This window comes from Astatotilapia calliptera, chromosome 8 (assembly GCF_964374335.1).
Source record: "Astatotilapia calliptera chromosome 8, fAstCal68.1, whole genome shotgun sequence".
Taxonomy (NCBI): domain Eukaryota; kingdom Metazoa; phylum Chordata; class Actinopteri; order Cichliformes; family Cichlidae; genus Astatotilapia; species Astatotilapia calliptera.
The window spans coordinates 18,565,392-18,706,990 of record NC_137429.1 but is presented as its reverse complement, the minus strand read 5'-3'; the positions used below and the strand labels follow the sequence as shown (position 1 = coordinate 18,706,990).

General features: G+C 41.9%; 9 protein-coding genes and 3 long non-coding RNA genes across 21 annotated transcripts; 8 read left to right on the top strand and 4 right to left on the bottom strand.

Moving 5' to 3' along the window:
* Nucleotides 1-30,252: 30,252 nt before the first annotated feature.
* On the bottom strand, nt 30,253-44,192 carry sbk1 (SH3 domain binding kinase 1). The gene is made up of 4 exons (XM_026178793.2): nt 43,416-44,192; nt 36,566-36,807; nt 35,658-35,860; nt 30,253-35,230 (listed from the first exon to the last, which is right to left on the bottom strand). Exons 1-4 carry the CDS (start codon nt 43,451-43,453, stop codon nt 34,406-34,408), a joined length of 1,308 nt encoding a protein of 435 aa, XP_026034578.1. The 5' UTR covers nt 43,454-44,192; the 3' UTR covers nt 30,253-34,405.
* A 3,928-nt stretch (nt 44,193-48,120) lies between these two features.
* Nucleotides 48,121-53,592, top strand: LOC113028481 (retinol dehydrogenase 13). Its single transcript, XM_026178792.2, has 7 exons — nt 48,121-48,322; nt 49,780-49,898; nt 50,013-50,168; nt 50,242-50,346; nt 50,449-50,661; nt 50,790-50,891; nt 52,643-53,592. Exons 1-7 carry the CDS (start codon nt 48,258-48,260, stop codon nt 52,963-52,965), a joined length of 1,083 nt encoding a protein of 360 aa, XP_026034577.1. The 5' UTR covers nt 48,121-48,257; the 3' UTR covers nt 52,966-53,592.
* Nucleotides 53,593-54,633: 1,041 nt separating this feature from the next.
* decr2 (2,4-dienoyl CoA reductase 2, peroxisomal) lies at nt 54,634-59,253 on the top strand. 2 transcript variants are annotated; one of them, XM_026178791.2, is made up of 10 exons: nt 54,634-54,839; nt 55,343-55,452; nt 55,538-55,606; nt 56,493-56,544; nt 56,629-56,764; nt 57,154-57,278; nt 57,469-57,562; nt 57,830-57,934; nt 58,573-58,834; nt 58,948-59,253. In XM_026178791.2, exons 2-9 carry the CDS (start codon nt 55,352-55,354, stop codon nt 58,791-58,793), a joined length of 903 nt encoding a protein of 300 aa, XP_026034576.1. In that variant the 5' UTR covers nt 54,634-54,839; nt 55,343-55,351; the 3' UTR covers nt 58,794-58,834; nt 58,948-59,253. The 2 variants fall into 2 exon arrangements, with proteins under 2 accessions (XP_026034576.1, XP_026034575.1); XM_026178790.2 differs by having other exon boundaries at nt 54,637-54,839; nt 58,573-58,761.
* An 867-nt stretch (nt 59,254-60,120) lies between these two features.
* On the top strand, nt 60,121-87,963 carry rab11fip3 (RAB11 family interacting protein 3 (class II)). 3 transcript variants are annotated; one of them, XM_026178786.2, is made up of 14 exons: nt 60,121-63,039; nt 69,014-69,107; nt 71,702-71,778; nt 75,041-75,213; nt 78,592-78,792; nt 80,646-80,783; nt 81,602-81,637; nt 81,780-81,873; nt 82,049-82,293; nt 82,693-82,774; nt 83,497-83,634; nt 83,794-83,949; nt 84,060-84,200; nt 84,276-87,963. In XM_026178786.2, exons 1-14 carry the CDS (start codon nt 61,444-61,446, stop codon nt 84,387-84,389), a joined length of 3,285 nt encoding a protein of 1,094 aa, XP_026034571.2. In that variant the 5' UTR covers nt 60,121-61,443; the 3' UTR covers nt 84,390-87,963. The 3 variants fall into 3 exon arrangements, with proteins under 3 accessions (XP_026034571.2, XP_026034572.2, XP_026034573.1); XM_026178788.2 differs by having other exon boundaries at nt 60,127-61,036; XM_026178787.2 differs by lacking the exon at nt 80,646-80,783.
* Nucleotides 87,964-88,955: 992 nt separating this feature from the next.
* On the top strand, nt 88,956-94,901 carry telo2 (TEL2, telomere maintenance 2, homolog (S. cerevisiae)). Its single transcript, XM_026178785.2, has 20 exons — nt 88,956-89,663; nt 89,742-90,019; nt 90,122-90,190; nt 90,621-90,768; nt 90,874-90,976; nt 91,052-91,120; nt 91,238-91,379; nt 91,726-91,862; nt 91,976-92,061; nt 92,268-92,369; nt 92,490-92,578; nt 92,673-92,764; nt 92,870-92,986; nt 93,072-93,143; nt 93,237-93,407; nt 93,487-93,578; nt 93,659-93,758; nt 93,835-93,899; nt 93,999-94,114; nt 94,466-94,901. The coding sequence occupies exons 1-20, from the start codon at nt 89,323-89,325 to the stop codon at nt 94,585-94,587; spliced, it is 2,511 nt and encodes an 836-aa protein (XP_026034570.2). The 5' UTR covers nt 88,956-89,322; the 3' UTR covers nt 94,588-94,901.
* A 4,186-nt stretch (nt 94,902-99,087) lies between these two features.
* On the top strand, nt 99,088-101,887 carry LOC113027865 (uncharacterized). Of its 2 annotated transcripts, XM_080305559.1 has the most exons (3): nt 99,088-99,224; nt 100,441-100,485; nt 100,578-101,887. In XM_080305559.1, the coding sequence occupies exons 2-3, from the start codon at nt 100,446-100,448 to the stop codon at nt 101,249-101,251; spliced, it is 714 nt and encodes a 237-aa protein (XP_080161685.1). In that variant the 5' UTR covers nt 99,088-99,224; nt 100,441-100,445; the 3' UTR covers nt 101,252-101,887. The 2 variants fall into 2 exon arrangements, with proteins under 2 accessions (XP_080161685.1, XP_080161684.1); XM_080305558.1 differs by lacking the exon at nt 99,088-99,224 and having other exon boundaries at nt 99,660-100,485.
* A 208-nt stretch (nt 101,888-102,095) lies between these two features.
* Nucleotides 102,096-106,043, bottom strand: LOC113027869 (uncharacterized). 2 transcript variants are annotated; one of them, XR_003273147.2, is made up of 3 exons: nt 103,876-106,043; nt 103,649-103,740; nt 102,096-102,481 (listed from the first exon to the last, which is right to left on the bottom strand). It is a non-coding gene; the product is annotated as an uncharacterized LOC113027869 (long non-coding RNA). The 2 variants fall into 2 exon arrangements; XR_003273148.2 differs by having other exon boundaries at nt 103,895-106,043.
* Nucleotides 106,044-106,979: 936 nt separating this feature from the next.
* On the top strand, nt 106,980-113,702 carry LOC113028462 (uncharacterized). Of its 2 annotated transcripts, XM_080305556.1 has the most exons (3): nt 106,980-107,565; nt 112,175-112,219; nt 112,312-113,702. In XM_080305556.1, exons 2-3 carry the CDS (start codon nt 112,180-112,182, stop codon nt 113,064-113,066), a joined length of 795 nt encoding a protein of 264 aa, XP_080161682.1. In that variant the 5' UTR covers nt 106,980-107,565; nt 112,175-112,179; the 3' UTR covers nt 113,067-113,702. The 2 variants fall into 2 exon arrangements, with proteins under 2 accessions (XP_080161682.1, XP_080161683.1); XM_080305557.1 differs by lacking the exon at nt 106,980-107,565 and having other exon boundaries at nt 111,372-112,219.
* LOC113027872 (uncharacterized) lies at nt 113,212-116,979 on the bottom strand. Of its 2 annotated transcripts, none has more exons than XR_003273152.2 (3): nt 115,691-116,979; nt 115,464-115,555; nt 113,212-114,296 (listed from the first exon to the last, which is right to left on the bottom strand). It is a non-coding gene; the product is annotated as an uncharacterized LOC113027872 (long non-coding RNA). The 2 variants fall into 2 exon arrangements; XR_003273153.2 differs by having other exon boundaries at nt 115,710-116,977.
* A 10,198-nt stretch (nt 116,980-127,177) lies between these two features.
* On the top strand, nt 127,178-130,467 carry LOC145430430 (uncharacterized). 2 transcript variants are annotated; one of them, XM_080305553.1, is made up of 3 exons: nt 127,178-127,732; nt 128,949-128,993; nt 129,086-130,467. In XM_080305553.1, exons 2-3 carry the CDS (start codon nt 128,954-128,956, stop codon nt 129,829-129,831), a joined length of 786 nt encoding a protein of 261 aa, XP_080161679.1. In that variant the 5' UTR covers nt 127,178-127,732; nt 128,949-128,953; the 3' UTR covers nt 129,832-130,467. The 2 variants fall into 2 exon arrangements, with proteins under 2 accessions (XP_080161679.1, XP_080161680.1); XM_080305554.1 differs by lacking the exon at nt 127,178-127,732 and having other exon boundaries at nt 128,158-128,993.
* A 5,530-nt stretch (nt 130,468-135,997) lies between these two features.
* Nucleotides 135,998-138,852, top strand: LOC145430429 (uncharacterized). 2 transcript variants are annotated; one of them, XM_080305551.1, is made up of 3 exons: nt 135,998-136,114; nt 137,328-137,372; nt 137,465-138,852. In XM_080305551.1, exons 2-3 carry the CDS (start codon nt 137,333-137,335, stop codon nt 138,214-138,216), a joined length of 792 nt encoding a protein of 263 aa, XP_080161677.1. In that variant the 5' UTR covers nt 135,998-136,114; nt 137,328-137,332; the 3' UTR covers nt 138,217-138,852. The 2 variants fall into 2 exon arrangements, with proteins under 2 accessions (XP_080161677.1, XP_080161678.1); XM_080305552.1 differs by having other exon boundaries at nt 136,110-137,372.
* LOC113027861 (uncharacterized) lies at nt 138,362-139,737 on the bottom strand. The gene is made up of 2 exons (XR_003273144.2): nt 139,213-139,737; nt 138,362-139,137 (listed from the first exon to the last, which is right to left on the bottom strand). It is a non-coding gene; the product is annotated as an uncharacterized LOC113027861 (long non-coding RNA).
* Nucleotides 139,738-141,599: the final 1,862 nt, after the last annotated feature.

Genomic DNA, 141,599 nt, shown 5'->3' with positions numbered 1-141,599 from the left:
TTGTCTAGCCCTTTTTATTTACATCCCTGTTTGTTATGAGGAAAAAAACTTTTATAAAGGTGAAGAGGAGGCTTTTATTTGTTTATTTGGTACTGAATCCTGTGAAATATAAGGATATCAAACACCATACTTTCTGCTCCCTGCTGATAATCAGCAGGGTTCCCTTATCTTGCAGGGGCTCGCTACAATGACTGGATCCACATGTTTGATTTGCACAGATTTTACAACAGATGCACTTCCTGATGCAGCCGTCCCATTTATCCGGGCTTGGGAAGGACACCGGGAGAACACTAGCTTGCAAATCCCTGAGGATGAGCTTTGGTTTCAAACTAAGGATCTTTCATCTGGGTGTGATTTTGTAGCTCGAGGGTGCTCATCCTGTTCCTAATTTCACAAAGGAGCAGATACCCGACCTGTTGATGGGTTAAGAGCCTTCAACGGCCTGTCCAGCTCTCCTACAGTAACTGTCTGTGTACCGGAATCTCCTCCATGCTCTTGAGACTGTTTCAGAAACGCAGCGAACCTTATGACAATTTCACATATTGATGTGTCATCCTGGAGGAGTTGGAATATATGTAGGGTTCAGGTATTGCCTCATGCTAGAAGTAGTGAAACTGATCCAAAGGATGAAAAACCGTAAAAACTGTCAAAAAAGATGAGGATGGATGGGAACACTCATTTAAAAATGTTTTTTTAACCGGTGTAAAAAAAAAAAAAATTACTAAATTCTTTCTCTTTTCTTCCCTGAACTTGCTGTTCTCTGACTCTTTGCACTGGCCCTAACCCTTCCAGTGTTTAACATAAAATAACTGAAATATGCATCACAACACTTCTACGTTAATGCTTTGAACATCGAAATCTGTATTCCCATGAGTCTTTTGCAAGAGGAGAAATAACATGTTATGCTGTAACATTTACAGTAACTAGCTGTTAGCATTTTTTCCCCTGAAACACACAGGCTTTTACAGTTTTCAGCTGTAACACACATAATGAAACAATTGATGTTGCCGTCATTTGTGCAGAGGACAACACTAACTGATGAAGGAGTTATGTGTCGCTTTATTCTTAGAAAAAGAGTGCAGTCTCTTTTTAAAACTGCATTTAAAACTATGAGTCATAACAAACAGGCTGCAAAGGTGCAATTCTATTTCAGAATCTTCAGTCACCCACGTTTATAAAAAGTATCCTGTTTTAAATGGAAACCTGAAGGTTACACGGCTGTACATTTAACAAGTCTCTGGCTCCAGGCTCCAGGCTGTCACCAGAAATGAATCTATTGTTAAGTCTAGGTCTACTGCTCTGATGACAGAAGTCCTGATTGGTCACCACCCTGGGAATATTATTCACAGTTACAGCCGGGATTGGCTGCCGCTGGCTGTGCTGAAAATGATCACAGCAGGTTTAAGGATGCTTTCCCCATGCATAAAGCTCCGGTGCTTCCCCAGCCTGCAAGGTCATGGGCTCATAAGCCTCACCATTTACACGCCTGCATATTCAATCACTGCCGCCTAATGAGTTGTACAAATTTAATCATGTGGAAGGTTATTTAGTACTCCACCAGGTCCTCATTAGAGTTTGAGAAGGACAGAGTTTTCTCAGTGAAAACTGTAACCCGGCTAAAACAAAATTGATTACCAAGTGAATTATTAATGATTTCACTGGTGCGTGTTGTTGTTGTTAACCACACAGGTACACACAAGCCTGGATGTTTTTTGTATTAGTCACACTGATCACACAGCCATAATTGTTATTCACTTTTGGTTTGGTTTGCATGTGTGATCAGGTAGAAAAATCCAGTGTTTACTGCGATCAGGAAGTGCACAGATCCTTAGCTTCATTACTGGAGATCCATCATCTGGATGCTTCGGGATCATCATAACTTTTTTAGGAACTTTCTGTTGGCGTAGGGAGTAACACTGAAAACGAGAGCAGCTTCTCTCTTTGTCATCTTTGGTTCCTACCCACCTCTAAAGTCCCCTCCTCCTAAAGCTATATTGGGGTCTGCATGGCATAGAGACGTGCACAGTCCCGATGCCACTGTCAAACTGGCCATGTGACTTTGTTATGTTCTGTTAAAGATCACCACCATAAATTTGACTTCCTGTTCTTAACCTTTTTTCTGTTTTATTCCTATGCGCTAACCATTTTGTATGTTAATCTAACACATATGTACATTGATCTTCTTGATTTTAAGCCCCAGAACAAGCTGACATGATGACTGTGTGCATCTAATTCAATGTCCAGAATAAAAGTTGTCTCTTCATGTCGTTCGTGTTTTGTTAAGCAAGCCTGTCATCACCCAAACTTTTCACACTCCTTGCTGCATGCTGTTTATTTATTTAAAGGTTAGCTAAAAAGGCAAAGGTCCCGGGTGAACACGGAGCTCCGCTCGTCTCTCTGCACGTACAGCTGCTTGTTTGAGTAAGTGCTTATGTGGATGAGTACCGGCGTCCTGAGAGAGGACAGGTGTAATATGCCTATTCAAATATGTACTTTTGCATGCCAAAGCCAAAAGAGATTTTAATTCATCGATGCTTGGCATTTTGCTGGGCTTTTATTTCCATGTTCTTGCGTTGCATTATATAATCTGTAGTCCCAAACTTATTCCCTTCAAGGAAAAAAATCCTGCACGCTAAAACGTCCCACGCCTAATCCTACCCATCCACTGATTTCTTCACCATTTATCTAATACTGGGTTGCCATGGCAACGGAGCATTAGAGTCACCCAGGCATCCGTCTCCTCGGTGTCCTTCAGCTCCTCCTATGGGATCCCAAATGTTCCAAGGCCACCTGAGGTACATCGTCGGAGCTGTATGCACTAAAGTCTTTCAGCCGTTTCAAAGGTAGACGTTAGCAGGTGAAGTTTGGTTTGTGCTTTGTGACTCAGTTGTCACTTCAGTGTTACAGGCCAATAAGATGACATCATCTGCAAACAAAACAGATACCAGCGTTATGTCATCAAAAAAAGACTCCATTCAGACTTGGACTCCCCTCGTTCTTCAGGCTGTTTTCATTTTTTAAGTTTGTTGGTGCTTTGGCAGGTTTTGTCACTGCTATAGCATTAAAACTGTTCGAGATTCAGTCACACGACTACAAAATACAAATAAACAACAAAACAAGGACTTCAAAGTGGGGTTGTAGTTCAACCTGCAGGTAAAGGGCCCTAGAAGTACCTCAAGAAGTATCTTCAGAGTTTATCATCATGTTAATCTTTTTGCATTGTCAATGCATTTCACTAGCTGGGCCCACGTCCTCATTTTAGTTTTGACAGCATTTTAGTAGGTAAAGGTGAATGCTTTGACATGAATTGAGCTGCGGTTTGGGGAAGGCCTCGAAGGGGACTGGCGATGGCTCCCGGGCCTGGCAGATCCCTGTGCACTAAATAGAAATGAAGAAGTTAAAGAATTGAGAACAAGGAGGCAGGGAGGGTGGGGCACGTAAACGAGAATGAACAGTTTGCAGAACTGGAGGAATCAACCGGAAGGAGCGTGTTTGGAGGCGTGGTCCTGCTCCTGAAATTCCGATAGATAATCTCCAATAGAAATTTACCATATGGGATATCCAGTGTTTTAACAGAGGTTTGTATTATTTTCTGTTGGACTTGTGACTCAAGAAAATTAGAATCACTGCTAATGTGATGCCATTACATAATCTTTAGATAAAATCAGCTCTTGTTTAAGAAACAGCCCCTGTTCCCTTGTGCTCAATCCAGCGAAACTAATCCTGCCAAGCCGCCTCTTCTTTGCAAAATCTTCTGCCTCATTCTGGTGCACTAAGCCATTATAAGCTAATTGCTGCCCCCGATGCTAACAGGCAGTGAACAGTCACTCTCGCTAAGCCTGGTGAAAGATTTGAGCTTTAAAAATGTTTTTCCAACGCTGTATTTTGCTTTGACAAGACTGAAAGCTTCAAGGTCAAGGTGCTTGTTTTGCTTTCTAGTTAATGTGTTAACGTCTAGTAAAAGCAGTGCATAGCTGCTCTTTTTAAGTAAGGGGAAGTATCCTGTATTATCTTTAGAACTGCAACAGAAGTGTTGCATATAATGATGAATGCATAGTCAGCCTTTCTATCCGAACCTTAATCTCACCACAGATCTTCACTCGGCTTAATCCACTCCTGTTCACACGTTGTTTGTTTCCTGTCCCAGTGGCCTAAGTGTGCTAAAGAAAATAGGTCAGAGATGGTGAAGTAGGAAAGAGACGCTGAATGACGCAGCTGGCCTCAGCCTGGTGCTCCAGCATGCAACTACAGATGCGCACAGTCCGTGCGAGGCTGCATGGTGCATCAGCGAAATCAAATGTCCAGAAGAATAACAGCAAGATGCTGATGGAGGTCTGATCCTGAGAGAGGAGCAGTGTGCCGGGGGGACTACACATTTAATATGTCTATTTTGCAGGGAAACAGTGTCCATCAATGCTCACTCATTATCTGGATTCCTTCACATGAATTCAAAGGAAATTCACACCAGCTGTATTTGCACACAGACTTAAAAACGTGCAGTCAATAACAGTGTTAGCGCATTTGGAATGACACTTACCACCGTCGCGTCATCCTATTTAATCTGTGTTTCCTTCACATATGTCAGGATAATATTTATAGAAGCTCATCAGAGTCAATGCCAGGATAGATGTCTGCCAATGGCAGATGGCGCTTCCTCTGGAAGCCGCAGCTTTTTAATAATGAGCTTGACGTAAAGAGCTCAGACTGAGGGAGAAAGAAACAAGGTTTGAAAAAACAAACAAAAGATAAAGATAATATATATATAATATACGGAGACAAATAAATCAGAAAATTGTAAAACATAACAGACTAAATGTTTCAGTGGAGGTTTTTTAATGCATCTGAAGCTCAGAGAGTCATATTTGCTGACACATTTACCTCACTGGGTCCTTTTTTATTTAACCACAGCTACCTGAATTTCCGACTCCCTCTTTAGATTTCCTGGCAAGTGCGTGGGGTAGTGTATTTTTGGTCTTCTTTTATTAACTGCCAGTTTAGATGTGATCCATCTTTAGAGATCCAGACTGGGGCATCTGTGATGCTGATGATGATGTAAGAGCTTCTGTGGGCCAAGACTGTGGGAGACCCACCATCTTGGCATTTTTGCAGAGACAGGAAGCCAAACACTTCATTCAAGTTTCTGACTGTCGGTAAAAGACTTCCAGGAAACAGATTTCGAGCATCATTAAAACAGATTTTGCCAGCATGATAGCACTGCTATCGCATAAGATACAGGCCTACAACTTTGCAGTGCTCCTTTCCGTGGGGTGAGGAGTGTTGCTTATAAGCCAGTGACCTACAGTTGTGGGACAGAAGTTTATGTCCAGTCAGCATGGGCACAGATGTCATGGTCATTTTGGGCTTTTAATTACTTCTTTGAACTATTCTTTTTCCAGGTTGGAGTGCACATCATTAATGACTTTAAAAAACAAGAATTGAGTGCAAAGGTTTGGATTTACTTTGTTTATCTAAGCCTGACAGGATCAGAAGTATACATACAGGCTCAAATATTGTAGCCAGGTGGAATAATCGGGGGGAGGGAGACATTTCTCCTTTCCACTAGTGGGATTGTGAGATATTGTGAGCATCTTCTCTGCTTTTGGTAAACAGTGGGTGAAGGGGAATGAAAACTACAAATGTCTGGACAAGAATCAGTCAGGCCAAGGAAGAGGGCCACAGCTAACACTTTTGGAACAAGGCATTCAGTTAACTGAGGTGAAATACTATGAAATATGCTTCTATCTATCTCCAGATTAATGCTTCGTGTGGATGAGCTGTTCAGCATTGTATTTACCAAGGAGTTACAGCTTTTTGCTAAATCCGCAAGCTTGTTGGTGTGGTTGAAGGTTGAATGACCTTGCAGGCCTGAGGGGATGAATGCCACTGGTTTTCCTTACTGTTTGCAGTATATTTTGGGGTGTTATTTCATGATTTACTGTTCTATTTTCTTATATCTGTTGATGCACTCAAAGAATACATTTCACCTTTAAATCATTCAGTTTGTTCAGAATAAAGGACCTTTATTTATTTGTCCAGACAGGACATATATGCATACACTCAAATCTTTTAATAAGTTCTACAATGTCTTTTAATTTCACAAGGTAGTTTCTCTTAGCTTCTCTTAGCTAGCATAAAAACGATTCATTTGACAGCACTCGTCGGATTGATAAAACAGTTAAAAAACTCCTGGGAACTCAGTGAAGATCAAGACGGAGGACTGTAGATTCACACAAAAAAGATCCAAACTCCTTCAAACAGTAATTTTAACTGTCACCTTGGCCTACTCTAACTTGTCCTCTTCTCTTTGGCAGAAATCCCAGCAAACTTCCTGTAAGGAAGCTACTCACCTGTTCCAGTATCCGGATTCTGTGAGTCTTGTTCAGGCCGGATGCAAATGTAGACTCAGAATGCAGTTCTGTGAATTTATTTACAGTGATGTGAAAAAACTATTTACAGTGTCCTTCAAAAAAGGTAAAGCATCCACAGTCTCTATGTAATGTATCCATACCAATGGTCCCGAAGAGTCCACTCAGTCTTTACACTCAATAGTAAAACAGAGTTCTCTCTCCAAACACACAAATCCTCCTCGAGGGAAACAGGCTAGGCTCTGCGACTGTGTTAACACTATGACAGGTTTCAGAGTTTTCTGTAAATAAACCAGAAAACTTAAATTATTTCTGGTCTGAGTCCTGAGTTTGGATCCATATTTTCTTGTTGCGTTGAGGTGTTTTATTAGTGTGTTGGTTCGAACTTTCTGTCAGTGTGATGAAGCGATGTAGTTTATTACAGTTTCGCAATCATTTCATTCCAAAAATCTGTTCAAAATCAAATGAAAAGAGAGCGTGGCTTTAGGTCTGAGCACCGCGACAAGTTCAATCATCTCAACATTTGAAGGCTGTGGCTCCCTTTTTTTTCTCCGCTGCTTCCACTCTCCTTTGAAGATAAGAGAGAAGCAATTAATGAGAGGTAATCCCAGAGCAATAATAACCAACCAGCTTTCAGTGTCAGGGTTGAGCTTCCCATCTGCCATTACTCAAAAGGCTGCCTATTTGATGTCCTTCTAATGCCATCAACTTCTAGGATTTGTGTAATGTTTGGCAGCCTATTCATGAAAGCATACAGGCTCATGAAGAGGATTTGGATGATTAAGCCGAGAGAGAGCCACATAGTATTATATTAAAGGGGAATTTTTCATGCGGGCTGTCGCGCAACTGCAATGTGAAAGAGCAAAAGTCTCGGTCTTTTGTGTTAGACTTGTATGTCTGCCTTCAAGTTAGAAGTAAAAACATGCACCTAAAAAATGTTCTTACAAGAAACTCCAGTAAAAAACTTTGTATCTTGCACCCCGTTACTTTTATCTTTTCCTCTTCTTTATTCTCCCTAATTTCCTTCTTGCTTGCATTCTCTAAAGATCCTTCCAGCCCCCCTTTTTTCCTTCCCCACCTATACCCGTCTGTATGCATGAGCATGCATTACAAAAACCCCCGTTTGCCCCCAGGATTCTTAAGCAGGTCTGACGTAGTTGCATGGGAAGAATGACGCAGATGCCTTATTGGGAGTAGGTGGTGTAGTTCTCAGGAGAGAAACACAGGGGGGGAAAGTGGCAAAAGGGAAACAGGGCACCGTGCAGAAAGGCACGGAGAGGAGCGAGAAATGAAAGGAGACGAGGGAGCGGGGCTAAAAAGGGAGGTGACTGAGGGAGACAGATGAAGAGGGGGAATGTGAGAGGGGACAGATGGATGAATGAATGTTTGTGCGTGCCCCGGCGAGGCAAATGCCAATTTACTACACCAAGCAAGTGTTTCAAATTGAAGTGATGTTTAGAAAGTGGCTGGAGGGAGATCCACTCAGATTCAAAGCACCCCCTTTTTATTCAACTTCAAATCCTGCCTGAGTGGAGTCTGGAAAACAGCTAAATGAACTCAACCAATTATTCAACCATTAGGGAGTGATATTTTACTTCTTTTTTTTAAACATGAAAATACCTGCAAGTATGCACCAGCAGACATTTGACGTTAACGGCACCTTGGTTCTGCATAAGAAAGTAACTCCAGAAGCACCTATAAGATGGACTTAACTGTTAGTTTTCAGGGATATTCTTAAATACAGTCATTTAAGTTTATCTAACGAGTATGTGCCATCAAGCTCTGAAAGCCTTTTTGTGTCCTCAGTAGCAGCATGAGCCCAGTGAGTATAAAAACATTTATTCGAGAAAATACATTCTTGTGCTTTTCTTCAGATATCGACAGCCTTCCCATATCTCTTGATTTGTGTGTATGTGTCTTTTTTCCTTTCCTTTTTCTTTCTGTTACTGTGTTTGTTTGCAGTCGTTTTAGGTTTACTCACCTTTGTCAGCCCTGCTACCTAATCAGTTCCAGGTCTATTTATAGTCCATTTTAATGAATTTTTTATGATACAAAGTTAAAGAAGTGCTCAGTTGGGTTGAGATCTGGTGGTTGTGCAGGCCGTTTGAGTGCAACTCATTGTCATGTTCGAGAAATCAGTTCGCGAGCCTTCGAGCTTTGTGACATGGTGTGTTATCCTGCTGTGAGCAGCCATCAGGAGACAGGTTCACTGTAGGCATAAAAGAGTGGTCGTGGTACTCAGGTAGACTAAATCCCTCACACCAGTACGCCACCGTTGCCGGCATGGACTGCTCATACAAGGCAGGATGGATTTCGTGGTTTCTGACCCTACCATCCAAATGTTGCAACAGAAATCAATTGAATTGTAATGTCTGCTTCCTGTTTCTTAGCTGATGGCAATGGCAACAAACGTGGTCTGCTTCTTTAGCTTATCTGATTCAAGTTGAAGAGATGCTCTTCTGCAAAACTTAGTTGTAATGAGTCATTATTTGAGTATCTTCCTGTCAGCTTGGAGCAGTCTGGCCATTTTCTCTTTTTTTACCATCAACTAGGGATTTTTCTACAGTGAAGTGCTGCTCACAGATATTTTCTCCATTTGATACCATTCTCTAAACTGACACGCAATCTTGAAATGGTTCTCGGAGAAAATCTCAGTAGATCTGCATAGATCTCCATTACTCAGATCAGCCCATCTGGCTCTAACTGCCACGCCAAGCTCAAAGCCATTCATTCTGATGTTCAGTCTGACTTTCACAGGTCATCTTGATCATGTCTAATAGCTAAATGCATTAAGTTGCTGCGAAGCGATTGGCTAGTTAGATTTTTGCTTTAGCAAGCAAACAGGTGTGCGTAATAAAATGGCCAGTGAAATACACATTCCTCTGCTTTTTTCCAGTGTTAAAGAATTTTTGCTCCTTTCTTTGGTTTGTTTTGACTTGAAATGTTTTCACTTGTCTCTTTGTAGCCTTTTCATTCTCTTTACTCAATGTTTCATTACACAAAGCCAAAGAAATACCTACACTTAAAGAACAAACTAAAACTGTCATCATAAGATTCACCATTGTTCTTAAATAAAACAAGTATAAATAAAAGAGGTAAATTAGTAGTCATTACTACCTTTATCCAAACCAGATTTTTATGTGTGTACACATACATATGCATATACACAATTATACACAAGTACACACACCATATCGCTTTAAATACCTATGAACGCTGTATATTTATGTAAAAATGTAGGTATATTTTTTTAATTTGTCATTTATACAAGCACAAAAATGCTTTTGTCTCTGTCTTTAATCTATTAAAACTTCCTTTTGAAAACTTCCTGTGTAATGTCCGCACATGAACATGAATACATAAAACGTCAGTTAGGCTTTGTTATTTCATTGACAGTTTTCAACAAAGCTCAAAGAGTTTTCCTTTTCAAAGAGCCGACTCTTAACATAATGCATTTGTGTTATTACACATTTGATCTTAATCATAAATAACAAAGTGTATTCATTTCTTAAATGTTGCATAATGTAAATACGTATTCAATTCTTTCAAAAGCAGAGCAGACTTCAATCATCGCCATTCAGTGAGATTTTATTCAAAACTATTTATTTATTATTTCTGCTTCTCCTTGCAAGCTCTTGTGTTACTTCCTGTGTCTCTCCACTTTTCTCTTCTTCTTACTTTTAACTGATTGCGGCAAAGCGCAGCACGAGAGCGCAGACTCTCATCAGGACAGCATGAAAACACAATTACCGCATTTTCTGAAGTGATCCAACTGTCCGGGGCTAATCGGTGGAGTGTGAAGTGACAAACGTTTTGGATGTGCACGAGTCATTTTTTATACTTGCTGCATTTCGTGGCTTTTTTACACTGCCAAATGAGAGAAAAAACTTCGTGCCCGCCCCAAGGAAAGAAGGAGACAGAGTAAAACACATGAAAAAGTAAAGTATGCTAATATGTTCTTGGGTAACTTCCTTTAGCTTTCTTTTCTTGAAAGCTCATATTTATCAAAAGAACAACATTATCATATGCAGAAAAACCGAGACGATGTATATAAGGCGAGAAAAACAGCGGATCTGAAGGTACAGTGAATTAATGTGTGGGTAAAAAAAAAATTCAGTGCAATGACTAATGCAACATGCTAATTAAATTCATCTGGTCTGCACAGTGCTCATTTGTAATCACCAGCATGATTTCTTTGGCCGAAAAACTGCAACATTAATCTCATACACTGGGGTTGTGTTGGCCGAGCATCCTGAATGGACAGGATTTTTATGTTATACACTACAAAACTTTAATGAAGGCCATGGTGAAGATTTCCTGTTGCATAAAAAGCTGTTATTGTGATGAACATCTTCTACCTTGCACTCTCAGTATCTCGGTGTTTTCTCTGGATCATTGTCACTACATTGAAATGAAGAGATTTGTACAGAGAAACATGAACACGGCAGACAATGCCTCTGATTCCATTCATCAAACTCATTTTTTCAAAATAAAGCAGGAGGAGGGTTTCATAAGGACAGCAGAGAGGACGCGTGTATGCTACTTTTTGTTTGCTGGAAGGAGATTTCAGCGTCAAAGCTGCTGATTGACTTGTGAGCGTGTGCGGGTGCGCACCAAAGCTACACTTCACACTTTCCTGGGGTTTCATAATGCCGAACACTGGCTTGAAAAACAAGGTCTGCCCGAGCCATTTCTCAAATGAGAAACATCCTAAATGTTTACAGTGGCGCATGCTTTTAACTTCCAAGTTGTCCCCCCTCCTGCGTGCCTCCATCTGTTCTGATTTGGGCCAAGACTCAGTCGGTTCAGTCAAACAGGCCAAAGTACTTTTAAGAATGATTAAATTTTAAACTCTTATTCTGGTGCCAGCCATTGTACGACGTCTGCAAAAACAGCTTTCAAGAAATGCTTATGCAATGTGGCAAAATTTAATCAAGCACTGAGTTGCGTAACCAGCTTAAACCAGAACATATTGTAATTATATCTGGACCTGATTCCTATACACAGGGCATAAAGGCTTATTTGATACTTAATAAAAGTGCTTGTATTCTGTTAGGCTTAAACGTATTCCCAGGTTAAGGTCTGATTACAGATAGCTCAGGTCTGATTGCTGTAGGTGGAGCTGCAGAGATGAATTTTCATGTGAATCCAGCCCAGTGAAACTTATGTAATCAATAGGTGAAGACTGAGGTTCTCATTGTTCTTCAACACTGGAGGAAAATGACACCAGGGGATTATATAACACAGAGCATTATGCTGAAATTGACTGCAATGTAACAAAGGCTGACAAGCTGTCATTAACAATGTCATCAGTTATCTTAGCTTTACGGCTGAATGGTAAGCTGATAGCTTGTACCTTCCTGCAAGGAATTGCAGCCTCATGTTGTCATGGTTGTTTTGACCCAATGTTTTGAGTTTGTTGTTTGAGATTTTCTACATTCTTTTAATTGTGTTTTTTCATTATGTGATTAAGGTTATTTTTTCATGTTCCTTCCAGGTTATATTTAATTCCTTGAGTTTTCAGCTTATCCCGTCTCCCCTGTGTTTACTGTGTCTAGTTGTAAAGTCTCCATCTGTGTAAGGCATCTCATATTTTAGTTATTTCCTGTTTTATTTTGATCGTTCCTTGTCTGATGTGTTGTACTTAGTTTCACTTCCCCCGTCTTGTTTGATCTGATTAGTTTTGATCAGGTTTCTCCTTATACAGCTGAGTTGGAAAAATCAAAGTCAGGAAAAAGTAATGCTTTTACTTTTCATTTAAACATATTTATTGTAGTAATTTTAAATATATTACAGAAAAGTCTCAGGTTGAAATTTGAAAGTGTTAATGGCATCCATTCATGAAGGCTTTGTGCAGATCCATCCAGAACTAAAACTGCCTTTAAACAATTTTATAAATCCAAACAAAAACCTGCACACAGATCACCATCTGCAACAATGACATATTTCTCTTTCAATTAGTTTTTGGCAACACGGGGATACCAGAACAAGTTGAACAACACTAACATATTTCATTTCAAGTATTGGCAAACGGATTTTCCTTTTCTTTTCTTTAAACTTGATTTCTGATGAACGGATGAATCATTTCTCTCCCTTTTATTCCCGTCTTTCGTCTGTACAAACTTTTCACCAGCTTCTTGACTTTGACCGTTTGCTACGCGCTGCTGATGGGTTGGCATATGTTTTGTTTTTGTCTTCTTTTTTTCTTCATCTCGGCGAAGATCTTTCTGCTGTTGCTGAAAACAACTACATTTCAATACAGTCTCAGAGAAGTTTGTGAAATACTCCTGAAATTTTATCTACAGATTTTCCCGGATCGTTTCGTTCCCTTTATTTCATACTGTTCAACAAAAAGGTTGCTGGAGGTGTGATGTCGTCCTTGATGTTGATTTTACACTTACATTGCATTTTCCTTCATGAATTAGTTAGCTTTAGGCAATAAAACTGCTCAGTTGTGTTTAGGAACCAAAAGTAATTGGTCAGTGTTTAAAAGTTCAGTTTTCTTAACTGGCATTCTTTTTGCTGCCTTGTAAACCAAGGCAAGACCAACAGTCTGCTTTAAGGTCGTGTCAAAGCATCTCAATCGGATTTAAGTCTGGACTCTGACTAGGCCACTCCTAAACCTTTATTTTGTGTTTGAGACATTCAGAGGTGGATTTGCTGGTGAGTTTCAGATAATTGTCTTGCTGCATAGCCTGAGTGCCCTTGAGCTTCAGGTCAGAACTGATGGCCGGACCTTCTCCTTTCTTCTCTTCCAAGATTTTCTGGTAGAGAGCAGAATTCATGGTTCCATCATCTACAGCTGCTGAAAGAGCAAAACAACCCCAGACCATCACACTACTTCCACCATGGTGGATTGTTGGTATGATGTTCTTTTTATGAAATGCTGTATTAGTTTAACACCAGCTGGACTCAAACGTTCCAACAAGTTCCGCTTTTGTGTTGTGAGTCCACAGAATATTTTCCCAAAAGTCTTGGGGATAACCAAAATGTTTTTTTGGCAAATGTGAGATTAAGATTTGTGATTTAGTTTTTTGAGGGTTTCACCTTGGAACTCTCCCATGGAGGTCGTTTTTGGTCGGTTTCTTTCTAATTGTTGAATCATGAACTCTGATCTTAACTGAGGCAAATGAGCCCTGCAGTTCTTTAGATATTGTGATTCTTTTGTGACCAAAAGCGCATCAGCTTTTGGAGTAATTTTGGTTGGCCAGCCACTTCTGGGAAACTTCACCGCTGTTCCATTTGTGGATAAGGGCTCTCATTGTGGTTTATTGGAGTCCCAAAGCCTTAGAAATGGCTTTTTAACTCTTTCAGACTGATAGATGACAACGACTTTGTTTCTCACCTTTTCTTCAGTTTCTTTACATCATCTCACAAGCTCATCAGCCTGCTCCACAGTCAGGTTCTACTACAGGTGTGGTAGTAATCAAGCCTGAGTATGGCTACTGAAACTGAACAAAAAAGAAAAACAAGTGGCAAATCATAGTTGATTAATTATTCAACAAAGGGCCAATTACTTTTCACATAGGTCCGGGTGGGTTTGGGTAGCTTTTTTCCCTTTGATAAATGAAACGTCATGGTTCTGTACTGCTCTGGGGCTCCTGCATCACACTTTTTACTGGCCTCAGACCCCAAACCAGTCGCTTGAGCCGCTGAGCTTCCCTCGGAAGGAGAAAGTAAGCACATTCCTCAGTCTCTCTGATAAATTACTCACCTCACTCCACACTTGGACTAACCTACTTCTCTCTCCCAGAGCAACTTACCTGCAGTGCAAGTCCCAGTTCCTGAGAATGCCCTTGCCTTCTTCAAAGTTTCATTTGTGTCTGATTCAGTAAACCATTTGAACTGTGCTCATCTGTTCCTCGGGTGCTGCTTTAGAGTCTCCCAAAACCTTGTACGTCTTATATTTGTCGCACCAAGTCATCATATAAAAACTGCCTTTTGTATTTACTCGGGTTATCTTTGTATGTTAAAATCTGATGTTAAAATTTGATGATCTGAAACATTTAAGTGTGACAAACTTGAAATCGGGAAGTGGGCAAATACTTTCCAGTTCTGTACATGCACAGAATTTCTTCCAACTGAAATATATGCATTTCAAGGTCCTGCTGACTTAGATTGAAAATGGGACGTTTCGTGTCCATGCAAACGGGCAAATAGATCCAGATAGATCTTGATAACTATTTAATGTTTTGACAGGATATACATTCCTACTGCAGACATAAATGGCACAAATCTGATTTTATTTTATTTCTATTGTCCATATGAAACTCAGAGCTGTGAACAGAAAAAAAAAATGGTGTATTTTGCTTTAAGCCACAGAGGTAGTAAAAAGCAGCCCTGGAGATTCAGAAAAACTGTTTTAGTAAAGACATTCATGGCACAATGCTACCACTCCCGACTGCCACTTATCCACAAAAAAACCCATGCTGAGGAGCTGGCTCCCTTTCTCTTAAACCTCACTGTCATCTGTTCAAGAAAAGGAAAAAGAAAAAGAAACTGATGTTTGTGATGTCTTTGTTTTTGTTCTTTTGTGTGAATCAGTTCAGGCTCTATTACAGAATACTCTGTTCCCTTTGAGGGTGACCAAAACAAATCACCCACCTCCCTACCATCCTCTTCCCCCACACTGACCCTCTGCATTTCCCCCTTCACTACATCCATGAACCCTCTTTGTTCTTGCTTGGCAGATCCATCTTTAATATCTTTTGTCCAATATATCCACTATCCCTCCTCTGCACAGCTGAAAAATTATATGATCAAAATAGGAAAAAAGTGACTCGATCAATAAATTGACTACTAACCTTGAAGAGTGAAGGCACAAAGCACGGAGAGAAAAAAACACAAGAACAAAGCTGTAGAGCTGCAGCTCACCCTAACTTAATGGTGGCAAAGACCCACTGAGAGACAGAACCTATAACTAATTTAGAATCAGCAATTAAACACAACATGAATGAGTCTGACTGGAAACACTGGGGGAGCAACAGTTATAGCATTAATTAAATTGTTTCAGAAAGGTCATGATTACACATGAAAAGATTGGCGAATATTTTAAGAATGTGTGCACACAGTATCCAGAGGTGCACATCTGTCACTGGATGCTGCGTGGTTATAGAGTTTAAAGCATCAAAGATGCAGAATATAGGCACGTATATAATCATCTCCAAAAATCAGAAGTTTAAAGGGAAAATCAAAAGTCCACAAGCATAAGGAGCAAAAGTAATCCAAGGCACAGGAAGACTGAACACAGCAGCATAAGGAGAGGAAGTGACAACGACAAGACACACAAGCTGAAGGCTGACTGGGGATGGGACACAGCTGGAAGAAATGAGACACATGTGCAATCAATCAAGGCAATCAGGAGGAAGTAAAACCGGCACTGGATGTGAAAATAAACAAGCCTTGAGACCGATACCAGCATGAATACTAACACCAAACAAGGTGTCCAGGACAAAGAACGGGCACAGGGACCTGACATGAAGCACAAGTTCAGAAAACACCAAGAAAATGAAAGCAGGGATCCAAAACCTCAAACAAGAGAACAATAAAACCAAACACCTTATTACTAATTATGGAAATAAATGTGCTGGATGCTAATAAGAAACGACTTACTTTACCATTCAGATCTGGATCAGTAAGGTGATCAAAATACCCTTAAATTAAAAGTCAATTCTTCTTCTTCTTCTTGTGCTTCTTCTGTCCGGTCACAGCCATGGTGGTGGTTATATATACAGTGCATCGTCATGGCTAATACAAAGGACCATAGAGATTATGGAGATTAATAGTTTTCCTCAGACAGTAGTAGTTTATAAATAATATATATACAGTCATGAACTTGATCTGTGAAATGTGAAACATTAAAATATTACTTATTGAATACAAAAACTAAATTGCAAGTCTGTAACAATGATTTCTTATTCTAAAACAGTACCATACATGTAAATATTAAATTGGCCATTCAATTAGGCATTCGCTTTCTTTCTATTATTCTTTCCTGACGCTGTACGTGAAGCGAAGTAATTAACTGAACACCCTCTCACTTTCCTAGGTATGATTTCTTTGTGTTGAAGACTGATATTCCTCCTCCTTCCAAGAACTCGCTTCACTCTTACCCAAATTATTGATGTCTTTCCAAATCAATTGTAACAACAGCGTCCAAGGCTTTTCTCAACACGTTCGAAAAAAGGGGAAGAAAAATTGCTTTTCAGCCTCGGTGTGAATATAACAGATATGACAAGGAGAGAGGGGCATTTTTCTAGCAAACACAATAAATCTGCCGCTCTGCGTGCAGCAGTCACTTTCTCTCTTTACCTTTGAGTTTTTAGTTATTTTTTGTTTAATGTCTCTGTGAAATGAGTTTGCAGTGATCTTGACCCTTTTCCCCCGTGACCTCATCGTTAGCAGACCCCTGACTCGCTTTAATGATGTGTTAAAACTGAAGAGCGAGTAGAACTACCCTAATTGCATTATATACAATGGGATAATTAATGAGGCAATCTGTGCTGCCTTGTATTTTGGGGCGTTAGTGCAATTAATGAGACAGAGCTGTTGTTTCTGTCTTCCTCTGCTTTGAGAAGAGTGAATCACTTTTCTTTTGCAAACTCAAAGCACTCAGATTGGCACTCCCGGAGTCAAATCCAAAAAAGAAAGAAAAAAAGACCTCAAAGCTGCTAGTTTTCAAAGCATCTCATCTTTTTTCATGATGTATTATCTTTGACAAGGAGTGGATGGCTCTCTCAGTGGGCTTCCTGTTTGCTTCATAAAAGCTGTTTCTCTCCTCAGCCGTTTTAATGACAAACAACATGCATCCAGTCATATCCTGTTACCAGCCACGCTGATTATTCGAGATTACCCTGGCAACATAGGCGTGTGTATTTACACCAGATGCAAAGCAACCACTTCAGTCTGCGTGGAACACGTTTTAATCACCTCTTGGAAAACAGCGGTGTGTGTTTTGCACCCCAATCAAACTTTGTCTCTGCTTTACAGAAATGAGAACGGGCTCACAGTTTGTGATAAGAAATCCAGAGCCGGGCGCTGTCGGTAGTATAAGCGGTGACCGTGATTCACTTCTTCATTTCATTCACAGGGGTGCGCAGTATGACTCACTCGGGTCTCGACTCGTGTTACATATGTCTAAGATTTTCAGTTCATTTCTATTTTCAGCCTATATCTCTGCCTGCCTCCTCGCTCAGTCAGTGCAGCAACCAGTGGATGCAGTGGTGGAGCAAATCATAATATCATGTATTATGGATTGTTTTCTGTTGCTGTGTGATTTTAAACACTTCATTATACCACTGAGCACTGAATAAATAGAGTACTAGTACTGGAAGAATTAAAAGAAAATACTCCCCTTACCTGATACAAAACATGACTATTAATATTGATATATTTATTAAATTTAAATCCTCATTTCTAATCTAGCTAATGATTTTATGTATGTGTGTCGCAAAGTAACTCAACTGTACTTACAGACCTTTGTAGTAGTTGTGTAGTAATTTTGTACTCCCAGAACCTCTTAGGTGCCTCCATGGCTGATGGCAATGCCAAGGGTGCTCAGGTGAGAAAAAGCTCAGGCACTGACTTTATCTGTCAGTGCAGCGAGGCACAAAGTTTCAAAAATCTTCCAGTGGTGGAGACAGTATAAAGGATGTCACCAATTGGTTTTGGGATGTGCATTTTGAAGCCTCAACTTTAGTGTTTTGTCTACCAACATTCAGTTTTTTGTTTTTGGAGCAAAAAGTCACCGCATGCTAAGTCACCAGCTAACCCTAGGAAGCTACATTCATGAACTGTATGAGAGCAGTACACAGAGAAAGACATATGCAAATTATGGCTTAATAATGACTGATAAATGCTACAAAAGGCACTACTGGGAAGAGGTCCAGTTCCAGAGAAGACCGGTTCAGGTCCAGTTAGCCAAGGTGAGGGCTAGCAGACACTGAAATGCTACAGCTGCCTGGAAGGACTCCTGTCAGTCAAAATTAATGGCCCTAACACCAGAGGTGGAAGTTGACAGTATCAATACCAGCGCTGGTATTGGTATCGGTATCGGATCAAATAAAGTTTAACATTCAGCATCCATGAAAACAAGGATTTACAAGGCTGAACAGAGTTAGCAGGAAGTTAGCTTGAAAGTTAAGATGCTATACCATGTTCTGACTGAGGGATTTCTAAATGTCAGAAAACTAAACAACAGCAATGTTTTTGTGGTTATTGAAATTTGGCTAGCAGGCTTATTATGGTTTTAGCTGGTGGCTACCTACAGAGCTATAGTTAAGATAATATAAACACATTAGCGCAGTGAAAAAAGAGGATGAGGGTTAACTTTCTTTCCCTCAATAAAAGTTAACATGAGGGTCCCCGATGGACAGAGACAAATGCAAGAATGTGGCAAGAAAACGACGCTGAAAACGAAGCAAAGTTCAGTGAAAAGAACATCTGAGGTGATCCCTCCACATCACAAGGTTACTCACTGATATAATGTTCAGCACTGCAGCCAACACATTAAAGCCAAACACTCTCCCTATCCGGTGTTGTGTTTTCATAGCTTCACTACCACAAGCAGAGTAGTTGGAGTGTTTGCAGACAAGTTGTAAGAAAGGATATCATACTGTGGTCAGCTGTGTTACACCACTTTTCTATTGTACCATAAAGATGCTTTTAAATGCTTTAAAGCACCCCTGCTTTAAAGCATTTTAACATGGGCCTCCACGTTGGAGCCAGCCCCTTTGTTAATACTATATTGGTGAGCAAGACAATTTTCAAATGATTTTCCAGACTGAAACCACAACTTACATTGTTGTGACAGACCAACCAATGTCTTGTTTTCAGTTATATTTTGTTTCCAGTACCTCGTTTATTTGGAGGCTCATTCTTAAAGCATGCTTATGTATGCATGACAGACACTTTGAGGATCCATATCGGATAAACATTTTTTTATGTAAACATAAACCAAATAAAAGCATCTGGAAGCACTGCTAAACTGATTCTTTTTAATTGCTTATAAAGCCCACAAAGTAAATACAGTTTAAAATGGTTGGTTGCACTTTTATAACGTGACTGATGTTTGTTGTGTGGTTGTGTGGTTGTGTGGGGTGGCAGGAAGCATTGCTTTGTCTCCACCCTACTACAGCAAGCCACTACTGAATAGGCTCAACCCTCTAGTGACAGGGTATACTGTAGCTGACAGTTATAAAAGAAGGAGGCCAACAAAACAAATTGAAATCGCTAACCTCCTGTGTGGTCTGAGATCACTGCAGCTTCAGACAGCACAAAGACTAAGGTAAAGAAAATGTGTGCTATTTGTAGAAAAGCCTGTTTTGCATACTGGACACTTCAGGTTAAAAAAATAAGTTAAAATACACATTCAATACATATGTCAATATGTACAGATGTCATATCTACAGATGTCAATCACGTAGGTGCTCAGAAGTCAAGTGCAAGCTGTAAGTGTTTGTCCATAACTCTTCTTGGTGTCATCTTCCACCCACTCCCATCCAATAATATGAAATAAATACATTTTCATAAGACCACATTTTGCCTGCAGGTTAAAAAGAAGAAAACATAACACGAGAAAAACTAAAACAAGCAGATGTTTGTTACTCAAGAAGAAGAAAAACAGCTGAAAGAATAATATACTAATAGAATACAATTTGTTTCTTGCTTGTTTTTTAATTAAGTAATGCATAATTTAGTTATAATTTAGTTTCTCCCAGATTTGCAGCTAAAAGTGAGGGTATCTCAGTTTCACCCACTCCTTATGTAATCTACTGCCTGTGAGTCTAAACTGCTGAAGGGCCTCACTTGACACAAAGTAAACGGTCGTTGCTACAAAAGACGGCGTTGTGGCTCCAAATAAAACTGATTTATCGACATTACAAAAGAAAAGAAAAGTAACAAAACAAAGAACTGCAATGGATGAAAGGACCGAGGCTGGTTCTTTAATCGCGGCGTGGAGTGAGGGGACTTAGTGACGGGACAGGCTGTTTTGTCAATAATATAAAATCTATGCCCCAGCAGGTGTCTTAAATACCCTTCACACACATGCTGACTGGAGGGTGCTCACCGAGCAGGGCTGTAAACGAAAGCATTGATGGGAGCTGTTTCCTACGATATTGTTGGTTGGTTGTTAAATGTCACGGCTATTAGGTGGGCAGCTTACGGCTTCCTGAAAGAAAGGAGAGCATTGCACTGTTCTGTTTGTGATCTCAGAGAAGAAAATTATCTTTGCTCGTCTTACCCAAATAAGGAACTATTAAAATGTTGCATTCAAGACAATGCAGGAAATCATCTCCCATGTCCACCTTGCAATGCTGATTTTGCTGCCTTCCTCTGTCAGCGAGTTTGCGGTGAACATGAATCATCTTTACAGAGCCGGTAGCTGTAATTCCTCTGTCACAGCTGCACCTCTTGTTTCCCCACTTATTACAGAAACTCATTAGCAGATAATTGAAAGTAACGACACTGATTATGAGAAGCGCTTGAACAGCATCCCCGGGGTCTTTGCAATTTACAAGCTGGCAATGACATGTACATGATTGCTGCCACAATCCAAAAGGGAGCACTGCTGTTTACAGGCAAGAGGAAAAAAATATGTTGGTTGTGATTAATAATTGTGTTTTGTTTCAGCATGTCTATCTCCATATCACCTCCCAAGACGAACCATGGACTTTGCTTTTCCCTTGTTGATTAATAAACAAAAATACTGAGTGGCTGAGGAATTTAAATAAATAAAACTTCAATATTACAAAAGAAAAATCCCTCCAAAGGAGTTTAAATCAATTTAGTAAACAAATATCCCAGGTAATTTCAATGTCAATAAAGTTCAGAGCAGTAATATTCGAAGGAATATTATGATCTTTAGTAAATAAACTTTCTGTAGCAATTTGCCTTGATAGTTCCTAAAGACCAAAATAACAAAATAAAACCTTCCTACTGGGCAACCAGCAGAGATTTCTTGCATTCAAGAAATTTTAATAACTAAGACCAATCTGTAAAATTGAAATGTTAACACAATTACTGGCACAGCCCATAAAATCTTGCATTCTGCTAATGCATGTTGATTGGGTGGCTTATGAAGGACATAGTCCCTTGATGGCACGCTATTGTCACCCTTTGACAGATGGCAAGAATGCAATTCCAAAACACAAACTTAGCTGTGAGTATGAGAAGCAGCTGGTTCTAGTGGTTCAAAGTGATTGCTATCAGATGGCTGCCACTAGAAATTCTGTGCTGCTGCTTGCCTGATGTATGAAATCAAAACGGCAAATGTCATGAAGTATCTCACAGTGCTGTGCATAAACAGTAAAAGACACTAATGTGGCTCCCAGGTCTGAAAGCTGAAGCCAATATTTAAGTGCCTTAAGCCTCCATTCTATTTAATGGCCACCAGTGCACCACCCCTGGTTTTTCTGTTTATATAGAAGTCAATGGGAAAACATTCCTTGGCTCTTTTGTTCTGTGACCACCTCTGCAAACACTTTCTTAAGGAATTTTCGATTATAATTATTATATGAGTCAAAAAGGAGGATCCAAGGATCCAAGGTATGCTCATTGGCTGACAACTTGCCACCCACGTGTCCTTAGCCAATAAGAATGCAGTTTCACAGTGATGTTCACCCCTCTCTTGTCACATCTTGTTTCTAAAGATCAAGAATGGTGATGATAAAAAGGCTTAATATGTCGCTGTGACATCACTTATACTTATATTTAAATGGACCCAAATGCAGGACTCTGGAGACTAAAGGGAAGCTTTATTGCTAATAATCAAAAACTAAAAAATACTAAATTCTCAGTCACAGATAAAACCAGGAACGTGGAAACTAAGAAACACACAAGACAGCACCCAACATGAGACTATATGTTAACAAAGAACAGGGGGAAACTGAATGGAGACACCCGGGAAACACAGCTGAACAGAATCCAACTAATGAACCACGGGAAGCAAAACTGAAAACAATGGACACAAGACGAGGGACTATCAAAGTAAAACAGGGGGGGGGGAAACAGACTTAGATTAAAAAAAAAAAACCCAAAAAAACATGAGGGCAAACGGACAGGGACCACAAGTAACACCTAAATATTATAAAATATTTATAAATATTATATAAATATATAATGTAACTAAATATTATATATTATATATTTATTTTGATATATCATTTATATCATAAATTTTTCACAAGTTTCATAACTTATTTATCTTAGCAAAGTGTATGTTGCAGTTATTATGTCATGTTTCTATTTATCTTGATTTTGAACATTTGTATTGTTTCCAATTATACCTATTGTGATTTTGTAACCCCTTTCCTATGGCGCACTATAGAGAGCTAGAAGGTTTCTGAAAAACAAGTGCACAAGTGAGTTTAGCAGCAGAAGGTTTGTTAAAATTCAATGGTCAGGCTTAAGTTAAATTTTTGAAAGTAAAATGTTTAATTCAACAACTAATAAACTTATAATTGTAATTAAAATGAACGTATCAAAAGCTGGACATAGAGGGTTTTCCACCTACACTCTCAATCCACCCTTTTGAAAAATAGTAAAAGCTGGCAAAGACAGAAAAATACGATAACGCCACCGACCCCCTTTTTTTAACTTCTCTATCTTACAAGCACCACCTATGAAAACAAACTCTTTGAGAAAATGAGCTCTTCTTTTAATTCTCTAACATTATACTTTTACAGTTTAAAATTCTGAAGTCATTAATAAATATGTTCTGACATTTGGTTAAGACACCGAGATATCCATCAAAATCCTGGTCCACACTCTTGGATGACGTACTGAGTCTGTAAGACTGCCAACAGATAACAGAAAAAACAGCAGTTAGTCAATTAATGATTGCATCTGCAAGGTCGTGGAGACATTATCCCTTTAAAAAAACAGTATTAAAAACCTGTGGTTTTTAATATTGAGAACAAAAAAGTCATGTTTTTCCTAGAGAAGGGACTGAGCGCCATGCATAGGAAGTATGGGAATGCTATAACTGTGTAAAGTGTACGGACAACATCAATTTAAAGTCACTGCAAATAGCACTTTATAAATAAATGTTACTTACTTAGGGAATAAGTCTTATTTTACATGAGAGCAGATATAGAAAATATATTCAGTCTATCATGACAGATCAAAGCATCAAGTAACAATGCCACAGGCTCAGCAATACAAATCATTTAAATCAGACCTTCTAAAAATATAAGCCACACTAGAGCTATATGTAATTTTACTGGCTTTAGGGGGGATGAAACAAAGTCGGGGAAGCAAAGCACTGGTAAACAGTGACACTGTTTGTGCACTGGGCAACTTTAAATCAGTCTCACATCATAATATCAGAGCTTATATGAGGTAATGCTAATATATTAATGTGGGTTCATATAGGCAATAATAAGAGAAAAAGGCTGGCCATGCAAACTGCTAAAAAAGGAGAGACAAAGTGAGAAAGTAGATATTAATATCAAATTCTCTATATCAGAGGCTAAAGGTAGCTGTGTGGAATCAAATTAATAAAAGCTAACATTAATACTGGGCTCAGCAGACAAAGGGAAGCAGTAGAAAAGAGACAAGACTAATAATATGTCAGCTACCTTAACAGTACCTCTATACTATAGGAAATTATGATTATGTGAAACAATAGAGCGTGTTCTCATACTTGCAAAAGAAATATGTGGTAGAGAGTATAGTAATGCTAACAGGAACTGGAAGTTTTATTTTCTTCATATAAGTGGTCTTCTAAGGATAACTGGGGGGTTTCAGTCTGTGACTAAATCCAGAAAAATTGCAGTGATTCAGCTCCATGGATGCAAACAGCTATGTAAAACAAAGAAGCTGAACCGTTAACTTCAGTCAGGCTACTCGGCTTGGTTGTCGAGCTAAGCTAAGATAGGATAAGCTAAGCTAACAGGTTAGCTGTAACCTTATATTTAGCAAGAGTAGCATCAATCTTCTCATCAATCTCTTTGGTCAGAAAAATCAGCGGTTTTTCCTCAAAAACAACTATTATTTCTTTAAAACAAGTCCTAACCAAGCACATTAGTACTTTTACATATGAGCAGCTTAAAACGCTATGCTGCTAATTAGCACTGCACAACTGATCAAATTTTAAACTCAATCTTGAGGTTGCCAGTGCACAATTAAATAGATATGATCAAATGATCTTGAAATAGCATGCTTCACAAAAAATAAAATCAAATTAAATCAAGCACTCCCTAAATCAACACCTGCCCTTACCTGCATTACCTTAATCACAGCAGTCCCTATATTAATCTGGAGGAAGAACCAGACATTAAATTAGATGTACAACAAAATTCAGTAGAAGGTGGTTCTCCCTCAAAGCAGATAATCATCTGTTGTTTAGAAGTACTGTAGATTTAGGGTAGGTGATGTTAACCAAGAAGAAATCATATGGAAAGAGAGCTATGTAAATGGCCTGTATTTGTATAGCGCTTTACTAGTCCCTAAGGACCCCAAAGTGCTTTACACATCCAGTCATCCACCCATTCACACACTGGTGATGGCAAGCTATGTTGTAGCCACAGCCACCCTGGGGCGCACTGACAGAGGCGAGGCTGCCGGACACTGGCGCCACCAGGCTCTCTGACCACCACCAGTAGGCAACGGGTGAAGTGTCTTGCCCAAGGACAAGACTTGGACACAAGACTGTCCAAGCCGGGGCTCGAACCGGCAACCTTCCGATTACAAGGCAAACTCCCAACTCTTGAGCCATGATCGCCCGGCTATGTGCCTACACTGCAAAGCAACTCAATTTATTCAACCACATTGAAACACACTACAAACTGCAACATAATTATTGAATGGAAGCCAAGAAACACAAATTAATGATTGCTAACAGGAAGCATCTGTGACAGTGAACCTGTATGGCACATCAGCATATCCATCCAACTCACTGAAACCAATGCAATCACATTCCAATGGGCCAAAGATATGTGCTCGTTAAACACAGTGGGTAACAAATGCTTTAGGGAAGTAGTGATAGGTTATTCCCTTGCACAGTTACATTCACAAAGTGGCAATACCTGCACTGTATGCAAAATATGGCAGCAAGCACCTAGATATGCAGTTTACATCCATCATCCAGCTACAATGAATAGGGTGCTTCTAAGAGGTGAATTAGCACCTAATTGCCTGCAAAGGCTTTTAATTAAGAGGAATATAGCACAACTTAAAAGTGAGAACTGTGCTGTGGTGACTGTGAGTGCCAAATATCCTCAACACATATGTTAATTTTCAAGTAGGGTCATGTTTTAAATCTTGCTACACAAGCTGACATAACCTCCTTTTAGTTTCAAAGAGTCATGAAGGGGAATTCCCAAAGTCTGGGTCGACCCATCCACTCAGTGTCCTCTTCAGTCAAGCTGCTCACTATAATTGCTGGAAACTCACTAAGGTACTTTGAACCAAATAATGAAACTGAGCTCGCCCTGCAATAATGGGTGTTTTAGATTTTCATTACCAAATTGTATGAATTAGTGTAACTTATAGTTGAAGTGCATCAGTAGAATTCATCTGGACCCCCGAGGTCCATTCACAATTAAGTCATTTATTAACATTTATGTGACTTTCAGGCAATATTCTGAAACCTGGAATTAATCATGCATTATTTAAGGTCTTATTATTATTCTAGGGAGCATAGAAAGAAAGCGACTGGACTTCTCTAAGTTTCTGGAAGACATTGCACCTCTCATCCGAGAAGCTTCTTTGGTTCTAAGACCAAATGATGGAGAGTCCCGTGCATATAAATCCTAGTGGGGGTTATTCCTTAAGAAGGTCACTGACTCACTATTAATCCCGTGCATCATCACATGGCCCAAAGTGTGAAAAAAGGCATGTGTCATTATCACCAGAGGTTTCAGGTAAAACCATTGAGACCTTGCCTCACCCTATCACGTGACCCATTGAGGTCACCTGACGCAAGACCACCCCCTCTGTTCAAGATGGTCATTCACAGTAAGCATACATGGACCTCACAACCCTCTTAAGGGACAACCCCCACTATGGGAGACACCATTCGGTTTTTGAACTGAAGAAGCTTCTCGGATGAGAGATGGTGAAACGTCTTCACAAAACTTAAAGAAGTTCTTTCCAAGCTCCTTAGACTACCATGACCTGAATGACTGAGAACCTGTATAGTCTTATTATTATGACAATCGTACCACTTTTTTCCAGTTTATTCATAATAACAGGCATTATAGAAATAAAATGTCACAAAACTTATGATTACTGCTTCTCAAAGTAGAGGTGAGGGAGGCAAAAGTCTTAAGTTTTATAAGTGTGATTGCCTGATATTCATAAAACTAACAGTAAATTTCTCCGTTGTAAGCATGCGTGGTGGTATTTATCCTCTGGGCTGGGTGTGAAGAGATGGAAGAATCGAAGCGTGGAAGATGACAGATGTTGGTGGGTGGCACACTCAGGTCTCGTGGCAACTGACAGTACACATTCAGGCTTCAAAATGCAGGGAGAATTTCTGCCCTGAGAGTTGACAGCATGAATATGAATGAAAATATGCAGCTTATGAGGTTCTTCGACAAAGTGGAATGTTTAAAAAAAAAAAACAGGACTCATTAATGAGTGGCAATATTTGAATTCAGACAATTTGTGGCCATCTGGGCCCAGATGTGAGCACTTCACGTGATGATTTCATTGAACACACCAGCCTTCTTATCATTATGTTTACATCTTACCGTGGTTTGTCCCTGGGCTCACATAAACACCAGCTGTTGTGCAACTTTTCTGCCCTTTGATTTTGAGCTGTGTTTATTTTAGGATTTAATTAAATTACATTGTATTAGACTTCCACAGTGCATGTAAGATGAATCTAAAAAGCTATTAAACAAACACAAATTGCAATCTGACTGTTAGAATGTGATGGATTGTGTTGTGTTTGGAGATCTGAGGGTGCCGTGCAGACTTAATAACTGATGATAGAGTGTGCAATGTTTTTAGCTTCGGGGTGAGCATGGATGATTAATTTTATGGCAACCTTTCAATTAGATTAAGTCTGATAGTGCCACTGAGGGAAGATCAGGAGGTAGAGTCGGATTAAAATCTAGATGGAAAGTCAAAGGGTCACTAGATTCATTATGTTTCATACTTCCTTAGAAGTTTGTGAGATATTTGATTCACGACATACTGTATAGGATATACCGAGACAGCATTGGATGCTTGCCTGCACCAAGGAAGCTAGTTGTGTATATGGGAAAATGCAGCACCAGCAGAAGCCCTCCAGCTTAACGATCCATCTGAGTGGGAGACAATACACTAACATAAATAAACAAGATTTTTCAGTATGATAAACCGAGATAAAAATACACAATGAAAAGCGCCTTAAGTGTTCGCAGCACCTCCACAAGAAGAAATGTGCTGCGGGTTTCTAAAACAAGGAGACAATTTCAGAGCTCTTCTAAAACGGGATCATCTCAGTTGCTATAGCAATGGTGGCAGACGACCACACACTGAGAATTTATGTCTGGCACAAACAAAATTTAGTAGCACACTGCAATCAAAGCACAAACCATACTCACAAATGGAAATATCCAAAAACATCTGACAAATTTAAGATAAAAGTGGTGGTTACGCTTTATATTATTGGGCGGAAACTCCACTTTGTCCTCTAGCACACAAACACATTTCCTTTTTTTTTTTTCCTCACACACTTGACACATCTCTTCCTGCTTGTAGCTCTCTGTCTTCTCTGCACTCTGACATTCTTTTCCTCCGCTGTCCTTTTTCATCCTGCTGTGATCAGACACTATTTCCACATCATGTTTGAGTGTAGATCTGAGGGAGTGGGTATCATCCCTTCGCGCTCAACCCCTGCTGAGATCACTATCACAATCAGAGTTTTCCGACTTTCAAATCTACAGCTGCTTCTCCGGTGCGATGCCCGTGGCTGTTTTGCAAAATGCATCACGGGACGAAAGGAATAGGTAGCGGTGCAGCTGACAGTTTCAAAGTGAATCGTCTGTAAGGTGCAGAGGCAGGATGCTGAGGAGATACGGGAGGTTCAGCTCTGTACAGTGTGTTCCTCGTGGTGTTAAAATGAGAAGAAAACAATACTACTCTGCAGCCTTCAATATGGAAAACTAAAAAAACAGAATACCTCCCCTCATTGTTTACTATGCATTTAATATGCAGAGTGCTTCTCCTGTACTTGTTTGCAAACAGCTGAATTGAAGGAAATGGTGGCTTATGTAAAAATTTAACAGCTGAAGCAGAGAGTAATTATTCTTTGTACCTAAAGCCTCTGTCTGCACAATTGTTTATCTTTTTTGAAACCAAGCACTATAAGTCACTGTCCCATCTCAGCTGTCACGGGGCAAGAGGTAGTGCCGTGCAATACTCCAGATTTTGGTATGATCCAATACCAAGTAAATATAGGTATACCAATGCTTTAACCTATGAGGTTTACAGTAGGGTACAGCAGTAGAGGTGATGGGATCAATCCAAATATTGATAGTACACTTTTTCTACTCTCTAAGTTCAGTATGTAGGCCACTGAATTTTGTTAAATAAATTTTTTTGGGGGGGAAATAGAATAATATCGATAGAATCGATATTTGGATCGATCTGCTCACTTTGAGCGATAGATGGTACAACCTGGACAGGTCAGCAATCTAGTTGCATCCACCCACATGCAACTTTTAGGATTAACTTGTGCCGTGTTTTCTTTTTTTATGTTAAGCCATTCAGCTGCACCTGGTATACATGCTGCAAGTGCACCTGTCCAGCGCTTTGATTCAATGAAACTGCAAGGTTCTGCCAGCCTCTTTTTTTCTGAGAACCATTTCACGCTGTGATAACATAAAGCTGCCAACACTTTGAAATCTTGCCACGTCTGCTTGAGCGGTGTATAGAGGAGGTGAAACCTGGTAGTTAGTGGTTGAGATCCAGTATTCTGACACGAATCTGTGAATGGTCTCCTTGTCAGTCAGCCGCACAGGCCCCTCACGCTGAGGAAGCATAACCAAAGAGGATTTAACACTTGATCTCACAGAGACAGCTGCATCCAGGGAAGATCGCTTTCCTTTGTGAACTATCTACTGAAGGCTTAACATCCAGCCATCTCCAGCCCTGGGATTCAATTTAGTTTAGCTGGCAGTCTTTAAAAAGGCTACAGTTAAGGAATAATCTGGAAAGAAAAAATTGCTTTTGGTATTTAGCCTCTCAGATTGTTGTGGAGACAGCTAATAATGAAAAAGTGCATGTCCTCAGAAAGCCCGGCAGGTCGCTGTGAGGGATAATGTCCTGTCTTGTACATTACATTCTTCAACTTTGAGTCAGTTTGACTGTTGCAGGTAACACAATTACCACACCACCACTAGGGCGGCTGTAGCCTTTTACAGGTGGATAATAGGCCATCACAAAGGACAACCTTCCCCCTACTACACAGGCCCAGTGTGCCAAGGCTGACCTTTCCTTTTTCTTGCAGTGTCTGAAGTGATTAGCTTCGCTCTGTGGCAGATATGCCACCCCACTGTCTAAAGTCAGCCTGATAACAACTTGAGCCAACTCCTCCACTCTGACAACAGTTGAGATGCAGCATGGACGGCTGGTGGGCTGATAATGGTTCCCATCTTCATATTCTAACCGTCCTTGAACTCACTTGCTCTTTGAGGGCCGTAGATAGCTCCTATCTACAGATGTGTTAATTGAGCTTTTTCAGAATGAAGTCAGCATATTCAAGTAGTCTGGGGGCTCGCTGGCAAACCAGACGAAAGCCAGAGCCTTGGGAAATCACATGATTGTAGCTGACCTTCATCTAATGGTCTTGGGACAACACAAAACTGCGGTGAATAAGCTTTGCCTGCAGTGACAGAAAAAAAAATCCCACAGTATTTTAAATTACCCTCAGAAATATCCAGCAGCCATTGCATGTGGTGCATAAATTTATTTCAACATATATTAACATTTTGTATATTCCTTTTTAAATTTTGTTAAAGACACAGTACATACAGTATTTACACGAGCTTCTACGATTTTTCAACAAAAAAACAAAAAACAGGCTAAGACGAAGGCTACTCTCTCTAGAGCTAAAATAAAACTCGATAGATTTTGACACCTCATCATTAAACTTGACAATTCCTGTCATAACAGTCCATGAGAAACAACAGTACACATTAGAACAATAGATAGCAGTTTGATGATGCTAATGGCTCTGATTTAAAACAAAGCAGCAGCTGCTCACATCTGAAATTCGCCCCAGTTTACGCACCGTAATGCCATGTTGAACTTTGCAATACACCTTACTCGGTGTTATGCTGTATTACGTTAGACTACTACTTTACATTTCCTAATGCACACTGAAGGTCAGTCTAATCCCTGTCTTTTTCTTTTATGTAGATCCTACATAGAGTAAACAACAAGTTCTAAGGCAGAGCTAATTCACATTTCACTACCATCTACTCTAGGATTACCCTTTGATTAATTCTTTGAGGCAGCCAACATCTCAGTATACAGTACATCCTTCTGAGAGGCCTTGATATGGTCAACTCTACAGAACCACAAGTAAAGATGGAAAGAGACAAGGAAACTGATAGGGACCATCATCAGCTTTGATTATTTGCTGGAGGAAAATGTGTCATTCAGTACAATAAGTTAAGTCAGTGGTTCCCAACCCTGTTTCATATGACGTGATCCTATAGCCTCTGAAAAACACTTCAAATCCATAGCTTTCAAAATCAGTCCGCTTTTATATTTAAAGGTATTCACCTGAAATAACTGAAACTGGACAACTTTAGCTTGCTGTACGCTCAGCTAGTCAGTTAGGTATTTTGGCCATCCATTACTACTATCGTCGTACTTTAATCCTACATTTCAGTACATTCATTTGCTACTTGTTTACTACTTTTAGCAAAATGATTTAAATGCTATTATCTACCAGTTTCACAAATTATCCATTATGTTTAGGTAACAATTTTGTTGCTACTTTTAGCTAACAGATTCAACTGTGAATTATACTTTTATTATGCTATTCCAGTTGATACTCAGTGCTGTTATCTAACAATATAACTGCTAGTAACAATTTTAGCATTGACAGTTTAAAAAAATTGGCACAGCTTCTAAAACCCTGCATTTTATCGGAACACCAGCAGGTGGCGCTAGCCGTGGCTGCAAAAAGGCTACCAGTCGTGTAGAAGTCTATTTACCTGCTGAGTTAAGGGACTCCATCATTTACTTTGGTTTATGCTGAACAAAAAATTAAGTCTGTTTTGTAAATCTTCCTCATACTATGTTTCAAAATGAAGATTAAGTTTGGCGTGAAATCAAAAACTCATTAGCTAGCGACACGGCAATCACAAGTCGCATCTGTTACTTTGCAACCAAGATGACAGCAGCTCAACTCGAGGCTTCAAAAAGGACTTCAGCAACCAGGAGGTGATGTAGCAATAACCACATCCATCATACACAGTTTTTAGTAATTTTTTTTAGAAGGTACTTTTTTGTTGTAATCTTGCTAGCTGCTGTATTCATTAGCTAACTGATAAATTGTTATCCAATATACTTGGCAACATATTTTTGTCTTTTTTTAGTTCTCTTAACTAATAATTCATCCATTAGCTATTTAAACAATCTATTTTAATCATTTACTTTTCTATTTTTAGCTTATCTGGCCCAAGAACCACTGAGCTTATGTAATCCCCCAGGCCCTCCATAATTAACCAAAATTACTACTCCTCTTAAAGTATTGGTCAGGTTATAGTTAAACTTGTACACTGATGTGTTTTAACCCAAATTGTGCTCAAGACTAAATTAACAATTGTTGTTTGACAGTCACTTATCCAGTTTAGTAGGAATTGCGACTCCTCCTAGAGTAGTGGCCAGATTTTGTCCAGGATACGATTAATCGTGAGCCTCCTTGACTTTTCAGATTATTTTAATTCATAGTGTGTGAAACACAACCAGCAGATTAATTTAGTGCATGATTTGTGATGGGTCATGGGCCGGATGAGCTACTATATCAATGATAATCTGGTGATAATTTATACATTCTGTTTGGTTGCCATTTACTTCTCAGTCCTCTTCAGCTTCTTCACCTAATATTTCTATGTACCCTGTGACTACCGCAGAAGTAGCCAGGGTTCATGAACTCAAGGTTGGGACTCACTGAGCTAAATCATTGTCATGAGGAGCTGTGGATGAGCACTTTTTTCTCTTTTCTTTTTTGTTCACTGGAGCTCAATTAGTCTTCGAGAAGCGGGCAGAAGCTATTAAACCTGAGGAGCGCTGGTACCGACAGTACAGGGACAGAGGTGATGAGCTGTCACAAGAGGAGTCGTTACATGAAACGAGAACACATTCGCACAAAGCTGAGGTGGACACACACACCTGACTGACATAAGAGTGAAGCAGTTCAAGCAGAGAGAAAAAAAAAAAGGTAATTAGCACGCAGTGAAGCGTAGAACACACTGCTCCGGTTAGATGCATTCCTAATAAGCAGTATCTCGATGGAAGCTGAAGCCGGGGCTCTGCTCCGGTCGGGAACAATCAACAGCTCGCTCATTGTTAATGGCTGAGACTTAGGTCATCCTTCCAGACAATGTTTAAGTAATAGAGGGGCTGCGGCGACATATACCGAGTAACAATTGCAAGGTGTCGACCTGCACAGGGGCTCTCGTTAGCCTTAACTGATCAAATTAAGACAGTCTGCTGCTGCAATTGACAAACAGGAAGCATAATGATTTTTTTTTATGCAGGGAATGTGTGTTGCCCGTGATTAGGCTGGGGTGAAAGGACATGGCAGGAATTAATTAATTTGTGTGTCTGGCCAGGGTTAAGACCCAGTCAAATTAAAACCCAAAACAGTCAAAGAAGAAAAACGAAAAAGGGGACCAGCAGCTGCTACGATGATAGAGAAAGTGATATTTCTACATAGCACATCTATTTTTTTAATGATAGACTCTACACTCTGTCATGTTTTGATGCTACATATGATGCATTGACCCCGGCAGTAACCGTAAAACCCTTTCCTGTTGTAGAAAATTAATACAGCTACATCATTGAACTACCTGATATTACGGTGCCCTCCTATCAAATTATGTACAATATCGACCTTTTCTCCAAGAGTTCATTTACAAAAAAATCTTGTGCTTTTTTTCCTGTTGTTGTATTCCTCCGAAACACACATACACGTCCAAAAACGTACACGGCTGGTAGAAAAGAAACAATAAAAAGCCTTTTCTCCTCCTCGCCTCCTGTGTTCCTCCTCCATTTTCACTCAGAAAATGCACAATCCCTGCATTCAGTTGCGTTTAATTGGAAATGAATCTCACTGAGAGCAGTTCAAGATGTGGCAGATGTGTCTTCCAGCCACTCAAAGGATTCACGTTAATAATAAAACAGAAAGTGACCCACTGAAGTGTCCTGAGCTGATGCCTTTTCGCTGAGAGTCTGCCTCTCAGTCTAGACACCTACATGAAAAGATGCTTCATACAGACTGCTACATTTTTTTTTTCATTTTTATCTTTGTAAAACTTTATCTTGAAAACATCTATGAGTTTTATCCACTGGAAGTTTGCAGGAAGTCCGAGAAATGGCAGTTGAATGTAATTGCGTAGATTGCCTTCTGATAACAAGCTTCCGTCTGAAAAGGTCGCCTGTTCAGAAGAATTTGGGGAATCTCCTGGACATAAATAAACACTAAAGTAAAGAGACACGAAGTAAATCTAAATATAATATCATAAGCACCACCACAGTGTATGGGCAGGAGAGCACAAATGTTAGGGTGGCAATAATGAGCTGCCTTGAGGAGTGACAACAGACTCATAAACACGGCTTCTCAGCTTGGGAAGCAGTCTTTGGTCACAAATCAAAAGCTGAATAGTATTGAATGTCAGTGATAAGCTGTCCCAGTGTGCATCACTGACTGATGATGTCCATTTCCACTGCTTGGGATTGGATCCTGAGCTTCTCTTTCATGTCTAAATTCTCCTTTTTCACTGGGCTCTCTGTGCTAGTTATTAACACCTCTTCACAGCTTGTTATTACTGTGAAAAGCCCTCTAGTCTCCAGTGCTAGCGCTAGTGTGATCACACACAGATTTCTATGGCCGTCGCCATCACCATCTGGCTTTTGTTCTTGTCTCTTCCCGGAGACTGGTGCTGTCCGGACTCCTCTCTGGGAGACAACGGGTCGGAGAGGACGCTCCTTTTGAGGGGAGCCGGGCGCAGGCAGGATGTTCCCGGAGGCGTGGAAGGCTCGGGGTGTCTGTGGGAGGAACGCGAAGAAGTGGACGTCGAAGAGGTGCAGCTGCCGGTGCACACTCCAGAGCTTGACCTCTCACTTCTCTTGGCTCGACAAGACGCTCTGCGCCTGAGCTCGCTGACCAGCTCGTACTTGACAAAACAGAAGACATCCTTGACGCCGCAGCGTTTTTCCGGCTCAGCGGCGAGCAGCCTCTGAAACATGCGCAGAGCATCGTCGGTGAAGCGGCGCCACTGAGACGGGTAAGTTCCCACGGGACACCCCGCTTTCTGCCAGCGTCGGAACTCCTCGTAGAAGGCGTCGGCGGGCATAGCTGCCTCCCAGGGGAAGTTGCCCGTCAGCATACAGAACACCAGCACGCCAAACGCCCACACATCCAGGCTGGTGGTCACCAAAAAACCCTCTGACCGGTTAGCGCGGCAAACCTCCGGAGCCGTGTAGGGGATGGTGCCACTCACCCGTTTCACACGGCAGCCCACACGTCGGGTCATACCAAAGTCAGCCAGCTTGATGCGGCGGCACTCGCGGTCAAACAGGAGCACGTTCTCGGGTTTGACGTCGCGGTGCACCAGGTTTTTACTGTGCATAAAGTCCAGGGCCAACCCCAGCTGCTGCATGCAGCGTTTGACCATTTCTTCTGGAAGACCCACCTAAGAGACACATACAGAAAAGAAAATCAGGCAACGTCGATTAATACAATCTGACGGGTACATTACATGGAGGAGGTGAGAGGTGACACAGAGAAAAGAGCCTTATGGTGAGAATACAGTACCAATAAAACATCGATGTTATATAAAGAAAAACTGAAACACGCAGAACCTCAGTTCTAAGTCCCGGTCCAGCCATTTTTAATGAGTCTTCAGAAGAACCTTGAAGTCGAGCATTCCCTGCACATCAGCCGGAATAGCACTAAAGGAAAGTGAAACGCTTTGCACAGAGAGGAAACCGGGACAAAGACGAGGCTCCTACCCCAAGAGAGCTTGTTAAAACTGCCGTGACTGAACATCATGACTGATTGGAGCAGCTCAGGCTGACTGTGAGGCCAGTGATTGGTGGAAGGATGAATGATGGCGTTACCTGTGGGGGTATGATGTCGAAAAGGTCCCCGGCGGGGGCATACTCTTGTCCAAACACGTAGCTGTCCTCCGTTTCAAAAAGCACGTCCAGGACTTTGATGATAAAAGGACTGCAGCTAAGTGAGCCTGTTAGGCTGTATTCCCGCAGGAAACTTTTCAGCTTTGTCTTGTTCTTGGTAACAAACTTCAGGGCCATTTTGGTGCCTAAATAAATAAATGAAAAAAACAAAATCACACATTAACACAGAGAGCACACAAACACAGTTAAGCTCTGGTGTACTAAACCTGTGTCTCACATAAGTACTGCCAACATTTTGCTGTCCAACACTGTCCATGTGTTACCCAAAAAGCACTTAATGTGAATTTGGAACTATTTCCCGATACTCTCGGCGACTAGAAAGATTTCTGACTACTCAACCCTTTCTTTGTGACAGCTGCTGTGTTCATTCATCATTTACGCAAACGGTGCACGGTGAATGAAACTCACCTCCGTCACACACATAACCAGCTGTTCACAATCACAGCTGGAGGATCTCGTTAATGCTCGCACAGCTCGATAAATCTCCGACACATTGTCATTCTGCTCCACGCCGCTTTAAACACTCCCTTATACTGCGCTTATACTGAGCCAACTCTCTAATCTTGGGTTTCTTACAACAAAAGATTAAAAACTAAACCTGAGAAATCCTCAACCAACCCTTCTAACTCTGCCAAAATTAATTCCCAGCAAAGTGCCTCGAGACTTTGCGGCGTGCTGATCAGCCTTAAGTGGTTATGCTCAACTGTGAGGCCCGCTGGCACACCGTAGATGCTGAGATTATAACAATCTGCTATCCTAAATTTCAGTTTTTATGCTTGATTAGTTTGGAGACGGGAATGGCGGCTGGAAGAGCTTTTGCACCAACTCACCCTGCGTCCTGTGCACCACCAGGTCCACCTTCCCGTAGGTGCCCTTCCCCAGCTCGCGGATGTGCTCGTACTGTTTGGCTACGTCTGCGGCTGATAGAGAAGTGATGGCCAGGGCCTGCATATCCTCCACGGGCACCCCTCCGCAGTAGCCCATTTTTGACGTAGGGGAGCCTCCGCCGCTGCCCACCCGCCCCGGTCCAGACGGAGAAAGAGACAGGCTCGCCTTGACGCTGTGGGGCAGACTGATGGGAGAGGAGAAATCCGATTAGAATCAGATTACTATGATGATGCCTAGCACTTTATACATGTGCTATACTGCACGTGTTTATCCTTCTTGAGTGTCACATCCATGCATTACCCATCTAGACCGCCCATCCCAGGGGATGGTTAAATCAGGAACGCCTTAATGGACCTTAATTTCCATACAATCAATGCAGGGAAGGCATCTACAGGGGGAAAACTTTCAGTAAATGTGTCGTACTTCCTGCTGTCTCTCTGGATCACTCTGTCCAGCTATCAAATGTGGCTGTACTCAGACAGCACTTACTGGCAGACAGCAATGGGAAAATCAATAACAACAGGTAGAAGGAAAAGGAAACATATCGAGAGGGCTGACAGCTTTAAGGTGTAAACATGCTGGTACGACATGCATGCCTATCTGAGACGGCTCTGAACTGATCGTCGTCCGTATAAGTAATTAGCTTCGCCTCGACAACACATCTTACTTTTGCGCCACAGTCGCCCTGAGCATTTCTGTCAAACTGCTCAAAGTGAGGAATAAATGACTGCAACGGCAAAGTTTTGGCCGCTTTTCAAAAGCGCTAAGTTTGAAATAGGTCAATGCGATCCTGCGAGAATTTAAAAAAATATAGGCGGTTTAATTGAGTGTTCAGACACACATCGCTGGTAACAAATTAAATATCAGGGATGAGTGGATGCACGCGTATTGGTTACAAGGTTGAGCGAATCAAAGGAAAGTGAAAGAAAACCGAAGCTATCAAATAAAGTACACAAAATTGAGCTTTTGGTGAAATGAAGCAGAACACCCTAATGATCCCATCCATTGTCTCAGTCTCTGTTCAGCCCCCTCCTCCCGACACACACAATCAAATTTAATCATCCAATCATGCACAGTGAGCACACACACACACGCACACAAACACTAGTAGGAACCAAATCAGCACAAACAATTTTTGCTGATGGCCTTTTTCATCCGTCATTCAAAGCCAGCTGCCTTGCTCTTTGTTCTTTTTTCCCCTGGAGCCTGGTTTCTCAGCGCCGCTGCTTTAAAACCAGGCTCAGAATAAAGAGCATCAACTCTGTGTTTCCATTAACATTTTGGTACACCTTTGGTGAGAAACAAAAAAAAAGGACTCTGACTTATTGCACAGTACTAGATGTTCAGCTGAAAATATGGCATGGGGTATATTTTCGAGGCATTTGGTTGGTGCTGCTCTTGTGGGTAGAATGTGATAAATATAGCTATTAGACAGTGAAGCCTAAAATAAGATACAGCCATTTGCAGCTTTGTGTTCTTGGCTCAACACCCTTTCTAAAAAGAAGAAGAAGGAAAAAAAAACAAGACTGCAAATAGAACGAGTGCCCTGTGTACCCCATGTACTGTGCAGATAACACTTGTTTCTTGATTTTATCATAACCGTGGAGATGGTTATATAAGAAGCTATGAATATTGTAGCCATCTCGTGCTGAGCGTCCTCGCCGCATGTAGCCTTCAGCGAGTCGACGCACGAGGCGATGACTTCCAGATCAGAGTGCAGTCCGGGTTTGGTGATACACAACACAGAACATTTCCTCTGACCGCCCACCCCGCGTGGCCCCCACAGCCCTCGATCGGGGCTTGTTTACCGGCACCTTCCAGTCAGCTCCACAGGCCGAATGTGGAGCATTTCAGCATGGATCCATAATCGCGTTACTCAGCAGCTCCCACAAAGACATCTTCCCCCACCCTGCATTTCCCTTTGCAGTAGTGAATTAAGAGGCCTAAAAATGCGACGGTGGATGGTTGGAAGATGCCCCCCCAACTGCACCCTGCAGACATGTTGTAAATGTGAACAACAGGAAAAAGGCAGTGCAGTGAAGGTGGAGGTGAGGTGTGGGGATGAGGCTGTGTGTTTTTTTCCGTGTGAGTGTTTGCACGCGAGTGTCTGGGAGGGGAGGCAGGTGTATCAGTCCCACAGTGACACTCTATTAAAGGCTCTTTGTGTTCCTACCTCTGAGAGGGAGCAGCTGTCAGCCTCAGCACGACTCAGCGTTTGTGCCCGACCTACTGATCTGCCCCGCCGCCCTCTGCTCCCTCCTCGTCCTCTCAGGCGGCCACAGACAAGGTAACGCGCACATGCTCCACATACAGATGAAGATTGGGCTCGAGACTAATTTGCATATCTGGGGATTTTTGGAGCCAGTCTTATTCATTTCAATCAAAATAAAACAGCTCCCTAGATTGGCTGCTTCTTCTCATATTTGTGTTTCCGTTTTGTGAGAGGCCTAAAAACAACTGCAAAAAACTAATGATTTTTTTTATGTATAAGAAAGAAACAATCTGTTTTCCAGATTTATTCTTATTCTGTTTGGGAGATAATGCACTATAACAAGCTGTTTCCCCTTCTTACTGTTTTACTTCATTATCACCACAGCGATGGACTGACATTTCGTGTTTCCTCATCCAAGCTTAAAAAGGGAGCTGTTCACCTTTTGTTCTAGCTGGAGACAAACATAGTTGAACCCTGTGACAGATGCTCCTAGCTTTTTCTTCCACTGTCAAATGCTCAGAGGGTGTAGCCCTAAAAGCCAGGGTTGGCACTGTTAGTCCATCTGTAGGCCCACTGCATCAGATTAGACTGAAGTCTCTCCTGTGTGCAATAATAGTGTACGGAGAATAAATCCTACTGGGGTGATCCTTTGATTTTAGCTTTTAGCTCTCATATAGTACCTTCAGTAGGTCTTAAATCTTACCAGTCATCCCAAAGGAAGTGCAGCTAGCTAACATTACAGCTCAGCTAAGGTGTCACACACAGGTAGATGCAGGCAATTTTTTTTTTCTTGGAGTATCCAAGTCGCAGCTCCTGACATTGATACACACTGCTGGAGAGCTTTTCAAATATATTTTATGGCACTTTGAGCACCGTCACACAAGCAGGAAAGCAGACATCTCTACTCAGACGGAGTGACAAATTTCATATTAGGTTAAATCCCTGCAAAACTGAACTCCATCCTCTGCCTGCGTTTGTGTTTAGTGTCACCGTGCACACAGGGTACGCCAGCAGGTCAACAGGGCAAACGTTCTGTTCGTGTTGATCTGAGCATTTCAGCGTTTGCTTCTTCAAGTGCAGCTTCACAGAGATGTCTGGAGACTCTTAACGGAGCGATTTGTCCTCCAAAGATAAACTGTAATAATGTCAACAATTCATTACCATAAGAAATCAGAGCTCGGAAGCAGACAAATCCTATCTGTCACATTAACATGGGGCTCATTAGGGAGAATTATTGTGTATTCAGTGAGCTACTGGATCTCCTGGTGTGATGAGTGTGAACGGCACAGCTGCAATGAACTGTGGCCTGACTTTGATCAGGACATGAAGACTTTATGAAGGTACGATTCAGATATAAATCGATATAAATAAACATAATAGATTATATATAATAATAATAATATTTTTTAAGATGAAAATGTATTAATCAATCTCCAATTAATATGTTAATGTGCATAAAGCGTATATATTATGGAAAGCGGAAACAAATCCAGCAGCTTTACACACACACACACGCACACACACACACACACACACACACACACACACACACACACACACACACACAGAGTTTGTGCTTTTAAGTCCGTCCCTGCTTCCTCCCTCCTCTCCTTCATCTCTTTTGTCTATTGCTGAAAATGTAAACAAGGGGCTAATGAAAGAAATAAATAGATTGCAGCTTTACCTCTCTGTGTTACTAATGGACTAGTTGCTTGGCTCTTGGCAGAAGAGTCATTATGGGTGAGGACTGAACTCTTGTGTCCAATTTACTGTCAAAATGCCCAACGTGCCTCGCCTGTGGGTCAAAGTGAAACCAGCGAGTGAAACGCGACGTGACTAATGCGGTTTCTCCTGCTGTCTGTCTGGGAAAAAAAGCAACTGCACGCAGCGAACAACATGTACAGTATCTGTTGGTCTGTCTGTCTGCATTTCCTTCCTTCTTGTCTCGCTATAGGTGGGCAGAATAAAAACACTGATCATTCAATCTAAACTAAATGGCTTCCTCCTGACAGCCACTTGCAGGGAGGACACTCTGTTCTTTGCCCAGACTTTTTAAAAAAAGAAGCTGAATCTCCTTCGTCAGCAAAACAAAACTTCATGCCCAGTGAGTTGGTGGGTTTAGTGCCTCCGTCCTGCTGTGCTGTGATAGGTGAACCAGTATCCACAGACTGCAGACGCTCACTTTGACAAATCACCTGCTCTCAGCCCTGCACAGCTGCCCATATGGACGAACCCCTGCTGGGACCGAGCCTGCCGTAACCTGCTCCTGGCTTGCCTTGCTTCTGCCCTCTTTCCCCCATCATCCCTCCCTCCCTCTGCTGTATGTCACACAGCCTGGAACAAAAGCTGCCTCCTGCTGGAAAGACCAAAGACTCTGTATGGGATAACCCAAGGTTAAACCTTCCCTAACAAGGACTGAGAGCGGTGGTTAGCTGTGAGGGGTGACACTGCAAAGGACATGTCGTTCAAAGACGACAACCAAGGCCTATCTGTGACATAAAAGGGCAAAAAATATGAAAAAAAAACCAACCTTAAGAATAGCAGCTATCATTATTGTAGTTTACGATTAAGGTCTGAGGTATAAGAACTTGTAAACATCTGATTATAAACGCCAATCAAAAATCAACGTCACCCTCACTGTGATGTCTGTCAGCGGTGCAATAAGCTGCCTATGGGAGAAGCTGTAAGCTACCCTCACTCTCTTACAGCCTCACAATCCAGTAACCTAAAGTGATGAGAATGAGAGAGAGATGGTGTGGAAATCCAGTGAGAGAACTCAAGCATTGCCTCCTCAGTAACCACACAGCTCGTGTCCCTGTGATGTCACAAAGATGGGGGAATGTGACTTTAATTTGAGCTCGGTAAAATGGGGTTTAAACGGGGGTGTAGATAAATGATGTAACAGCTCCGTTAAGGAGCATGTTGCTTTTTTTTTTCTCCCCCAACCCTGAAAAAAAACAACCTCTACTTCAAGGCAAGCTAACAGTATATGGTGCTTTGTTATCTTGCACAAACACAATAGCCTCTAAGCACAATTACTAATGCTGATTGCTCAGGCTGCATTCACTAACTCTGCTTTATCTCTCTCTAAATACATCGGTGACAGATTATTCGTTTAAATCTGAAGACAAGAACAGACACAATTCAAGAATTGACTGACCAGTTACTAGAATAACGCCATATTAACGCAAACTGAAAAAAGGCCTTAAATAACAGAGTCTATACAGTGTTATTCGCACAGGACGAAGAAGGAAAAGAAGCCAACAGAGAAAACGCAAGCACATGTGTCACAATATGTACACTAATTGGGTGTCATTAGATGTTCTAGGATGTAATCTGCACGTAATTGTTTTGTTTGTGTATTTTTTATACCCAGCAGGGGCCAGACATCTGAGCAAGGGGAGTAAAGAGCTTCGTGTCTTCTATGCATTTTAATTGACAAACCATTTGCATTCTTTGTGTCCTCTGGGCAGCCATGTTTTACCGTGACAGCCACTGCACAGGCAAACCGTGCCTGCTTAAATGGGATCTTTTGATAAAGAGATCTAAATCGGGCAAAACTTTGTTAAAGACGGCGTATTAGTCACGTGCACGTGGGTGTCAATGGGCGGAGATGGGTTTAGTAGGAGCTGGAGCTGGTTATTGCCCATTATAGCCTACTGTAGCTATCTGTGGAAGCTGGAGAAGTTCTGCAGGGTTTGTTTGGAACATTTTGGGTAACTTCACGCTGCTTTTTCTGTCATAAACAGTTAAGAATTTCAGCTGAAAGCGTAGAGCCCAACTTTAAGATCACATCATCTCTGGGGTGTTTTGTTTTCACACCGTTCAGGTCAATAATGTGCGTCTCCTACTTCACCAGAAAAAAATTTAATAAATCTGCCAAAGCAGAAAGAAATGTCAGCCACTGCAGCTCCTTTATATACAACCGTTGGCTGCTGTTGTGTTTCAGTTAGAGTCCATTACCAGCCTCCAGCTTGTGCTTTTTATGGGATTTTCAAGTCAGCTTCTCATTTAAATGCATTAGACAGCATTAGGGATGAGATATCACCTGTCTGCTCTGGACAAAGTCTGAAAGGGCCATTAAAGACCAGGATGCCCTCACATCCACAGTGCGGACTGAATAACAAAAACAAGGAGGGGGGGGGGGGGGGGGGGGGGGGGATATATGCAGGTATCACAAATAATGTGGATGAAAACACAGATCGGGTCTTTTCTCAACCATTAATACCAGTTAGAATGACTCATAGCCTGGTGGTGGGGAAAAGATAAAGCTGCTGTGCTGTATAATAAGTGCTGACACCGGGATATTTTTATGTGCTCCTGTATTATTCATGCACGGATATGTTGTGAGTGGGTCAAAGTTGAAAGTCGCTCAGAGTGGGGAGCACCAGATTTTAATTGCAAGAGCGTTTTATTACATTTAAAGTATCGCAAATAAAAATTGGGACACTAAAAGGAAAAATAAAGATTTTCTACTTCAGCTGTTTCTTTCCTTCCTCTCTCATTTGCAGTGTCATGCATCATGCAGGCTGACCCGGTTTCAGGCACCTCGGGGTGCATGTGAGGTGTTACTCACTCACCTGCTGGCGACCTGTCTCTCTCCTCCATGGTCCTGCATCCGCTCGGCGAGCAGAGCCTCTGCGCTCTGCTCTGCTCAGCGCCGATCCGTTTGATCCGGTTCTCCTCGTTATTATCGATCACTCAGAAACGCCACAGAGTTCTTAAAAAACAACAACAACAAAAAACACCTTAAAGCCTTCGCAGTTTCACAGCGGGCAGCCTGCTGCCCCCCTGTTTTCTGGAGATGCTCTTCAGTTTGAGACTTTCTTTGGAGGCGGGTGGAATCAAAGCAGCATCTGATGCTCAGTGCTGAGATGGGGACACATGCTGGGATCCCTCCTCTGTGCGCCCACCATCTGAACCTGCCGTGCAGCGGGAGGATGAGGACGAGGAGAAGGATGAGGAGGGTGCGTGTTTATCTTTCGCTCCTCCAGCGGTCCGCATGACCCAGTTCAGCACCACACACACATACACACTCAGAGGCGAACCCATTCATTCGCATCCACGCAGGAACCTCAGCGCAGCTCCGCTCTGCACGCACGGACGCGTTTGCGTGTTTCCTGCGCTCCTCTCTGAACTCAGCCCAGCGGCCCCGCTGTTACTGACGGCCGGTCAGTCCGTACTGTCTTTCGCTCTAGAGTTGGACAGTGGGTGTAGGGGAGGGGAGGGGGTGTCTCAGATGTTTCTCCTGTGCAGGTCCTACCAGTCAGTTTCTTCATTGTTCGCCGTCTCCACCCCTCCGGCAAACTAATACGCTCACGTGTCCTAGGTCCTAGCGCCGGACGCGTCCACCCAACGAGCCTAAAATGCCTCCAGGGGCTTCTTTAACTTTTGATTCATGCTTTGAACGAGCAGGCTTCTCCGCTCTTGCGTAATTCAACAGCTTATGGCCCCAATTGCGTGTACTTCACACGGTGACTTTGCCAACTGTCCTTATTAGGTAACAGCGAGGCAAGACCTTCGATTAATTCACTGCCCGGCAGCTCCCCCTTTACTGTACATGTTAATCAACAGGCCTCCCGCCACACTTGTTTGCCAACCACAACAGATTGGACTGAGGAAAACGCCGTGATGTAATGGCTGGGTTTGTTTGGAGAATGTAATGCTTTCACACGTTTATGATTTTTTAGTGACATCCACTATTGATCCATGGGGTTTAATAAGATGTTGGTCCACCTTTGGCTTTCCACAAGGTTTAGGAGTGTGTTTATTGGAACTTTTGACCACTCTTCCACAAATGCATTTGTGAGGTCAGGCACTGATCTTGGATGCGAAGGCCTGCCTCACAGTCTCCACTCCGATTCACCCCAAAGGTGTTCTCTCAGGTTTAGGTCAAGACTCTCAAGTCAAGTTCTTCCAAACCAAATTAGCTAATCCATGTCTTTGTGGACCTTGCTTTGGGCACTGGTGCGTAGACATGTTGGAACATGAAGGGGCCATCGGCAAACTGTTCCCGCAAAGTTGGGAGCTTGAAATTGTCCAAAAGTTCTTGATATGCGGAGGCATTAAGAGTTCCTTTCGCTGGAATGAAGGGGCTGAGCCCAACCTCTAAAAAACAACCCGACACCAAACTTTACACATTCTAGGTGATGTTAGAACTTGTTCTTAAACTTTAAAAGTTTAAGTTGGCCTTTGCGTCTTGCAGTGTTTGTAAGACACTTTCTTGCTTTGAGGACAGCTTCTTGTAAATATCCTTTACTTTTTAATTAACTTTGTAATGTTTAAGTTAAGCCTTTGTGTCTTGTGATGTTTGTAACACAGCTAACTAAGAATATCTGACTTTTAAAGAATATTAACTAACACATGTGAAATGTATTGTTTTTTTCTTAATATGTGACATTGCCTGTGTGACTGTAAGGTAGTGTTTTAGGTGTTGTTACTTCTATTTTTGTTAATATCACAGGTAACTGTTTAAATGACTTACATATTTTTTCTCACGCTCTAGCTCACCATGCAGGACAAAGGTAAGTCCGTACTTAATGTCAACACAAATAAGTAGAAATGGTTTAAAAATGATGTCGTGAACTGACTGTAGTCTCTTGTTTTTACATAAGATATAGCCTGTGGCTAAGGGATCACAGGTAAGGTGAAAACACATAACAGAAGAAAAGTAAATTGAACAAATCAGTGATCTGTGAATTCATCCTTTTCTCTTTGTCTTTTTGTCTTCAGGTGCTTTACGCTTGTCCTCTCCCAGCATTCCAGACGGCGCTAACACAGAGAGATGCTCCACCCAGAAGACAGCCTTACCCCAACCCGATGAGAAGGATGGATGACCAAGTGACAAACTGGAGAGTGGTGCTGTGTTAAGTTATCACCTCATATTGGCTACAAACTGTCTTGAAGACTAAATGCTTCCAATAGCTGGTATAAATCATCGCCCTACAGTACTGTAGGTCTAAGTTTATTTATAGTTATTGTGTATATATGTTGAGTTTAAAATAGCATTTTAACAACATGCTGCAGCTACCTACTATGGAAATGCTGTTTTGTGTTAAAATTAAGTCTTTCTTGTGTTATTGCTTTGCAGGGCAGCTGAGAGTGGACAGAGTCATACCTGACTGGCCACAGCACCACTCCTCTTCACCCAGGGTGAGGAGGGTCCTGACTCCGCCTGCACAGAGGGAGTTGTGAACATGCACTTCTGTGTCGGTGGGTTTAGGAGCCTCCTCAAACACACACGGATAAAGACTGTCACTGGAAGATGTCTCCATTCCATCAGCAGGACAGGACGTAAGCATTTGTATAATGTTACAGTTTGTGATGTTTTATACATGTTTTTATTGCTTCATTTCAAACTAGGAGATATAAAATAAACCAGTTTTCATAATAGTTTCTGTCTCTTTAGTTGTTTTCTTAAAGCGATCCATTCTTTCACAAATGTTTGTAGAAGCAGTCTGCACGTCTAGGTGTTTGGTTTTATACATCCTCTTGTTTTTATACGTGGAAGTGATTGGACTGCTAATTTATATCAGACCAGCAAACTGTGCTCCTTATACTTTTCCTTATTTTCCCTTTTCACCCAGCATCGAAATAACAAAGAGAGGCAAGTTAGACTCAGATTACATATTGACAGTGAAAAATAAGCTGTTATGGCAGCTAAGGTTTTAGGAAAAAGAAGAATGACTCGTATAAAAAGGGGCAGCACAGGGGAATGTGATCTTTAGTTTCCTGAAAGTGAAAAAATCTGACCCATGTTGTTTTAATCCTTGTTGGGGAAGTGCTGGGTATTGAATAGCTGCATCTTCAGCAGCTCTCGGAGGCATTCAGGTGTCTCACAGTGCGCTGCACCATTAGGCCAACAGGCAGCGAGGCGAAGACTTTCCTCGGGGTTATCGTGGGAACGGAGCTGTCATAAATCATCGTGAAGGTCAAGAACTGTGCGCCGACAGCAGAGAGCATGAAGGGTCAAATACACTGAGGACACAAACACACACACCTCCAAGCTGTGAACAACTAGGGCTGCTACTCCTCTCCTCCCCTCCTCACTCCTTTTTTTTCCAGGCACAAAACTCACGTCCCAGTTTTCACTTTTTTGTGTGTCACCTAAAGTTTTCCGCCTCTTGAAAGATGATGGCCTTGTTTTTTTTTTTCCATGTTCTCAAATTCATCTTCATGTAGTGTTTACTGCATTACTTTGTATCCTAGCTTCACTTCGAACCGCAGTGTCCTAAGAGGAATTTACACAAGGCCTCAAGAACCAGAAAAGCCTTCTTCCACCCACAGTCCAAAGACAGTTGGTTAGGTTAACTGGTGATTCTAAACTGATCATAGGTGTGGCCGCAAATGGGGTTTTTTTTTTGCCTCTCTCTGTCTCTCTGTCCAGGATGTACTCTCTCACCCAACAGCTAGAATAGGCTCCAGCCCCCCGTGACCCATATTGGGTAATTGGATCAGCCAAGAAGAAGGAAAAGTACAAAAGCAGAAAGTTCCCTCAGAGATGGGACAAACCCTTCTGTTTCCACATTAATATGAAGACTAGTTAGCAACCTTAACAACCCTTTCCATCAACTAAATATCTGGGAACTGTTGCAACATTTGCTTTGAGTGGTAAAAAAGTATTTTAAAGAAGAAGATTTTCTTATTTAATGTCATACCCTATTAAAACGTTAGATGCTCATATATAAAAAATGGACGTTTTAAACAATGACATCAGCATATGTCTTCTTAGGCAAAAGCACAGGTTTTAGACTCCTGCAAACATGTAATTTCAGATCTTTTTTTTCTACTTTTGGTCCTGTGTGATGTCAAAGAAGTACAGCTGTTTGTGAGGAGCAGCCAATCAGAAGAAAGCTGGCTTAAAGGGAGTGTGGCCTTAAAATAAGAGAAACCAAAGTGAGTAGCTGAAGACAGAAGACAAACTACTTTTTGGCTTCGTGTAGGTTAAAAGGGGATTATTTTGAACTGTGGAAAACCAAAACGTGTGGAAACTTGACCTTTAAATAAATACTGGAGAAAAGTACCCTACTGAATTGAAACTTAGGCTGGTGGATTCTTGCTGTCTACTGACTCTTATTCCTTATATTCCCACTTTATGCCATTTCCCCAGTCTTTTATTTTGTCATTAGAAAGTACTATTTTATTTTTAAGCGAAATAAAAGCGATCAATGTTGACTATTGATGCGTTCACAGACATTAAGAAAATTTTAATGTCATAATCAAAGTGACACAAACCAGACTGTCCAAGTTTCAAGCTGTTTCCTTGTCTCAGAAACTACATTTCCCACATTGCAATGGGCCCGTCACAGGGCGATGACGCAAAATTTACGCGCGTGTAACCTTGTCTTCCTACTCAGTAGTGTTTCTAAATCAGGCGTGGATATGTTAGTTCGTTTTTGATTGTTTTTTTTAATTCCGAAGTTATGAGCAGATATATTTTACCCGTGTCTGTCTTTGGAACAGTGTTTGGATGCGCTGTTTTACTGAAGTGAGTAACTAATCATCATCATGAGTACACTGCGATGTTTCTGGGTGCTTAATTTACACTGGAAATGTGTCATTTCTCAAGTGCATTCAATTCAGTGACAGAGAGTCGTCATACTGGGTATTGTCACGTTATTTAGTAGTTTTTGGAGTAACTGAAAGGGAAACACTTCACTCTTACACAACCCCACAAGGTACAGCCTTCTTGGCTAAATGGTATAGCTGAATAGAGCAGATTTTACAGATTCAAAAGGTGTTAATGAAATTCTGTTCGCACATTAAAGAGCGTGAAGGCAGGGTGATTTTTGATTTTCTGCCTTACTTAGTCAGAACAAAAACAAGAACATTTTGGGTAGTGCTGTGCAATACTTTTAACCTATAAAGGAAGCTTATTATAAGCAATTTATTTATCCAACACAATTCATCGGGCTATATGCTGAACTTAGAGCGGGCAATACAATATCAAGTCGATACCGGATCAGGTTTTTTTCTGGTAATGTGATGAAACACAAATAAAACCGGCAGAATGAACATTTCAGACACTGTGTTAATGCAGGCTCCCTTCTCAGACTGACACACTGTAAAGCCTCTCTGATTTCATTTCATTAACCTAACCCATGCATGTGTTTGGACTGTGGGAGGAAGCCGGAGAGCTTGCAAACTCCCCATTTGAACCCAGGACCTTCTCACTGTGATGAACGTCCTGTTAAATAAGTACGAAGCACTTTACAGGCAATAATCCTGTGTGGTGGCATGTTCTCCCTGGGTACCCTGCCCTCCCACGACCCTGACTTGCCCAGTGGTTAAGAAAATCGATGGCTGGATAGAAAAACAACAGTAATGCTGAGTTATAAAAGCAGCTATGTAGATTAGCTGCTGCAGGCCAATTAAGCTGTGAACTGAGATCTGAGGGCGGTTATGTAATGTTCACAGGTGTGACGACCTCTGGTTGTTTGCTCGAGTGAAATAAATCTTGCCGCTCTTCTCATATCTTACTTTCTGCATGCCCTCGCCTCCTCTCCTTGTGTTTTAGGCTTACGATGTTGATTTATTCGCCTGAACTGAAGAAAAACCCACTTTAGGTCAAGTCTTGTTGTTTTTAAACGTGGCGTATCAATAAAATTGACTTGACCTAACCTCCCACCTGAGATGCAAGCAGAGCAGGCGAGAAAGGAGTCAGGGCCTTTAACAAACTTAGATGTTGCTTCAGAGCTGTCATTCTAAAGCAGTCCCAGCATAATGTGAGATGCACCTGAATCATCTGCTCACTGTTTTGCTGATGCTGCCAGATGAGTTTGCAGAAAGTTTTGACACTCAGTGATCTGTGTGTCATGCTCACGGCTTCTTTTTGCTCCTTCTCGAGGTACATTTAAAGAACTGAGACATCCTTCAGGAGGGTGAGTGGCAGTCTCCAGTGTTTGAATAAGATACCAATAAACCTTTGTTTAATTATTTTCATAGAGACCGTATGACTGGAGGCCGGTGTCCTAGTAAGGCTACCATTAATGAAAAGACTGTGGTTATAACAGGAGCTAACACAGGCATTGGAAAAGAGACTGCCCGAGAACTGGCTAGAAGAGGTATGGAGAACCTGATTCCCCTCTGATTTGGTGCAAAAAGGTGCAACTACTTCTCTCTCACTGACACACCTTGCCTTTAAAAAAAAAAAAAAAAAAAATTCTCAACATCATCAGGTGGTCGGATTATTATGGGATGTCGCGATATGGAGAAGTGTGAAGCAGCTGCAAAGGAAATTCGGGGGAAAACCCTGAATCCTCACATTTATGCACGTCGCCTCGACCTGGCCTCCATGAAGTCAATCCGAGAGTTTGCAGAGAGGATCAAACAAGGTGATGAACCCAGAACAGTTCAGTTTAAGGTACGGGAGTAAAGCCTGCTTCTGTAACACTGTTTCTACTGTAGAGGAGCCGCATGTGGACATACTGATAAACAATGCTGGGGTCATGAGGTGTCCACAGTGGAAGACAGAGGACGGCTTTGACATGCAGTTTGGAGTGAATCACTTAGGTACACACTAACCTCTAAAAATCACAAGCTAGACTGACTATGCATTCCAGTGAAATTTCCCTTCGTCCGTCACGAGCTGATTCTGAGTTTGTCTCCCACCAGGCCACTTCTTACTGACGAATCTTCTGCTGGATAAGTTGAAAGAGTCCGCCCCCAGCAGAGTGATCAACCTGGCCTCTCTCGCCCACATTGTTGGAAAGCTTGACTTTGAGGACTTGAACTGGGAGAAAAAGAAGTTTGATACCAAGCAGGCGTACTGTCAGAGCAAGCTTGCCAATGTTCTGTTCACCAGAGAGCTCGCCAAGCGATTACAAGGCAAGTCTACTGGCTGCTGTATATGTGGGCATGTGTGGGAGAGAGTACGGCCTGTGTTCTTGTTTGTAATTGGCCAGTGGACACGTATATGTGCGGTATGTATTTTTAAACAATGCTGTGTGCAACAGACACAGGAGTCACAGTGAATGCGGTGCACCCGGGAGTTGTTGCCACGGAGCTCGGGAGGCACACTGGCCTTCACCAATCACAGTTCTCGAGCTCTCTGCTCAGTGAGTATCCCGTTTCCTTACTGGATCCCGAATCAATAAAAGCTCACCACACTTAGCCCAGTCTGTGTAGACGCTAACACATCGGGAGAGGAACTGTTCTTTTTTTCTTATTAATTGGGGGGGAAATTTAAAATAACGTAACACACATCTAAAATAAGTTCTATTTAATTTTAGTTGCATAGCTCAACACTGTGACAAATGAATTTTAACTGTAACTCATGTTACCGCTCAAAGTCATGTAGTTTTTAATAGCACAATTACAGACAGTGTAAAACATGGTTGTAGCTTCTGGGTTGGAAAAATAAAGCTGATGCAGAAAGCTGATGCAATCTGTCTGAACACCACCAGATGGCGATAGATGTAGTTGCAAAAAGACATCTGAGGGAAATCTGCTTTCTGTCTTCACCTATGTAAATGCTTTCCTGCTAAATTCATGGGTTTAGTTATACTGAATACAAACTTAAATCTATTTTGTAAACGTTGGTCATGCCATGTTTCAAAAAGTAGGATTATCTGTGGTATTTTCCACTCGCTTATTGACTAACGACATATTCATCATAAGCTGTTGCCCAAAATGGGACTTTTGGATGTCACAGTAGCTACGTTCATCCTTTATACTGTTTAAAACTAAAATGCAGGTGCTGCACATTTATTTCTCTGGTTCTCGACTTACAGTGCTGTGCAAAAGTCTTGAGCCACTTCCCATTTCTTTATATTTTGCTTTCAATGAGCCAGACTTGCTCTTTTATTATGGTGGTCTTGAGAAATACTTCCCCAGGATTTCTAAAAGACTTCTTTGAACACAGAAAAGTGCCATCAGATTTCAATCCACCACGCAATACCATCTGGAAAACATCTGAGTGGTAATGGCTTTGTTTTTCAGCACAACAATGATCCTGAACACACTGCCAATGCAGTAAAAGCATAGCTGGATAGAAAAACACACAGGGGAACACAATCGGTCATGGATTGGCCTCAGCAGAGCCCGGACCTCGACGTTATTGAGCTAGTGTGGGATCATCTTGACAGAGAACAGAACAAAAGCAGCCAACATCCAAGAAAATTATTTTTGCAGGTGTTTCAATAAGTCGCTGCACATATTTCACATTTTCCAGCAAAATATAAAGAAGTGAAGGCTTGCTAAAGACTTTTTCACAGTACTGTAAAATAATCTAAAATATTAATCAGCAAAGAAATGACATCCCAGTTCTATTAAAGCCTCTTAAATCAAATACCAGCAGTGTGGCAATGTTGTTCACTTACACTGTATATAAAACACTGATGCAGCCCCCTCCCTGCCTCTAACCTATATTCTTTCTAAGTGTATAGTGTTACCCTGGCAACTCCAACACAGGAGATGAGGATTTCAACGACAACTTCCTTCTATATTTTTTAAAGCTGTGAATGTACTTTACTGCTAAGGGAATGCAAATTCCAGGGTTTAGACTTAATAATTAAAGCCCTTATCTGTGGATAAGGGTTAGGCTATAATACTAATACTTCAAAAATAAATAAATAAAAATAAAAACACCTTAAAACCTAAGAAAAAGGGCCTGCAAGTTCCCAGTTGCATCTAATAGAGGATGATGTTGTAGGAGGATAAAGCGGGGTGTGTTTAAAGCTAATGTTACTCAGTCAGATCCACCTCCTGCTTTTTTACATCTGGTTTGAATCCCCTTGGCTACATAAACATTTTCTACTGTGGAAAGCAAAGTTTTTGGTGTTGAATTAAAATGAACCTTTCCTCCCAGGTCCCTTTTTCTCATTGTTGGTGAAAAGCCCAGAGCACGGGGCCCAGCCCAGCGTCTACCTGGCCGTGTCTGAGGAGCTGGAGGGGGTGACGGGGCGGTACTATGATGTTATGACCGAAAAGGAACCAGCGCCCCAGGCCCTGGACGATGAGGCAGCTTGTAGGCTGTGGGAAGTCAGCAGCAGGCTGGTGGGTCTGGAGCACGAAGGACAGCCCAGCGTGTCAAACCCATCAGCGGAAGGCCAGAACAAAGCTGCACAGACAAACTCAGCGCAGACACTCGGGCAGAATGTAGGAGCAGCTGTCAGCACTGTAGGCCTATAGGTCCTCTGAGCCAGCAGGAAATAATGGACCTTTATCACTTGAGCTGTGCCAGACACAGGAACAATTCTCTGTCTCAGACTTTGAGTCTGAGTGTCTCTATAATAGCAGTCTTTTGTATGTTCATTTATGTTCCTGCCTCAGGATGTTCTCTCTTTTAAAGAGAATCTGTAACATTGAAACACACTTACGGATTCAAAGTTACATCCAGTTTGTATTTCTGACTTTTCTCTGCTTGTTCTAGTGATAAAATGCAAGAAGTTTTAAAATAAAGTGCTACCATGTCATTATGAGCAAAAAAGTGAAAGAGGGTTTTCAACATACTCCTAAAAACCTACCATAAAACAAACATAATGTTGTTTTGTTTTTTATGTCAAAATCACACCAACGTCCTGCTTTCTGTGGAGTTGAAACCTTGCACATTAAAATACACACCAGCAGAGGCTGTGTATGGTATGCTTTCTTTCACAGAGCACAAAATCAAATCTCCTTTGGTTGAATCATGTCTGTAATTGGAGAAGAAAGCATTGTTATGCAGTCTTACTGGAGGACTGGAGCTTTGAAACTTTTTTTGTGAATTCTGTCATGAAAAGTTGAAATAAAGCGCCACCTGCCTGCTTAAGATTAAAATACATGTGCTGAAAACCACATGAAACCCTATTTAAGAATTTGTGTTGTTTTTTTTTATTCATACATGCAGATTTGGCAATAATTTCTTCAGCTGTACAGCGGTGTTAATTATTTTTCCTTCAAATTAATTTGGCTTAGAAAGCATTTTTTTTGTGCACTGAAACTATATATTAAAACAACTTTACAAACGTAACTGACGAATTTACACACTAACCTTAAATTGTTCCAATTTATTATTGGAAGTATTAGAAAATATCTAAAAATACAAAGTATGACACTAAAGTTAAATGCAGGATCGCTTATGTTATTGCACACTCTTATGAGTTCTGCTTCATCGTCCTCACAAAAACAAATCAAGTTACCAAAGAACTCACAGTGCAGGTCTGATCCTCTCAGACATGCAGCCTGAGTGCAAAGAAAAACATCCATCCCTTAAGTATTTAGAGGATCCATTGCACGGGGTCCTCTCCAACAGTGTTTTCCAAAGTAAAGATCAATAGGGGGTGAGGGAGGAGGACACTGCACTAATGCACACTGATCAGCATCAGCCGTGATACCGTAAACCCTCAATCGTTTAATTCGGGGTTGGTTTACAGATGGAGACCCTCGCTGGTGCCATCCTAGAAGCTGATGGCGATTGTAGACGAGCAGCAGAATAATAACAGGGTTTTCCTTTGCTGGGGAGGAGACTGCCTCCAGAGGATGGTGCCGTCTGAATCAAACCAGCTTTGACCTCTAAAGTTTAGGACTCACAGCACCTTTTGAATTTTAACTTTGCTTTATTTGTATATTCATATATATATATATATATACATACATACATATATATATATATATATATATACATACATATATATATATATATACATACATATACATATATATATACATACATATACATATATATATACATACATATATATATATATATATATATATATATATATATATATATATATATATATATATATATATATATATATATCCGCCGTTTTTAACGTGTTTCGACCGGGATGTATTCGTTGTCTTGAATGCACCCTTGTCGGACTTCATTGCCCACAATGCACCACTAAATAAATACGAAAAGTAAACGTCCAAGGTACAAATCGTTCCTACCAGAAAAAAAGGTGCTAATGAGTGAACTATAAATGCAGATACGGGTGGGCCTGGTCGTGTGTTAGTGTTTCGTGTTCAGCACAGAGGCATTGGACTGTCAGCGCTACTAACCAGCTCGTCGTCTTCTTCAGGTAACACGACGAAGTGCTGCAAGTACACGGAGCCATACTGTTAATTAAAGGTGTTGGCAAAAACAACAACAATAGTAATAGTAAACTCTATTTTAAAGAGACGAACAGCTCACAGTACTCTGGAGCAGAGGTAGACCACTGCTTTGAGTGAGGCATGTTATTTTGCAAGTCCTCGGCTTGCCGTTTTTATTTTTTTTAAATGACAGTATTTTATTAAAAACGTTTATTAGTGACTATAAATGAGAGCCTGCTTCACAATTTTCACTGTTCCGCTTTGGTAATGCAGTTTTCTTGTAGTATGACCTCTCACCTTGCCAGGAATTACGCAAACGTGTGTTTAAATATGCTGCTAACTTGCATTAAAGTCTCTGCACTCTGCAAAGATTTCAAAATAAGAGCGTCATACTGGATAAAACTTGTTTGAATACATGACAGTCCCAATTTAAAAAAAAATCGTATTATTTGTTTTTATTTTGCATTTCTTTTCGCTATTTTTCTTACAGACAATCAACATGGCAGAGTCGAAAACAAAGGCAGAGCTGCTGCCTGAAGATGTTGACACGGATGACTGTCTGACTTCATACACTTACATCTACAGTCCGGATTTACTGAAGTAAGCATGAAAATATGCGTTTCCATCAGCACGTGTGATTTAGTCTCTTTCCTGACCGTTTCATGGGGTGTACTGTATTTTACAGAGACCAGGTTGCTTTTATCACAGGTGGAGGATCTGGAATCGGTCTGCGCATAGCTGAAATCTTCATGAGGTGAGAAGATCTGCCTGCTCATCTCCGTAACAGCCAATCCTGTTGCAGTCAGTAAAATATCACATTGAACTCTAACAACATTTTAATTATTGATCTGTGCATGGTAACCCTCAATTTGTTATATTTTACTTAGTTTAATCACAGTTCTCTGGGCTTTCTGAAGGTCTTTGAAAGGTTTTCTTTGGACATTGGCTCCTGTCTCACTCATTTTCAGTTCACTTCTCGCACCAGACCATTTTCTGAAGGATGTTTTTAAGTGTTTAAGCCACTTAACACTAACCAAAGGTGGTGATGTTTGTTTGTTTTTTGTTTTTTTTACTTTAATGATTCAGACTAAAGCAATGAAAGTTGTTTATACATAACATAAAACTTTGCAAAGAAGCAACTTTAAATTGCATCTTTAAGGATGAAGTGGTAGACAAAAACCCTGTCTACAGCAGATGAACAGTATCTAAAAATCCAGCAAAGAACTGACAAAGGACCAGAGAGATGACCCTTCATTTCATTCTTCTACTGTTTACTTTAGCCTCAGTTGAAGGTTCAGTGGTCTCAGTGAAAGGGTGACTTTCAAGAAACCATTTATAAGGAAGGGCAACTGGGTGAAAACGCCAAGGTATTCCTGATTACACAAGAATTAGACTGAAAATCAGGTGCATTTTCATAGCAAAATACACAGAAATGAGAGAGGGCTCAAGTGAGGCTCACTCCATGATGAAGCTACATTTGCCTAACCTTGTGCTGTTCTACCCTTTGTTACCTTACTTTCCATCCTGCCTGCCTCATATCTACCTTCTTTATTTATGGGTTGATGATCTTTTCCGGTTCTGATCAGCACAATGCAGCATGTGTTCTCTCTGCAGTGTTATACATTTTCTCTGTCTTCCAGGCATGGCTGTGACACAGTGATTGCCAGCAGGAACTTAGACAAGCTCAATGAGGTTCACTCTTCCCACTCTTTCCGCAATCATAGAAGATCATTATATAACACGAAGATGCCAGTGTTAATGAATATTTATCCCTAGGCTGCTAAAAAGCTGTCAGCTGTGTCAGGGCGGCGCTGTCTTCCACTGTGTATCGACGTGAGGCAGCCCGACAGCATCATGGCTGCTGTGGATGAGATCCTGAAAGAGTTTGGCCGTGTGGACATCCTTGTTAACAGTATGTGATGCCTCGTGCACAAAGACCAGCTTTATATATCTCATGCATCTTATGGAAAAAAACAAACAAAAAAAAAAGGCGGGGCACCCCGCCACAAACAATTCCTGACCTTTGCAATCCAACCACTGAAGGTCCAAATGATTTTTAAAGCCAAAATAAGTGCAAATGTACTCTGTTCAAAGGTCAAGTGTGAAAGGTTTTGGTTTAATCATCAACCTTCCTGATACTTCATCTTTTTATCTTGTATTTTTACCCTGTTGCATCACTGTAGCATGATTAAGTGTTAGATACAGGTCATCTGTGCAAACTGATCTTTATGTCAGCAATTAGGCACTGCAGAGTTCTTTGCCTTGGAGTTGTCATAATTACTGTGCTGGTTTCAATCACAGATGCTGCTGGGAACTTCCTCTGCCCTGCTACCGCACTCTCCTTCAATGCCTTCAAGACCGTTCTGGATATAGACACGTTGGGTACATTCAACACCAGCAAGGTGGTTTATGAGAAGTGGTTCAAGGTACGGCACTCGTTCTGTTTGTGTGATGCAGTGTTTCTGAGCTGTGCTGAAAGAGCCACAAGTACAGTTGTTAATGCTTTATCTGCCACAACATCAAAGTCTTCAATAAGATTGTTTTCCTGCAATACATGCTAGTCACCAGAAGAGGGCAGTGCACATTAAATTACTTATTGCATTACGATTCACTCAGGATCATGGTGGCAGCATAGTCAACATCTCTGCAACGCTTGGATACAGAGGACAGGCCCTGCAGGTGCACGCTGGCTCTGCCAAAGCAGCAAATGGTGTGTGTGTGTGTGTGTGTGTGTGTGTGTGTGTGTGTGTGTGTGTGTGTGTGTGTGTGTGTGTGTGTGTGTGTGTGTGTGTGTGTGTGTGTGTGTGTGTGTGTGTGTGTGTGTGTGTGTGTGTGTGTGTGTGTGTGTGTGTGTGTGTGTGTGTGTGTGTGTGTGTGTGTGTGTGTGTGTGTGTGTGTGTGTGTGTGTGTGTGTGTGTGTGTGTGTGGATATTAAAATGCAAATCTAATATCTCCATGCTGTCTTTCTTGTACCCAGATGCCATGACCAAGCACCTGGCTGTGGAGTGGGGGCCCAGTGGAGTGAGAGTCAATGCTGTGGCTCCAGGTCCCATCTCTGGGACAGAGGGCTACCGCAGGCTGGGTAAACACTGAGCTTAAATAATGATCCGTCAGTTTAAGGGATCTGTATTTGATCTTATAAAGTCTAAAACAACTTCAGGCAAAGCATTGATACTGTTGCCACTGTGCAGGCTTCTGCTGGAAACGAGCATTTATTCCTGATTTTGTCAATTTTCCAATATAGAAAGTTTTTGTACAAAGCCACTGTTTGGGATGAGCTGCCTCTGCAGTGTTAAATCTACAGCATTGATTCTCATGGGTACTTCAGATTAAAAGCCCTGAAGAATGTCATTTGGCTAGAAACACTCTGTGAATCACGTGCATCAGCATGATAAATTTAATTTTTGGTTAAGGGAGTATGATGTTTATTATGGTGTGATGCTATGTTTGCTGTATCCAGTTAAAGGAATTCTAGGAAGTGTCAGAAATTGCCAATTAGGTAAAGCATGTTCAGGCACATTTTTATAACACATTTTATCTTAGAATTCTTTAAAGAAATCACTACCTCATGATGATGATGATATCAATCTTTACAAAATTATTTAAAAGCATGAGCTCTTGAAGTCACCTAAGGGCTGTTGGGTCAAAAATACTGTAATCATGGTGTATACGTGTAGCTTACATCATCTGAGGATGCTCGTTTCTTCTTAAAACTTTCAGGTGGTCTTAGAGTGGAAGCTGCTGGTGCTTTCCAGTCCATTCCTTTGCAGCGAGCTGGCAACAAGACAGAAATGGCCCACTGCGCTCTCTTCCTGGCCAGCCGGGCGTCGTCTTACACGACTGGAGCCATCCTGGTGGCGGATGGTGGGGCCTGGCTGACCTCAGCCAACGATGTCTCCATGCTGTTGGGTATAGCTTCCTCTAAATCTGCTAGACTCTGAACGGGGCTCTCCTTTCCTCCTCCTGACGCCTCCCTCCCCAGGTGTGTGGGAGGAGGTGAAGAGAGAGTACAACTAGGAATGTGATTGTGCTGTTTTATGTTGCAGGAATGCAGTGAAACCTGTAATAATTGATGTGTATGTTATTGTCTTTCAGGTTATTGGTCAGCTGAACACAAAAGAGACAAGTAATTGCTGAAACAAAGAAATATTGCAGCCATCTGTAGTACTGAAATGCCACGTGTACAGTATTTGTAGTTCATGTAATCTACTGGTGCCTTAAGTCAGTATTGAGACTCATGGAGTTGAACACTAATGTACTATATTTGCTGTACTATAGTAGTTTACAGTCTTAGAAATTAAAGAAATACTTTATTACAAATAACCAACTTTGTTTCTCTCCATTCCACTGCTGTAAGTGTGCATTTAATGAAATCATGTTAAATAAAATATTTACCTAATATCTAAGGGTGCTGTTTGTATTTGTGGTCAAAAATCAGGTAACTGTTTCACTCTGTCAGATTGTGCCTGCAGCATGGAGCAAACTTTTAATTTTAAGTTACAACTGTTTAAGTTTGGGTCTTCGTGGCTGATTCAAGGGGGGGGGGGGGGGGAAAACTATGCTCATACAATGATTTTTATTTTTTAAAGTCTTACATGGCTCTAAAGGCTTATCCAACAGGTGCCCAACGCAAGAGTGAACACAAGGTCAGTAGGTGGGGAAAGTTTCTGAAGCACTCTGTTTAGTAAGATTTTTTATTTATTATTATTATTATTAATGTTATTATTATTGCTGGAGCAATTCTGCAAGTAAAACTGACCAATGTGTAGTGACTTAAAGTCTTCATCAAGGCCTGACAAATGCACCATACCAGCTCTGGGACGTTATTAGTGTGTGTGCGTGAATGTATATTTCATACACAAATTTAACAACCAGTTCGACAGGGATTCACAGTACCGCTGAGAGTCAGATGGGGGCGCCAAAACATTACTTTACATCCAATAAACAATTCTCCACAATCGTTTGTAATTTATAAACATAATTATATGGGTTAATATGTTATATGAGGAATATTTGTTTTACCCAGACAACCGTGCAGCCTGCTGACTCTCGCTGATCACGGCACTCTGATCTCTGTATAATGTGGAAGCTCCTCTGCTGAACCTTAACTTTGACCTCTGTGTAAATAAACATGAGTGCGGACCAGTGTTTTGAAAATTGTCTGTGGGCTTTCCAAGCAACGAGAAGACAGATAAATAAATCCCAGTTGGTGGCTGCTCATGATGCCAGTGATACTGCGGGGTGTTTAGTACGCGTGCGTGAAACGTCAGTGGTGTGTATGCGGCTGGAGGAGGAGGATGGGACACTGCTGATGCTGATGCGAGAGCTTTCGGCGTCTGTAATCAACATCGATGGTCTGACTGCCAAAACGATGGAGTTTCTTGGCCTCATTTGACACCCTGTTGGTTTCACTGTGGTCATCAGCGGGGGACGCTAGCGCAGGTGTGCTTTTGAGGACAGCGGAGGGATTTGATGAGGGAAAGAAAACGGTTTCGTCTCGTCACTCGTCTGGCCTGGCTTCTGAGGGACACAGGTGGACCGCCGCTGGAAAACGGCATCAAAATTAGGCAGTGATATTTTACTGCGAAGAGGACGATACTTCACGTTAATTACCCTTTGAACCCCGAAGCTAGCATTTTGGTATTGTTTTATCAAGAGAGGACGAAAGTTAAGCTTGAGGGTTTTTTTGGTGTGTTAGCCAGCTAATAGGCTAATTTCGTTAGCAAGCCTGTTAGCAGCTTCCCCGACCAATGGCACGGGAGAAGTGGGATGCTCGAAGGAGGAGTTAACGGTAGTTGCTGGCTTAAATTCATTCGAAGGAAAGACGGTCGGTGACACATGTGCGAAGCCGCTTTGCAACAACAGATTTGGCGTTAACGTTTTACAGCTTGGTGTTAATTCAGCTTCGAGTAACGCTGCTTACGTCGCTTCCCTCCGAGGCGATTGATAAGATTAGATAATCGGCTAATAAGGCTAATGTTGACAAACACTCTTGACCTAACGCGTTAATTCGTAACTCTAGTGTTTCATATCACCTCGCTGTCAGAGATGCTGTAAAGTCGTGTGCTTGTCGGTTCAGTTTCGAGACGTTATTGAGCAACTTTCAGGCCGCAAGTGAAGCATGCTGAAGCTGGAACATCTGACAACTACCAGGAGCGGACCTGTCATGGCAGAAAGGGATATAGTGAGTCCAGACGCATTTCCATCAGCACCATATTCAGTATGGCCAGGAAATCAGTATGATTTCTAGATTTAGGTAATGCTGTTCTCGAGATGTGGGGGGCAACCACTGAATTAAAAGTCAGAAATAGAGTCTTAGGCGTTTTTTCTAAACCTGCATATCTTCTTAAAACTATTGTAGTTTGTACTTCGTAAAATCACAATATCTGATAGCATCTTTTAAATGATAGCGGTGGAGAGCGCTTGTGGGGGCTCTCCACACTTGACTCACAATTTCACTAGAGATGTGCTGTGCCATATAGAAGCATGGCATTAAAATTGAAGGATTGGATCTTGACAGTAGTGAGATAAAAATAAATAGATACAAATCAGCAGCTTTCATAGGTTTCCAAAGGTGAACAGCCAGCATAAATGGAGCCGACAGTTGTGTCTGGCCCTTTGGGGCACACGCAGTGGGAGCCAGAGCAGCCATTTCCTCTTGGATTTGAGACACTGGATTCAGACAATGCAGGTGTACCCTGTCAAAACAAGAGTGAACAGACTGGTTTGGACTTCAGGAATGGCGACCAGAACAACATATCCCAACAGACTCAGAAGGAAAAGGATTTAGTGGACAACCACCTGAATGTCTCAAATCTTTCTTTTGGAGATTTGCAGTTTGAGGGAGATCACACCACTATCTCCCAAACTTTTCTCCACAGTACTCACATTAAGGATTTGTCTTGCACAGAAAAAACAGAGGGACTTGATGAAATTAGTGACTGCACATTGTCCTGGCTATTTTCTCCCAACTTCGCTGATGTGATTGGAAAAAACTCTGCTCAAAAGGAGCTGACTCTTAAACGGGATTCCCCTCTGGAGGACTTAGAAGTCCTCAGTAGTCGGGTTGCGCTAATAACCCTCAGCGTGCCATCATCTCCAGTGAAGACCGATACAGGGGATCCATTTTTGCTAGTAGATCTCTCCAATGAACATCCTGCTCCCAACTCAGAGTCTTCAGGCGAGTTAAACCCACAGGGTGTCAGTGAGGAGCTGGTAAAGGTGCCATGTAAGGAGCAGGTCGACCTCCCTCCCTTACAGAGCAGGGAGACTTTGTCACCTGAAATTGGAGACAAAGGTTTATTCCCTGATCAAGTGACCGATCTACCTGTAACCAGTAGCGCTACCCTACAAGGTTTACCTGAGAACTGCCTCCTTCATAACACACACAGCACACCGCTGGAGTGTTTTGAAGGATCTGTGCCTTTGTTGGATTTAGACGTTCCAGATTTTGACAGCAGCCTAAGCCTGTGGCCTGCCAGTGCTGCCTCTGTTATCTACACAGGAACTCCATTAGATGTATCATCAGAGGAGTCAGAAGTGGTACATGAAGAAGCTGCTGTTATTAGGAATCTTACTTTGGAGCAACAAGGTGAGAACGACCTGCTTGCTCTGGGTTTATTAAACGAACCTTCATCACTGACACTGCCTCTGGTTGAAGATGCCCTCATCCAGGGTGATCTCAGCAGTCAGAGTTCCTCTGTGGAAAACACACCTAAGGATTTGATGGAAGACAACATCTGTTCTGAAGTCAAAAATCAGGGAAATGAGGCAATGGCTTTGGATCCGTGCTTGACTGTTGAAGAGGTCCACGATGACGAATCTTGGGACTTGAAACCCCAGGAGGGAGTGCGGAATGAAAACAGTCCAGCAGCTGAGGAGAGGCCGGCCGACACTACACAGCTCCAGGGTTCAGGCTGTGATGAAGTGGCCTCTTTTGATTTTTCAGTTCAGGATTTAAATACAACTTCTTCTGAGCCTGAGTGGACTAGTGAGCAGGCCGTGGAGACGGTCTCCCTCTCCAACATGGTGGTAGATGACTCACTGCCGATGGTCTCAGCTGTGAGTGCAGGGGAGGAAGAAGTCTCCCCTCTGAAAGCTGTGTTCGATGCTTTAGACCAAGATGGTGATGGCTTCGTCCGCATTGAGGAGTTCATGGAGTTCGCCACTGCCTATGGGGCCGATCAGGTGAGAAGCTTGGTTTTTTTTTTTTTAGGTGTTTTTTTTTTTTTAATTTTTTTTTTTTAGTCTTGCCATTTTTGAGCAGGCAGCTTCTTTGTACCGTATGTTGGGTAAGATTCAGTGTAACACAATAAACTGCTCCATATGTGTAAAATCTTTAGTATTGATTTTTAGCAGGAACTTGGAGTGCTTCCTGTAAAACACTGGTAATTAAATAAACTAAAATCCATCTACGTCTCATGTCTGTGTTTTAGAATGTGTATGATCCAGATTTATTTCAGATAAAACAAGTCAACTGTCAAAATGTGGTCATTTATCTGATAGGTTTTTGGGTGAATGTTTAAAACCTTCATACAGACATGAAAGCTGGCTCAGGTGATGTTACAGTGTCACGTAATGGAGTGGTAACTTAACCCCTGCTGAGGTGCTGGTATGTTTCTCTGCAGTTTCCAATGCTTAGTGTAACAGACAATACTGAAAGTGCAACTTATTATGAAAACCATGCCTGGATTAGTTTGTCATCTATCTTCAGTGAGTGTTGAAAGGCCAGGACTTGTTTTTCTCTCTGATAAATCTGTTAAACATGCTGTCTGTAATGAGTTATGTCAGGCCTGAAACTCCATATGTCAAATGACAGAATGCTCACTTCTTCATTTGTACACTCTGTGGCTAGGGGATTACCCCTTGTGGTATAGCTGCTGTGTGTCTCTGTACCCATTAGCCTCACTGGTTTGATGTTATCTTCCCCTTTACATCAGGTATTCAGTTTTATTTCCACAAAAATAGGCCTGTCTGTCAGGGGTACCTAAGTGAGTATACATTAATATTAGAATTTTAACATGATCTTCTTTAGCAGTTTTTGATATGTATATATCAGCATGAAACTAGCCCGCTCAAAAGATGTAGGTCAAAAAATTTGGGCAATAAGTTAATTTCCACTACTTTAACCAGCTTGTTTTTAACACTGTGAACCTTTGGTACACACACACACACACACACACACACACACACAAAACGTAATGCGTGCTCACTAATGCTTTTTAATCTCTTCTTTCTCAGTTCAAAGCACCTCTATTGCTGCTGCTCTGTCCCGTGTCTAGCCATAGGCATCTGCAGCTCTCCAGGCAGGGAATTGTGAAGGATTAAGAATTAAATGTATTTTCCTGAGTCGGAGGGACTTCGTGCTTTGCGTGCAGTTCACCAGCTGCCGATGACCTTGTTTCGAGTGACACAGGAGCACAACGTCTCATGTTTGGTGTAATTAAAATAAGTTGCACCTGCTGATTGAGAGAGTGCTAAAGTTGACACATCTATGACACTGAGAGTTATTTTTTTTTCCCAGAGGTGTGGTCTGTTTGACTGTTATTTCCTGCCAAAAGGTGCTATCCAGATTGTGCAGGTGGCTTACTTGTTTGTTTGTTTGTTTGTTTGTTTGTTTGTTTGTTTTTCATTGTGTTAGCTATCCAATATCTGGTTTGCAAGAGCTCCATGAGCTAAATGTGCCCTCAGAGGAGGCTCCTCTCAGATTTCTGTCCTTTCCTGAGACCAAGGAGACAAACGTTTAGGCGCGCTTGTTATTTCTAACCTTATTTTTTTCATTTGCAGTTGTCGAGCAGTCAGCAGACAGACTTATCTATAGAATTTGTGGAATGTTTTAAGCATGTTACCTTTAGGTGAGTTCATCATTCAGTAGCTCACACGAGGATCTGTAGAAAAGTCAGCTCTGCTTCAACAGGGCAAACATATTCACTTTATAATTGTTTCTTTGCTGAGTGTTGAAAGTGTTTTTCTCCTCCCATATCAGTGCGAACCACATATAAATGTGCTTTTGATATTTGACTAAGCCTTTCCCTGATATGTCATTGTATTTCAGCTATCTGGAGATAAAAGCAGTTTGAATAAGCTCTATGCCTGACCGAGTCCAAATGGGGAAATTATGACCTGGGCCTTGGTGGTAACACAAGTGTTTAAATATGTTGGTTCAAAAACCACAAGGCAAAAAGTAATACAGATCCATAAAAAAATGCCCATTGAGAATTTATGATAAGCTCATCGTGTCATGTTTGTTATGTCATAGTTTAGCTGGCAGCTAGGACTGTAACTTGGGTTTCTCTTTGCAAATACCCCCAACACCTGATAAACACCAGGAAGGTATTCATAAGACATTTGCATGAATGTTCAGATGGCGTTCGTATGCTAAGCATGCAAATGTTTCCTCTAGAATTATTCCAGGATGTGATACCGACTATAACCGCACACAAATGTAGTGTATTGCGAATAACATGGCAGGGAAACACTGAGCACCAAATGTCTCTCTGCAGTAGTGAATCCACTCTATGAAACCTTTTTGACTATTTAAAAAAATTAAAAATAAAGGTCCTGTCTGGCAGGTCTTAGTATGGCGCTATTGAAAAGACTTTCTAACTCCCACTCACTCTCTGGTTTTGACCCTGATTCTGCACAAAAGCCACACTGAACTTCATTGAGTTTGGGACTCTCTTCTGAGTCGACATCACCAAACCTACTTTGGTCAGCCTCCCTCCCATCACCCACTGCTGTTATGCACCACCCCTCTAATCCTCAGTGGAATGCCCCAAGCCCTGAAACATCCCCTCTCTTTAGTTCCCTTTTGTTTTCATCTGTGTTTTATTTACAAAGACTACTTATTTATTTTCATCCGAACCTGCCAAACTTATGATTATGGCTATCAAAGTTTCGTTTGGCAACTGACTATTGCGAAATGCCCTTTAGGAAACACTCTCACCAAAGGGTATTCTTCTCATCGGGGTTATGCACAAAAGTGGTCTGTGTGGAGGCGGTCAGGCGTGCCCCGGCACTGATTAGACACAAATGGAGGAAAGCGAAAAACCACAGTGCTTTGCTCCGCTGAGCAGTGGAACCGTTGAGCTGCATCTGACTTTTTATCTCAGTCTTTCCTCTAGGTCTCAGGGCTGTACATCTGTCTAAAAAAAGACACTGTAAAAGCTAAAAATGTAAGTTACCTTTTAGAAATGGAAGAAAGGATTAACACAGACACAAATAAACATGAAAAGTGCTTAAATCTATTTAATATAAAATCTTTCTGGAAAATAAGTGTTTAAAGAAATTACTTTTCAGAGATTTTGTATTAAATAGATTTATCAAGTTGTATGAAATACTTGTTCCATGTAAATAAACTATGTTATTGTTTAATATGTTATTGTATCAGGCTTAAAATAGAAAAACAGGTCATATAGAGAACAGCAACAGTCAAAACAAGGACAATGATAAAAGTTATGTGAGTCTTAGAAGAGGATAATCTGATTTCTTTGCCCGGTTAATAGGTTGATGCAAAAATGAAATCACATTCACCTTTCAGTTTTTAGGTTAGACCTAGGAATAGCCAGCAGGCTCCACTAACAAGACCTGAGGGGCCTGGCACTGCTGTACAGCTGAAATGTAGGCCATGGACACTTTCCACAGGATAGTAGCTTAAAACTGATCTGGGAGCTTTGGCACTGGAGGTTTTTACAGTAGCGTATCCTACTCGGCTCAGTGGTGCATTTTTTTTTTTTCTAATGCCACAGAAACGATACCCACAAGCTGTTCTTTGCTTTTTATATCAGACGTGCACAAAAACGTCACTGAAACCACTGATGCTCGTTAACTCCCCGCTCACACCTCAGTTTTCTCGCCTTGCCCAGAAAGAGGTGTTTGTGAAGAGCTGCGTGGAATAAAAGCGTTTCCTCTGAGCTGTGATGTTCTGTGATGTTGGGATGTGGAAAAAGCTTCAGTAAAACACCTTACGCTGACCTAAAGCACACTTTGTTTTTCTTCTTCCGTGGACTTGCATACATGAAATCACTTGCTGTTTTGTGGTTGTGTTTTGAAGCCCCAGTTTTTACACTACACCTGTCACCGTCTTGGTTTTGTTTAGTTAGAAGTGTTCGAGAGTGTGTAGAGTGTCAATTTATCAGGTGATTCAGATAACTTCTAATTTAAGCCCGATAGCATGCAAATAAAATGCTAGAATTTCTACCATCAAAGGAGTATTTTTGCATGGTCTGTTAGAACAACCAGCGGGCATTACAACCTACAGCCTTTCTGTCAGTTAAAGCAGTCACTACTGTAAAATGTGTAAATGGATGAAGTTATTAAACAAGTTCACCCTTATGAAAGGAGTTAATAACCTATGGAACCTAAAAGCAGCAGGCTGGTTATTTATGCTGTAGAGATGGGAAAGTTAATCTCATGCATTGTAGGTACTTTGTCCATGTTGTTTTGTTTTTTTTAAATGCACAAAGCCACTGTGCCTGAGGTTTTGGATTCTACATTTTGAAGTGTCAATGTTAGCATTTTAGCTGTTGTAGCGCATAGACGTTACTATATATGGATGAAAGGTTGCTAAGCTATCAGCTATCTCTAGCAGTCGTGGTTAGCAAGCTGTATTAATTAACTGTGCAGGGTGCAGTGAAGAGAGTCTGTGTGGATTGACTTTTGGTCATTTAAGGAACGGCAGTTTTTCCCCCTTATGCTTCGGCCCTTGGGGTCCTACTATTGATCAACATTTCTGACAAAAAATACTTTGCTGTATTTAGTGAGGATTGGCCCTGCTTTCATGTGACTGCATAGTTGTAGCACACATGTGTTATGCTAGCTATACCCAGTATTTTTTGCTGGATGTAGTTTTTGTTTATTTTAGAAGCGAGCTGTAGTACCCTTTGCATGTTTGTCTTGTTTGAACAGAGCATTTAGTTGGTAATCTATCCTTCCGTTTTTTTGTTGTTATTGTCCAATAACTTTTTAGTGCATGAGAACCAAAGAGGCACGGATGATTAAACAAAACAAAAAAAACCCCAAAACTTTATTTAAAAAAAAAAAAAAAAAAATGTAAGGGGGAAAACCTAATGATTCCTAGTTGCTAGGGTTCAATACAAAAAACTGTCTTCATCTGTGCTCTTTTTAAACCTAGAAAATGGTGAGCGTATCAAATCTGCTGTAAGAAAAAGGGTTCACCATTGCAGACAAGCTTGCTGGATGAGCTGGATGCTTGAACTCAACATTGCTGCATGAACTCTTATTTAGCGATACCACTCACTCCCCTTCTCTCACCCAGTACAGCTGGATTTAATTAATCAAACCCAGATCATAAGCCACAGGCTTGACAGAGTCAGTTTGAGTAGTTTCAACCTTCTCAGCCTCTTGAGTAGGAGCTCAGTATTGCTAAGAAGATCAAGTTATTTTTATGTGTAACTGATATAAAAAATGTTCCAGAGACGCCACGCACAGAACAGCAATCCCTTTAACATGTTCACACTGTGCTGACGTTCTCAGAGAAGAAGTGATCCCAAACCACAGAAACCTCACGTCGCTGGTGCTCCCACCCAGCTGCTCTAATTCTGTTACATGCTTGAAAGTATGCTGCAATCATGTGTTAGTCTTTTTTTTCCCCCATGTGTGACATTTTATGCTCAGAGGGTGAGGTACTTTTGCTGATAGCTAGTTCCCAAGTTAAATCTCTGGAAGCCAGATAACCTATCCAAACAAGCCCTCTTGGTAAATTAAAAAGATTTATTAAAAAAAAAAAAGCTATAAAGCTAACATCCTTATAAACTTGTCCAGAATTCAATAAAGTGAAACTCTTTACATCTGCAAAAGTTGATTTTTCTTCTCAAGCTCTAAAGTGTTTTATTGGTGACTTTCTGCTCCTGTAATCAAAAATGGAGCTTGTGTAATTGTGCAGTTAAACTGTCAAATGAGTTGAATGATCCTGAGTATGACTTCTTAACAGTTTTATGAAGCCCAAAGCAATTTTGAATGCAGTGTCCTCCCCCCCCCCCCCACTGAAGTCAGTATGCAAACATTGCAGCTAAGTAGTTTCCCCTTATGTCAGTCATTACATCTCCCTGAAGCATCCATGCTGAACATATGGTAGGTTTATGACAGGGAGCTTTTATGATGTCAGTGTAGTGAAATCTTTCTTGTTTGTGTCCCTCTTTAGGTGAAGGATCTGACTAAGTTTTTGGATCCAAGTGGGCTCGGTGTCATCAGCTTTGAAGATTTCCACCGTGGAATCTCTGCCATTAGCAATGGAGGTGAGTCATCGCGCATCTCCTTTTGTTTTCCTTGTAAACTTGTTCCTTAGTACCCTCTTTTTGTGGACCCACTACGTCTGCTTGTTTCAGACACTTGTACAAAAAAATCTCTTGAGCTACCCCTTGCCCCAATTTCTTTACATTTTGTTTCCAAAGAGCCAGACTTGTCCATTTCAGTCCAGTCTGACCTTTTATTTTGTGTGTATGTGTGAAGCCACTTAACAATAATCTATGAATTATTCAAGCATTAAAAAAAAAACCCTGCTTCATACCTGAGCACACATCATTAGAGATGGCATGTTGCATCCTGAGTTTCTCATTCAGATCAGACACAACTCCTAATCCTTTTTGTGGGTTTGTTATAACATCAAAATCAAATCTTATCCAAATATTGAATTAACGTTCACATTTGCTCAAAAGTGGACATTAGTTCAAAGAGAGAGTGCTGGGTGTGTGGTGATGTCATTGCAGCAGTGAAACTGATGCCTCAATCTGCCCGGACTATTGATTTGAAGAACTCATTCCCAAGGCTTTCTAGGTTGCATATATCCAGTTTCTCAAACCATTAATAAGTCATGCACTGGAAAGTGTTAGATGCACAGACACATGGGCTGACTGGTGAGGTTTCAGAGCGGGATTGGCAGAGGGAGAGATGAGGTTTGGGCAGAGCGTCCTGTTCATCTTAATTATTTACAGTCTTCTCTCTCTGCCCTGTCCTCTCAGTTTTCCCCACTATATTTTTCTCCCACTAGTCACTACTGTTGATGCAGAGTACAGTGATGAAAACACAAAGAAAGGACAGATACTGCCTATATTTGCATCCAAGGATAAATATCTCAATGTAAACTCTGCTTTTGTGTACATTTTCTTACTAGATGCTCTTATTTCACTGCTCAAGCAGTCTCAAGTAACTGGTTTAATAGGCAGTTTTTGTGCTCCTGTCATTTGAGCAGAGTCGTTCTGGTTTGTTTTGGTGTTTTTGTTTGATTAGTGCACATACCGTATTCAAGGAACAAGGATGATATTGTTGAAACTGGCCACTAGTATTGTCCTGTGTTTCCCTTACTGCCTCTCCATTACTTTAGGTGCGTCTAGCTCTGTGGTTAATGAATCAGTTTTTTCCTCCTAGGAGAAAGTTTCTCATTGGTGTGTGAAGATCTAACTTCCCAAGTTGCTCACACACTGCTAACAAAATCACAGTGTGCTTGTCACTTTTCAGCTAAACTATTCCTATTTAGAGCCACTGCATCCATGTCGTATTCATTACCCCAGCAGTGACCTCCTCTTGTTGTAAACGGAGGCCAAAATCTGCTCCCTCGGGTCCCAGCCTGGCGTATACGTTCATCATAAGCTTCACTCAACTTTCTTCTTTTGTTTCCATTTTTGGATCACTCCTCACGGAAAATTGTACCTTTTTAATAAAGGGACGTCTGCAGGCTATGGAAATGCCTTGTATCCCATAGTGGCTGTGGCATGTCTGGAACAACAAAACATTGCCTAGAAATATTTGTGCTCTGAAATTTTTACATGATGCCAAGAGACTACAGGTGGGCAGCCTGCTTCTCAGGCCCATTCTTTGTGCACTCCTTTCGCTTCAATAGCCCACAATGTCTGAGTCTCCAAGAGCAAAGGGTTGCATAAAAACCCTTGGGTCTACTGCCAGGACACTGTTTGTGTTCTGTTCTCCCAGCAGGGCGCTATTCATTCCTCTGTTTACTAGATACGGAGCCGCAATGGCTGATGGGACTGTCGTTGGTCCGTCTCAGGTTGCACTGTTGGTACTTTCAGTGGAGGGTTTTATTGACAAATATAAAGTGGATATGGTTGCTTGTTGCCCTTTTTACAGTTTTATTGTACCAGTCGCTTGACATTCTGTAGCCCCTCAAACGTCTGTAAAAGTTACATAATGTTTGCTGTCAAATCACTCTTAGATTGCTGACTGTAAATATACAAGTAGGGCAGCTCAGGTGTAGACTCTGAAATGTGCTGATTAAAATGCTTAAGTCTGTTTTTCTCCCCCCTCTAAAAGTCAACATTTAAAATGAATCTTTGTTAACGGTGACACCTTTACTCATTTGCAAATTGAGGCTAATAATTTAATTAAATGGAGGTTTGTTCTTTTTACCACTGTAGGGAGAAGCAGGTTTCATGGTTTATTTATAAAAAAAAAAAAATAGAGAAATGTTAATGTAAACCGAAGACTGACATTTTAATAGAACCAAAGTAAGGCACGAATAGATTAAATAAATGCAGTTTTGTTATTGTGCTGTGCATGTAAGGGGAAACAAAAGCTGACAGGCTCTTCAATTTTAATCCCAAATTGTGCACAACATTTACATAAACACCTGAATCCAGTGGTGATAATTTACCTGCACACTTGCAGGTGTCTTTTTTTTTTTTTTTTTTTTCTTTAATTGTATTTTCCTTCAGTTGTTTCATTCACCTGCAGAGACATAATCCTGCATCCTGGCTCTCTGCTTTCTCATGGACATTGTACTGTGCAGACCAGTCTCGTGTTTGTTGAGCCTTCTTTTCTGTTTGGCTTTGTTTGTTCTGTACACATTAAACCTGTCTTCCTCCTGTCACATCTGCAGGCCCGGAGCCACAGCTATACAGTGTAAACTACAGTCCAGGGGATGGAGCTGTCGGCTGTCAAGAGGAGTACGATGAGGTGAGGAGCCATACAGGGAGGCTTAGTCGCTCTCAAGTTGTGCATGCGGTCCAGCTGTTGTGCTGTCAGTTCCTGGTGGTGCATGCAGCAGCACAGTGTGAAGCTTGCAGGCTGAACTCCCTGTGTACTCTCACTCTTCCCACTGTAATTCACCGAGTGGCTTGCAGAGCTATCATTACTGCTCTATGAATGCTCCACGGGTTGAACACCCTGGTTTGGCTGACACTAAATAGCATCTGGCAGGCGAGGCTTTTGAGTATTCTTTGACAAATATTGAATTAGCTGGAATGTGAGCTTGTTTTCATGTCTCTGGACTTTTTTTTCTTTTTTTTCTTTACTGTTGTGGGCAGCATATCTAGAATTCCTGTCTTCTCTGGTGTATGAAACTTGTATATTTAACAATCATTTTTGCTGGCCTCTGCAGAATTGAAAGGTTTCTGCTATTATGTGTGCCTCGAGCTGTGCTGGAGGACGACTGTTGTTTTAGTGGCTTTACAATGCATGGTATCGGCGCCCTCTCTTGATGTTGTGTAGAAGTGCAGTCACGTATGTGAGAGACTGATTGAATAAATATTTAAGCATTCTTCACAAATACTAGGATATAAAAATAAATAAATAATAAAAACAGAATTGATCTTTGTGTACTTTTTATTTTGGCTAATCTAATTTGAGCACAATAACTGTTATAGAGCTTCACTTGATTGACAGCTGAGGCTTAAAATTACAGTCATGGCCTTGTTGCAAACTAAATTTAAATGCATTAAATGAATCCACTAGGTTGACAAGTTGCTCTGCACAGTAAGGGCTTTACATGTGAAAGCTTGGTTTTCACCTGAGTTGCTTAAGGTTTATTTTCAGATGAGGTCTTGCTTTTCGTAGATGTGAGACTTCTCTATAGATTACAAGACATGCCAGCCAGTCAAAGGGAAGGAAGCGAGAGGGCTCTACATGTTTGCAAAGAGAGGGGGGAAAAAGATAAGAGATACTGCTGGTGGGAGCAGTGTTTTATTGTCTGGCCATCTGTGAGTCTAGATGGATTCACACTTGTTGGAAAGCTTTTAGTTGTAGTTAAGAAAGCAACTTGTTATATTCTTTAAGGAAATGAGTGCACATAAACTGGGTAGATGACATACTTGCATGGGAATCATACTTCTGCATCAGGTCTACACTGTGACTTAAGCCATAACCAGAACCGCATTTTAATCCCACACCACAACCTTCTCTAAACCTGATGTGCACATCCTGAGAAATGCAACTACACGTCGGGTCGACGTATACCAGAACAACTTGAGTAAAAGGTTGCAGTGTAAGGATAAGAGGAGTTTCTGGTTGCTACATTAGTTATGACATAGATTTCCAACAGAAGTCTTATCAAGCTTCAAAGTACTTTTTTAACAGGGACAAAGCCTGTTATGAATTGTATTATTTCTCAGTGTTTTTGTCTTGTCATATCTGTTGATTCCTTGGATGTTTATGGGTGATTTCTTTTTATTATTTTCCAAAAAATAGCCATTTGAATTACTTACTACCTAATTACTACCAATAGATGCGGCTATTTGAAAGTAACTGTAAATTATCATCACCGAGGTGAATATACCCTAGCTGTAGCAGTCCACGCAGTGTTAACTGTTTTTGTTTTATTCTCTTTAGACTTTGGTTCCTTGTTTTTATCCTTGATGCAATTATCTATAATATTTTTTCTACTTAAAATATCCCAGCCGCTTTGGCTGCAAGTTTTTGGAACCCATAAGCAGAGTCCGGGGGTTTATTCTGTGAATGTTTGAAGGCGACGCCACACCTGTGTCCGTGGCCTTCTTTTTTTTTTCCTCGAGTTTCTGGCAGGAAAAAGTTCCCCTTGCTCTCGCTCTCTGTCAATGGCCGTGCTGTTCTGTCCCTGTTTGCTTTCAAAACAAGCAAGGTGAGGCTGTTCAGCTCGAGCCTGGCATGAGAGAGAAATGCAACACCCAGTCCACCACATTTTTCCTTTATTAAATAACTTCTGCCCTTGCTGATGTTCACATTTCCACCTCAGCTTTAATTGCTTTACAGGGACAATGACAGGTGTTGTTGAGCTGAAACTTTGTTAAACACTGCCCCCTCAGTGTTTGCACACAGACTGTTTAATTTAGGTGGTTGTAACGTGGAGACCTCGTTCGCTGTACAGTCTTAGACATGCAGAACGTGGCGTGATCATTTAAACGTTAACACTGTGGCACTAAGTGAAGTTCTGAGGGGCGAGCCGGGAATGATTAAATTGTTAATCTTAACTGTTAGCTGATTGTGTGGCATTTTCACTCAGAGCTGTTAGCAGCTGATTGAGCATTACAGCTGACTTCTGTTGCTCTTTGGACTTTGTCACTGTCTCCACCCCTCTGACCACCCAGTGTGCAACAGTATTATTATTTTTTTCCCTTCCCTGACGCTCTCTGCACTCTCTCTGAGAGTGAAGGTGAGGAAGGAATAGTAGGAGTTATAAGTGGGCTCTTATGGCAGGCCAGCTTTTCCGTGAGTGAGCCTGGGCAGGAAAAATGGTTTTTGGCATGGTGGATACCCCTCAGGGTCCCTCATCTTCTGATACTCCATGTAGACTGGTATGTTAAATTTTCCAACATGACTCACCTTTGCCTTATTATCGCTTCACAGCTCTGACACCTGATGAGTCTCTGGTTGCTGATGACTTCAGATGTCTATTTTCTGGCGTGTATCAGTTTTAAGCAGTTGGTATTTGTTGTTTGCAAAGCATTTTGTTTGAACATGTTGCTTAGAGGTGTTGATGCAGCAGGTTTTGCTTGGAACTGCCATCAGAAGCAGTCTCTGAAGTCTGTTTGTGCTGAGATTTATTTGCTCGCTGCTTTAATTGGCATCAGTACCTGCTGGCTAGACAGGAATATTCAAGATTAGCTCATCTTTGAAATGACTGCCTTGTTGACAGCTGTAGTTTGTGTGTGTGTCAAATAAACAACAACTGACAATCTTATTTATCTTCCCCAAAACAACCAAAGCACCATGGTGGTTAGTCTCATTCAAATTCATAATCATAAGAAATGTGTAGAGCACTGTGAGTACTTTGTATTGGGGCAGTGTTTGCTCGATGTTAATACTTACATTCGGCCAACTAAAATAATATTTGCGCATATTAAATTCCACCCATAAATATGCCCAGCTAGTACTCCAGTAAATTATTAAAATAGTGATGGATGTGGAAGTTTACCGCCTGAGTGCTTTCCTGTAATGCAACCTTATTCTGTTTTTGTGACTGCAGCAAAATGAGGTGACAGACAGTGCATACCTGGGCTCCGAGAGCACTTACAGTGAGTGCGAGACCTTCACTGATGAGGACACGGGGGCCCTTGTACCTCCTGAGATGCACGAGGATGTGGAGACGGACAGCGGCATCGAGGCCACGCTACACGACCCTGAAGATGGCAGCAACAGGTTGGTATATAAATTTCATGTCAGTGTTGGCTGCTATGCCTTTATTTCCTGGGGGAAAAAAAAAGAACTTGTGTGTTTGTTCAAGGCTGAGAAAATTGGATTGTAAACTTCAGTGTCTTGAGTCATACATCATCCCTTTATTCCACTTGTCATGAGATGCAGAAATCATGTTTGTAATGGCTCCTAGGTACAGAAATCTCCCCCAAAAATGTGTGTTAAATCTCTAGCTGAGGGTTAGCCCTGGAGCTGCCCTGCACTGCCCTTTTACACAGATCATGTGGTTTATGGGTCTTTCGTGTGTGACACTGGATCACTTGGGTTCTATGTGGGTCAGCAGACAGGCAGATTAAAGAGAGGCAATAGACTAACTTAATGCCTTCAGTTCCCCTGAGGTCATCCATGCGTTACTGTGTTGTCCTTAATGGAGACACCTGTATTTCATATCCAAGTATAGATGTCAGTGGTTGATTTACCTGCTATCACTTAAATTATGTGCTGGTAAATTTCAAAAATGGTTTCATCCATACAGGAGACAAAAGGTTAGTTAGTAACTCTCTGTAATAAAGACTTTTGTTGTTTTGGCCAAATTGTTGTTCTAAGCTTCAGTATTGCCTCAAAACTTTGCCGGCAGAACATCAGTAATGTTCTTTAGCTTTTTTCTTTCTTACTTTTATTTTTCTTAGTGAAATCATACATGCTATAGAGTATTTGGGGCGAAGGTTCATAATCAGTGAGAACATTCACTGTTAGTGTTTTTAGTATGACTGAACCGGAAAGCTTATTCAGAGATAACTTGGAATCTGCACAGTGTAAGCACAAGAAACCTTGAACACAGAAAGCCCTTCTACTATTCTTTACCTACGGTGGTCGGAGTGAAGGAGTCTTTTTACTGACCTGAAAAGAGGCTGAGATCTACTCATCTTCTTTGGTTATTTAGTAAAGCTGTTTCTAATAACAGCAGGTGAGTTGTTTTAAAAGTTCTCTTTGCTAAAATTGGTCATTGTGTGTTTTCAAAAATAGTTTTTGTTTTGTTTTGGTTTTTTTTTTAAATCCATTCATGGTGAATGTGGGTTTAATTGTTTTGCTCTGGACTTTCTTTTAATTGGTTTTACTGTTAAATTTGAGGTTGTGCTCTGTAAAGCGTTCAGTTATCTCAGCACCAGTGCAGCCCACTCACAGTTGACAAAATTAGTAAAGTCTGCATTCCAGAGCTACAGACTAGCGGGAGGTGAGGGTTGGTGTCTGATTCTCACATTAATATTTTCGTCAGTAGTCCTCGTTTAATCGAATTAAAGACTGTAAGATCTTTTTTTTTTTTTTTTTTTTTGTCGTCTCAAACAGTCGGACACTTCAAATGACGGCCCACATAAATAACAGTGCCGGTTGCTGTGGCAGATGAGATTCATGTCAGCATGCAAGCGTTCTTGTTGATACAGTTTTTAGGGTAAACACGAGAGAGGAAGTGCACAGCTATGTGGCTTCATCTGCTGACTGTGTGACCTGTCTGTCCGGCTTGGTGACGGATCGGAGTGGACTGCCTGACATGGATGTGTTTGCACTTCCCATTCCATGTGTGAACCTTGAATTCCAGGAAGTGTTGAGTTGGCTCTTTTTTTGTGTTGTTTCCCCCCCTTTTTTTTTTTTTTGCAAGGCTAATCTGATTCTGCCTCTCCATTTACTCAAGTCATCACCCACACCTCTAAGTCTGACTCAAAGTTACATTTTAAAGTGTTTATATTTACTCACCTGCTTACTAAAAACTGGAAATGCATTAATTGCCAAAAAAAAGGACCCTTCCGTAATACCAGTGATATCATCAATCCTGTGAAAGGAGATTAGGTCCTATTTAAAATGTTATTACTGTCCAACACTGTCTATATAAGTTTTTTTTTTTTTGTTTTTTTTAATACAGCTTCCTTGTCAAATACAATCTTTGGCTTACTGTGAGCATTACTGATGAAATGAAACTAAGTGGACGCTACGTCAGCTGAGGTTTTGCCATGTAGCATGGTTAGCTGAGCGAACCCTAGCTCGAGTCTGCATTCAAAAGAGATTTTAGGATAGGAGTATATGCACTGAAGTGGGGATTAAGAATCTAACAGGATTAGCCACCTCCTCCCTTCTCTGTCCTACCCCTGTGTCCCCCACACACATTTGGCCCTTGGACAGTCAGCAGGGCTGTCTGTTGGTCATTGCTTAGCTTCAAATCTGATTAAGCCACTCACAGTCAGCCTTTACCAGTACACGGCCTTAAGTCTTTGCGGCAGCAGCATCCGTCATGTAGCGCTGGCAACTTGCAGCTCCGCAGGATTTGTTTTCTCCACACTGGAGAGTGGTGGTTTTTGTTTTTAGATTGAGGTAAACTGTGAAAATTCAGGATTCCACTCTGGTTGTCAGGGGTTTTAACTCCAGTTGCTCCGAGGCTTTCACGCCAGGGCAGCGGAGGGCGCTTAAAAATGCGTTCTCTCTCGTCACCGTCTCTCTGTGCGAGGGACCTCAATATGGGGCCAAGTAGCAAGAGCCTGAATAAAGGGTGAGTAACAATAACATTGGTTTTGTTCAATTTAATCCGTTCAGCTCGATGCGTTTTTGTTTTGGTGTTTTTTCGCTAAAACTGAATTATTACTTCTTAAGAGTGCTTAGGAGTGTTGGCTTTGAATTAGACAATAAGCAAAACAAATCATGTCACAATGCGCTGAAAAAGCAGAGATTTCTGCTGATTTAGGCATCCTCTTCCTGTAAGAGTGTGTTTGTGCACATTTAAGACCTCCAACATCCTGCTGGACTACAGGAAAGCTCTTCTCTGAACCTTTCCTGGTACATGAAAGTAAATCTTGTTTTGTAACTCAAATTTACTATAAAGTCCTTAAGACCAGCCCTCCACCTGAATTATGTTTTGCTGCACACAACAGCCAGAGCAGTCATGTGGGTGAAAGTCTCAGGTTTTTCAGTAAGCTTGACCCACATTAAACACCACAAAGACTCCAGTCACATGTCTCAGGTGTTGCCCTTGAGGTTTTGCATTAACAGAGTACAAGACATGTTGTTTCAGCCAAAAGCAGGCCTCGGGATTAATGTGAATTAACAGATTACCTTTGAAGACGAGCGATCGAACTTGTCCAGACTGTTGCTCTTCTCGGGGAAAGATTAATTGTGCTTGTTTTGATCTGGTTAGATCCAAGATTCTGAGCTTTAGAGATTAAGGTTTGTTAAGTTTATGGAAGTGTGGCTATTTATGCTCAGACAGATGTTACTTCTGTCTTAACCTGGAACTTTTTTTTTTTCCTCTTTTCTTTTTTTTAACTCGGACTTGACATTAACAGTGTTGTTGTTTACGCCTGTGGGCACGCTCAGCAACTCTTCCACTGTGTGTTTCAGGTTTTCCCTGAACTCAGAGCTCCATAACCACTCCCTGGTGACGGTCATTGGTGGAGAGGAGGAGCACTTTGAGGACTTTGGGGAAAGTAACACTTCAGAGTTGCTGCTGGAGAGCACCACAGAAGGGCCCGAGGGAGAGGGTGACTCCCATCTCACACAGACGCCTGAGCAAGTCAATGGCTCAGCATTGCGCTCCCCCAGGTATGAGCTTGTCTTCCCTACACAACTCAACTCAGGCTTCCCGAAATTTAAGTTATTTGTAGTGCAAGTTATTTCAAATTTTAACCCAAAGTCTGTAGATCTGAGAAGCCATTAATAAGTGTAACCTGCACAAAGGTTATTTCTAAACGACATGAATCTATGAGAATTTAGGCTGTGAAATCATGGCTTTATTTTTATCAGCCCTTCCTGATAAGAGGTGTGAGACTGTCACATTCTCAGATGTGCTGTCCAGGCCCTGATGCGTATCTTTACATTCTTCAGAGAAAATGTTTCTCTTTTAACAAAGACACTGAGGTCAAGCATTGATAAGACATATCTGGAGACATCCTTGCCACCACTGTCTGCCTTCTTTTCTTGCCAAGGGAAAGATAAGATGGCCTGAACACAAAGTTCATTCTGGTTTAACTCTGCTTGTTGTAACAAAACTGAAAATGTGGATTTATTTCTCTTTTGGATGCTTCTTGGTATCCTTGGACTAAATGTGTTTTCAGTCAGTGTGTCTTAAAGGTGGCATCTGTTAGTGCAGGTCAGACAAAGATGGATGTTTTTGTTGCACTGAGTTTAGACGTCTTTAAGAGGCTCCAGCTGTGTAAAGTGCCCATTTAAAAACAGAAACGGCACGAGACACAAACGTATTCACGCTCTGCACCTTTATGTTGAATAAAGCTCCTGTTTTAGCCTTTTCCCGCTCATTTGTTCCCTTCCCCCCTCCTCTTTTTCTCATCAGAGACTCTAAGCCGGATAATGTGTAATATCCGCTTGGGTGATATTTCAGTGACTTGACTTGCCAGGAAGCTCTTAACAGTTAACTGCCTAGTTGTTGTAGCCTACTGACAATGCAGAAATAAGATGGGGTAACTGGATTGGCACTAATAATACCATTTCAGTTATCACTATTAAAGACGTCAAGTACAGCCTCACTCAGTTCCTGCTGTTTTAGTAAAGCCTTTGTTAACATTAGAGGAAGGCTACATCACTATAGATGTATTATAATTCTTAGATTTTTGTTAAGTATATAAGCTCTAAAGAAATATTATGTAATATTTTTAAACAGAAAGTGCATCTTTTCCCATACAAGTTGAGCAAAAATCTGTTTAGTGGATAGACTCGAATCTCATACACAGAAAATAACCGCATCCCACAAGCTTCACCCACTCGGTGTGAATGCGTCACCGTGTTTTGAGCAAATCATGCTCATTGTTGGCGCATGTATCACTGCTGCCTACACACACACACGCCCCCACATTTATCTACATATTACCGTACTGAGTACATGTGCACACTCTGTCGGGTTAGTCCTGTTCTGCACAAACACACATCGCTGTGGGCATCGTTTAACACGCTGTCAGGATAAAATTGCTCAGTATGATGCTGCATATGGCCATCGAGTGACTCTCAGTCTGTCGTGTAACGCAGCCTCTCTGCCTCCAGGAACCGAAACGGGTGCCAGTTTATTAGGTAATTCAGGTCTGACTCTCCCCGAATAAACAGCAGCTGGTAGACGTGATGTGCAGAGAGCAGCAAGGAAATAAAATTCAGGCAGGCAAATTAATGGAAATGGGTCTAATCACTCAATAAAGATAAGCACAGTCTTTATCTAAGAGATGTTTTGTTTCCTTACACTATCCAGAGCACGAGTCACAGCCACACTGCCGTCTGTCTCACGTCTCCTCTCAGCACTGCAGCCTTCACTTGTCACTCTTTTCAAACTCTTCTGTGGATTTCTCTGATACCCCAGTGGTGTCCCTTCCCACCTGTGTTCACCCCCTTACTTGTCCAGCACTCACCACATCCTCCCTTTCCTTTTCTTCCTCCTTGTTTCCTCTTTCCAGTGCACCCACTTCTCCCCCTGGCTGCTTTCAGAGCTTCCTCAGGGAGGAGGCGCTGGACTTTTTCTGTAGCCAGTGTCACAAACAAATAAGTCGTCTCGAGGACCTCTCCACTCGCCTCAGTTTCCTAGAGATGACTAGGTAACACGTCATTCACAACCTCCTCTGGGTATAAGCTGTGTGACTGTGTGTGCAGTGCCGATTAGATGCAGTGTCACGCATGTTGTCATGATGATTGCATGACATTGGCATGATGGATAGGAGTGTTAGCATGTAGTATATATTAATAGAATAACATTGCTGATTTTCTTTTTTTCCCCATCGTTGCCATCTTAACAAATGATTTGTGAGTCTTAAAGAATGCTCATTTTAAAATAAGCATCATAGTCTGATTTTCACGTTTCATTCATTTGAGACATTAGCAGTATGAAATAATCACAGCTGAGTGGTGTCTGAGTTTCTTTTCGTTCCTCACATCATTGACTTCATGCTTCATTTGACTTTGACTGAATCCTTCTGCTAGTCAAGTGAAGGATCCTGCTTTTATTCAGACTTACTCGGATCCATATTACAGACACCCAGTAATTCCCAAACTTGGTTTATTTACAAACTGTAAATTCACAAGTATGTAATTCATTTTTGCCAAGTGCTGAAATTGCTATTTTATTTTAAAGGTTTCTGTAATACTCACATGGGTGTGTGTTAATCTGTTTGATCCTACATCAGCACCTGTTGGGTACGATTGATACATGCTGGTTTGTTGGTGTTCAGAGTGCTGTGGTGTGTGAATCCCTTGTAGCTTTAGTTATTATTCATCAACATGTTTTGTTTTGCTAGTAGATCTGCTAGTAGACAGAGGGATGAGGGGTTGGATAGGGATACCAAGCTGCGGTGTCTCTTTCCTTTTCATCGTTTTCTCTTCCTGACCATTTTTCCTGTTGTTCTGTCTCCCCATCCAGCGCTGGCAAGCGGCTATCCAGCAAGAAAGTGGCGAGGTAAGCCAAACTTTAGCTCTGTATTCTGTAGATATCAGCTCCCTTTTCTAGTATTATTGTAATTAATGGTTGTTTTTGGAAGCAGTTGTTTATCAAATATGAGTGGATAAGATGGAGTGATGTTTTTGCTCTTTACATGCAGACACCTCCTCCAGAACAGCTCAATGACTCTGGACACCATGAGCGACTTGACGCGGGACATCCTGGAGCTGGCTGACAACGACATCACAGACAAGGTGACAGTTGTGGTTACGCCGAGTGAGCTGCAACAGTTTTCACCTGTTACAGTTGTTGTGAAAGAAAGGAGGAAAACATTTATTGGCAGCCAGATCGATCGGTTTAATTGTTAATAAGTCAAAACAAGTGTTTTTTTTTTATTTTTAATAACTGTGAAATGTGTATACTGTCCAGGTGCTCCTCCTTGAGCGCCGAGTGGCAGAGCTGGAGAAGGAGTCCGAGGCTTCAGGGGAGCAGCACGCACGCTTGCGCCAGGAGAACCTTCAGCTGGTGCATCGGGCCAATGCCTTTGAGGAGCAGCTTAAGGAGCAGGAGCTCCAAGCTGACGAGGAACTGCAGCAGGAAACCCGGCGTCACAAGGAGGCCCTCAGCAAGCTGGAGAGAGAGAGAGGGTTGGAGATCGAAAACATGCAGGCGAGGTGAGGAGACTGCGAGGGGGGGAAATGGGTGTTTTTACACCTTTGTGGCTCCACGAAATATCAAAATATAGATTTTTACTGTATTTAATTTACTGCTTGTAATTGTAATTATAAATGCACTTTGATCCCTTGTGCCTGCAACAGATGGGTTTTTGCGTCGTTTATATTTAATGGTGTTTTATAACAGCCTTGCTCATTGTGAGAAGAGGTTGTTGTTTTTTTTTATTGGAGGACTCATGGCTCTGCACTGCCACCATATGGCAATAATCTTCCACTGATGCCATTTTTTTTTTTTCTCTTCCCCTTGTGCAGTCAGATTGTTAAATATTAATCAACTGAGCTGTTGTGGAGTTTTTGGTTTTGGTGTGTACTTTTGACAGATCTGTGCTTGTTCCTCAGGCTTCAGCAGCTGGACGAGGAGAACAGTGAGCTGAGGTCCTGCGTTCCTTGTCTTCGAGCAAACATCGAGAGACTAGAGGAGGTGATGACATCATTGTCACGTTGCTTTGTCTTTTCTCTTTTGTGGTCCTATCATAATATCTCCCTTGCATTCACTTGTAGGGACTGTAGCTCCGAAATGACAACACAGGCACGGCTTCCTCAAGACGGGCGCTTTGCTTCTATTTATTGAACGCCGTGAAAACTATAAACATAAAACACAAAGGCTGTAGGCATTTCAGTCACTTAAAAGTAACACATGTGCTTTAACAAAAATTACCTTGTGGCCGCCTGTCACTTCAGAGGTCCTAGACGAATAACCTTATAGTCTTGTGCATTCTAAATTAAATAATTAGAACACCATACATTACAAATTTGCACAATATTACACTTACAACAAATACCTTGTACAGCTAGTACACAAACCAGACTTCTGCAGATGGCTCACTAAAATCCTTTGTGTGATTATCAAACACAGGCCTCACAGCCATCACACCCAAACCTCGTGATAATAGCGGTGCAACATAAAAATTGTTCTTTGTGCCAAGACGAAATCATCTCATACACCAGATAAAACACACCTTCACAATATGTTCCACAGAAATTTACAAGCAAAAACATTTTAACTGCTGGAACGAACCATTAACCTCTTTTATGCAGAAGCCATTTCTGTGACACTTGCAAGGAATCATTTTATAATTGTTTTTGTCTCTTCTTGCTAACACTTCCCCACGTCTTTATTTTTTATTTTATTTCCTTCTCCAGGAGAAGCGGAAGCTGCAAGATGAGGCTGAAGCCATGGCCGACAGGCTGATGGAGGAGACAGAGTCTCGCAGGAAGATGGCCGACAAGCTGAGCCATGAGCGCCACCAGAACCAGAAGGAGAAGGAGTCCACGCAGGAGGTCAGACATGTTTTGTTTCTTTTCTCCGTTTGAAATGCGTAGCACAAAAATATAAAAAACAGAATACAGCTAGAGCCCATCATATTAAAATTTTACATCATCTCGTTTTTTGTCATTAACATGATTTTTCCTCACATCCTTGATCTGTTTGTGCCACAGCTGATTGAAGATCTGCGAAAACAGCTTGAGCACCTACAGCTGTACAAATTGGAGGCTGAGGCAAAGAGAGGACGTTCACCTGGAGCAGGGCTGCAGGAGTACCAGACCCGCACCCGTGAAGCCGAGCTGGAGCAGGAAATAAAACGACTCAAACAGGTACCAAAAGAATCCTCATTCTGCTGTTTTTGTTGTCTTTGCGGTTTTGAGATGGAGAGGGGAATAATTTAGCAGCTGCATGGATTCAGTGTCTGACTTAATCTCTGCAGGACAACCGTACTCTTAAGGAGCAGAATGACGAATTAAACGGCCAGATTATCAACCTGAGCATCCAAGGAGCAAAGAATTTGATGTCTGCATCCTTCTCTGACTCCCTGGCTGCAGAGATCAACTCTGTCTCTCGCACAGAGGTAGGTTGAGGAAAGAAGTCGTGAACCGCATTCGCTGTCGGCTTTTCCCTCACTTCTGCTTCTCTCTGTTTCCAGCTGATGGAGGCCATTCACAAGCAGGAGGAGATCAACTACAGGCTCCAGGACTATATTGACAAAATCATCGTGGCCATCATGGAGTCCAACCCCTCCATCCTCGAGGTCAAATAAACAGCCAGAGGGACTCTACGGACTGCAATTAAGAAAATTGGAGATATTTCTAATAGAGGATATAAAAATATTCTGGAAGGAGAAAATAAACAGTAACGCCCAACTCCCCCCATCAGAGAGGATTTAACAAACAGTTCATGGCTGTCGTTGACAAATAAGCTAGTTTATTTTTGGTTAAGTACCCATCGAGTCTGTGCTTTTTGTGAGCGTCTGTGTCGGCCTTCCTGATAACACTTGGGTTCTGATGACGTCCATGTTGGTGGCTAGAGGGACCCAAGATTCCCCGTTTGAGTGAATGAATGTGTAAATGTGTGTGAGAGGGAAATATCCTACAAAGTAGAAACCCCTTTTCCAAACGATGCTAGAGCTAAAACCTGATCAGTTGTACCTAAAGGCCTTAAGTAAAAGGTGATCAGTCTTCATTAGTTATGCTACACATGCCTCAGTTCAGTCAGCGAAGGCTTGCTGGGATGGTGGCAGCATGATGGCTCAGATCATCTGAGCCGCGCTGAATCGTGTTTTTAAACAAAAGCCGTATGAAGCGCCGCTCAGGAGCCGAGTAGAATCTGTCCTTAACATTTTAAAAGTTTGCAGTGCTTCGTAGCACCGCGCGCTTCTCTCCTTTAACAGAGCTCAGCCGTCTTTTCCAGGGAACTTCTGCTGGGTCGCAGACAAGGAATGCCTCAAGGGGGGGGGGGTGTTTTTGATGTGTTCAACATTCCCCTTTTTTGCTCTGGTTTTGGAAGAAGCTTGGCAACACTAGGAGTGGAAAACATTCTTGAAACCTTCAAGTGATCTGTGTGCTTTATATCATTTATTTTTACAATGAAACAGGGTCCTGCAGGTCTTCAGGTGGGCTGGAAACACTACGCTTCCCATCACTCACTGGCACAAACATTTAGATATCTCCCATTTATTGCACAAAGTATAGGCTGGGTATACTGACTTTAACTCTCCAGACACTTGAACTGAACTTGAAGGGAAGCTGGCGAGTGATGGTGGAAACTGTAGTTTGGCTTCAGTGAAGTCCAGCCCACCTGACCTCTGCGTTCTCTTGCTGAGTGAAAGCGACAGGGAAGCTTATCAGTTTTTGTTTTTCCTTCACGAGCGATTTGTTGTCAGTGGAAATGTCGTTGTGACTGAAACGCTTACAAATGACAACTGAGAAGAATCCAGACTTTGTCTTTTGCACTACATTTTGATTTAAATATTGTTTTTGTTGATGGAATAGAAAAAAATGTTTATTGTAAAGGGATGAAATCATAAATGAAGATTGTCAAGTGTGGGATTTGTTCCTGAAGGAATCCCACTCATGCTGTATTGGGGGAGGGTGTTACATTGCTCTAATATAATTACATCAAATTGAGTTTATTTAGGAAAAAAATCCTGCAGCCATGACTTCAGATTAGTTTGTCATTGAGAGCTCAGATGAGCTTTCTGCTGACTGTCAGCCAGACCTAATCTGCATATAACATTGAGGAGAAGTGGCAGACCTTGGTAGCAATAATGCTGGCCCATGAAGTGGACATTGATGGGTGGGTTGAAGGGACAGGATAAAGAAAAGCTGCTCTCCATTTCCTCTGCTTAAAACGTTTCTCCTTATTGCTGTAATTGAGGACGGCAAGAAGGAACAAGGACTGATTCTGTGCTCATCGGTACTCTGCAGCCATCTTCAAACACATGGACATTTTTTTCCCCCTCTGACCTGAAAGTGGATGTTTAAGTTGGATTTACATGCCAGGCATCTTGTTGGACTCGTATCATGAAGACTGGGGGGAGGGGGGTATTTTTGTCCAAACAGCATGGCGTTCCGCGCACACACACACGCTAAAATGAATTCCTGTTTTTCATACGTTCACCTCTGAAGTCTATCTCACCGCTCCTCTTCTTCACCTGCCACTCCATGAAAAATGGCCTTGGATGTAAATGACTTGTACATGTAAAGTTTTTTCTACACTCATTCTAGATTCTAGGTATTTTTATAGTCAGGAGAAAAAAAAAATAAGAGCGTTTCTTTTCGTCTTATGCTGAGAGACGGCTGCCTGTACTCTTCTCTAGCATGTAGCGTGTACAGTATCGTTTGGGTTTCTCTTTTCTCTCATTTTAAATCACATGCAGATATTTATTCGACTTACACTCTGATCTGTGATCTGTTCTGCTGAAAATATATTTGTACATTTTTGAATTCATGAGGGGAGGTGATTAATTCACAGTGAATGAATCTATGGGCGAATTTACCGAATTCTGAGAGTTTAAAGCAAAGTTATATAATGTTTGGGGCAGTCAGCAAACACAAAACAAAGCTTGAATGTGACCTGCTCAGTGCGGTGATCTGTTGAGGTCTGGGCTCTCTTCCATTGTGCTGATGCTGCTCTGACCTCTTGGGTGTTGTGATTTAGATACGGCTGAGTCTGCAGTTTTCTAATGTCGTCTTCCCAGATGGAGTCAGGTACTGCATGGAAACACAGATTTCTTAATGTATATTTTACTTGTTTGACTTGTTCTCACTGAAGAATCATACGCTGAAACATCGGACGGCAGAGCTGTAGGTTGAGACCTCGATGTGACACACAAAACCTCGTATCCAGGCTCTATGTTCAGCTTCCTGCCCTTTTTTTTTCCTTTTTTTTTTCTTTTTTTTTTCTTTTCTGTGGTTCTGGGGGTTCTTTGGGGGGGGGGGTTTCCACGACAGATTCTTTATAATACTGAACCATTATTATGCTATAATGTAGAAACAGGACGACACCTGCGCACAGTGGGATACATGACACTCGATTGGTGTTTTGTCTTTCTGACAGACGGTTTGATGACTGGCGACAGTTTGATTAGTCGGTGAAGCCACAGAGCTGACAAAATCTTTTCTTTCAGCAGAGCTGAAGGTGATTGCACTTTAACCAGATCTCTCTTCATTTTACTCCTGCCTTTTAAAAATGACCAAAGACATATTTAAACATTGACGGATCAAGTTATCCATTAGGATTCACTTTTATTAACACTTCTCCTGTTCTAGTAAAAGATAAAAACACGCTTTCAGCTTGGAAAGGAAAGAAGAAGAAACTGGCCTGCTAGTCTAAACACTGTGCCTCTGTCTCAAACTCCTCTAAACTAACCTGATCATGAGCCCTGGGGAAAGCACTGACCACGTGACTGTCAGTTTGTTAAATTATAATGATGAAATCTAAACTGTAAATATGAATTGTCTTTTTTTTTCTCCTTTTTTTTTTGTGGATTTCTTTTGTTTTTGTTTCTTTCATCTCACGCTCACTTCCAGTGTCCAAAGAAAGTTTGCTCAAGGCACAAACGTCACTACTGGAGTAGTGCATGGCTTACCATTATGTGACATGGGAAGATTAAAAGAGAATATTGTAGAGGAAAAAAATAAACTGTAAAACTATTTTCGAAGATAAATGTATAAATTATAACAGTATTGGTTACAGCTGTATTTTTTTTTTCTGAGATCCCCAAAATGATCTAATCCTAATTGTTCTTGGGGAGCTATAATTCAGTCATTGTAAACAGAGAAAATTTAAAGGTAAAGGTGAAAGTAAGATTAGAAAATAAAGGAATAAAATGATCTGTGTGGTATTGGCTCATTTTGTTCGCGGACTCGATGCCTTGTCTGATCAACAAACCACAGACGCCTCCAACCGGCCATTCAGCACCATCTGCTGGTTATGCTCAAAACAACACATCTCTCATGCTCAGTGTTTACAAACTGCCCAAACTCAGTGTGTCTGTTTTATTGTATTTTACACTGCTCAGAAATATTAGAGTACTTGATCACCACAGTACAGCATAAATCAGTTAAACTCCAGGTAGGTGGTATGAGGTGCCAATGTCCTGTGCTGACACCCCAACACCATTTCTGTCGGCATTTCCCAGAACACACCAAAATTGGAGCGGCTGTCTCCTTATTCCCCCGAGTAGCGACCAAGACACCACCAAAGAGACCTGTACAAACATAAAATTGTCCAGTTCTAATGAGTCTGTATTTGACATGACCACCTTTACTCTTCTGCACAGCGAGGTCACTCTTAGCTTAATTTGTCGTTTCTTTAAGTAGTCTTCAGAAATGGTTCTCCAGGCTTCTTGAGACCATTTCTGAAGATGTGATGAACCGTAATGATCAACTGAAAGTCCAGATGCTTGGTTTAACTACAGATACAATTTAAAACTCGTTTGCTGACCACAAATCTTTTGCAGTTTTCAATACTTGTGTACTATTACTTATGTAGCATAAAGACTTTTACCTAAATAAAGTACGTGAAGATTCGTCAGTTTGCTACACTATTTATCTCTGATCAGATACTCCAGTTACCAGCTGCTGAAACGTCAGTAATGTTGAAATGTACTTTTATATCTTCGCCTTTTGATGTTGGCATTAAGGCACGAAGTCATTATTTTATTTCTTGTTATATTTACAATAAGTTATGCGTATACAAGTGTGTTGTTAATCGATATGAGGGAGGTTATCCACTGATTAGACAATCTGCAACGTTACCAAAATAGATTAAATAAATCGTAGGTTTCTTGAACGCCACATCGGACCGATTATACCCGGAACCAATTCTATCCTGCTCACCACGAGCGTATTTTGGTGCTGCACTCTCGGAATCGCAAACAGCTACGGCGGCATGATTCTCTCGCTGAATCCACAGCTGTCCGTGGGGACGGATAATTTCCCCTGAAAATAAAGTCCTCATTTTACTGTGAGTGTAAATCGTGCTCATGAAAGCTCGTGTCGTTATAAAAATGTGCGGCTGCACATCAGCTTGACAGGCTAACAGCTGAAGCTAACCCATTCAACATATGGGACTCTACTAGACTTCATACTTTGTAGCACAAGTTTTTATTTCTCTACTTTTCTTAGTAAGTTGGAGGCTAGACCTTGGTAGAAACACTGCTGCTTGTCGTTATAATACCGTTATAAAAAATGGAGTCGCTAACTACAAATACTGACGTGCGACTAACGGTGACCCGGTGTTTCCGCACACTCAAGTCATCCACGGACAGCTCAGACATCATTACGGCTCTTCGGACACTCCACTCCTACTTGGATGAAGGACCGGACAGCACAGCCACCTCAGCTGAGCGTGCAGAGTTCAGGAGAGCTCACTACTCTTCCGCTCTGCAGCTGCTGGTCAGCAACATTCAGGCTGACTGGTTACACCAGCTGACAGCAGCCCAGCGCGCAGAGCTGTGGGACGGCCTCTTCCTCGCAGGACCTCCAGAGCAGGCGCTCCTGGTGCTGATGGATGCAATAGGAGAGCTGAGGTGGGTGGTGCTGGGTGTGACGTGCTTATCATCATCATCTTCTTTAATAACCTTAATGCCTGTGTCTCGCCCCTGCAGACCCACCTCAAATCTGGACCACGTGGTCAGCATCACTGAGAAGTTCCTTCAGCGTGGTCGCCTGGCTGAGCTGCTCTGGTCCTACTGTCTGGAGGCAGCGCCCTCTGACTCGCAGCAGCTCAGAGAGACGCTGCTGGGGCGTATTAGCGCGTTGCCAGACATTACCGCGAACAAGCTACAGCTAAACAACAGAGCTCTTTTCCGTCCTCAGCAGTACTACCCACTGCTGGCCACAGAAATGCTCACTGCCCTGGAGCACACCTGCCAGGCACTCAGAGGTGAAGGGCATCTGTAAAGCAATGATGACACATTATTAGGAATACTACAGTGTGTGCCAGGAGACATCGTAATCTCTCATTCTGTGTGTTTGTAATTTGTAGCTGGAACGGACTGTAATTTGACTTTTGTGGCTCAAACACTTGGAAAAGTGTGTATCCAGGGGCACGGCGGTGAGTTTAAGGATGTATTTGGTTATAGTTGTTTGTCTCTGTACTGCAGGAGTCCTTAAGCTTTTTCAGGTTGAAAGCCAGCCTTCAGAACCTGAAAAAAATTCATACTCACGCTAAATTAAATAAAGATCAGCGCATTAGAAAACTTATTTTTCCTAAAATAAAAATATCAGTTTATTTTTCACCTAGTTTTCCAGTGGCTCTGCTCCCCACACTTTGCAAACCTCTGCAGTGTGTCCTCCCATTGTGCCACAACCTCCTGCATGTCTTTTGCTGTCAGAACATCCTGTTTTTACTGTTATTACTTATACTCCCCAGCTACTTTATTAAATGCACTTTGCTACTACTAGCTTTGCTCTCTTTTGCCATCAGAACTTGTATAAATTCAGACCATTCTCATTTTTTTTTCTTCACTTTTGTCCTGCTGCAGGTTCGGTCTTGGCTGTGATGGCTCCTCGTCTGTCCGCGTGCACGCGCTCAGACATGGTGTGGCAGAGGGTTTGCTGGAAGCTGCTGGAAAACGTTCCCCAGCGATGGATGGAGAGCGTGCTCACTGGGCTGGTGCAGGCTGTTAGTGGGTGAGACTGTTGCAGATTCAGAGAATCTGGGAAAGTCTTTTTATTTTATCCAGCTGTCAGATCTGTGTTTAATGGCGCACGTTTGTTGTGTTTTTGTTTCTTCAGGCCGGACGCACTGGGCAGGATCATCGGAAACCTAGTGCTGACAAATAAAAAGGCTCAGTTTGTCATCACTCATAAACTTCTGTTACTGCAATATAAGTATGAGGTACTACAGTAACTTCCTCCCTGACAGTTATATGTGTTATGAATATCGTGCTTTAATCTGCGGCTCTTTTCCTAGACTCGTGTTCTGAGAATTATTCTTGGTTACCTCGCAGCAGACAGGGATCGCAGACCTCTTCTTATCCAGGTGGGTGGACGTGAAGTTAAGCAGCCTAATATTATAAACATATTAGAATATAAATAACCACTTCACACCCTCACTCAGCTGTGCTAATGTGTTAGTTAATGATTTTGGTGTTTTCAGGTTTTACGGTCTGTGTCCCAGGCCTGGGCTAACTCCAGCGCAGTGAAACACACGCCTCTGGAGCAGCAGTTATACGTCAGCAAAGCCCTCCTGCTGAGTGTGAGCCTGCTGAAAGACTCTGAGATACAGGAGCTGCGCTCAGGTATAACAAAGCCTTCTGCTTTGTGCCCCTGAGGATGAAATAAACCCTGACTGTTGGTCTGTTTTTGTTTGTTTTTTAATTAAGAAAGACCTCACGGAGCATAAGATCACTTCAAACTCCATTATTAACTATTCTGGAGCTTCTGCATGACCCTTACTAGATGATTTATTAGTTATATATTTTTACATCTTCATATTTGTGCACATTAAATAAAAATCAGTCAGAGTTTTCAGCAGTAAAATTACTACTGATACTAATCAGATACTACAAAACAGCTACTGAAGTAATAAAATACTTGATTAAACTGAAGTCAGTTACACTGACCGGTTGAATCCGTCTCTCTCAGAGTTACTTCAGTGTATGCTTGGCGGCATGCAGACCCACCTTGACAGCAACGTGGTGCGGATCAGGCATATGGGGATGGTGATTGGAGAGTACCTGAGCTCCCGCATGGATATCAATGGAACCAAGCTTAAATTTGAGGTACGGTTCATTTATAGCAGGAGCAAATATAACAAGCCACCACGAGGCAGCCTGTCATTGTTTGTACTGGACTGTGAGGCTCGTGTGTGAGGTGATGCTGTGTCGTGTTCTAGTACGACCAGGACGAAGAGACTCGTGAGCTGCTGTCTCTGTTGGCTCCCGGCGCCTGTGACGAACCAGAGGCTGAGCCCGTAAATAGGTAGGTCGTACTCCCTGTCACTTCTGCTTAAAGATGTAAAAAGATGAAACTGCCAATCAGCTGACTTGCTAAGTGATGAGAATATTATTTTTTAAGGATCCTGAAATGTTTTACCTAAAATTTTAAAAATGATCTGATTCATCTTAAATGTATGCAATATGTATTAAATACAAATACAAAAATATTGTGTCATCTGTCATCTCCAGAGCTGACGGTCCTCAAGAGACAGCTGAGTCAGCTCAGAATGCATCGCAAACTACATCAGGAGCTCAGGCATTAAAAACGGATCCAGACTCTGATCTCGATAGGTATGTCAAGCATTCAGTAAGAATGACATCCTTTAAAGATTTTTTTTTTTTTTTAAAAACCCAACTTTTACATGTTTAGAGCATATATAAAAGTGCACGATTAACCTTTTATCACTCCAGTGACGATGAGCTCACTCCGTACGATATGTCTGGAGATCAGGAGATCAGTAAGGCGTCCCCGCCTCGCTACCTACGAGACTGCCTGGAAAGTATGACTTCACCCATCTCATCCCTGTTTGCCTTATGTGATCACCTGTGTCGTATTCTCACTCCAGCATGTCCTCATGTTTCAAACTTATCTAGTTTTAATATCCTCTGAGGACCCAGTGCGCGTGGAGCTTGCTTTGAAAGCTGCTGAGAGTTTGGTGCGGAAGAACAGTTTTGCAGCCAGAGAGGTACGACGGGAATAAGAGAGGCTCTAAGATTTGAATATTTCCTCTGGAAGATAGGGGTAAAATGAATTGATGTTATAATGTAGGTGTTTTCATTCTTGTTTTCAGATCAGTGTCCAGATGTCCAAAGTCCTCCTTCATATGGACGACAAATACAACATTAACGGCTTCCTGTACCTCAGGCAGGCGACGATGGTGGCTCTCACTGTCACTGACTGTATTCCTGTATGTTTGCCTTCTCTTAACAAACTACACACAGCTCCACAAACTTTCACTCATAACCAAACTGTATTTCTGTGTCCTTTGGTAGGTGGCTCACTATTTAACCACAGAGTTTTACTCCTTGAACTACAGTCTGCGCCAGAGACTTGATATCTTGGAGGTAAAACGAGAGGTCATAGTGGTTATCTGCGTGATGGTCTTTGATCATTGCTACATATCATGTAATTATGGCCTCCATTATTTGATATCACAGGTTCTTGCCTTAGCAGCTCAGGAGCTCTCTAAACCAGTCACTGAAAAGAAAGCTGCATCCATAAGCTCTGCTACAACAGCTGAGTCGACTCCATACCTCGGTGACAACCCTGTTCACTGGCAACAGGTGGTAGAAAAGCGAATCCAAAGCAAGACAAAACGCCTCACTAAGGTACTTCCAGTCTCTCTTGTGATTTGGAATTTGAGTGCAAGCTCACTCTGAAAAGTAATTTTGTGTGTTTTTGCCACAGAAAGTCAACCAACCTGTTACTAAGGCAACACCAAACCGCTACGCCCCTGTTGCCGGGCACTTCTTTTTCCCTCTGCTTAAAAACTATGACAAGTAAGCATGATCCTTGTTTTCAAATCCATGAACTCAGCTGTAAGAGAACATTTGTTTAATACATGATACCTTCCTGCTAGGCCTCAGGTGACCTTTGACCTGTTGGGCAGTGACCACCTGGTACTGGGCAGGCTGATCCACACTTTGGGCCTCTTTATGCATCTAGCAGTCAATGCACCGGTACATGAATTTCTCCTTCTCTGGCCTATTATAGATGCTGTATTTGTTTTACAATGCCTCTGTTATTTTGCTTCAGATAGCCGCACAGATGGGCTGCGCTTTGCTGGACTTTGTGTGGGCAGTGCGGTACCATGCTGACCAGTATGTGTGATTCATTATCTCTGTTTGTCTCTGTAGTGTAACACAGAATAATATCTGTGGACCTTTGTTGTCATCTAACCTGAATTCTGTGTGTTAAAGGATGGTGAGACGAGGCGTCCTCTTCGCTGTTTGCTCTGTGTTTCTGAGCATGCCCAGTCAGAACCTGCTGGTGGACATCAGTGATCAGCTGTTTGAGACCAGGTCTTGGCTGGCAGGTATTAAAAAAAATGTGGTGTGACATTTTAATGACAGAAAAGAAAAAGCCCGATGCCACACCTGCACCTGATAACTGTCAGCAATCTGTCTTTACAAACACACAAAAAGATAGTGCACAGTCATTCACAGCTGGACTGGACATTTCTGGGAAGCTGATGAGGAACCAGGATGTCCTGTAATACAGGGGTGTCCGTGATTTGATTGGCTTTTCTTTTTTTCTTTTTTTTTTTTATCCCAATGGGAATAAAACTCAGAGCTGAGTGATACAGGTCAGAGGGGTCACAACTTCCGTTTTACAGGTTGCAAATTGTCAATACTACTACTAATAATAATAATGTTACTGTCCACAGATGTTGCTGAAGGAGACCCGGATGCAGATTGCAGGAGTCTGGCGGTGCAGAGCCTGGTGCTGCTGGATAAGAGCTTGAAGAAGCAGCTACAGGATCCACAAGCGCCGACTGTGGAGACGTGACACAACGTCAGCAATGCACAATGACATTCTGGGTGTGTGAATACCCACACATGAAGAGAAATGCGTCTTTAATGTAGATGTTCCTTTAGCTCAGGCATGAATCCTACTTACTGCAGGTGCTGCTTTTTAAAAAAAATATCCTGCAGCATAGTGCCAACCAGAAAACATCTTCTCACACATGCACTAATGGCACATACGCTGGTTTGTGTATTCAGTGTCCGATTTACAAACCAAATGAAATATTAGATGGAAGATGAAGTTTTCCTTAAATAAAAAAAATGTTTAAAATGTATTAAAATATTTTGTTATGAGGATATCCTTTCTCTGCTTCTTTCCTGTATGGGTACTCTCTGTACTTTGGTTGTTTGTTTGCAGAGGACATCCTGTGAACATTCACATGAATATCACTCTGACAAATAATGGAAATACTATTAGTACTTCCTGTTGTCATGGTCAGAGGAAAGTCCACCACTGCATTGTCTGATAAAATGAAACTACAACGTCTTTTTTATTAGTCTGTTTGAATTCATATGGTTAATTACATTAATTATTTTCATTGTTAAAAAGTTAAAATGTTTTATAATTCAGACAACTGTATTCCTTGTTCTATCTAAAGGTTACACTGACAGTTTTGTACATTAAAAAGATTCTAAATTTATTTTTATTGAGAGAAAGTGTAGGGTTTTGTTTTGTTTTTTTTCAAATAATTAAATCTGATGACGATGGGAAATGATTGGGATTTCAGTGTTTTGCCATGTATAAATATACTAGTGCTAAACAAGGAAATAAAAATTAAATATGCCTAGGTTTTGACAAAAACTAACAATATGTAGTTTGGTCTTTAAGTTTTTGAATAGAGGCATTTGTTATTTTGTGGGTTTACCTGTGCACGCCACTACTCAGTAGATTCAATTCAAACTATATGACTGAAGTGCAGACTTTCAGCTTTAATTCAAATGAATATGACATTAGCTGGCTTTTATATAAGTAACCAGACAAACTAACGATTTAAGATATAAGGACTGTTTTTAATACTTGGATGAAAATCCTTTCCCCGATTCCATTGCCAAACAGCTGCTGCTTATTTGTGGGTTACTCTCTCAGTTTTGTCTTCAGCAACTAAAAAGCAGCTCTGTTAAGTTGAGATCAGAGCTTTGGGGGTGCTGAGCACCCAGAGAGCTGCCCATCCAGGCAAGGTAAACTGTACTCGTCACGATGAGACTTCTTCCCTGTCTCTGTCGGTCCCTGCATCCTTAAATGTCTCCAGATGTCCCGAGTTCCCTCTGACTGTCTCCTTGGTGCATTTAAACCCCTGTTCCTCCCTGTCCTCGTCGTCTGTTGTATTCATCTCCATTATCAGTCATAATTTTACCATCTCTGTGCAAGTCTGCAAATTTCTTTATTAAATCATAAGATTCTTAAATTCATCAAGTCTCTCTGTGCCTGGGTCCTCGTCACAAAACATGACATCACTGTTTTGTACATTTTAACAATTTAATCCCACATTTTTTGAAAAGATGTAAGAAAACCATCAAATGTGATAAAGGTTATTTAAATGCTGCTAAAGAAGAATGGATTGGAAATTAAAAAAAACAAAACAACATATCCTAACCTTAATTACTGCGGGAGAATAATGAATGATGCTCATAGTGAGTAAAAAGTAAACAGTGCATTTTTTGGACAGAGATTCACTTTTAAAGTGTGTGTTTAATATAATACAGATACATAAAAAACACTCCAAACTGTACAAAATATTATTTAAAAAATTACAAAAATGGAGACACCTTGGCCTTTGGTACAATGTATGAAAAGATGTTTACTGCAGATACTACTATGGCTCTGCAGATTTGTTCTTTTCTTTTATCCTATGTCGCCTCACCTTGAGGTTGGTAAATCTGTCGATCACATTTTGGTGGTCAAGTCTCTCAAGCATCTCTTTCTCAACTGACATCACAGCCAGGTGCTGGAGTCTGCTTTGACCCATGGTCCTTCTCAGCCAGGTATGGAGCTGACTCAAGTCACTAAAAGACCTCTCACAGCTACAGCTGCTAACTGGGTTTGTTAGGGCAACCTGAATAACAGTTTTCAGTGTGGGGAAGATCTGATTATCCAGAAGATTGTACAATGTTAACATATCTGGAATGGCACCAGCCTCACTCTTGAGCTTCAAAAAGTTTTTGGCAACTGTGACTTCCTCTGACTGAAGTTCAACATGGTAATGCAGTGCCAGGCCAGGGCTGACAACCCACTTTGTTTTGCAGATTCTGTACAGCAGAACACAACTTCCAGATTGTACGAGTAAAATTAGTTGGTTTTTTCTTTGCCAGTTTAACAGTTTGTGTTGTGCCTGTTAGTACTCCCTGTCTGTTTTCTTACCTGGTTCTTCCTGACCTTGTACTTTCTCCTCATGTTCTCCTCTTTCCTCTCTCCCTCTTTTGACTGACTATCATACACAAATAGATTGTATTCAATTAGATTAAAAAATACTATTAAGATCACTAATAAAAAAAGTCCTCTCTCAGTTTCCTTTTAACCAAAAGGCAAATAACCAAACTACATGTACATCTAATAAAGGACATAAATATTGAAACACTGATCCAACATTATCCTTTATTGATGGATCATTTGATTTCACACTTTTACCTGAATGTGGCTACTTTAAAAAAAAAAGAAGAAAGAAAACACTTCCTCATATCCATTATGAACCTGGCTGCCTCTCTGTACACACACACACACACACACACACACACACACGCACGCACGCACGCACACACGCGCGCACACACAAACACACACACACACACACACACACACACACACACACACACGCACGCACGCACGCACGCACGCACACACGCGCGCACACACGCGCGCACACACAAACACACACACACACACACACACACACACACACACACACACACACACACCATATAGTGCTACATAGGGGGTATGCTGAAAATAGAGGGTGATAAACTGGGAAGGTGAAAACTAGTGAGTGAGTGACAATGAAAAGGCAGTTTTCATACCGCTGTAGCTATAATGGAGCAGACTAACAGCACTAATGTTTCTATTGTTGTCCTCTTCTATTTCATATTGTGCTGAGTGAGCGTGCCATCAGCCTGACCAATAAGAGCCAAGAGTTGCAGTGATAGGCAGGCTGAACCAGCAAATAGCCAGAAACAACTGGTCAGTGCAGCACCGCCTCAGGTACCACATACAGATTTTAACTGGCTTCTGACTTTGTGTGGTGTGGAGTATGCTAGATTTTATATAAATATGGATGAGATTAGCTGGGGATGAACAAAATCTCCTTCAGCAACTATTAAATAGCCAGAAGGGGCCAGACAGTCAATATATTAATTCAGCGTTCCTACAGAACAGACCGTAAAGCATTCCCAAAAAGTCAAAACAATTATTTTAGCAGCTGATTTCTGTACTTAAAAAAACCCCAAACAAACATTTATTATAGCTCTATTATGTAGGTAATGTAGGAGACGTGGACACAAATACACAGAGGGTTAACGAGGGAAGTGGGAGCACACGGGGAACACAGGCGACACTGATAATCATAACGAGACACGGCAGGAGTAACACAACACTGACGGGAGACTATCAAAGTAAAACAGGAAGCACACAGAGACGCAGACCAGATTGGAAGAGAACACAGACATAGCGGGCTGGGAAAACATGGAATAAAACACAAGGAGGAGAAACGAGGCATGGGGGCTGGCAGATACACAGAGGGGGCACACAGGGGGTAAAGTCACGAGGGGAAATCAAATAAGCAACATCTTAACAGAACAACCGAGGGACCCTAAAGCTGACATCAAACAACAACAATACAAGACACACAAAAAACCAGGTAGAAGTCCCAGGACCATGACATGCAGGTGGTTACATATGGTTAAAATGATTCAAATGCACTAAGTATGCATGTTTTTCATATCAATATAGTCCATAACTTGATTACTGTCTGTAGCCCACATGATTAAACACTTTAGTTACATAAAACATGTGAGGTTAGATTTTATCTACTGTATAGCCTGTATAGTAAATTAATATGTAGCCCAATAAGTATAAAATCCAGAAAGCTACACAACATGGGGCGGTTCATTTACAAACACAGTTCTAACTTGAGTTTCACACAGTTTTTATTAGAAAACAATCAAATTGTTAAATGCTTCAAGTACACAAAATGTCAGAAATCTGCACCGTCATGAACAGAAATTTAAACCTAATTTTTCGTGATTTGTTGATTAACCCTCCGAGGTCTAAATCCCACGTTGTGCACATCAACATCACAGATTTGTACAAATCAAATTTATAACAAAGACATGTTAAATATTAAGCACTGGAAACAGCTTGTTGCTTTGTTGCCATAGCGTTTTGTTTTGTCTCCATTTAAAAGATATCAAAATCTGAGCAAACAACTTGATGTCAAAAGAATCTCTGCACATTCCGCAGTCTTTGCTGCTAAAGTGACATCACAGCATTTAAGCATGTTTGAATGAAAACATCAGCATATGAACACAAAACTGAAGAGACACTGCAACCGAATGAAAGCAGACCACTATTTAGTGACATTTGGACGTTTCCCTGAGGATTAACTGCTGTGTAATCTACCAAGAACTAAAGTAAGCTCAAATTTCAGTTTATAAACTCAAGATCATTTACTTAAATATATAAAGCCTGATTTCCCTGCTTGCCAGGACAGTATTTATGTACTTTACATTGTGCAAGACTAGACTATATTTTCCATCATAGAGAGGATGATGTGGATCTATTATTCAGGAAAACAAATGAAGACTTAACTATTTGTCAGCTGATGTAATATTTGACAAATGATACATAAATTAGAAAATGTTCTTAATCATATCTTAGAGTGACAGAAGCTCTTTTTAACACGATTATTTCTCAGATTATTTTGTTCATTTAGGAAAATAGAGAAGACGTAAGTTTTGTTCTCAAACAAACTATTAGAATTTCTGAGAAACTGAGCCTACGTGCACATGTACACGGCTATTTTTGAAAGCGCAGCTTTGTCTCTGCATTTGGGCCTTTCGTCCACACCTAAACAGCAGATTGAGTCACTGAAAGGTGAGATTTTTAAAAAGCACATTTTTGTGTTCAGGTGTGGACGAGGAAAACGGACATTTACTCAGGCAATGTCAAAAGTGTGCGCCGCTGTTGAAGTCACGCTGTGGCCACGTTATTGTTTACGTGAGATCAATTTCTACAATGGCAGATGTAGACAACATACTGTGTCTGTTAATCTTAGTATCTGCAGTTTTTACACGCTTACATCAGACGTGGATTCTACATTCAACACAGACGCTCTCCCAACCCAGATCCTGACGTCGGTTTGGAATAAATGTAATTTTAAAAAATGACATTTATGTATGCTGTATGCATTTAGTCCATTCCAAAGTTGTGAGTCTGTCTTTAGTTATTAACATTTGAAACGATGAAGGCACGTGAAAGTAACACAAAATTAGCTGCTTTTCCAGAAAAAGACAAAAACTTCTCAGAAGTACGTAAGGTTTTATGAGGTTTTCCCACCCAGGCTTCTAGACTTCTGATTGGCCAACATTTCTACACGGTTAAGATTTGGCGTGTTCTTGACAGCGTTTCACTTTGTTTTTAGTGTTTAGATGTGGAAGGAGATATTTTTTCAAAACTGCACATGTGGACTGGATTTTTATTTTTTTTTAAACGAAAAAGGAAAATTGTCCGTTTTCAAACATAGCCGTGTACGTTTGGACGCAGCCTAAAGTCATCACAAAAAAAGCAAATTCTCTGAACATTCTGGGTTGAGGTTTAGTGATCATTGTTGTTTTGTGTTCCTTGTAGTCAAAATGAGTGCAAGTGGAGACGGACCACAAAATAACCAAAACGGTAAGCACATGTACTCAGTCTTGAAATTGATGAAAAACAGATTTTCAGCAGATAGTTATGGATGTTAATTAAAAGATTTAATGATCTTGCAGGCCAACAGGTTAACCCACGAATGTTGGCAAATGGAGATCAGGAACCTGCTAATGGCTTCCTGAACGATCTGTATCTCGCTCTCCGTGAATATTGTTGCTTTCTACATGAGCTAATAGCTTCAGTACTGGCACAATATGACAATTACCTTTACGGGGACGACGACGATGACGACGATGACAACAACGACAACGACGATGACGACAACGATGACGCGAATGACGGCGGCGACGGCGACGGCAACGATGACGATGACGACGATGACAACGACAACGACAACGACGACGACAACGACGATGACGACAACGATGACGCCGATGACGGCGGCGACGGCGACGGCAACGATGACGACGACGATGTTGGTGGCATTGAAAATGAGGAGGCATTTGAAGGCCGCATGGATGTTCGCCAGTACATCCCAGAAGAGGACCCTCAGCCAGGTGTTTCCAGGAAGAGGTCTAGAGAGAGGGATGAAGAAGATTTAGGAGCAAACAAAAGAATGAGATGGAGCGATGATGACTCTGAAGTATTTGAAGATGCGCACGAAGAGCTTGAACACGAAACTGGAGGCTCGAGGAAGCGTTCCCGAGAGGATTTTGAGCAAGAAGAGGAATACTTGCCTGTGTGCAAACTTCAGAGGTGTTCAATTGAGTCGACCAGCAGCAATGAAGACTAAGACTACTTCGACGGGTTTTTTCAGTATCCTTTCAGTAATCTGATGGCCTACTCAGGTGATCCTGAATCCTCTATGCTGCAATAAGCTGGGCATACACTGTGCTGCGATTTTTCAGTCGCGTTATTCGGCTCCTGATCAAACTGTAGGATTGACTCGCAGGGGTGAGAAGTTTGATCAAGGCCAAACTCGGGACGATCCCCAAAACGATCGCACGACTGAAAAATCGGCTCAAAATGGGCCAAAAATCGCACAGTGTATGCCCAGCATTAGGCTGCCGGGGGATTCCCATGATGCACTGGGTGTTTCTTCTTCACCCACTATGTTTAATAGACCTCTCTGCACTGAATGGTACTTGTTATTAACCTCTGTCTCTGTTCCATGTCTTTATACTATTTTCCTTGCCCCTCCCCAACCGGTCGCAGCAGATGGCCGCCCCTCCCTGAGCCTGGTTCTGCTGGAGGTTTCTTCCTGTTAAAAGGGAGTTTTTCCTTCCCACTGTCGCCAAAGTGCTTGCTCATAGGGGGTCATATGATTGTTGGGGTTTTCTTTGTAAGTATATCTTACAATATAAAGCGCCTTCAGGTGACTGTTGCTGTCATTTGGCGCTCTTTAAATAAAATTGAATTGAAAATTAAATAGATGTCACTGTGATGATTTCTTCCCTGCATAGAAAGCTTAGACCCAAATGCAGATTCAATGCACATGGTTAAACTATTTATGAGACTTTAGAGAGGGAATGGAGAACGTGGCTCGAGCTAGGAGTGTCAGCAGACAGCAGGAACCAGAGGAAAAGCTATCGAGAGACTGAACACCTGGCTCCTGATGGGAACAATCCAATGGGAATTCTGCAACAGAGGGAGAAGAAGTTGCTGGACGGGTAAGGGAGTTTGAGGGTAGGATGAGTACGTTGGCAGAGGAGACCTAAACACAGGGAAAACAAGGTTAAACACAGGGAAGGAGCACGCCAGAACTGGAGCAGAGGGGAAGCCTAGTTACCACTGGAGATGGCAGAACAAACTGGCGAGGAGTAGCAGGCAGCGCTGGTTTAAGAAGCCCTCCTGCTGATTGTTTGCAGATGAGGCCCAGGTGAGATGCTGGAAACTCCACCTCTGAAGTGTGGACACAGTATCCCCATTCCAAGTGGAAAAGCCCCTCAGACACTTCCATGGTGCATGACAAGAAGGATGAGAAAGCATTCATGGTCCATCCATCCCTCCGTCAGCGTAATGCCTAAAAGTTTATTCAGATGTAAATGTATTACATTTTTAAATAAAGATCATCAGTGTTTTTAATGACGCTGCAGTTCATTCATGTGTCTCTATTGGACAGTGTTGTAGAAGTTACAGAAGACAGGAATCAGTTCCAGCTTGGCCTGACATTTGATCACTAGTGATGTGTGATACCACTGATTTCCTTTCCGATCCCATACCAAGTAAAATTCAGGGTGGTATCGACGATACTGCTCCGATACTTTGTACAAAAACTTTACTCTTTTATTGTATCTCAAATTATAGCGTCATAATCATTACAGGACATCAGATTACTTGTTCTTATCACTTAATAATGCAGAATTCATCATATAGAAATCAAAAACCTGAAGTTGTGCACTATGTGAACACCTTGCCTGCCTGCAGCACTAAAGGACTCCCTGAGAGACGTCTGTCTCACCCTAGCAGCACCCGTCCTTCTCCTCCTCTTCAGTTTGCCTCAACATAAGCTCGTCATATTCTGTGATATGATTTACTTTGAGGTGTTTGACAAGGTTAGTGGTGTTGCCACAACACCTCACTTTCTTGCCACATGTATCGCAAACCACGTCTGGGCTGTTTGTGGATGTAAAATACGTGCGCACATGACTCCAGTTACGCTCAGCCATTGTTGTGAGTGCGCACGCCACAGGCTGCCACACATTTATACAGCCGTATTTCACACATGACTATAAAAGGCGGAAGAGGGAGTAGTTCTTTCCAATGTAGACAATCTGAATGATAGTTTCTTTCCACTGTGTTCCTGTTAATGAAAAACTACAATTTACCCCAAAATGATTCAAATATCGATATTTTAATGTGGAAACCTTCTGTTTCCACATCTGGACTTTCTGTTGCTGCCCACGCGGGTGAAACTTTCTTTGAAGTGGCTCATTGAAGTTGTAATTGATAATCAATTCCCACACAATGAGAGAATCCAATCAATTTGTTTATCAGGGGAAAGGTGTGATTTTTTAGGACACTGGAGCCTAACATTAACTGGTTTAAAATTAGCTTATTTCCATAAGAAGAAAAACATACTGAGAAAGAGATCACCAAAATATACATGTACAAATGTGAAATAGTCATATGTAGTGTGAAAGAGCTATTTGACATCTTTAAATTCAAAGTAATGTATAAATCCACTTACATAAAACATGAAAAGGCGGCGCAGCGATGCCCATCTCAGCCAGTGTATGATGGTGGGGCAAGATGGCAGCTTCCACAACATGACGCCAGCTCCTATGTATTTTTAGTAGATAAATGATACGTTTATGTATCAATTTGTTGGAAGATGTAATTACACCTTAATTATGTAATTAGAAGCAAAAATGATTTTTTTTTAATCAAATCACCTCAAAAAATTACTGTACTTACTTTCTAAATCATTCTTTACCTCTGAAAGGGGTGGCTGTGGCTCAGGAGGTGGAGCAGGTCATCTACTAATCAGATGGTTTTTGGGTCGATCCCTGGCTGCTCCAGACTGCATGCTAACTGTCCTTGGGCAAGACATTAACCCCAAGTCACTCTCTGATGCATTCATCAGAGTATGAATGTGTGTGAATGTTAGGTAGAAAGCACAGAAAAAGGGCTTCTATGAACAGGTGTGAATGAGGCAACCTGTATAGAGCGCTTTGAATGTTCAGGTAGAGTAGAAAAGCACTGTAAAAATTTCTCTGTGTTGATTTCTTTTGGACCTCAAACATTACTCACCTTGTTGCAGGTTTCTTTATTAATGCTGAAAACCCAGAATGGAAACTGACCTTACTGCTTCCTTCCTTTCCAAACTATTGCGGCTCCTCCAACCAACGGCCGCGGCAGGCTAAACATGAGGACACAGATGACGTGCAACAGTAAATGGTAAATGGCCTGTATTTGTATAGCGCTTTTCTAGTCCCTAAGGACCCCAAAGCGCTTTACACAACCTGTCATCCACCCATTCACACACACATTCACACACTGGTGATGGCAAGCTACAATGTAGCCACAGCCACCCTGGGGCGCACTGACAGAGGCGAGGCTGCCGGACACTGGCACCACCGGGCCCTCTGACCACCACCAGGCGGCAACGGGTGAAGTGTCTTGCCCAAGGACACAACGACCGAGACTGTCCAAGCCGGGGCTCGAACCGGCAACCTTCCGATTACAAGGCGAACTCCCAACTCTTGAGCCACGATCGCCCCATGAGATACACCTCTGTACTATTTGCTACTTTTATTCCACATACAACTGTCCACTGTACAAATCGGCACACGGCCTCAAACCATTAAACAAATGCACAGACTGCACAAATAACTGCACCATTTACTATGCCAAATTTCAACATTGGCCTATTGCATAACTTAGTGCAGAAGTATACATAAACCAAAAGATGCATCAAAATGATTCAAGCTGCGCTCAAGCTGCAGTCAACAGAAGGTTTCGCCTCATGCTCACCCTACCTTTCTGCTCATTAACATCAGGTGCCGTGAACAGGTGAGTGCAACCACATTTATCACACCCATTAAATCCTTTTATCTCATTGTGTTTGAATAATTGTAATTCCTTCTACTGGGATCTCAGCCAGAAGTCCATCTTTCACCTCCAGCTCATTTAAATCTCAGCTGCCAGACTTATAACAAATTCAAAGAAATAAATCATCATTCTCCTCCTCACAACCTTTTGGGTATACGATACATGGGTACAAGCCTTGTTACAGATTTGGTCACTTTTTATGAACCAAGTCACTGCCTGCATTCTGCACATCAGACACTCTTAGCTGTCCGTGCAGCCTGGCTCAATGCAAAAAGAAAACAAACCGTTTCATGTTTTAACTCTTTGAACTTTTCTTTTGAGTTTTTAACTAAGATTTTATTGTGTTCTTTAACACACTTTGTAACTGTTTTGAAAGTGCTAGGCAAATTAACTGTTAACTATTACTGTTATTATTGTTATTGACAGTCTGGAGCTTTGGCAGTATGGAAGGTGGATGCGAGAGGGAGACTTCATGGAAACCACCTTTTTCTTTCCCATCACCATATTCCTGAATGTTTCCAAATGCATAGGTTAAAAAAAACAAAACTCGTTGCTTTTTTAAAAATTCTGCAACACTCAGAAATCCTAGCAGCTGGCACCACCAATGGACGCATAGCAATGTGGAGGATGGTGGTGCAGTCGGGTAGCAGTAGACACTAAGCCCCAGTGGAAACTGCAGACACCAACAGAAATTGGAGGAAATGTCACTCAGCTACAGGTAATGTCTTGACCAGCATTAGTACATTACTTTCGTTTGGTTTAATTACACTTTTATTTTAACTGGAGATTGACAGTAACAACACTGTTTTTCTTTGAGCCAAAATTTCATTGAAGGAAATTTCAATGCAGCTTTGATGCTGGATGGAGACAGCAACGCATTTTAAAACCCTGACTTGGACTGTGGGAATCAAGTCTTTACAATGCACACACACACACACACACACACACACACACACACACACACACACACACACACACACACACACACACACACACACACACACACACACACACACACACACACACACACACACCAGCCTGACCAATAAGAGCCAAGAGTTGCAGTGATAGGCAGGCTGAACCAGCAAATAGCCAGAAACAACTGGTCAGTGCAGCACCGCCTCAGGTACCACATACAGATTTTAACTGGCTTCTGACTTTGTGTGGTGTGGAGTATGCTAGATTTTATATAAATATGGATGAGATTAGCTGGGGATGAACAAAATCTCCTTCAGCAACTATTAAATAGCCAGAAGGGGCCAGACAGTCAATATATTAATTCAGCGTTCCTACAGAACAGACCGTAAAGCATTCCCAAAAAGTCAAAACAATTATTTTAGCAGCTGATTTCTGTACTTAAAAAAACCCCAAACAAACATTTATTATAGCTCTATTATGTAGGTAATGTAGGAGACGTGGACACAAATACACAGAGGGTTAACGAGGGAAGTGGGAGCACACGGGGAACACAGGCGACACTGATAATCATAACGAGACACGGCAGGAGTAACACAACACTGACGGGAGACTATCAAAGTAAAACAGGAAGCACACAGAGACGCAGACCAGATTGGAAGAGAACACAGACATAGCGGGCTGGGAAAACATGGAATAAAACACAAGGAGGAGAAACGAGGCATGGGGGCTGGCAGATACACAGAGGGGGCACACAGGGGGTAAAGTCACGAGGGGAAATCAAATAAGCAACATCTTAACAGAACAACCGAGGGACCCTAAAGCTGACATCAAACAACAACAATACAAGACACACAAAAAACCAGGTAGAAGTCCCAGGACCATGACATGCAGGTGGTTACATATGGTTAAAATGATTCAAATGCACTAAGTATGCATGTTTTTCATATCAATATAGTCCATAACTTGATTACTGTCTGTAGCCCACATGATTAAACACTTTAGTTACATAAAACATGTGAGGTTAGATTTTATCTACTGTATAGCCTGTATAGTAAATTGATATGTAGCCCAATAAGTATAAAATCCAGAAAGCTACACAACATGGGGCGGTTCATTTACAAACACAGTTCTAACTTGAGTTTCACACAGTTTTTATTAGAAAACAATCAAATTGTTAAATGCTTCAAGTACACAAAATGTCAGAAATCTGCACCGTCATGAACAGAAATTTAAACCTAATTTTTCGTGATTTGTTGATTAACCCTCCGAGGTCTAAATCCCACGTTGTGCACATCAACATCACAGATTTGTACAAATCAAATTTATAACAAAGACATGTTAAATATTAAGCACTGGAAACAGCTTGTTGTTTTGTTGCCATAGCGTTTTGTTTTGTCTCCATTTAAAAGATATCAAAATCTGAGCAAACAACTTGATGTCAAAAGAATCTCTGCACATTCCGCAGTCTTTGCTGCTAAAGTGACATCACAGCATTTAAGCATGTTTGAATGAAAACATCAGCATATGAACACAAAACTGAAGAGACACTGCAACCGAATGAAAGCAGACCACTATTTAGTGACATTTGGACGTTTCCCTGAGGATTAACTGCTGTGTAATCTACCAAGAACTAAAGTAAGCTCAAATTTCAGTTTATAAACTCAAGATCATTTACTTAAATATATAAAGCCTGATTTCCCTGCTTGCCAGGACAGTATTTATGTACTTTACATTGTGCAAGACTAGACTATATTTTCCATCATAGAGAGGATGATGTGGATCTATTATTCAGGAAAACAAATGAAGACTTAACTATTTGTCAGCTGATGTAATATTTGACAAATGCACTTGATCAAGATGGCGCCGAGTATGGCAGCCTCGTCGCGAGCTCCCCCAAGCAACGGCTTTCTTCTGTGTTTAATTTTACTTTTCCTTTATTTTTTCACGAGCAGCACTTGTCTCCTTGTGTACGACCGACAAACCTTACTGGACATAAAAGACGGTCTTTCTTATAACTTTCCGGAGTTCAAGTTTTGCAACACGGACGCTCCGTTTGCAGACCCCCCATTCATCTCACCTGAGACGCCTTTGTTCTCTGGCCCTGGAGGCCGCAAACGCCGACGCAGAGGGAGAAGATCTGGCGTTCTGGTTCGACTGAGACGGCGCACTTACAGACCACCGTTACCCAGTTTATTACTGGCTAATATGCAGTCTCTGGAGAACAAGCTGTGCGAGCTTCGGGCACGGATCTCATTCCAGCGAGAGATGCGGGACTGCTGCGTGATCTGCCTCACAGAAACCTGGCTATCGGACAAAGTACCGGACTCCGCAATACAACTGCCGGGGTTCTCTGTGCACCGCGCGGACAGGTCACAGGATCTTACTGGGAAAAGCAGAGGCGGTGGTGTGTGTTTCATGATCAACAACAGCTGGTGTGATTATGCGAACGTGCACCCGGTCAAATCCTTCTGCTCACCGGACCTGGAGTACCTGATGATTAAGTGCCGGCCATTCTGGCTACCGAGGGAATTTACAGCAGTGATTATTACGGCTGTTTACATTCCCCCACAAGCCGACACTGACCGTGCACTCAGGGAACTGTACAGCGCGATCAGCAGCGAGGAAACCGCACACCCAGAGGCAGCGTTTATCACAGCCGGAGACTTTAATAAGGGAAACCTGAAGAAAGTCTCACCAAAACTCCATCAACACATCCTTTTCAACACACGTGGAAACCGGCAACTCGACCACTGTTACACCTCTTTCCGGGATGCGTACAAAGCCCTCCCCCGCGCCCCATTCGGCCAATCAGATCACCGCTCCATCCTGCTCCTGCCCGCCTACAGGCAGAAGCTGAAACAGGAAGCTCCAACCCGGAGGGCGGTGCACTGTTGGACGGACCAATCGGAGTCTGCGCTGCGGGACTGTTTTGATCACGCGGACTGGGAAATGTTTCACGTGGCCGCCAGAGACATTGATGAGTACACAGACTCAGTCTGTGGATTTATCAGGAAATGCGTGGAAGATGTCGTCCCATCCAGAACAGTCAAATCCTTCCCAAATCAAAAACCCTGGATTAACGGAGATGTTCGCGCGGCACTGGCGGCACGGAACACCGCCTTTGCCTCCGCGAACACATCGGACTACAAACACGCACATTACCAACTCCGGAAGACGATCAAAGCAGCCAAACGTGAGTACAGGGACAGGGTGGAGCAACAGTTTGACAACCCTCGGAGTATGTGGCAGGGACTAAACACGATCACAGACTTTAGAGGGAAAACCAGCACACCGCAGACCACGGCCTCTCTGTGTGAGGATCTAAACGTATTCTACGCTAGATTCGACACAGCGAACACCATGAGACCGGACAGTGTGCGCACCGCGGATGACGTCAGTGCGCACACTGTGTCTGAGGAGGATGTGCGGAAGTGCTTCAGGAAGGTGAACGCACGCAAAGCTACTGGTCCGGACGGGATTCCCGGCCGCGTCCTCAGGTCATGCGCGGCTCAGCTGGCTGGAGTGTTCACGCACATCTTCAACCTTTCCCTCTCTCTGTCTGTAGTCCCAGCCTGCTTCAAAATGGCCACCATCGTCCCTGTACCCAAATCCTCCACCATCTCCTCATTGAACGACTGGCGACCTGTAGCCCTGACCCCCATCGTAAGCAAATGCTTCGAGAAGCTGGTCAGGGACTTCATCTGCTCTGCACTACCCGACTCACTGGACCCTCTACAGTTTGCATACCGCCACAACAGGTCCACTGATGATGCCATAGCCCTGACACTACACACTGCCCTGTCACACCTGGAGAAGAGAGACACGTATGTGAGGATGCTGTTTGTAGATTACAGCTCAGCATTCAATACCATCGTTCCCTCGAAGCTGGACAGGAAACTGCAGGATCTACGACTGAGCAGCTCCCTCTGCAGCTGGATCCTTAGCTTCCTGTCTGACAGACGCCAGGTGGTCAGACTGGGCAGCATCACCTCATCCCCCATCACACTGAACACTGGTGCTCCACAGGGGTGTGTACTGAGCCCTCTCCTGTACTCACTCTACACCTACGACTGCACAGCCACTAACAGCTCCAACATCATTGTGAAATTTGCGGACGACACTACAGTGGTGGGTCTTATCACCAACGGTGATGAGACGGCTTACAGGGAGGAGGTCAGCGCCCTGACCCACTGGTGTCAAGACAACCATCTCACCCTCAACGTCGCAAAGACAAAGGAGTTGATAGTGGACTTCCGGAGGTGCAGAGAAGTACACACCCCCATCACCATCAACGGCGCTGCTGTGGAGAGAGTGAGCAGCTTCCGGTTCCTTGGTGTACATCTGGCTGAGGATCTTACGTGGTCAGTACACACAAACAAAACAGTGAAGAAGGCGCAGCAGCGCCTCTTCTTTCTCAGGAGACTGAAAAGATTCGGCATGAGCCCCCGCATCCTCAGGACCTTCTATCACTGTGCCATTGAGAGCATCCTCACTGGATGCATCACCACCTGGTATGGCAACAGCACCGCCTACAACTGCAAAGCTCTCCAGCGAGTAGTGCGGTGCTCTGAACGGATAATTGGAGGTGAGCTTCCCTCCCTCCAAGACATCTACAGGAAGCGGTGCCTGAGGAAAGCGGGGAGGATCATCAAGGACTCCAGTCACCCCAGCCATAAACTGTTCAGACTGCTTCCATCAGGAAGGAGGTTCTGCAGCATCCGGTCCCGTACCAGCAGACTGAGAGACAGCTTTTTCCATCAGGCCATCAGACTGCTGAACACGTCATAGACACCTCAGCTTCACTACTGGAACTTCAACATTATGCACTCCACACTGTATATAAATGCCACTTGTTTTGCACATATTCAACTCTGTATATTTTATATATTTTATTATTATTATTATTATTATTTTTATTTATTTATTTTTTTTATTTATTTATTTTTTTTACTATTTAATTTGTAAAAATGTGTATACACACACACACACACACACACACACACACACACGTAGGAAAATATTTAGTATACACATCCAGAAATGCATACACTATTATATATTGTACATATATTTATTAGTTTCAGGTTGGCCATTCTTGTATTTTGCTCGTTTGTGTTGTTGTGTTTGCACATCTCTGTTGCTTGTGGGGCTCGCACACAAGAATTTCACTCGCATGTGCTGTGCCAGTGTGCCTGCACATGTGATGTGACAATAAAAAGTGATTTGATTTGATTTGATTTGAAAAAATTAGAAAATGTTCTTAATCATATCTTAGAGTGACAGAAGCTCTTTTTAACACGATTATTTCTCAGATTATTTTGTTCATTTAGGAAAATAGAGAAGACGTAAGTTTTGTTCTCAAACAAACTATTAGAATTTCTGAGAAACTGAGCCTACGTGCACATGTACACGGCTAATTTTGAAAGCGCAGCTTTGTCTCTGCATTTGGGCCTTTCGTCCACACCTAAACAGCAGATTGAGTCACTGAAAGGTGAGATTTTTAAAAAGCACATTTTTGTGTTCAGGTGTGGACGAGGAAAACGGACATTTACTCAGGCAATGTCAAAAGTGTGCGCCGCTGTTGAAGTCACGCTGTGGCCACGTTATTGTTTACATGAGATCAATTTCTACAATGGCAGATGTAGACAACATACTGTGTCTGTTAATCTTAGTATCTGCAGTTTTTACACGCTTACATCAGACGTGGATTCTACATTCAACACAGACGCTCTCCCAACCCAAATCCTGACGTCGGTTTGGAAGAAATGTAATTTAAAAAAATGACATTTATGTATGCTGTATGCATTTAGTCCATTCCAAAGTTGTGAGTCTGTCTTTAGTTATTAACATTTGAAACGATGAAGGCACGTGAAAGTAACACAAAATTAGCTGCTTTTCCAGAAAAAGACAAAAACTTCTCAGAAGTACGTAAGGTTTTATGAGGTTTTCCCACCCAGGCTTCTAGACTTCTGATTGGCCAACATTTCTACACGGTTAAGATTTGGCGTGTTCTTGACAGCGTTTCACTTTGTTTTTAGTGTTTAGATGTGGAAGGAGATATTTTTTCAAAACTGCACATGTGGACTGGATTTTTATTTTTTTTTAAACGAAAAAGGAAAATTGTCCGTTTTCAAACATAGCCGTGTACGTTTGGACGCAGCCTAAAGTCATCACAAAAAAAGCAAATTTTCTGAACATTCTGGGTTGAGGTTTAGTGATCATTGTTGTTTTGTGTTCCTTGTAGTCAAAATGAGTGCAAGTGGAGACGGACCACAAAATAACCAAAACGGTAAGCACATGTACTCAGTCTTGAAATTGATGAAAAACAGATTTTCAGCAGATAGTTATGGATGTTAATTAAAAGATTTAATGATCTTGCAGGCCAACAGGTTAACCCACGAATGTTGGCAAATGGAGATCAGGAACCTGCTAATGGCTTCCTGAACAGACTGTATCGCGCTCTCCATGAATATTGTTGCTATCTAGATGAGCTAATAGCTTCAGTACTGGCACAATATGACAATTACCTTTACGGGGACGAAGACGATGACGATGACGACGATGACGACGACGATGATGACGACGATGACGACGACGACGACGACAACGACGATGACGACGACGATGACGACGACAACGACAACGACAACGACGATGACGACAACGATGACGACAATGACGGCGGCGACGGCGACGGCAACGATGACGATGACGATGACGACGATGTTCAAAATATTCATGTGAGGGACAATAATGCCAATGGTGACAACGATGAACAGCACGGGGATCACAATGATGTGGTTGTGATCATTTTCAATGTTGGTGGCATTGAAAATGAGGAGGCATTTGAAGGCCGCATGGATGTTCGCCAGTACATCCCAGAAGAGGACCCTCAGCCAGGTGTTTCCAGGAAGAGGTCTAGAGAGAGGGATGAAGAAGATTTAGGAGCAAACAAAAGAATGAGATGGAGCGATGATGACTCTGAAGTATTTGAAGATGCGCACGAAGAGCTTGAACACGAAACTGGAGGCTCGAGGAAGCGTTCCCGAGAGGATTTTGAGCAAGAAGAGGAATACTTGCCTGTGTGCAAACTTCAGAGGTGTTCAATTGAGTCGACCAGCAGCAATGAAGACTAAGACTACTTCGACGGGTTTTTTCAGTATCCTTTCAGTAATCTGATGGCCTACTCAGGTGATCCTGAATCCTCTATGCTGCAATAAGCTGGGCATACACTGTGCTGCGATTTTTCAGTCGCGTTATTCGGCTCCTGATCAAACTGTAGGATTGACTCGCAGGGGTGAGAAGTTTGATCAAGGCCAAACTCGGGACGATCCCCAAAACGATCGCACGACTGAAAAATCGGCTCAAAATGGGCCAAAAATCGCACAGTGTATGCCCAGCATTAGGCTGCCGGGGGATTCCCATGATGCACTGGGTGTTTCTTCTTCACCCACTATGTTTAATAGACCTCTCTGCACTGAATGGTACTTGTTATTAACCTCTGTCTCTGTTCCATGTCTTTATACTATTTTCCTTGCCCCTCCCCAACCGGTCGCAGCAGATGGCCGCCCCTCCCTGAGCCTGGTTCTGCTGGAGGTTTCTTCCTGTTAAAAGGGAGTTTTTCCTTCCCACTGTCGCCAAAGTGCTTGCTCATAGGGGGTCATATGATTGTTGGGGTTTTCTTTGTAAGTATATCTTACAATATAAAGCGCCTTCAGGTGACTGTTGCTGTCATTTGGCGCTCTTTAAATAAAATTGAATTGAAAATTAAATAGATGTCACTGTGATGATTTCTTCCCTGCATAGAAAGCTTAGACCCAAATGCAGATTCAATGCACATGGTTAAACTATTTATGAGACTTTAGAGAGGGAATGGAGAACGTGGCTCGAGCTAGGAGTGTCAGCAGACAGCAGGAACCAGAGGAAAAGCTATCGAGAGACTGAACACCTGGCTCCTGATGGGAACAATCCAACGGGAATTCTGCAACAGAGGGAGAAGAAGTTGCTGGACGGGTAAGGGAGTTTGAGGGTAGGATGAGTACGTTGGCAGAGGAGACCTAAACACAGGGAAAACAAGGTTAAACACAGGGAAGGAGCACGCCAGAACTGGAGCAGAGGGGAAGCCTAGTTACCACTGGAGATGGCAGAACAAACTGGCGAGGAGTAGCAGGCAGCGCTGGTTTAAGAAGCCCTCCTGCTGATTGTTTGCAGATGAGGCCCAGGTGAGATGCTGGAAACTCCACCTCTGAAGTGTGGACACAGTATCCCCATTCCAAGTGGAAAAGCCCCTCAGACACTTCCATGGTGCATGACAAGAAGGATGAGAAAGCATTCATGGTCCATCCATCCCTCCGTCAGCGTAATGCCTAAAAGTTTATTCAGATGTAAATGTATTACATTTTTAAATAAAGATCATCAGTGTTTTTAATGACGCTGCAGTTCATTCATGTGTCTCTATTGGACAGTGTTGTAGAAGTTACAGAAGACAGGAATCAGTTCCAGCTTGGCCTGACATTTGATCACTAGTGATGTGTGATACCACTGATTTCCTTTCCGATCCCATACCAAGTAAAATTCAGGGTGGTATCGACGATACTGCTCCGATACTTTGTACAAAAACTTTACTCTTTTATTGTATCTCAAATTATAGCGTCATAATCATTACAGGACATCAGATTACTTGTTCTTATCACTTAATAATGCAGAATTCATCATATAGAAATCAAAAACCTGAAGTTGTGCACTATGTGAACACCTTGCCTGCCTGCAGCACTAAAGGACTCCCTGAGAGACGTCTGTCTCACCCTAGCAGCACCCGTCCTTCTCCTCCTCTTCAGTTTGCCTCAACATAAGCTCGTCATATTCTGTGATATGATTTACTTTGAGGTGTTTGACAAGGTTAGTGGTGTTGCCACAACACCTCACTTTCTTGCCACATGTATCGCAAACCACGTCTGGGCTGTTTGTGGATGTAAAATACGTGCGCACATGACTCCAGTTACGCTCAGCCATTGTTGTGAGTGCGCACGCCACAGGCTGCCACACATTTATACAGCCGTATTTCACACATGACTATAAAAGGCGGAAGAGGGAGTAGTTCTTTCCAATGTAGACAATCTGAATGATAGTTTCTTTCCACTGTGTTCCTGTTAATGAAAAACTACAATTTACCCCAAAATGATTCAAATATCGATATTTTAATGTGGAAACCTTCTGTTTCCACATCTGGACTTTCTGTTGCTGCCCACGCGGGTGAAACTTTCTTTGAAGTGGCTCATTGAAGTTGTAATTGATAATCAATTCCCACACAATGAGAGAATCCAATCAATTTGTTTATCAGGGGAAAGGTGTGATTTTTTAGGACACTGGAGCCTAACATTAACTGGTTTAAAATTAGCTTATTTCCATAAGAAGAAAAACATACTGAGAAAGAGATCACCAAAATATACATGTACAAATGTGAAATAGTCATATGTAGTGTGAAAGAGCTATTTGACATCTTTAAATTCAAAGTAATGTATAAATCCACTTACATAAAACATGAAAAGGCGGCGCAGCGATGCCCATCTCAGCCAGTGTATGATGGTGGGGCAAGATGGCAGCTTCCACAACATGACGCCAGCTCCTATGTATTTTTAGTAGATAAATGATACGTTTATGTATCAATTTGTTGGAAGATGTAATTACACCTTAATTATGTAATTAGAAGCAAAAATGATTTTTTTTTAATCAAATCACCTCAAAAAATTACTGTACTTACTTTCTAAATCATTCTTTACCTCTGAAAGGGGTGGCTGTGGCTCAGGAGGTGGAGCAGGTCATCTACTAATCAGATGGTTTTTGGGTCGATCCCTGGCTGCTCCAGACTGCATGCTAACTGTCCTTGGGCAAGACATTAACCCCAAGTCACTCTCTGATGCATTCATCAGAGTATGAATGTGTGTGAATGTTAGGTAGAAAGCACAGAAAAAGGGCTTCTATGAACAGGTGTGAATGAGGCAACCTGTATAGAGCGCTTTGAATGTTCAGGTAGAGTAGAAAAGCACTGTAAAAATTTCTCTGTGTTGATTTCTTTTGGACCTCAAACATTACTCACCTTGTTGCAGGTTTCTTTATTAATGCTGAAAACCCAGAATGGAAACTGACCTTACTGCTTCCTTCCTTTCCAAACTATTGCGGCTCCTCCAACCAACGGCCGCGGCAGGCTAAACATGAGGACACAGATGACGTGCAACAGTAAATGGTAAATGGCCTGTATTTGTATAGCGCTTTTCTAGTCCCTAAGGACCCCAAAGCGCTTTACACAACCTGTCATCCACCCATTCACACACACATTCACACACTGGTGATGGCAAGCTACAATGTAGCCACAGCCACCCTGGGGCGCACTGACAGAGGCGAGGCTGCCGGACACTGGCACCACCGGGCCCTCTGACCACCACCAGGCGGCAACGGGTGAAGTGTCTTGCCCAAGGACACAACGACCGAGACTGTCCAAGCCGGGGCTCGAACCGGCAACCTTCCGATTACAAGGCGAACTCCCAACTCTTGAGCCACGATCGCCCCATGAGATACACCTCTGTACTATTTGCTACTTTTATTCCACATACAACTGTCCACTGTACAAATCGGCACACGGCCTCAAACCATTAAACAAATGCACAGACTGCACAAATAACTGCACCATTTACTATGCCAAATTTCAACATTGGCCTATTGCATAACTTAGTGCAGAAGTATACATAAACCAAAAGATGCATCAAAATGATTCAAGCTGCGCTCAAGCTGCAGTCAACAGAAGGTTTCGCCTCATGCTCACCCTACCTTTCTGCTCATTAACATCAGGTGCCGTGAACAGGTGAGTGCAACCACATTTATCACACCCATTAAATCCTTTTATCTCATTGTGTTTGAATAATTGTAATTCCTTCTACTGGGATCTCAGCCAGAAGTCCATCTTTCACCTCCAGCTCATTTAAATCTCAGCTGCCAGACTTATAACAAATTCAAAGAAATAAATCATCATTCTCCTCCTCACAACCTTTTGGGTATACGATACATGGGTACAAGCCTTGTTTCAGATTTGGTCACTTTTTATGAACCAAGTCACTGCCTGCATTCTGCACATCAGACACTCTTAGCTGTCCGTGCAGCCTGGCTCAATGCAAAAAGAAAACAAACCGTTTCGTGTTTTAACTCTTTGAACTTTTCTTTTGAGTTTTTAACTAAGATTTTATTGTGTTCTTTAACACACTTTGTAACTGTTTTGAAAGTGCTAGTCAAATTAACTGTTAACTCTAACTGTTATTATTGTTATTGACAGTCTGGAGCTTTGGCAGTATGGAAGGTGGATGCGAGAGGGAGACTTCATGGAAACCACCTTTTTCTTTCCCATCACCATATTCCTGAATGTTTCCAAATGCATAGGTTAAAAAAAACAAAACTCGTTGCTTTTTTAAAAATTCTGCAACACTCAGAAATCCTAGCAGCTGGCACCACCAATGGACGCATAGCAATGTGGAGGATGGTGGTGCAGTCGGGTAGCAGTAGACACTAAGCCCCAGTGGAAACTGCAGACACCAACAGAAATTGGAGGAAATGTCACTCAGCTACAGGTAATGTCTTGACCAGCATTAGTACATTACTTTCGTTTGGTTTAATTACACTTTTATTTTAACTGGAGATTGACAGTAACAACACTGTTTTTCTTTGAGCCAAAATTTCATTGAAGGAAATTTCAATGCAGCTTTGATGCTGGATGGAGACAGCAACGCATTTTAAAACCCTGACTTGGACTGTGGGAATCAAGTCTTTACAATGCACACACACACACACACACACACACACACACACACACACACACACACACACACACACACACACACACACACACACCAGCCTGACCAATAAGAGCCAAGAGTTGCAGTGATAGGCAGGCTGAACCAGCAAATAGCCAGAAACAACTGGTCAGTGCAGCACCGCCTCAGGTACCACATACAGATTTTAACTGGCTTCTGACTTTGTGTGGTGTGGAGTATGCTAGATTTTATATAAATATGGATGAGATTAGCTGGGGATGAACAAAATCTCCTTCAGCAACTATTAAATAGCCAGAAGGGGCCAGACAGTCAATATATTAATTCAGCGTTCCTACAGAACAGACCGTAAAGCATTCCCAAAAAGTCAAAACAATTATTTTAGCAGCTGATTTCTGTACTTAAAAAAACCCCAAACAAACATTTATTATAGCTCTATTATGTAGGTAATGTAGGAGACGTGGACACAAATACACAGAGGGTTAACGAGGGAAGTGGGAGCACACGGGGAACACAGGCGACACTGATAATCATAACGAGACACGGCAGGAGTAACACAACACTGACGGGAGACTATCAAAGTAAAACAGGAAGCACACAGAGACGCAGACCAGATTGGAAGAGAACACAGACATAGCGGGCTGGGAAAACATGGAATAAAACACAAGGAGGAGAAACGAGGCATGGGGGCTGGCAGATACACAGAGGGGGCACACAGGGGGTAAAGTCACGAGGGGAAATCAAATAAGCAACATCTTAACAGAACAACCGAGGGACCCTAAAGCTGACATCAAACAACAACAATACAAGACACACAAAAAACCAGGTAGAAGTCCCAGGACCATGACATGCAGGTGGTTACATATGGTTAAAATGATTCAAATGCACTAAGTATGCATGTTTTTCATATCAATATAGTCCATAACTTGATTACTGTCTGTAGCCCACATGATTAAACACTTTAGTTACATAAAACATGTGAGTTTAGATTTTATCTACTGTATAGCCTGTATAGTAAATTGATATGTAGCCCAATAAGTATAAAATCCAGAAAGCTACACAACATGGGACGGTTCATTTACAAACACAGTTCTAACTTGAGTTTCACACAGTTTTTATTAGAAAACAATCAAATTGTTAAATGCTTCAAGTACACAAAATGTCAGAAATCTGCACCGTCATGAACAGAAATTTAAACCTAATTTTTCGTGATTTGTTGATTAACCCTCCGAGGTCTAAATCCCACGTTGTGCACATCAACATCACAGATTTGTACAAATCAAATTTATAACAAAGACATGTTAAATATTAAGCACTGGAAACAGCTTGTTGCTTTGTTGCCATAGCGTTTTGTTTTGTCTCCATTTAAAAGATATCAAAATCTGAGCAAACAACTTGATGTCAAAAGAATCTCTGCACATTCCGCAGTCTTTGCTGCTAAAGTGACATCACAGCATTTAAGCATGTTTGAATGAAAACATCAGCATATGAACACAAAACTGAAGAGACACTGCAACCGAATGAAAGCAGACCACTATTTAGTGACATTTGGACGTTTCCCTGAGGATTAACTGCTGTGTAATCTACCAAGAACTAAAGTAAGCTCAAATTTCAGTTTATAAACTCAAGATCATTTACTTAAATATATAAAGCCTGATTTCCCTGCTTGCCAGGACAGTATTTATGTACTTTACATTGTGCAAGACTAGACTATATTTTCCATCATAGAGAGGATGATGTGGATCTATTATTCAGGAAAACAAATGAAGACTTAACTATTTGTCAGCTGATGTAATATTTGACAAATGATACATAAATTAGAAAATGTTCTTAATCATATCTTAGAGTGACAGAAGCTCTTTTTAACACGATTATTTCTCAGATTATTTTGTTCATTTAGGAAAATAGAGAAGACGTAAGTTTTGTTCTCAAACAAACTATTAGAATTTCTGAGAAACTGAGCCTACGTGCACATGTACACGGCTATTTTTGAAAGCGCAGCTTTGTCTCTGCATTTGGGCCTTTCGTCCACACCTAAACAGCAGATTGAGTCACTGAAAGGTGAGATTTTTAAAAAGCACATTTTTGTGTTCAGGTGTGGACGAGGAAAACGGACATTTACTCAGGCAATGTCAAAAGTGTGCGCCGCTGTTGAAGTCACGCTGTGGCCACGTTATTGTTTACGTGAGATCAATTTCTACAATGGCAGATGTAGACAACATACTGTGTCTGTTAATCTTAGTATCTGCAGTTTTTACACGCTTACATCAGACGTGGATTCTACATTCAACACAGACGCTCTCCCAACCCAAATCCTGACGTCGGTTTGGAAGAAATGTAATTTTAAAAAATGACATTTATGTATGCTGTATGCATTTAGTCCATTCCAAAGTTGTGAGTCTGTCTTTAGTTATTAACATTTGAAACGATGAAGGCACGTGAAAGTAACACAAAATTAGCTGCTTTTCCAGAAAAAGACAAAAACTTCTCAGAAGTACGTGAGGTTTTATGAGGTTTTCCCACCCAGGCTTCTAGACTTCTGATTGGCCAACATTTCTACACGGTTAAGATTTGGCGTGTTCTTGACAGCGTTTCACTTTGTTTTTAGTGTTTAGATGTGGAAGGAGATATTTTTTCAAAACTGCACATGTGGACTGGATTATTATTTTTTAAACGAAAAAGGAAAAACGTCCGTTTTCAAACATAGCCGTGTACGTTTGGACGCAGCCTAAAGTCATCACAAAAAAAGCAAATTCTCTGAACATTCTGGGTTGAGGTTTAGTGATCATTGTTGTTTTGTGTTCCTTGTAGTCAAAATGAGTGCAAGTGGAGACGGACCACAAAATAACCAAAACGGTAAGCACATGTACTCAGTCTTGAAATTGATGAAAAACAGATTTTCAGCAGATAGTTATGGATGTTAATTAAAAGATTTAATGATCTTGCAGGCCAACAGGTTAACCCACGAATGTTGGCAAATGGAGATCAGGAACCTGCTAATGGCTTCCTGAACAGACTGTATCGCGCTCTCCATGAATATTGTTGCTATCTAGATGAGCTAATAGCTTCAGTACTGGCACAATATGACAATTACCTTTACGGGGACGAAGACGATGACGATGACGATGACGACGATGACGATGACGACGATGACGACGATGACGACGATGACGACGATGACGACGACAACGACGATGACGACGACGACGACAACGACAACGACAACGACAACGACAACGACGACAACGATGACGACAATGACGGCGGCGACGGCGACGGCAACGATGACGATGACGATGACGACGATGTTCAAAATATTCATGTGAGGGACAATAATGCCAATGGTGACAACGATGAACAGCACGGGGATGCTGTGGTTGTGATCATTTTCAATGTTGGTGGCATTGAAAATGAGGAGGCATTTGAAGGCCGCATGGATGTTCGCCAGTACATCCCAGAAGAGGACCCTCAGCCAGGTGTTTCCAGGAAGAGGTCTAGAGAGAGGGATGAAGAAGATTTAGGAGCAAACAAAAGAATGAGATGGAGCGATGATGACTCTGAAGTATTTGAAGATGCGCACGAAGAGCTTGAACACGAAACTGGAGGCTCGAGGAAGCGTTCCCGAGAGGATTTTGAGCAAGAAGAGGAATACTTGCCTGTGTGCAAACTTCAGAGGTGTTCAATTGAGTCGACCAGCAGCAATGAAGACTAAGACTACTTCGACGGGTTTTTTCAGTATCCTTTCAGTAATCTGATGGCCTACTCAGGTGATCCTGAATCCTCTATGCTGCAATAAGCTGGGCATACACTGTGCTGCGATTTTTCAGTCGCGTTATTCGGCTCCTGATCAAACTGTAGGATTGACTCGCAGGGGTGAGAAGTTTGATCAAGGCCAAACTCGGGACGATCCCCAAAACGATCGCACGACTGAAAAATCGGCTCAAAATGGGCCAAAAATCGCACAGTGTATGCCCAGCATTAGGCTGCCGGGGGATTCCCATGATGCACTGGGTGTTTCTTCTTCACCCACTATGTTTAATAGACCTCTCTGCACTGAATGGTACTTGTTATTAACCTCTGTCTCTGTTCCATGTCTTTATACTATTTTCCTTGCCCCTCCCCAACCGGTCGCAGCAGATGGCCGCCCCTCCCTGAGCCTGGTTCTGCTGGAGGTTTCTTCCTGTTAAAAGGGAGTTTTTCCTTCCCACTGTCGCCAAAGTGCTTGCTCATAGGGGGTCATATGATTGTTGGGGTTTTCTTTGTAAGTATATCTTACAATATAAAGCGCCTTCAGGTGACTGTTGCTGTCATTTGGCGCTCTTTAAATAAAATTGAATTGAAAATTAAATAGATGTCACTGTGATGATTTCTTCCCTGCATAGAAAGCTTAGACCCAAATGCAGATTCAATGCACATGGTTAAACTATTTATGAGACTTTAGAGAGGGAATGGAGAACGTGGCTCGAGCTAGGAGTGTCAGCAGACAGCAGGAACCAGAGGAAAAGCTATCGAGAGACTGAACACCTGGCTCCTGATGGGAACAATCCAACGGGAATTCTGCAACAGAGGGAGAAGAAGTTGCTGGACGGGTAAGGGAGTTTGAGGGTAGGATGAGTACGTTGGCAGAGGAGACCTAAACACAGGGAAAACAAGGTTAAACACAGGGAAGGAGCACGCCAGAACTGGAGCAGAGGGGAAGCCTAGTTACCACTGGAGATGGCAGAACAAACTGGCGAGGAGTAGCAGGCAGCGCTGGTTTAAGAAGCCCTCCTGCTGATTGTTTGCAGATGAGGCCCAGGTGAGATGCTGGAAACTCCACCTCTGAAGTGTGGACACAGTATCCCCATTCCAAGTGGAAAAGCCCCTCAGACACTTCCGTGGTGCATGACAAGAAGGATGAGAAAGCATTCATGGTCCATCCATCCCTCCGTCAGCGTAATGCCTAAAAGTTTATTCAGATGTAAATGTATTACATTTTTAAATAAAGATCATCAGTGTTTTTAATGACGCTGCAGTTCATTCATGTGTCTCTATTGGACAGTGTTGTAGAAGTTACAGAAGACAGGAATCAGTTCCAGCTTGGCCTGACATTTGATCACTAGTGATGTGTGATACCACTGATTTCCTTTCCGATCCCATACCACGTAAAATTCAGGGTGGTATCGACGATACTGCTCCGATACTTTGTACAAAAACTTTACTCTTTTATTGTATCTCAAATTATAGCGTCATAATCATTACAGGACATCAGATTACTTGTTCTTATCACTTAATAATGCAGAATTCATCATATAGAAATCAAAAACCTGAAGTTGTGCACTATGTGAACACCTTGCCTGCCTGCAGCACTAAAGGACTCCCTGAGAGACGTCTGTCTCACCCTAGCAGCACCCGTCCTTCTCCTCCTCTTCAGTTTGCCTCAACATAAGCTCGTCATATTCTGTGATATGATTTACTTTGAGGTGTTTGACAAGGTTAGTGGTGTTGCCACAACACCTCACTTTCTTGCCACATGTATCGCAAACCACGTCTGGGCTGTTTGTGGATGTAAAATACGTGCGCACATGACTCCAGTTACGCTCAGCCATTGTTGTGAGTGCGCACGCCACAGGCTGCCACACATTTATACAGCCGTATTTCACACATGACTATAAAAGGCGGAAGAGGGAGTAGTTCTTTCCAATGTAGACAATCTGAATGATAGTTTCTTTCCACTGTGTTCCTGTTAATGAAAAACTACAATTTACCCCAAAATGATTCAAATATCGATATTTTAATGTGGAAACCTTCTGTTTCCACATCTGGACTTTCTGTTGCTGCCCACGCGGGTGAAACTTTCTTTGAAGTGGCTCATTGAAGTTGTAATTGATAATCAATTCCCACACAATGAGAGAATCCAATCAATTTGTTTATCAGGGGAAAGGTGTGATTTCTTAGGACACTGGAGCCTAACATTAACTGGTTTAAAATTAGCTTATTTCCATAAGAAGAAAAACATACTGAGAAAGAGATCACCAAAATATACATGTACAAATGTGAAATAGTCATATGTAGTGTGAAAGAGCTATTTGACATCTTTAAATTCAAAGTAATGTATAAATCCACTTACATAAAACATGAAAAGGCGGCGCAGCGATGCCCATCTCAGCCAGTGTATGATGGTGGGGCAAGATGGCAGCTTCCACAACATGACGCCAGCTCCTATGTATTTTTAGTAGATAAATGATACGTTTATGTATCAATTTGTTGGAAGATGTAATTACACCTTAATTATGTAATTAGAAGCAAAAATGATTTTTTTTTAATCAAATCACCTCAAAAAATTACTGTACTTACTTTCTAAATCATTCTTTACCTCTGAAAGGGGTGGCTGTGGCTCAGGAGGTGGAGCAGGTCATCTACTAATCAGATGGTTTTTGGATCGATCCCTGGCTGCTCCAGACTGCATGCTAACTGTCCTTGGGCAAGACATTAACCCCAAGTCACTCTCTGATGCATTCATCAGAGTATGAATGTGTGTGAATGTTAGGTAGAAAGCACAGAAAAAGGGCTTCTATGAACAGGTGTGAATGAGGCAACCTGTATAGAGCGCTTTGAATGTTCAGGTAGAGTAGAAAAGCACTGTAAAAATTTCTCTGTGTTGATTTCTTTTGGACCTCAAACATTACTCACCTTGTTGCAGGTTTCTTTATTAATGCTGAAAACCCAGAATGGAAACTGACCTTACTGCTTCCTTCCTTTCCAAACTATTGCGGCTCCTCCAACCAACGGCCGCGGCAGGCTAAACATGAGGACACAGATGACGTGCAACAGTAAATGGTAAATGGCCTGTATTTGTATAGCGCTTTTCTAGTCCCTAAGGACCCCAAAGCGCTTTACACAACCTGTCATCCACCCATTCACACACACATTCACACACTGGTGATGGCAAGCTACAATGTAGCCACAGCCACCCTGGGGCGCACTGACAGAGGCGAGGCTGCCGGACACTGGCACCACCGGGCCCTCTGACCACCACCAGGCGGCAACGGGTGAAGTGTCTTGCCCAAGGACACAACGACCGAGACTGTCCAAGCCGGGGCTCGAACCGGCAACCTTCCGATTACAAGGCGAACTCCCAACTCTTGAGCCACGATCGCCCCATGAGATACACCTCTGTACTATTTGCTACTTTTATTCCACATACAACTGTCCACTGTACAAATCGGCACACGGCCTCAAACCATTAAACAAATGCACAGACTGCACAAATAACTGCACCATTTACTATGCCAAATTTCAACATTGGCCTATTGCATAACTTAGTGCAGAAGTATACATAAACCAAAAGATGCATCAAAATGATTCAAGCTGCGCTCAAGCTGCAGTCAACAGAAGGTTTCGCCTCATGCTCACCCTACCTTTCTGCTCATTAACATCAGGTGCCGTGAACAGGTGAGTGCAACCACATTTATCACACCCATTAAATCCTTTTATCTCATTGTGTTTGAATAATTGTAATTCCTTCTACTGGGATCTCAGCCAGAAGTCCATCTTTCACCTCCAGCTCATTTAAATCTCAGCTGCCAGACTTATAACAAATTCAAAGAAATAAATCATCATTCTCCTCCTCACAACCTTTTGGGTATACGATACATGGGTACAAGCCTTGTTACAGATTTGGTCACTTTTTATGAACCAAGTCACTGCCTGCATTCTGCACATCAGACACTCTTAGCTGTCCGTGCAGCCTGGCTCAATGCAAAAAGAAAACAAACCGTTTCGTGTTTTAACTCTTTGAACTTTTCTTTTGAGTTTTTAACTAAGATTTTATTGTGTTCTTTAACACACTTTGTAACTGTTTTGAAAGTGCTAGGCAAATTAACTGTTAACTATTACTGTTATTATTGTTATTGACAGTCTGGAGCTTTGGCAGTATGGAAGGTGGATGCGAGAGGGAGACTTCATGGAAACCACCTTTTTCTTTCCCATCACCATATTCCTGAATGTTTCCAAATGCATAGGTTAAAAAAAACAAAACTCGTTGCTTTTTTAAAAATTCTGCAACACTCAGAAATCCTAGCAGCTGGCACCACCAATGGACGCATAGCAATGTGGAGGATGGTGGTGCAGTCGGGTAGCAGTAGACACTAAGCCCCAGTGGAAACTGCAGACACCAACAGAAATTGGAGGAAATGTCACTCAGCTACAGGTAATGTCTTGACCAGCATTAGTACATTACTTTCGTTTGGTTTAATTACACTTTTATTTTAACTGGAGATTGACAGTAACAACACTGTTTTTCTTTGAGCCAAAATTTCATTGAAGGAAATTTCAATGCAGCTTTGATGCTGGATGGAGACAGCAACGCATTTTAAAACCCTGACTTGGACTGTGGGAATCAAGTCTTTACAATGCACACACACACACACACACACACACACACACACACACACACACACACACACACACACACACACACACACACCAGCCTGACCAATAAGAGCCAAGAGTTGCAGTGATAGGCAGGCTGAACCAGCAAATAGCCAGAAACAACTGGTCAGTGCAGCACCGCCTCAGGTACCACATACAGATTTTAACTGGCTTCTGACTTTGTGTGGTGTGGAGTATGCTAGATTTTATATAAATATGGATGAGATTAGCTGGGGATGAACAAAATCTCCTTCAGCAACTATTAAATAGCCAGAAGGGGCCAGACAGTCAATATATTAATTCAGCGTTCCTACAGAACAGACCGTAAAGCATTCCCAAAAAGTCAAAACAATTATTTTAGCAGCTGATTTCTGTACTTAAAAAAACCCCAAACAAACATTTATTATAGCTCTATTATGTAGGTAATGTAGGAGACGTGGACACAAATACACAGAGGGTTAACGAGGGAAGTGGGAGCACACGGGGAACACAGGCGACACTGATAATCATAACGAGACACGGCAGGAGTAACACAACACTGACGGGAGACTATCAAAGTAAAACAGGAAGCACACAGAGACGCAGACCAGATTGGAAGAGAACACAGACATAGCGGGCTGGGAAAACATGGAATAAAACACAAGGAGGAGAAACGAGGCATGGGGGCTGGCAGATACACAGAGGGGGCACACAGGGGGTAAAGTCACGAGGGGAAATCAAATAAGCAACATCTTAACAGAACAACCGAGGGACCCTAAAGCTGACATCAAACAACAACAATACAAGACACACAAAAAACCAGGTAGAAGTCCCAGGACCATGACATGCAGGTGGTTACATATGGTTAAAATGATTCAAATGCACTAAGTATGCATGTTTTTCATATCAATATAGTCCATAACTTGATTACTGTCTGTAGCCCACATGATTAAACACTTTAGTTACATAAAACATGTGAGTTTAGATTTTATCTACTGTATAGCCTGTATAGTAAATTGATATGTAGCCCAATAAGTATAAAATCCAGAAAGCTACACAACATGGGGCGGTTCATTTACAAACACAGTTCTAACTTGAGTTTCACACAGTTTTTATTAGAAAACAATCAAATTGTTAAATGCTTCAAGTACACAAAATGTCAGAAATCTGCACCGTCATGAACAGAAATTTAAACCTAATTTTTCGTGATTTGTTGATTAACCCTCCGAGGTCTAAATCCCACGTTGTGCACATCAACATCACAGATTTGTACAAATCAAATTTATAACAAAGACATGTTAAATATTAAGCACTGGAAACAGCTTGTTGTTTTGTTGCCATAGCGTTTTGTTTTGTCTCCATTTAAAAGATATCAAAATCTGAGCAAACAACTTGATGTCAAAAGAATCTCTGCACATTCCGCAGTCTTTGCTGCTAAAGTGACATCACAGCATTTAAGCATGTTTGAATGAAAACATCAGCATATGAACACAAAACTGAAGAGACACTGCAACCGAATGAAAGCAGACCACTATTTAGTGACATTTGGACGTTTCCCTGAGGATTAACTGCTGTGTAATCTACCAAGAACTAAAGTAAGCTCAAATTTCAGTTTATAAACTCAAGATCATTTACTTAAATATATAAAGCCTGATTTCCCTGCTTGCCAGGACAGTATTTATGTACTTTACATTGTGCAAGACTAGACTATATTTTCCATCATAGAGAGGATGATGTGGATCTATTATTCAGGAAAACAAATGAAGACTTAACTATTTGTCAGCTGATGTAATATTTGACAAATGATACATAAATTAGAAAATGTTCTTAATCATATCTTAGAGTGACAGAAGCTCTTTTTAACACGATTATTTCTCAGATTATTTTGTTCATTTAGGAAAATAGAGAAGACGTAAGTTTTGTTCTCAAACAAACTATTAGAATTTCTGAGAAACTGAGCCTACGTGCACATGTACACGGCTATTTTTGAAAGCGCAGCTTTGTCTCTGCATTTGGGCCTTTCGTCCACACCTAAACAGCAGATTGAGTCACTGAAAGGTGAGATTTTTAAAAAGCACGTTTTTGTGTTCAGGTGTGGACGAGGAAAACGGACATTTACTCAGGCAATGTCAAAAGTGTGCGCCGCTGTTGAAGTCACGCTGTGGCCACGTTATTGTTTACGTGAGATCAATTTCTACAATGGCAGATGTAGACAACATACTGTGTCTGTTAATCTTAGTATCTGCAGTTTTTACACGCTTACATCAGACGTGGATTCTACATTCAACACAGACGCTCTCCCAACCCAAATCCTGACGTCGGTTTGGAAGAAATGTAATTTTAAAAAATGACATTTATGTATGCTGTATGCATTTAGTCCATTCCAAAGTTGTGAGTCTGTCTTTAGTTATTAACATTTGAAACGATGAAGGCACGTGAAAGTAACACAAAATTAGCTGCTTTTCCAGAAAAAGACAAAAACTTCTCAGAAGTACGTAAGGTTTTATGAGGTTTTCCCACCCAGGCTTCTAGACTTCTGATTGGCCAACATTTCTACACGGTTAAGATTTGGCGTGTTCTTGACAGCGTTTCACTTTGTTTTTAGTGTTTAGATGTGGAAGGAGATATTTTTTCAAAACTGCACATGTGGACTGGATTTTTATTTTTTTTTAAACGAAAAAGGAAAATCGTCCGTTTTCAAACATAGCCGTGTACGTTTGGACGCAGCCTAAAGTCATCACAAAAAAAGCAAATTCTCTGAACATTCTGGGTTGAGGTTTAGTGATCATTGTTGTTTTGTGTTCCTTGTAGTCAAAATGAGTGCAAGTGGAGACGGACCACAAAATAACCAAAACGGTAAGCACATGTACTCAGTCTTGAAATTGATGAAAAACAGATTTTCAGCAGATAGTTATGGATGTTAATTAAAAGATTTAATGATCTTGCAGGCCAACAGGTTAACCCACGAATGTTGGCAAATGGAGATCAGGAACCTGCTAATGGCTTCCTGAACAGACTGTATCGCGCTCTCCATGAATATTGTTGCTATCTAGATGAGCTAATAGCTTCAGTACTGGCACAATATGACAATTACCTTTACGGGGACGAAGACGATGACGATGACGACGATGACGACGACGACGATGACGACGATGACGACGACGACGACAACGACGATGACGACGACGACAACAACGACAACAACGATGACGACAACGATGACGACAATGACGGCGGCGACGGCGACGGCAACGATGACGATGACGATGACGATGACGACGACGACGATGTTCAAAATATTCATGTGAGGGACAATAATGCCAATGGTGACAACGATGAACAGCACGGGGATGCTGTGGTTGTGATCATTTTCAATGTTGGTGGCATTGAAAATGAGGAGGCATTTGAAGGCCGCATGGATGTTCGCCAGTACATCCCAGAAGAGGACCCTCAGCCAGGTGTTTCCAGGAAGAGGTCTAGAGAGAGGGATGAAGAAGATTTAGGAGCAAACAAAAGAATGAGATGGAGCGATGATGACTCTGAAGTATTTGAAGATGCGCACGAAGAGCTTGAACACGAAACTGGAGGCTCGAGGAAGCGTTCCCGAGAGGATTTTGAGCAAGAAGAGGAATACTTGCCTGTGTGCAAACTTCAGAGGTGTTCAATTGAGTCGACCAGCAGCAATGAAGACTAAGACTACTTCGACGGGTTTTTTCAGTATCCTTTCAGTAATCTGATGGCCTACTCAGGTGATCCTGAATCCTCTATGCTGCAATAAGCTGGGCATACACTGTGCTGCGATTTTTCAGTCGCGTTATTCGGCTCCTGATCAAACTGTAGGATTGACTCGCAGGGGTGAGAAGTTTGATCAAGGCCAAACTCGGGACGATCCCCAAAACGATCGCACGACTGAAAAATCGGCTCAAAATGGGCCAAAAATCGCACAGTGTATGCCCAGCATTAGGCTGCCGGGGGATTCCCATGATGCACTGGGTGTTTCTTCTTCACCCACTATGTTTAATAGACCTCTCTGCACTGAATGGTACTTGTTATTAACCTCTGTCTCTGTTCCATGTCTTTATACTATTTTCCTTGCCCCTCCCCAACCGGTCGCAGCAGATGGCCGCCCCTCCCTGAGCCTGGTTCTGCTGGAGGTTTCTTCCTGTTAAAAGGGAGTTTTTCCTTCCCACTGTCGCCAAAGTGCTTGCTCATAGGGGGTCATATGATTGTTGGGGTTTTCTTTGTAAGTATATCTTACAATATAAAGCGCCTTCAGGTGACTGTTGCTGTCATTTGGCGCTCTTTAAATAAAATTGAATTGAAAATTAAATAGATGTCACTGTGATGATTTCTTCCCTGCATAGAAAGCTTAGACCCAAATGCAGATTCAATGCACATGGTTAAACTATTTATGAGACTTTAGAGAGGGAATGGAGAACGTGGCTCGAGCTAGGAGTGTCAGCAGACAGCAGGAACCAGAGGAAAAGCTATCGAGAGACTGAACACCTGGCTCCTGATGGGAACAATCCAACGGGAATTCTGCAACAGAGGGAGAAGAAGTTGCTGGACGGGTAAGGGAGTTTGAGGGTAGGATGAGTACGTTGGCAGAGGAGACCTAAACACAGGGAAAACAAGGTTAAACACAGGGAAGGAGCACGCCAGAACTGGAGCAGAGGGGAAGCCTAGTTACCACTGGAGATGGCAGAACAAACTGGCGAGGAGTAGCAGGCAGCGCTGGTTTAAGAAGCCCTCCTGCTGATTGTTTGCAGATGAGGCCCAGGTGAGATGCTGGAAACTCCACCTCTGAAGTGTGGACACAGTATCCCCATTCCAAGTGGAAAAGCCCCTCAGACACTTCCATGGTGCATGACAAGAAGGATGAGAAAGCATTCATGGTCCATCCATCCGTCCGTCAGCGTAATGCCTAAAAGTTTATTCAGATGTAAATGTATTACATTTTTAAATAAAGATCATCAGTGTTTTTAATGACGCTGCATTTCATTCACGTGTCTCTATTGGACAGTGTTGTAGAAGTTACAGAAGACAGGAATCAGTTCCAGCTTGGCCTGACATTTGATCACTAGTGATGTGTGATACCACTGATTTCCTTTCCGATCCCATACCACGTAAAATTCAGGGTGGTATCGACGATACTGCTCCGATACTTTGTACAAAAACTTTACTCTTTTATTGTATCTCAAATTATAGCGTCATAATCATTACAGGACATCAGATTACTTGTTCTTATCACTTAATAATGCAGAATTCATCATATAGAAATCAAAAACCTGAAGTTGTGCACTATGTGAACACCTTGCCTGCCTGCAGCACTAAAGGACTCCCTGAGAGACGTCTGTCTCACCCTAGCAGCACCCGTCCTTCTCCTCCTCTTCAGTTTGCCTCAACATAAGCTCGTCATATTCTGTGATATGATTTACTTTGAGGTGTTTGACAAGGTTAGTGGTGTTGCCACAACACCTCACTTTCTTGCCACATGTATCGCAAACCACGTCAGGGCTGTTTGTGGATGTAAAATACGTGCGCACATGACTCCAGTTACGCTCAGCCATTGTTGTGAGTGCGCACGCCACAGGCTGCCACACATTTATACAGCCGTATTTCACACATGACTATAAAAGGCGGAAGAGGGAGTAGTTCTTTCCAATGTAGACAATCTGAATGATAGTTTCTTTCCACTGTGTTCCTGTTAATGAAAAACTACAATTTACCCCAAAATGATTCAAATATCGATATTTTAATGTGGAAACCTTCTGTTTCCACATCTGGACTTTCTGTTGCTGCCCACGCGGGTGAAACTTTCTTTGAAGTGGCTCATTGAAGTTGTAATTGATAATCAATTCCCACACAATGAGAGAATCCAATCAATTTGTTTATCAGGGGAAAGGTGTGATTTCTTAGGACACTGGAGCCTAACATTAACTGGTTTAAAATTAGCTTATTTCCATAAGAAGAAAAACATACTGAGAAAGAGATCACCAAAATATACATGTACAAATGTGAAATAGTCATATGTAGTGTGAAAGAGCTATTTGACATCTTTAAATTCAAAGTAATGTATAAATCCACTTACATAAAACATGAAAAGGCGGCGCAGCGATGCCCATCTCAGCCAGTGTATGATGGTGGGGCAAGATGGCAGCTTCCACAACATGACGCCAGCTCCTATGTATTTTTAGTAGATAAATGATACGTTTATGTATCAATTTGTTGGAAGATGTAATTACACCTTAATTATGTAATTAGAAGCAAAAATGATTTTTTTTTTAATCAAATCACCTCAAAAAATTACTGTACTTACTTTCTAAATCATTCTTTACCTCTGAAAGGGGTGGCTGTGGCTCAGGAGGTGGAGCAGGTCATCTACTAATCAGATGGTTTTTGGGTCGATCCCTGGCTGCTCCAGACTGCATGCTAACTGTCCTTGGGCAAGACATTAACCCCAAGTCACTCTCTGATGCATTCATCAGAGTATGAATGTGTGTGAATGTTAGGTAGAAAGCACAGAAAAAGGGCTTCTATGAACAGGTGTGAATGAGGCAACCTGTATAGAGCGCTTTGAATGTTCAGGTAGAGTAGAAAAGCACTGTAAAAATTTCTCTGTGTTGATTTCTTTTGGACCTCAAACATTACTCACCTTGTTGCAGGTTTCTTTATTAATGCTGAAAACCCAGAATGGAAACTGACCTTACTGCTTCCTTCCTTTCCAAACTATTGCGGCTCCTCCAACCAACGGCCGCGGCAGGCTAAACATGAGGACACAGATGACGTGCAACAGTAAATGGTAAATGGCCTGTATTTGTATAGCGCTTTTCTAGTCCCTAAGGACCCCAAAGCGCTTTACACAACCTGTCATCCACCCATTCACACACACATTCACACACTGGTGATGGCAAGCTACAATGTAGCCACAGCCACCCTGGGGCGCACTGACAGAGGCGAGGCTGCCGGACACTGGCACCACCGGGCCCTCTGACCACCACCAGGCGGCAACGGGTGAAGTGTCTTGCCCAAGGACACAACGACCGAGACTGTCCAAGCCGGGGCTCGAACCGGCAACCTTCCGATTACAAGGCGAACTCCCAACTCTTGAGCCACGATCGCCCCATGAGATACACCTCTGTACTATTTGCTACTTTTATTCCACATACAACTGTCCACTGTACAAATCGGCACACGGCCTCAAACCATTAAACAAATGCACAGACTGCACAAATAACTGCACCATTTACTATGCCAAATTTCAACATTGGCCTATTGCATAACTTAGTGCAGAAGTATACATAAACCAAAAGATGCATCAAAATGATTCAAGCTGCGCTCAAGCTGCAGTCAACAGAAGGTTTCGCCTCATGCTCACCCTACCTTTCTGCTCATTAACATCAGGTGCCGTGAACAGGTGAGTGCAACCACATTTATCACACCCATTAAATCCTTTTATCTCATTGTGTTTGAATAATTGTAATTCCTTCTACTGGGATCTCAGCCAGAAGTCCATCTTTCACCTCCAGCTCATTTAAATCTCAGCTGCCAGACTTATAACAAATTCAAAGAAATAAATCATCATTCTCCTCCTCACAACCTTTTGGGTATACGATACATGGGTACAAGCCTTGTTACAGATTTGGTCACTTTTTATGAACCAAGTCACTGCCTGCATTCTGCACATCAGACACTCTTAGCTGTCCGTGCAGCCTGGCTCAATGCAAAAAGAAAACAAACCGTTTCATGTTTTAACTCTTTGAACTTTTCTTTTGAGTTTTTAACTAAGATTTTATTGTGTTCTTTAACACACTTTGTAACTGTTTTGAAAGTGCTAGTCAAATTAACTGTTAACTCTAACTGTTATTATTGTTATTGACAGTCTGGAGCTTTGGCAGTATGGAAGGTGGATGCGAGAGGGAGACTTCATGGAAACCACCTTTTTCTTTCCCATCACCATATTCCTGAATGTTTCCAAATGCATAGGTTAAAAAAAACAAAACTCGTTGCTTTTTTAAAAATTCTGCAACACTCAGAAATCCTAGCAGCTGGCACCACCAATGGACGCATAGCAATGTGGAGGATGGTGGTGCAGTCGGGTAGCAGTAGACACTAAGCCCCAGTGGAAACTGCAGACACCAACAGAAATTGGAGGAAATGTCACTCAGCTACAGGTAATGTCTTGACCAGCATTAGTACATTACTTTCGTTTGGTTTAATTACACTTTTATTTTAACTGGAGATTGACAGTAACAACACTGTTTTTCTTTGAGCCAAAATTTCATTGAAGGAAATTTCAATGCAGCTTTGATGCTGGATGGAGACAGCAACGCATTTTAAAACCCTGACTTGGACTGTGGGAATCAAGTCTTTACAATGCACACACACACACACACACACACACACACACACACACACACACACACACACACACACACACACACACACACACACACACCAGCCTGACCAATAAGAGCCAAGAGTTGCAGTGATAGGCAGGCTGAACCAGCAAATAGCCAGAAACAACTGGTCAGTGCAGCACCGCCTCAGGTACCACATACAGATTTTAACTGGCTTCTGACTTTGTGTGGTGTGGAGTATGCTAGATTTTATATAAATATGGATGAGATTAGCTGGGGATGAACAAAATCTCCTTCAGCAACTATTAAATAGCCAGAAGGGGCCAGACAGTCAATATATTAATTCAGCGTTCCTACAGAACAGACCGTAAAGCATTCCCAAAAAGTCAAAACAATTATTTTAGCAGCTGATTTCTGTACTTAAAAAAACCCCAAACAAACATTTATTATAGCTCTATTATGTAGGTAATGTAGGAGACGTGGACACAAATACACAGAGGGTTAACGAGGGAAGTGGGAGCACACGGGGAACACAGGCGACACTGATAATCATAACGAGACACGGCAGGAGTAACACAACACTGACGGGAGACTATCAAAGTAAAACAGGAAGCACACAGAGACGCAGACCAGATTGGAAGAGAACACAGACATAGCGGGCTGGGAAAACATGGAATAAAACACAAGGAGGAGAAACGAGGCATGGGGGCTGGCAGATACACAGAGGGGGCACACAGGGGGTAAAGTCACGAGGGGAAATCAAATAAGCAACATCTTAACAGAACAACCGAGGGACCCTAAAGCTGACATCAAACAACAACAATACAAGACACACAAAAAACCAGGTAGAAGTCCCAGGACCATGACATGCAGGTGGTTACATATGGTTAAAATGATTCAAATGCACTAAGTATGCATGTTTTTCATATCAATATAGTCCATAACTTGATTACTGTCTGTAGCCCACATGATTAAACACTTTAGTTACATAAAACATGTGAGGTTAGATTTTATCTACTGTATAGCCTGTATAGTAAATTGATATGTAGCCCAATAAGTATAAAATCCAGAAAGCTACACAACATGGGGCGGTTCATTTACAAACACAGTTCTAACTTGAGTTTCACACAGTTTTTATTAGAAAACAATCAAATTGTTAAATGCTTCAAGTACACAAAATGTCAGAAATCTGCACCGTCATGAACAGAAATTTAAACCTAATTTTTCGTGATTTGTTGATTAACCCTCCGAGGTCTAAATCCCACGTTGTGCACATCAACATCACAGATTTGTACAAATCAAATTTATAACAAAGACATGTTAAATATTAAGCACTGGAAACAGCTTGTTGCTTTGTTGCCATAGCGTTTTGTTTTGTCTCCATTTAAAAGATATCAAAATCTGAGCAAACAACTTGATGTCAAAAGAATCTCTGCACATTCCACAGTCTTTGCTGCTAAAGTGACATCACAGCATTTAAGCATGTTTGAATGAAAACATCAGCATATGAACACAAAACGGAAGAGACACTGCAACCGAATGAAAGCAGACCACTATTTAGTGACATTTGGACGTTTCCCTGAGGATTAACTGCTGTGTAATCTACCAAGAACTAAAGTAAGCTCAAATTTCAGTTTATAAACTCAAGATCATTTACTTAAATATATAAAGCCTGATTTCCCTGCTTGCCAGGACAGTATTTATGTACTTTACATTGTGCAAGACTAGACTATATTTTCCATCATAGAGAGGATGATGTGGATCTATTATTCAGGAAAACAAATGAAGACTTAACTATTTGTCAGCTGATGTAATATTTGACAAATGATACATAAATTAGAAAATGTTCTTAATCATATCTTAGAGTGACAGAAGCTCTTTTTAACACGATTATTTCTCAGATTATTTTGTTCATTTAGGAAAATAGAGAAGACGTAAGTTTTGTTCTCAAACAAACTATTAGAATTTCTGAGAAACTGAGCCTACGTGCACATGTACACGGCTATTTTTGAAAGCGCAGCTTTGTCTCTGCATTTGGGCCTTTCGTCCACACCTAAACAGCAGATTGAGTCACTGAAAGGTGAGATTTTTAAAAAGGACGTTTTTGTGTTCAGGTGTGGACGAGGAAAACGGACATTTACTCAGGCAATGTCAAAAGTGTGCGCCGCTGTTGAAGTCACGCTGTGGCCACGTTATTGTTTACATGAGATCAATTTCTACAATGGCAGATGTAGACAACATACTGTGTCTGTTAATCTTAGTATCTGCAGTTTTTACACGCTTACATCAGACGTGGATTCTACATTCAACACAGACGCTCTCCCAACCCAAATCCTGACGTCGGTTTGGAAGAAATGTAATTTAAAAAAATGACATTTATGTATGCTGTATGCATTTAGTCCATTCCAAAGTTGTGAGTCTGTCTTTAGTTATTAACATTTGAAACGATGAAGGCACGTGAAAGTAACACAAAATTAGCTGCTTTTCCAGAAAAAGACAAAAACTTCTCAGAAGTACGTAAGGTTTTATGAGGTTTTCCCACCCAGGCTTCTAGACTTCTGATTGGCCAACATTTCTACACGGTTAAGATTTGGCGTGTTCTTGACAGCGTTTCACTTTGTTTTTAGTGTTTAGATGTGGAAGGAGATATTTTTTCAAAACTGCACATGTGGACTGGATTATTTTTTTTTAAACGAAAAAGGAAAAACGTCCGTTTTCAAACATAGCCGTGTACGTTTGGACGCAGCCTAAAGTCATCACAAAAAAAGCAAATTCTCTGAACATTCTGGGTTGAGGTTTAGTGATCATTGTTGTTTTGTGTTCCTTGTAGTCAAAATGAGTGCAAGTGGAGACGGACCACAAAATAACCAAAACGGTAAGCACATGTACTCAGTCTTGAAATTGATGAAAAACAGATTTTCAGCAGATAGTTATGGATGTTAATTAAAAGATTTAATGATCTTGCAGGCCAACAGGTTAACCCACGAATGTTGGCAAATGGAGATCAGGAACCTGCTAATGGCTTCCTGAACAGACTGTATCGCGCTCTCCATGAATATTGTTGCTATCTAGATGAGCTAATAGCTTCAGTACTGGCACAATATGACAATTACCTTTACGGGGACGAAGACGATGACGATGACGATGACGACGACGACGACGACGACGACGACGATGACGACGATGACGACGACGACGACAACGACGATGACGACGACGACGACAACGACAACGACAACGACGATGACGACAACGATGACGACAATGACGGCGGCGACGGCGACGGCAACGATGACGATGACGATGACGACGATGTTCAAAATATTCATGTGAGGGACAATAATGCCAATGGTGACAACGATGAACAGCACGGGGATGCTGTGGTATTGATCATTTTCAATGTTGGTGGCATTGAAAATGAGGAGGCATTTGAAGGCCGCATGGATGGTCGCCAGTACATCCCAGAAGAGGACCCTCAGCCAGGTGTTTCCAGGAAGAGGTCTAGAGAGAGGGATGAAGAAGATTTAGGAGCAAACAAAAGAATGAGATGGAGCGATGATGACTCTGAAGTATTTGAAGATGCGCACGAAGAGCTTGAACATGAAACTGGAGGCTCGAGGAAGCGTTCCCGAGAGGATTTTGAGCAAGAAGAGGAATACTTGCCTGTGTGCAAACTTCAGAGGTGTTCAATTGAGTCGACCAGCAGCAATGAAGACTAAGACTACTTCGACGGGTTTTTTCAGTATCCTTTCAGTAATCTGATGGCCTACTCAGGTGATCCTGAATCCTCTATGCTGCAATAAGCTGGGCATACACTGTGCTGCGATTTTTCAGTCGCGTTATTCGGCTCCTGATCAAACTGTAGGATTGACTCGCAGGGGTGAGAAGTTTGATCAAGGCCAAACTCGGGACGATCCCCAAAACGATCGCACGACTGAAAAATCGGCTCAAAATGGGCCAAAAATCGCACAGTGTATGCCCAGCATTAGGCTGCCGGGGGATTCCCATGATGCACTGGGTGTTTCTTCTTCACCCACTATGTTTAATAGACCTCTCTGCACTGAATGGTACTTGTTATTAACCTCTGTCTCTGTTCCATGTCTTTATACTATTTTCCTTGCCCCTCCCCAACCGGTCGCAGCAGATGGCCGCCCCTCCCTGAGCCTGGTTCTGCTGGAGGTTTCTTCCTGTTAAAAGGGAGTTTTTCCTTCCCACTGTCGCCAAAGTGCTTGCTCATAGGGGGTCATATGATTGTTGGGGTTTTCTTTGTAAGTATATCTTACAATATAAAGCGCCTTCAGGTGACTGTTGCTGTCATTTGGCGCTCTTTAAATAAAATTGAATTGAAAATTAAATAGATGTCACTGTGATGATTTCTTCCCTGCATAGAAAGCTTAGACCCAAATGCAGATTCAATGCACATGGTTAAACTATTTATGAGACTTTAGAGAGGGAATGGAGAACGTGGCTCGAGCTAGGAGTGTCAGCAGACAGCAGGAACCAGAGGAAAAGCTATCGAGAGACTGAACACCTGGCTCCTGATGGGAACAATCCAACGGGAATTCTGCAACAGAGGGAGAAGAAGTTGCTGGACGGGTAAGGGAGTTTGAGGGTAGGATGAGTACGTTGGCAGAGGAGACCTAAACACAGGGAAAACAAGGTTAAACACAGGGAAGGAGCACGCCAGAACTGGAGCAGAGGGGAAGCCTAGTTACCACTGGAGATGGCAGAACAAACTGGCGAGGAGTAGCAGGCAGCGCTGGTTTAAGAAGCCCTCCTGCTGATTGTTTGCAGATGAGGCCCAGGTGAGATGCTGGAAACTCCACCTCTGAAGTGTGGACACAGTATCCCCATTCCAAGTGGAAAAGCCCCTCAGACACTTCCATGGTGCATGACAAGAAGGATGAGAAAGCATTCATGGTCCATCCATCCGTCCGTCAGCGTAATGCCTAAAAGTTTATTCAGATGTAAATGTATTACATTTTTAAATAAAGATCATCAGTGTTTTTAATGACGCTGCATTTCATTCACGTGTCTCTATTGGACAGTGTTGTAGAAGTTACAGAAGACAGGAATCAGTTCCAGCTTGGCCTGACATTTGATCACTAGTGATGTGTGATACCACTGATTTCCTTTCCGATCCCATACCACGTAAAATTCAGGGTGGTATCGACGATACTGCTCCGATACTTTGTACAAAAACTTTACTCTTTTATTGTATCTCAAATTATAGCGTCATAATCATTACAGGACATCAGATTACTTGTTCTTATCACTTAATAATGCAGAATTCATCATATAGAAATCAAAAACCTGAAGTTGTGCACTATATGAACACCTTGCCTGCCTGCAGCACTAAAGGACTCCCTGAGAGACGTCTGTCTCACCCTAGCAGCACCCGTCCTTCTCCTCCTCTTCAGTTTGCCTCAACATAAGCTCGTCATATTCTGTGATATGATTTACTTTGAGGTGTTTGACAAGGTTAGTGGTGTTGCCACAACACCTCACTTTCTTGCCACATGTATCGCAAACCACGTCTGGGCTGTTTGTGGATGTAAAATACGTGCGCACATGACTCCAGTTACGCTCAGCCATTGTTGTGAGTGCGCACGCCACAGGCTGCCACACATTTATACAGCCGTATTTCACACATGACTATAAAAGGCGGAAGAGGGAGTAGTTCTTTCCAATGTAGACAATCTGAATGATATGTCTGTGAAGGTTCTCAGTCTTCCAGGTCATCGTAGTCAAAGGAGCTTGCAAAGAAAAGCGTCTGGACTTCTTTAAGTTGCTTGAAGACGTTTCACCTCTCATCCGAGAAGCTAAGAATAGCTGATCTGGTAGAGAAATTAGGGATGAAACGACGATACCAGCCAGCTAAACCCAGGAAGGATCTCAACTTTTTCTTTGTAGTCGGAGGAGGACAAGAGGCAAGGTTCTCGACCTTACTCACCTGAGGGCGGATGACCCCACCCCCAATGACGTATCCCAGGTACTCCACCTCGGTCTGTGCAATGTGGCATTTCCCAGGGTTGATGACTAGTCCAGCTGTTCTGATGCGTTGCAGGACATCAGCCAGATGTTTCACATGGTCCTCCCATGTCTCGCTGAACACCACAATGTCGTCAATATACGCTGCTGCATAGCCATCAGCTCCTTTCAGAACCAAGTCCACCAGCCTCTGGAACGTGGCTGGAGCTCCATATAGTCCGAAAGGCATAGTTCTGAAACGATAAAGTCCGCTGGGAACCCTGAATGTAGTTAAATCCCTTGAGGACTCTGTTAGGGGGACTTGCCAATAACCTTTACAAAGGTCGAGTGTTGTGAGGTACTTGGCAAGCGCTCAATCAATTCATCCACTCTTGGCATAGGATATGCATCAAAAGCAGAGACAGCATTAAGTTTTGAGAAGTAAACACAAAATCTCTGTCTTGCATCATTTTTCTTGGGGACGAGTACCACAGGGCTACACCACTCACCTCTAGATGGCTCTATAATCCCTGTTGCAAGCATTTCTTCCACCTCCTGTTTCAATGCTGGCATTAGCTTTGCTGGAACTCTGGAGGTGGTATCCCTGATGGGTGGTTGATTCGAACAACGCAGGTGTATGTCATGCTGAATGAGATGGGTGTAGCCTGGCTTTGTGCTGAAAAGCTCCTGTGGCATTATGGCCGCGAGCTCCTCCTGCTGTTCTGGTGATAGATGGCTCAAATCCGGAAATAGCTTTTCTTCAGTACTGGTGGGAAAGAATTGCTCTTGAGGCTCTTCTTCCTGCAGTACAACACGAGCCCACAACTGAAGTGATTGCTCTGGCTTCTCAATCCACTCCCTCAACATGTTGACATGAAACACCTGTTGCTTTTTCCGACGATTCGGCATGTTGAGCTCATAAGTGACAGGACCTGCTTTCCTGTTTATCACAAATGGCCCCTGCCATTTGGCTAAGAGACTGCTTTCAGTGGTTGGCAAAAGGAGCAACACTTTTTGTCCTTCTTTAAAGGTCCTCCTGCGAGCTGTCTTATCATAGTTCTGTTTTTGACGTCGCTGGGCACTTACTAGGTGACAATGAGCCAGTTCCTGAAACTGTTCAAGCTTGTCCCTC

Bases quoted from the DNA above. Each gene is read 5' to 3' on its own strand.
- sbk1 (XM_026178793.2), bottom strand. From the start codon at position 43,453: ATGCAGGACCATGGAGGAGAGAGACAGGTCGCCAGCAG. The intron at 35,861-36,565 runs GTGAGTTGGTGC...TTATTTATTTAG, and splicing joins GGTGGTGCACAGGACGCAGG to GCACCAAAATGGCCCTGAAG. The intron at 35,231-35,657 runs GTAACGCCATCA...TGTGTCTCTTAG, and splicing joins TCGACATCATACCCCCACAG to GTGGGTCTTCCAGAAGAAAT.
- LOC113028481 (XM_026178792.2), top strand. From the start codon at position 48,258: ATGAGCAGATATATTTTACCCGTGTCTGTCTTTGGAACAGTGTTTGGA. The intron at 48,323-49,779 runs GTGAGTAACTAA...TTATTTTCATAG, and splicing joins GGATGCGCTGTTTTACTGAA to AGACCGTATGACTGGAGGCC. The intron at 50,662-50,789 runs GCAAGTCTACTG...TGTGTGCAACAG, and splicing joins GCTCGCCAAGCGATTACAAG to ACACAGGAGTCACAGTGAAT.
- decr2 (XM_026178790.2), top strand. From the start codon at position 55,352: ATGGCAGAGTCGAAAACAAAGGCAGAGCTGCTGCCTGAAGATGTTGAC. The intron at 56,765-57,153 runs GTATGTGATGCC...TTTCAATCACAG, and splicing joins TGTGGACATCCTTGTTAACA to ATGCTGCTGGGAACTTCCTC. The intron at 57,279-57,468 runs GTACGGCACTCG...CGATTCACTCAG, and splicing joins TTTATGAGAAGTGGTTCAAG to GATCATGGTGGCAGCATAGT.
- rab11fip3 (XM_026178786.2), top strand. From the start codon at position 61,444: ATGGAGCCGACAGTTGTGTCTGGCCCTTTGGGGCACACGCAGTGGGAG. The intron at 63,040-69,013 runs GTGAGAAGCTTG...GTCCCTCTTTAG, and splicing joins CTGCCTATGGGGCCGATCAG to GTGAAGGATCTGACTAAGTT. The intron at 78,793-80,645 runs GTATGAGCTTGT...TCCTCTTTCCAG, and splicing joins TCAGCATTGCGCTCCCCCAG to TGCACCCACTTCTCCCCCTG.
- telo2 (XM_026178785.2), top strand. From the start codon at position 89,323: ATGGAGTCGCTAACTACAAATACTGACGTGCGACTAACGGTGACCCGG. The intron at 91,121-91,237 runs GTGGGTGGACGT...TGGTGTTTTCAG, and splicing joins GCAGACCTCTTCTTATCCAG to GTTTTACGGTCTGTGTCCCA. The intron at 92,062-92,267 runs GTAGGTCGTACT...TGTCATCTCCAG, and splicing joins GAGGCTGAGCCCGTAAATAG to AGCTGACGGTCCTCAAGAGA.
- LOC113027865 (XM_080305559.1), top strand. From the start codon at position 100,446: ATGAGTGCAAGTGGAGACGGACCACAAAATAACCAAAACG. The intron at 100,486-100,577 runs GTAAGCACATGT...ATGATCTTGCAG, and splicing joins ACCACAAAATAACCAAAACG to GCCAACAGGTTAACCCACGA.
- LOC113028462 (XM_080305556.1), top strand. From the start codon at position 112,180: ATGAGTGCAAGTGGAGACGGACCACAAAATAACCAAAACG. The intron at 112,220-112,311 runs GTAAGCACATGT...ATGATCTTGCAG, and splicing joins ACCACAAAATAACCAAAACG to GCCAACAGGTTAACCCACGA.
- LOC145430430 (XM_080305553.1), top strand. From the start codon at position 128,954: ATGAGTGCAAGTGGAGACGGACCACAAAATAACCAAAACG. The intron at 128,994-129,085 runs GTAAGCACATGT...ATGATCTTGCAG, and splicing joins ACCACAAAATAACCAAAACG to GCCAACAGGTTAACCCACGA.
- LOC145430429 (XM_080305551.1), top strand. From the start codon at position 137,333: ATGAGTGCAAGTGGAGACGGACCACAAAATAACCAAAACG. The intron at 137,373-137,464 runs GTAAGCACATGT...ATGATCTTGCAG, and splicing joins ACCACAAAATAACCAAAACG to GCCAACAGGTTAACCCACGA.